Here is a 121,217-nt window from a genome sequence, read left to right as displayed (position 1 = left end):
GCACTACATCCTTGTAGATATCCATTCCCCGCTTGTTACTTGTTAGAGTGGTTTGGGAGGGCCATTTCACTGCATAACTCAAGTGGGCCTCCAGCGCTAGCTTCAGCCTCCTGATGTGTACCGCCATGTCTGGTGTAGTTACTTTAGCTATAAATTCCCAAATTACTTAGTATTTGCTTCAAAATGGAGTGTAAAATAATATATACAGTGAATTAAATTTGGCATACTACAAAACAAAAAGACTAGAGGGGCTAAGATCAAGAGATAGAGTCCTTGCCAGCAAGTCCAGGACCCTGGGTAGGAGGCATAGCTCAAGTGGTAGAGCTCCTGCCTAGCATGCAGACATCCCTGAGTTCAAATACCAGTATCTCACACACACACAAGGCCAAAATGCAAGATCCTTTGTTCTAACCCCACTACTTCAAAAAGGAAAATGGCTGGGAATGTGGCTTAGCAGTAGAGCGCTTACCTAGCATGCATGAAGCCCTGGGTTCCATTCGAACTCAGCACCGCATACACAGAAAAAAGCCAGAAGTGGCGCTGTGGCTCAAGTGGGCGAGTGCCAGCCTTGAGCAAAAAGAAGCCAGGGACAGTGAGTACCCAGACCCTGAGTTCAAGCCCCAGGACTGACAGAAAAAACCTGAAGCAAATTAATAAAGTGCCTTTACATTAAAAATGTAGCTGGACACTGACACTGAAAATCGCAGCTTCTCAGGAGCTGTTTAAGGCCAGACAGCAAAAAGCTGATGAGACCCCCCTCCCTCCTCCTCCATTTCCACAGACAAACTGGGCATGGTGGTTCCTTTCTGTAAGCCACAGGGGCAGTTTAGAATGACATGAGCAAAACACTGAGCAAGCCCTATCTGAAAAATAAACCTAAAAAGACTTTGAACTGTGATCCTCAGGTGTCAGGGTCCTGAGTCATTAGGATTACAAGGGTATGAAACGGGTAAGTGTGGCTCAAATGGTAGAGCACTTCTCTAGCAAGCACCCCCCTCAAGTTCAAACCCGTTATGTATGCACGTATGTGTATATGGTTTTATAAATTACATTTCTTTAAATTTGTATAATTGTATATGTTATTTCTTCATATGTGTATGTCATGGCGTAGTAGTGTGTGGATGTAACTCCAGCACTCAGAAGGCAGCAAGATTCCATGTCAGGAATTGGATGTTAGCTGAGCTACATAAGGAAACTATTTTAAAAATTAACATACCAAGAACCCATGGTTCAGGGCTGGGAATATGGCCTAGTGGTAGAGTGCTTGCCTCTTATACATGAAGCCCTGGGTTTGATTCCCCAGCACCACATAGATAGAAAACGGCAGAAGTGGCGCTGTGGCTCAAGTGGCAGAGTGCTAGCCTTGAGCAAAAAGAAGCCAGGGACAGTGCTCAGGCCCTGAGTCCAAGCCCCAGGGACTGGCCAAAAAAAGAAAAAGCCAAATAAATATTCGGTCCAAATTCCCCGCATCAGGGCTGGGAATATGGCCTAGTGGTAAAGTGCTCGCCTTGTATCCATGAAGCCCTGGGTTTGATTCCTCAGCACCACAAATATAGAAAAAAGCCAGAAGTGGCGCTGTGGCTCAAGAGGTAGAGTGCTAGCCCTGAGCAAAAAGAAGCCAAGCACAGTGCTCAGGCCCTGAGTCCAAGCCCAGGACTGGCAACAAAAACAAAACAAATAAACAAATTCCCTGCATCACTTCTGTTCAGGATCCCTAATGATCACAGAATCAAAGAAATTTTGATAATATCTTTAGAGGAATACATTTTGTAGCCAGGCACTGGTGGCTCATGCCTATAATCATAGCTACTCAGGAGGCTGAGATCTGAGGATCAGGGTTCCAAGCCAGGGCAGAAAAGTCCATGAGACTCTTATCTCTAATAAACTAATCAGAAAAAGCCAGCAGTGGCACTGGCTCAAATAGTAGAACACTAGCCTTGAGCAAAAAGAAGCTCAGGACAGTGCCCCAGGCCCAGAGTGGGAGCCCCAGGACCAGAAATATATATATATATATATATATATATATATATATATATGTTTTGCACATTATAAGATGGAGAAAATCATGTATGTCAGCTTTGGAAGAAAACATGTTAGAAAGGCAAACGTACTGCAACTAAAACTAAAGCTTAAAGAAGATGGATGTTAAAAGACCTCAAAAAGCTGTGTCCCGCCAGGTAGAGAGTAGAGAAAGTCAGCAAAATCTTGGTAGGGAGTGGTGACGAAATGAGTATGTGTTAAAGCTTAGCTGAAGGCAAAGGTGACAGGCAACAGGAAGATAACAAGACAGGTGAGGAAGGAAGGCTAGGTCATGCAAAGCTTACTAGGTCGTTGAAGAGCTCAGTTTGTATCCCAGATATGGAGAGGCCCATTTCTTTTTCAGTTTTTAGTTTATTCATGGTAGTATAAAGGTGATGCACAGAGGAGTTACAGTTATATACGTGAGGTAATGTGCACATTTCTTTTTCGAGTCGGGAACCCCTTCCCTCCCTGTCATCCCCACACTCAGGTTGTATAGTTATTGTCAACATAAATGTCTAATGTCTAGTGATTACCACTGCTGCATTTGTTCACCTTTTGTCTCTCCATTTCTGTAGAGGCCAAGATTTTATTTTGTTTTTGTTTTGTTCCTTGCCAGTCCTAGTGCTTGTACTCAGGGCCTGAGCACTGTCCCTGAGCTTTTCTTGCTCAAGGCTAGCACTCTACCACTTGAGCCACAGCGCCACTTCTGGCCTTTTCTGTTTATGTGGTACTAAGGAATCAAACCCAGGTCTTCATGCATGCTAGGCACCACTAGGCCACATTCCCAGCCCTGGAGACCGGGATTTTTAAAGAAATGTTTTGATATTAGGATCAACCAGGCACTGGTGGCTAACCTGGTAATCCTAGCTTCTGAAGAGGGTATTATCTGAGGATGGGGATTAGGAAGTTCATGAGACTTACAGTGGAGCTGTGGCTCAATAGCAGAGCTCGGGTCTTCAGCAAAAAACCTGAGACAGAACCTAGGCCCTTAAGTTCAAGCCCTAGTACTAGCACAAAAAAAGAAAAAGTAATTTCAGGACTCATTCTAGAATTGCAAGAGAACTGGGATGGATTAAAACCAGAAGAAGGAAAATCAGCCATGAAACCTTGGGATAATACTGGCAAGAAGAAATGAAAATTTAAATTAAGGCAGAGATGAGAGAATAAAGAATGGATTACAATAAAATAAAAAAGAATTTAGAGAACATGAGAATTGCGACAAACAGGACAAAAGTCCAAAGGTAAGTAAAAGCAGCTAATCAAATGGCTTAAACAACATTTTCAGTATACTGAACACTAAATGGAAAATTTGGTAAGGTCGTACAAGGAAGTCCTCTTGAATTCTTCATATGATACCTAAGGAAGATAACGTTGGTTTTGGTAGATCTTCATTTAAAAAAATATATCTAATTAAGTTGGACATCAGTAGCTCATGCCTGTAATCCTAACTAAAGAGGTTCAGGCTGAGGATCATGGTTTGAAGCTAGCCCTGGCAAGAGAGTTCATGAGACTCATCTCCAAATAAACACCATAGAGCCAGAAGCGGAGCGGTGCCTCAAGTAATAGGGCACTAGCCTTGAGCAAAAAGGCTCAAAGACAGTGCCTTGCCTAGAGTTCAAGCCAACACTGGCACCAAAAGAAAACACAATCCTGGTCAAAGTAACAAGGGTGTGGTGTGTGTGTGTGTGTGTGTGTGTGTGTGTGTGTGTGTGTGTGTGTGTGTTTGGTATTGGAGCTTGAACTCGTGGCCCAGCACTCTTGCTTGGCTTTTTCACTCAAAGCTGGTACTCAACCACTTGATCCAGAGTTCCAATTCTAGCTTCTTGCTGGCTTGTTGGAGTCTTGGACCCTTAATCCTCAGATCTCAACCTCCTGAATAGCTTGGCTTATAGGCATGAGCCATCAGAACACAGGTTCAACATGTTTTACAGTAAGGTTATGGAAAAATAAGTCAGTCAGTTAATAAGTCATCAAAAGCTGGTAGTTCAGGGGCTGGGAATATGGCCTAGTGGCAAGAGTGCTTGCCTCATATAAATGAAACTCTGGGTTCGATTCCCCAGCACCACATATATGGAAAAACGGCCAGAAGGGGCGCTGTGGCTCAAGTGGCAGAGTGCTAGCCTTGAGCAAAAAAGAAGCCAGGGACAGTGCTCAGGCCCTGAGTCCAAGGCCCAGGACTGGCAAAAAACAAAACAAAAAAAAGCTAGAAACGGAGTTGTGGCTCAAGTACAGCACTACACATGAGCAGAAAGGCTAGGGGATAATGCCTAGCCCCTAAGTTCAAGTCCCAGTACACACACACACACACACCACACACACAGAATCACACACACACACACACACAGAATCACAAAAACGGTATTTGAAAACCAAACATGGCAAGGCTGGGGTGCCTGGCCAGTAAGCCTGAGCTCTAGCCCTAATACCACTAAAGATAACCAAAAAGCAAAGTGAGAATAATTAAAACTTTATACTTTGTTTTACAAGAAAAGTTAGAAGAGCTAGATTCTTAATTATAGTGCTCAGATTTTGTCACTTCAAAGTTACAGGAAGATGCTCTATATTTTCGAGAAGGAACAGCATGTTTAAGCTTGTTTTTGTTCATAAATCTTGGCTTACTTAATAGCTGAGTCAGCCTATTACGTCACTGAAGCTAATGGGCAGCTGTAATTATATTATTGATCTAAGAGCTAAAAGCATAAGAAACTAGAAACCATCCACCTTTAAAGAAAGTTCACAAATAGCCTTGCCTGTAAATTTTAAAACAACTGGCCCCTTCAGCTTATATACATAAATTTTTAAATTCGTTATCCTGCCATTTAATGAATGTAATTAAACATCTGACCCTTTCTCAGAGTCGAGGGCTTCGAGATCCCACAGCCCGTCAATGGTCCTTATCCCCCATCTGTGATGAAGAAAGTAGGCGCGCTGATGGCCTCTCAACTGCACCGCCTTTCATCCTTGGGGGACTCCCCTGACTTACGCTCTATTTGCAGTGGCCTTCGGGTGGGTTCTTGCCAAACTCAGATTCTTTTTTCCTTTTTTCCTTTTCGACAGGATTCTCCCTAAGTAGACCAAGCTGACCTCGTGTGATCTTCCTGCCTTAGCTTCTGGAGTGCTAGGAATATACATACATAGATAGATGGATAGATACACGTGTGTGTGTGTGTGTGTGTGTGTGTGTGTGTGTGTGTGTAGTCTTATGCCACTGTGTCTGGGCAAAAGAGGATGAGCTCTAGCTAACGAATCCCCCCTCGGGTGGGGCTTTGGAAGGGGGACAGGTAAGTGATTCGAGCAGGTGGAAGGCCTGGATCCGCCGTTTTCTTGGGTTGCTTGGAGGCGGCTTCTCCTCGGGGGAACGGCGGGGAGGGGTATCTGGGGTCCCCCCCCCCCCGACGGGACAGCAACCAGGGGGTTTACCTGGCTCGCTGGGGGGCGGGGGCGTTGCTCGCTAGCGGGGTGGGGCAGCAGGCTGCACCACGGCTCCGGCCTGGGCTCCGGGCCGGGGGAGCGCGGGGGACGGCTCGGTGGGGGCGGGCCTGCCCCCGCGTGCTCCGGGCCCCCGGCTGGATCGACCCCAGCCCGACGCGGAAAGGCCAGGGCGGTCACCGGTGAGCTGCGGGAGCCCAGCGTGCGCCGGGGGCCGCGACGACGGCGCCGCGGACACCAAGCCCGCGCCGCACCGGGGCGCGGCCGGCCTCCTCCTCGGGGGGCCCGGGCGACGCTCCGAGCACGGGGCGGGGGTGGGGACGCCCCGCTCTCCCCCCCCACTCCACCGGGGCGCCCACGGCACAGGGGAGCCGGGGTGGGGTGCACGGGGCACCCGAGGCCGCCCCCCCCGCGCGCCCATGAGGGCGTCCGCGCGCGGCCGGCCGGGAACAAAGGCGTCGGGCGGGAGTCCGCCCTCCTCCCCCTGCAACCGCCGCCCCCCCCCCCCCCCCCCCGCCCCGGCCTGGCGAGCGCTCGGGGGCACCAGCGCCGGAGGCCGCCGCCGCCCCTGAGGGGAGCCGAGCCGCGGGCCCGGAGTGAGCGGGGCGGGCTCTCGGAAGGGCCGCGCGTCGGGCGGGGGCGGTCCCCCTCAGCGGGCCGGGCGTGGCGTGGCTGTGGGCGTGGCGAAGGGCGGGGCGTTCCCCTCAGCGGGCGGGGCGCGTCAGTGGGCGTGGCCGTGGGCGGGGAGCTGGGCGGGGGCGGTCCCCTCAGCGGGTCGGGCGTGTCGCGGCGGTGGGCGGGGCGTTCTCCCTCAGCGGGCCGGGCGTGTCGCGGCGGTGGGCGGGGCGGTCCCCTCAGCGGGCGGGGCGTTCCCCTCAGCGGGCGGGGCGTTCCCCTCAGCGGGCCGGGCGTGTCGCGGCGGTGGGCGGGGCGGTCCCCTCAGCGGGCCGGGAGGGGCGTGGCTGTGGGCGGGGAGAAGGGCGGGGCGTTCCCCTCAGCGGGCGGGGCGCGGCTGTGGGCGTGGCCGTGGGCGGGGAGCTGGGGTGGGGGCGGTCCCCTCAGCGGGTCGGGCGTGGCGCGGCGCTGCGGTGGGCGTGGCGATTTGGTGGGCGGGGCGGTGGGCGGGGCGGTCCCCTCAGCGGGCCGGGCGGGGCGTGTCGCGGCGATTTGGTGGGCGTGGCGATTCGGCGGGCGGGGCGGGCGCTCGGAAGGCCGCGCCGTCGGGCGGGGCGGGGCGGTCCCCTCCCCTCCGCGGGCCGGGACCCGGGTGGTGGGGGCGGCGCCGGCGGAGGGCGGGCGGCGTCGTCGTCGTCCGGGACGGGACGGGGCGCTCGCGGCGGTGACCCTCGTCTCCTCAGCCCCGGCGCGGGACGCACCGAGCATGGCCGAGTCCCCGCCGCCGCCCACCGCGGAGGCGCGGGCGGGCTCGGGCGGCCGGGAGCGGCGGCCGGAGGAGCGGCGGGCGAGCGGGGCGGCCGCGGAGGGCGAGGGCGAGCGCGAGGCCGGGCCCTCGGAGCCCGGCTCGCCGGCGGCCGCCCCCTTCTTCCTGCTCTACCCGGGCGATGGCGGCGCGGGCTCCGCGGCGCGCCCGCCGCCGCCGCCCCAGCGCGCCTGGAGGACGCCGCCGTCGCCGGGCTCCCCGCTGCCCTTCCTGCTGCTCAGCTACCCGGGCGGCGGCGGCGGCGGCGGCGGGAAGCACCGTGAGTGGCGGCGGGGGGGGGGGGGGCCGGCGGGCGGGCGGGACGCGGGGCCGCGTGGGCCGGGGCGCCCTCCTCACCCCCCCCACCACACCCCCAGCTGCCCCTCCTCCCTCCCCCACACCCCCAGCTGCCCCTCCTCCCTCCCCCACACCCCCATCCCCCCCAGCTGCCCCTCCTCCCCCCCCACCCCACCCCCAGCTGCCCCTCCTCCCCCCACCCCCCATCCCCCCCAGCTGCCCCTCCTCCCTCCCCCACCACACCCCCAGCTGCCCCTCCTCCCTCCCCCACACCCCCAGCTGCCCCTCCTCCCTCCCCCACCACACCCCCAGCTGCCCCTCCTGCCCCCCACCCCCAGCTGCCCCTCCTGCCCCCCACCCCCAGCTGCCCCTCCTCCCCCCCCACCCCCCAGCTGCCCCTCCTGCCCCCCACCCCACCCTCAGCTGCCCCTCCTCCCTCCCCCCACCCCATCCCCAGCTGCCCCTCCTCCCTCCCCCCCACCCCACCTCCCCAGCTGCCCCTCCTCCCTCCCCCCATCCGACCCCACACACGGGAGGGGGGTGCGGGGGGGGGGGGTTGGATCAGCAAAAGAGTCCCGGGGTGGCCTAAGTTCAAGACTCACCACGGACCAGAAAAGAAGGTTTTATAAATAACACAGCATTGTGATTATGCCCAGCTGTTTCATATGGACGTTTTGCCGTTCAGAAGCTTTGCTTTTACATTACAGCACTGTGTAATTTTTTTTAAATTATACAATCAGAAAAGGTAACTGGACATTCTTAAATGGTTCTGTGACTGGTACCATCATAAAATCTTGTAGGATCCAAAGAAACATCTTTTTTTTTTTTCCCCCAGTCCTGGGGCTTGAACTCAGGGCCTGAGCACTGTCCCTGGCTTCTTTTTGCTCAAGGCTAGCACTCTGCCACTTGAGCCACAGCGCCACTTCTGGCCGTTTTCTATATATGTGGTGCTGGGGAATCGAACCCAGGGCTTCATGTATACGAGGCAAGCTCTCTACCACTAGGTCATGCATATTCCCAACCCCCCCCCCCCCCCCCCCCGCAAAACTTGTAGGATACAATGTACATAAGTCAGCATGTTTAGAGTGTGAAAGAGGACTTCTGATGTAGGTTATTAGGTTATGTTCCTTCCTGAATCTTTGAGTACTGCTTATGTCCTTGTTTTTTATGCTTCCAAATTTGAATCTGATTCTCTACTATACCTTTTAAAACTTGTAAAAAAAAATTGTAAGTTACGCGTAGATCTCCTCTCGTTGCTCGGGTGTTTTATGATAGGAGGGTGCATCACACACCAAGTGCTTTCTTTGCGGACACCCAGTAGTCCCACCGTGCTCAGGTGTTCCCAATAGGAATCTTCCAGTTTCATGAGTTCATAAATAGAGTTGTTTGTATTATTTTGTGGTGCCGTTTACCTCTTGACCTATGACCTTCCATTCCAATTTCTCATCAACCGTCTAAAAAAATAGCTAATTGCATGCCATCGTGCAATATTTTAATCCCTCTCTTTGCCATCTAATATTTGAAATCTGCTTGTGAATGGACAGATGGACAGAAAAGTGGCTTCTCCTCAGTGCTGGATGGAAGAGAGACTGCTCCCATTTGCGTAGTTCCCAGCTTCTATTCACAGTGATTCTCTTTCCAACTCCTAGAGCACCGTTTGTGTTCAAGCCAGTGCCGTGCAAATAGCCCCCATTTCTGCTTTTGTCTTTCCTCTTCTAGTCACAGCAGTATACAAAAAGTATCCACTTAGAAAGAAGGAGCTTTCTTACTCTATTTGTGTGTGGTTTGCAAAGGGAAGGGGATCGGAAGAGGGTAGGAAAAAAAAAGAATTTCAAAAAAGATTGGTTGTGTTACTGTGACTACCCAGTACAGGGTATAGGAAGCCCTGGGGGCCGTGGTTGACTCCTGGGTTAGCGTATTGAGAAGGATGTGATTGACTCACACAACCACACATGCCCTTGAAGAATCCTAAATATGGGGTAGGAACTCCAAATATACATATAAACCCAGCACGGAGCATTTACAGTTTTATGTTTGTATAGATGTATGTGTATATATGTGTGTGTGTGTATATATATATATATATATATATACGTACTGTGTGTGTGAGAGAGAAAGCCTGTGTTAGAATTACTTTTGGGTTTTTTTTTGTGTTTATATATTTGTTGTAGTTTAACTGTAGTTACATTTGAATAATTGTGAAAAGGCCCAAAATCTTTTGAAAACTCCCAGGACTGCTGGCCAAGATGGTGTTCCTCTTGGAAAAGCCATTTAGTAACTGCCTGAATGCAAACTCAGACTATTCTTACCAGAAAGTTAATGGAGCTAATCAACCTTGATCTGGTGTCTGGCAAGAGAGTCATGCAGGCAACATGCTAATGTAGCGAGAGTGACAGGGAAGTTGAAATATACTTTGAATAGTCTGAAAGCACTCTTCTCTTGGGTAAGAATCGCGATGATTTTCTCTAGGTGGAGGGTGGAAGAGGCTCACTGAATTACAGATCTGGGTTTACTGGCCTGGGTGGGTAAGTTAAAGGCATGCATGCTGTTGGCCAAAGTCTGTCATTCATCCTTAAGTGAGTAGAGTTCTCAAACCCGTTGTTGTGCCACTCAAGACTTTGGTGGGCAACCTAAGACAGGCTGAAAAGTTTATTATCGGCGTTCTCTGAGCTCATCCTCCGTTTTAGGTTTCTTTGACATGCTCCCTTTGCTCAGGGCTAGCGGTTAGCAGTACCAAGTCGACTGGACCCTCAGCATGTGTGTGGGGAAGGGAGGTGGATGGTAGGGAGATGGGAACATTTCCACAAAGAGGTTGTGAGGGTTAGACAGCAAGGAGGCACAGGAAGCGGTAGTTTCAGCACATCACCTTTTAGAATATGCTTCTAGAGCAAAAGTTAAGTTTCAGCTTTAGAATGTAACTATAAACGTTTTAGCAGAATTTTAAAATAAGTTTCACTTTGTATTGGGCAAATGTTAATTAAAATAAAACCTACAGGTTGACTAGAAATTTAGAATGCCTATGGGGATTTCACGTGATGGTTACCACAATATTTGATAGTATAGTTCTGTCGTGTATAAGTTCAGTTTTGTGATATTCTAGAGTGCACATTTTTGCTCAAGATTGCTTTGACTGTCTGGAGTCCATTTTTGCTCTTGTATCAATTTTAGGGCTGATTTTCTGTGTGTGTGAGAAATGACATTGGGTTATAATGGAGATTATAAGTTTGAAAGTTGCTTTGAATAGTATGGCCATATTAATTCTGACAATCCATAAACTTATGAGATATTCCCTCCCCCCCCCAAAAAAAAGAACATGCTTCTAGCCTCACAGTCTGCTTTAGGATTCTCCACAGATGCTTACCGGCTTGTGTTGTCTTTTATTATGAATTTAAGAAATTTTGTAACCTGATTTGAATATTTGGCTGGGCAAAATTCTGACTTTTCTTCCTTGCTCACAACCTGAGAAACAAGTTTTCTGTTTGCTCGGTTATCCTTTTAGCTTTTCTGTCAGTCTCATAAATATTAGTCTTTGTAGACTTTCATGTTTTGTGTTTCTAGAACTCTGAAAAGCAGAAGCACGTATTATGGTGACAGAGGCTGACATTTACATACTGCTTACTTTGTGTTAAGTGACATGCTAATAAGCATTTTATTTGTTACCTCATGTAACTCCCAAGTAGTGAGTGTTATATCTCCCTTTTGTAAGTGAAGAGACAGTAATTTGACAAGGTTGCTTTACCTCTTAGTTGGTGGGGGTAGGATTCATTGTAGAAATAGGGTGTTCAGAGAGCGTGTGGTCTGCCACGGCCCACTCCCCCCCCCCCCCCACTGGAAGCAGGCGGTAGATGGGAGCCTTCCTTTCAAACAGCAGTCTATTTTCTCACTCACTAGTCGGTTACTCAGAACTCTTATCTGGAGAAATGAATAAATCAGTGAAATTCAAAAGCCACCGATTTAGTGATACATCTAGTCCATTCATGACAGGGATTATTGACAAATTTCTCAAGCAACTGTAATTATCTGTTGCCTTCTTTATTCTGTATCCCTAGCGGTTAATCCATAAAAGGAGTCCATATATATATATATATATATATATATACACACACACACACATACATATATGTTGAGTGAATGAATTTGGTATATACACTTGAAAAAGCCTGTATTACATCTCAGCACTTGGGGGAAGGATGGAGGTAGGAGGATTGTGAGCAGTAAGAGGTGGATAAGTTTCTCATGGTCATCTAGTAAATTGATAGCTTGGCTCTGTAAATCATTGCTACTACCGTGAACTCAGTTACTCTACTTTTCTTGTCTTCTGTCTGTTGATTTTAACAACTAAAAGAAGATGGCTTGTTGTAGTATTCCTAGTCTTTGTTTCTAACAAAAATTCAGCTTCTTAGGTGTTAATCATTTCATAGCTACTTTATGGTTATCTTGAGTCAGTATCTATAGAACATCCTGAGCCTCCCAAGAGTAGAGAGATCTCGGAATCAGAAGAAGACATAATGGATTTGGGTTCTGCATGAGGAAAGGTGGTGGCAGGAGGACCGAGCATGTGAAATGATTTTCCACTGATGTCCGCATGACTCGACCAAAGGTACCCCATTAACACTAGTGAAATGGAAAGTGAGCTTCTGCCAAGCACGGGAAACCATACCCACAGAGCCACAGGAAAAGGGACTTTCCAAGTTTTGCAAGTTGGTTTAGTTGACAGATTTTTAAGAAGTGCTGTGATACACAGGAACATCATTTACAGGAACTGGGAAATAGAGGGAGACAGTGGACTAGCAAAGATACGAGTGATATGGACCGTTCCCTCAAAGCTGGTGGGGACAATTATTATGCCTGATTTTTACATCTGTTTCTGAAAAGTAACTAAAAATATCATTTAAAATGTAAAAAAAAAAAAAAAAAGGAAATGAATGACCATAAACAAAAATATATCAGAAAATTACTTAGATACCTGAAGTGGAAGGTAACCATATGTTTATATATATATATATATCTCCCCCATATATATGTGTGTGTGTGTATATATGTATGTATATATATATATAAAACAGCTACTAAAAAGGGGGCAAACTACAGCATGAATGAGTCTTAGAAAATCACTGTTGAATGAAAGGCTTATAAGACTTTGTGTGTAGCATGAAATTTTTATAAAGTTAAAAATTTGAAATAAAAGAGATTGTGTAGGCATTTGTTTATTTGTATGTGTGTATATACAAGAGCGCGTGCACACACACACACACACACACACACACACAGGGCCTCCCACTCTCATGTTTTGTTCAAGGGCTCTGCCAGTTGAACCATGCCTCCAAGCTAACATTTTTAAAGTAAGATAATGATCTCCATGAATTTAGAAGAGGTTTCTTTAAAAGGAAAGACAGAAGAGAAGTACATAAATTTTTTAAGTTGTTGGTCTAGTTCTCCAGTTGAGCACTGGTCTCAATGGTTAAATCTTTAAGGAATTCAAATGATGTATTTAGTATATATTATTATATGATATATACATATATATTATATATATTGAGTTTTTTCTCTAAAGAAGGCCTCCAATGATTCATTTTAGAAAATGATTCTACCAAGATTGGGAATGTGGCTTAGTGGTAGAGCACTTGCCTTGCATGCACAAAGCCCTGGGTTTGATTCTTCAATGCCACATAAACAGAAAAAGGCTGAAGTGGCGCTGTGGCTCAAGTGGTAGAGTGCTAGCCTTGAGCCCAGAGAAGCTCAGGGACAGTGCTCAGGCCCTGAGTCCAAGCCTCAAGACTTGACAAAAAAAAAAAAAAAAAAAAAAAAAAGATTCTACCCTTTCTTTTTTTCTACTTAGAAATTTATCAAGTGTGTTTGCTTGTGCTGGTCCTGGGGCTTGAACTCAGGGCCTGGGCTCTGTCCCTAAGCTTTTGTACACAAGACTAACACTCTACTACCTGAGCTACAGCTACAGCTCCACTTCTGTCTTTGGTAGTTAATTGGAGATAAGAGAGATAAGAATTTTGTGGACTTTCCTGCTAGGGCTGACTTTGAACTGTGATCCTCAGATCTCAGCCTCCTGGGGTACCTAGGATTTTAGGCTTGAGCCACCAGCACTCAACTGTATCAAGTATTCTTAATGCTAAAGTCTAACTAGGTAAGTAATTGGTAACTATTTCACTGAGCTCTTTTTCAGCTCCGTCTCTTGAGTCACAATAAAGTGAACCAAGTGATTGTGCCCTTCCTGGTAGTTTTTTTAATTTAATTTTATTGTCAAGGTGATGTACAGAGGGAGTACAGTTACATACGTGAGGTAGTGAGTGCATTTCTTGTTACCCCCTCCTGGAAATACTTTCTCTACCACTTGTCAGCACATCGCAGGAACAATCTACAGTGAGTTATTCATTCTTTAGAAAATCCCACTTAGGAAAAGCCTGAACTACATGTATAAGCCAGGGGGCTAAGTGGAAGATATGATTTCTGAAGCATTAAGGTGCAAAGTATAGGAACTGATTTAAAAGTCCTCTTCACATCTGTCTATCCGTCATCTATCTATGTGGTACTAGAGTTTCAACCCAGGGCCTTGTACTTGTAGACAGGGGCTCCACCATTTGAATCCCTTTTTGTTTTGACTTTTCAGCGTGGGCTTGGACCACAGTCCTCCTAGGTGCCTGCCACCGTACCCAGCTTTTGACTGGAACACTTTTGCTCGGGCTAGCTTTGAACCTCTATTGTCTTGATCTCAGCCTCCTGAGTCACTAGGATTACAGCTGTAAGCCATCTCACCTAGCTCTCTTTAAAACTTAGGTGAGTTGATATTCATGTTTAGGACCTTGCATGTGTTGATTGCTTTGGCCATTTCTTTTTATTTCCTCTGAGTGATGTTTGATTTGGAGAAATAATTGGGGTGGAGAGCCGAAGTTACAGAGTAGAAGAGAATGGACTAGACAGAAGAATAACAGATCTGCCTGCTAAATGTGATCCTGAGCCAGTTACATGGCTGAACTTGGGGTTCCTTGTAAGAGTGGGTATTCATATCTACTTTATAATATACTTGTAAGGATTTGACCTGATATTTGTAAACCTAACATTAAATAGTTCAATAAATGATAATTGAGTAATTTTTTTTTTTTTTTTTTTTTTTTTGCCAGTCCTGGGCCTTGGACTCAGGGCCTGAGCACTGTCCCTGGCTTCTTCCCACTCAAGGCTAGCACTCTGCCACTTGAGCCACAGCGCCGCTTCTGGCCGTTTTCTGTATATGTGGTGCTGGGGAATCAAACCTAGGGCCTCCTGTATCCGAGGCTGGCACTCTTGCCGCTAGGCTATATCCCCAGCCCCTAATTGAGTAATTTTTTCCACACTAGATAACATGAACTTAAGCTTCACAAACCAATCCTTGTTTTGTAATAATTGCAACTGAGCAGCAATGTCCTTTGAGAGAAATATAACCTTTTTTTTTTTTTTTTTTGCCAGTCCTGGGGCTTGGACTCAGGGCCTGAGCACTGTCCCTGGCTTCTTTTTTTGCTCAAGGCTAGCACTCTGCCACTTGAGCCACAGCGCCACTTCTGGCCATTTTCTGTATATGTGGTGCTGGGGAATCGAACCCAGGGCCTCATGTATATGAGGCAGGCACTCTTGCCACTAGGCCATATCCCCAGCCCACCTTTTTTCTTTATACTTGAATCAAAAAACCAAGCCGTGTAAGTAGATTAAACATAGTTCATAGTCTATTTTGGATTATTGTCTTGGATTTGAACTCTGCAGAGGCTTACTAATTCTGTTTTAAGATCACAGACTATACTCTGTCTTTGTCACAGCCATGAGTTCAAGTGATAAAATAGTTCAGCACAGCTTACAGGTGGTGTGTAAATGAGAAAAAAAATCAAGGTCTATATCTTTCTGATAGCTTACTATTATCTTTATGTGCAAAACTAATATGTTTATTTAGTGAAGCCTCAAGTATAAAAACAGTAGCAATATTTACAACTACATGAACATAATTATTTTTATTTATTAATCTTCTACAGGTAGTGTTGTTTTCCTTGTAAATTTGTTGCTTATGAACAGTGAGTAACTGAACTGAATACCCAGTGTTGTTTATCTGAAGATCATGTATACCTCTTACGTAATAAAGTACAGTTTTTCTTACTTACCCACAGTTCTTGCTTCTGAAATCACTGCTGAACCTGCCATAAACTTGTAGATAAGAGAAGCTCAAGGGTAGCCACATTTTTCTCTTCTTCCGGAAAGTTTCTGTCTCTGTTCTCTGTGTGGTTCTCCTCTCTCCTTCTGGAGAGGGGTTGGGAAGGATCTTGAGATGTTAGCCAAGTTTCTTAATAATCTGGATATTCCTGTTGTGCTAGTGCGTTGTAATCAGTCCAGATCTCCTATTCTTGGTAGTAAGTACTGAGTGATTGGTGGGAAAATTGTCACGGTTTATGTCAAATGTTAATTCAGGTAAAGTAGTCCTCCCTTAATCTGTGATGCTACTTTATATGTTTTCATTTACCTCTTGTCTTAAAACACTAGATGGGAAAATTGACAATTCATAAGTTGGATTTTTTTTTTTTTAGATGGGAGCCAGGAGATATGTACTGAGGTTTTGAACTCAGGATCTCTTGCTTGCTAGCCAGGCATATTTCTACCCCAGCCATTATTGCCTCTGACCCTTTGTGTCCTGGGTGGGTATGTATTTGTATTTTTGTGCTGGTTCTGGGGCTTGAACTCAACCTGGTTGCTGTCCCTTAGCCTTTTTGCTCAGGCTGGCACGCTGCCACTTGAGCTACAGTTGTACTTCTGGCTTTTTGGTGGTTAATTGGAGATAAGAGCCCCAAGGGCTTTCCTACCTGTGTTCAAACCGCAGTCTTCAGATCTCAGCTTCCTGAGTAGCTAAGATTACAGGCTTCGGCCACTGACGCACTGATTGCTTTGGTTATTTATTTCCTCATTGTGGGGCTGGAACTGAGGGCCTGAATGCTGTCCCTGAGCCTCTTTGTGCTCAAGGCTAGCGCTCTACCACTTGAGCCACGGGCCTCACTTCTGGCTTTTGAGTGGTTATCTGGAGATAAGAGAGTTTGGGGTGAGGTGTGGGGGGGCGACACAAGGTTTCTTTCAGTTATCAAAAGCATTTTCAAATAAAGTCCTTAGCATTCTCCTCCTTACCATTGTATAGCTCAGACAGACAGTGCTTGCTTACCCTCTTGCTACCAAGGTATAGATACCTCATTAGACGGTATAGGTTGAGTGTGTGTGTGTGTGTGTGTATTGTTTCTTTGATTTAAATAATTTGTCTTCAGTACATTCCAAGACGGGAAGATCTCTTAAATAAGATAGTTTATCTTCTGCTTAGAAATATATTTCACGCTTCCTTCAGAAACTAGGTATATAGCAACGACAAAAAGGGAAGAAACTGCGGTTAATCAGGAACATCCAGCCCCTCAATCACATTTCTGGCCAAGTCTTAAAAGTCAGTTCTTTCTATCTCGGAGAGGCAAATTATAAATACTTGAGAGAATGAGATACCTATACCGAAAACCTGCCTCCACTGATTTTTTTTTTAAATTAAATACCGTCTTTCTAAAACGTTTCTTAACAGCCACGTAGCGGGAGCGGCTGGGTGAAGTCGGCCGGCCGGGCCTGGCCCCTGCTGGGGAGCCCTAGCCGGTGTCAGCCGCCTCCGCGGAGAGCCGGGGACGAGCAGGTGCGCGCCGCGGCAGGGCTGCTCGCCGTTCGACTAGCTCTGTCTGGAAGTGGGTGGCGTGTGTGTTGGGGGGGGGTGGGGAGCAGCCTGAGGGCCCTCCCCGCACCCGCAGCATCTATGAAGCATCCTGGGAATCGCCCGCCCCGCGCTCCGCTGCGAGCCGCCGGTCACATGAGCCCGGGTCTTCAGTGCAGTTCATTAGTCAGCCATTTTGGTCAACACCCTGCTTACTGCGCACAACCAATCCTGTTAGGACTCAGCATCCTGGAAGTGGTTTCTGCAGTTCAAGATTTTTTTTTTCCCCCCCTTAAGCTAAATTGAAAAGACAGATTTATTTTTTCATTCGTTTTCCTCCTTCTGTACCTTTTTGTCTGCACAACGAAGGAGGAATCCTTTTTTCTTTTCTTTTCTTTTTTTTTTTTATTAACTTACCTGTGCCAGGGCCCGTGTCTTTCCAAGCAGCATCGACTGGCCGTGCCGGGTGTAAAGCCTGGGGGAAAAGGGTACAGAAGGAAGATAAAAGGAGAGGACGCTGGGAGAAGACAAACGTCATTTTATTTTGCTACGTGGTAGGAGCTATCAGTAAGAAAAGATAAGTGTACACTTATTTATATTGAGTAGTTGGTTCCATAAGGTGTTTTTCCTTGTTCTTGTTTTCCATACCTTCCCCTCCTCCTCCTCCTTTCCTGAGCGCTTTTGTCTCAAAGCTTCAGGTTTGGGATTTTTGTTGAGGGGGTTTTATTGATTCCGTGTGTGTGTGTGTGTGTGTGTGTGTGTGTGTGTATTGTGGTCCCAGCTGAGTCATCATGTCCGCTCTGACACCTCCGACCGATATGCCAACCCCCACCACTGACAAGATCACCCAGGCCGCCATGGAGACCATCTACCTTTGCAAATTCCGAGTGTCCATGGATGGGGAGTGGCTCTGCTTGCGAGAGCTGGATGACATCTCCCTCACACCTGACCCAGAGCCTACACACGAAGGTACAGCATCCCCGGCCCCCCCCCCCCCCCTGCCTCTCCGGCAGCCTCATCCTTGCAGGGGCGGGAGGATAAGGAAGAGGAGGGAGAACCTGCATGCCAGCCCTCCTTAGCAGTACTGAAAACCTTTCCTCCTTCCTTACCACTCTGTTCCCCCTCTCCCACTCACTGAGGAAAACAACATCTTCCTGCTCCTGAGGTCCCCTTTCCAAAAAAAAAAAAAAAAATGCTTGTGCTCCTTGAGAGTTCTTTGTCTTTAAGACTCTAAAAAGAACACGAGAGGCCACTTGTCACATCTGATCCTCACCCACAGTGACAAAGCTGTCAGCTTTGTACCCACGTTAAAACAGTATAGTGATTGTAGTCTTTCTTAATAGTAGATGAAGACAGCGTGACTGTAATTATAGGATAGTGCATGGTGAATACAACCGAAACACACGATCATAAGGACATAATGGTCCTACTAGCAGGATATAATGTCAACCAGGCTGTGCCATCTAAAAGTATTACCTTGTTTAATAATATGTATTGTTAGGTGAAAAGCAATTCATTTCCAGTACTATATTCATGAGTATAGAATAAAAAAAACACTCTTGTCATGAAAAGGCTATCCTTGAAAGCTATGGGGATCGTTATTTTTCGTAAGCTATTCTTCCATATTTACTACTATGACTCATTTGAAATTCCCACTGTCCTTAATATTTTTGTGGTCTCTTGACTTTCTCCCAGAACTGTTCCTAAATTGTGTGGCGTTTTCAGCTCCTACTCTTTAATTTTCTTAATGCCATGCTGAAAATGGTTTTGCTTTTAAAGCAGTGGCTGCTCCTCTTATGTCTGTTCTCTCCCCTTAAGTTAATAAAGATAAAAATGCTTGTGTGTAAGGAAAAAGGTAGGCCTATCTGTGTAAAGCAACATAACTAGTTGAGTCAGGGAAAGTGATTCCTTGCCCTTGACCTTGTGTTGCAATCTCATCGTGACCCAGATTTCACCCACTAGGTTTGGTAAGGAATTTATCCCCCCAGACTCAAGCCTTAAGAAATGTTTAGAGCCAGCCAGGATCACTGAACACAAAACAGTCAAGGACATGACTTAGAAACAAGCTTTCATTCGTTTGTTTGTTCGTTTGTTTTTAGCTAAACCTTTTACATCTGTTGAATTTAATCCAATTGGTTGTTCAATTTGGTATCCTTCAGCCATGTTGCTCAGGATATCTATCCCAAGTGTCAGAAGTTATCAGCTAAAATTCCATACAATGCCAGTACTGTTTAAAACAATCTCCAAGGCTCTAATAATTTTTAGGAAAGGAAAGTGTAGGTTCAAAGTTACCAAGAAAGTTTGTAGTTTGTTTTTGTTTTGTTTTGTTTTGCCAGTCCTGGGCCTTGAACTCAGGGCCTGAGCACTGTCCCTGGCTTCTTTTTGTTCAAGGCTAGCACTGTACCTCTTGAGCCACAGCGCCACTTCTGGCCGTTTTCTATATATGTGGTGCTGGGGAATTGAACCCAGGGCTTCATGTATATGAGGTAAGCACTCTTGCCACTAGGCCATATTCCCAGCAGCCCTCTCCCCCCCAGAAGGCTTTTAAAAAGCAAATGCCTGTTTACATCTTTTATTTGAAAAAAAATCCCCATCCATTTTGAAAGTCATGCAATGTGAAATATTCCTTTAATTATAAAACCCCGTTTCTCAGTGTCTCAAAACTACTTAGTAGTAGTAGTATAAGAGTCCTATCTACAAGTGCCCTGTGAGTAAGCAAAAAGAAGCTGTTTGGCTCATATAAACATTTATAATGGTGCTATTTGAATTCTTTATTGAGAAATCTGTTATTACAAAAATAAAATAACAGTAATGTTGAAAAATGTAGAGAACTGCAAATTAAGAAGTTAATGTCAGAGCTTTGATGAAGGAAATCAGATGAAGAAGGGTTGTTTGTTTTTTTTCTCTTTGCCAGTTCTGGGGCTTGAACTCGGGGCCCGGACCCTGTCACTGAGTTTCTGTTTTGCTCAAGGCTAGCACTCTACCACTTGAGCCACAGTGCCATTTCTGGCTTTTTCTGTGTATGTGGTACTGAGGAATCGAACCCAGGGCTTCATGAATGCTAGGCAATCACCCTACCACTAAGCCACATTCCTAGCCCCACAAAGAAGGTTCCCATGACCTTAAATTAGTTGTAGAGGATGTGAAAGAAAATAGAGAAATGCTGACAGTAAACTTGGAGATTTTGCTTAGTTAGCAAAAAAAAAAAAAAAAAGCCGTTGTATCAAATGATTAGAAATGGAAAGGCGCAAGGCCATGAAAGCATATGTAACTATAATAATGTAGGAAAGTAGGGAGTACTTGGGAGCAGGGGTGTGTGTATTTTTTGCTCTAGTGGCAAACTCTGGGTATCTATAAATAATCATTTGGAGCCAAGAAATACATATTTTAATGTTAATATCAGTGATATTTATTAGATTTAATTTAGTTATAAGTATTTAAGTATTGGTCAGTGATGATATGAATAACGTAAACTGGAGCTCCTGATGCCTAAACTCATCAGAGTATGTTGGCTACTTCTTGACTGATTCATAGATAAAAAGAGTTGGAATAGTCTTGTAGGAAGGACACCTGTCTGCCTAACCAGGAAACCTTTGGCTTAAAGATTCAACCCATTTTCGGCACTCTGGTTCCAGATTTCAATAGTACAGTCCAAAATATAGACGTGCATGCAATAAGGAATGTCTTTCTGGTCTCTTTAGACCCCTTTCTGACATACATTGTGAGCTGAAGTTCTGGCATCCACATGGGGCCAAACCCATGCCATTTGAAACACCCTTGGTTGCTGTCATCAATTAAATGGGAGTTTGGAGACCTGAACCTTTTATCCACTCATTCTCTTTCTATTCAATTCTATGAAGTACACAAAAATATAGTTGTGTAGATGTTGCTGAAAAGAAAAAAATGGCACATTGCTAAAACTGACCTAGTTTCCAGGCAGCCCTTCTGTAGGCTAAGTTGAGAATGTTTCTGATAAGACTGCATAAAAGTCATATGAAAAGCTATGGGAGCAGGAACATTATGATTATGGGTTGTCCAAAGTAGTAGTAACGTTGAATTCTATCTCTTTAGCCAAGTATTCCTACACTTTCCTTCTTGTGATTCTGTTTATCTAATGTCTTTACAAGCTCCTTTTTAACATACTTACTATTCCAACAAAGTTGTTAGCTTTGTACTTCACCAAAACCTTAACCAGTTTTGCTGTTGTATTTTAATAAGATTCTTCATGCCAATGTTCAATCAAGAAAGGTACTGTTGGGGGGAGGGCAGGGAAGAAAGGTACTGTCTTCCCTTATCTACAATTCCTTTCCTAAATCACTGGGTATTATCTGTGTCACTTGTTTAAATATGCTCAGATTCATCCAGGTATTATTTATTTTATTTTGTCAGTCATGGGCCTTGAACTGAGCACCTGGGTGCTGTTCCTAAGAGCTTTTGCTCAAAGCTGGGGATTCACTACTCAGGCACAGGTGCTGTCCCGGAGCTTGTTTTTGTTTGTTTGTTTGTTTGCCAGTCCTGGGCCTTGGACTCAGAGCCTGAGCACCGTCCCTGTCGTCTTTTTGCTCAAGGCTAGCACTCTACCACTTGAGCCACAGCACCACTTCTGGCTTTTTCTGTTTATGTGGTGCTGAGGAATCGAACCCAGGGCTTTATGCATGCTAGGCGAGCACTCTACCGCTAAGCCACGTTCCCAGGCCCTTGGGCTTTTTTGCTCAAGGCTAGCGCTCTACCATTTTGAGTCACAGTGCCACTGCCACTTCTGATTTTCTGGTGCTGATTGGATATAATAGTCTCACAGACTTTCCTGTGTGGGCTGGCTTCAAACCATGATCATCAGATCTCAGCCTTGGATTACAGGTGTGAGCCACTGGCATCCAGCAATAACTTAATTTAAAAGAAAAGATTATTAGAATATCTTCCTTCTTTTGTATACAATTTAATTCATGGTATGTTGATTTCTGGTTTATCTCATTGTAGATATATCTGTTTGGAAAATAGTTTAATATAATATAGTAGCTTCTTATTATTGCTGGTTTTGGCTTCCCCCCTGTTCCCCCCATCTTGAGGCTTGTGAACTCAGGGCCTAGGTACTGTCCCTGGACTCCTTTTGCTCAGGGCTAGCACTCTACTACTTGAGCCACAGCGCCACTTCTGGCTTTTTCTGGCAGTTAATTAGAGCTAAGCATCTCACAAATTTTTCTGCCTGGGCTGGCTTGGAACTGTGATCCTCAGATCTCAGCCTCCTGAGTAGCTAAGATTATAGGCATGAGTCATTGGTGCCCAGCTTTTATTGTTGTTTTTAAATACATATGTTAGCAATACTCAGGGTTGATTGGCATGCATGGAGATGAGTTTGGGCTCTGCCAGTGGGAAGACTTATTGGAAATCACTTTATCAATATAAATCAAGGGTATAACTTTAGGAAAGTAGTTCCCAGTGACCAAATGGGACATCTATCCAAAGGAGAGGAACAGAGACACTGGCAAAAAATTTGCATATGTTTATTTGTCACAATGTTCTGACAGTGGCAAAACCTCAAAAACTACTTAAATCTACTGAAGAGGAAAATTGCTCAATCATTTGTACAATATACAAACTCCAAACACTTTGTGAAAGAATAATTACTGGCATAAGGTTCAGAATATAATTTTTAAAAGCTGTCTCAAGCCTTCTCTACATTATGCCCACAATTTTTATGTGAAAATGTATAAAAACAAGTAAAAGAAAATATACTAAAAATATGAAAAGGTGATTCTTGGATTCTTTATTTTTTTATTTTATTTATTTATTTTTTTTTTGGCCAGTCCTGGGCCTTGGACTCAGGGCCTGAGCATTGTCCCTGGCTTCTTCCCGCTCAAGGCTAGCACTCTGCCACTTGAGCCACAGCGCCGCTTCTGGCCGTTTTCTGTATATGTGGTGCTGGGGAATCGAACCTAGGTCCTCGTGTATCCGAGGCAGGCACTCTAGCCACTAGGCTATATCCCCAGCCCCTTTATTTTTTTATTTTTTGCCAGTCCTGGGCCTTGGACTCAGGGCCTGAGCACTGTCCCTGGCTTCTTTTTGCTCAAGGCTAGCACTCTCACAGCACCACTTCTGGCCGTTTTCTATATATGTGGTGCTGGGGAATCGAACCCAGGGCTTCATGTATACGAGGCAAGCGCTCTTGCCACTAGGCCATATTCCCAGCCCCTCTTGGATTCTTTATGTCTTCCATATAGTCTATAAGTAGGTACATTATTCTAATCAGAAAACAAGTCTAATGCATTATTCTAATCAGAAAATGCCAATTATGCCTTCATTAATCCATCTACCTTCCATGACAGTAGTTTCATACATTCCTAAACAGAAACATGAGATCAGAGCTGCTGCTCTGAATTCAGTTTCCAATCCTCGCTTTTTACATTTCTGTTAGGTATTTTGAATGTGTCTGTGTCACAGACCTGTGTGTGTTTCCAGCAAGCTTTGTTCTCACTGTCTTTGAAAATGCTGTATTGAGTACTTAGATAACCCACAGTGTCTTAATTTAGAAGCATTCAGTGCAGCTGTTGATTTATTCCTTTCCTAAGTGGTCAAAAAAGAAAACTTGAATCATTAGGATTCTTTCCGCAGATTAAATTTGCTATTCTTTGCTTTGGCTGTAATACTCCCCCACTTTCTTAATCATCCCGTGGTGCAATTGAACATCTGTTACCACGAACAGAGTTACCCTCAGACTTCTCTGGTTAGGTTCACCACGTGGTGATCACAAGGCTGTTTGTTTTTGTACGTTTTTCCACACGAGGAGACTCTGCAACCGCAGAAGCCTTCAGGGCAGAGGCAAAGTTCTTGGGACAAAGTTCTTGTTGCTCTTCCCTGAGAATAACCTGACTAGTCACCTTTTCAGGGTTAAGTTTTATCCGGCTACCCCTGCCCCTCCCTGTTCAAGGCCGGGAGGCGATCGCGTTTGGCCTTCCCATGGCTGGTCTGCTTTCCGCTTCTTCCCACCTGCCTTACACTGGCACCGCCGGCTGCTTTAGGACACTCGCTGTGTACAGTGCCTTAGCTTTTTCACAGCCTTTCTACTTTGATCTTTTAAGGTCCCTTTTAAAAATAATTTCATTGTTATTAAGGTGCTGTACAGAGGGGCTACCATGTCATAAGTCAGGCAGTAAGTACTTTTTTTTTGGACGATGTCTCACCTTCCTTTACTCCCCCCAGCCTCCCCCTCCTGTTCCGGCCCGCACGTTTCCTCGGTCATTTTCCACGTAGAGTAGACTGAATAGCATGGTTGCGTCTGTTTGCCCTCCTTCCCTCCCTTTCTTCACCCCTCCCCTATACTCACCCCCAGAAGGAAAAAAAAAAACAACAACGAAAGATAAGAACACTGCCACCAGCAGCAACAACAAAGACCGCCATGTTTCCGTTTCGTGGAGCTCGTTTCCTTAAATAGTATTTTATATGTTCAGAGAGCTACACTTGCGGGTTCCTCCCCGGAGGGTACCCTCCTTCAGTCTGACTGTGAAGGCCTCGGAGGCCTGTGTGGATGGTCATTCATGTCCAGTTATATTTTAGATACAGCTTCCACATAGGAAAGAAAACATGCGCCCGTTTGTCTCTCTCTGAGTTTGGTTTACCTCACCTAGCATGAAGTGGCCCTTTCTCAGTCATGTTCCCAGGAACTCTTTTTGGGGGGAGTCAGCTTCTAAAATGACCTGAAAGCTATCTTCCCTAGCCGCTGAATTATGAATCACTTTTCAAATGTATCAGATCAGGTAACTATTGCTCAGTGGAGTGGTCCAGAAATAATAAGTTGATTTTGTCTAGAACTACTGGATAAGTAAGTGGTCAAGGAAATTTGCGTAAGGAAATGATATTTAAGCCAAGCTCCTTAGAATTAAAAAAAAAAAAAGAAGAAGAGGAAGAGCCTGCTTTGAACTAATGAAATCAACCCAGGTAAAACTGTTTCTAGGAAAATGAAAGGTATGGGTAACGACAACAACAACAACAAAAAAAAAACATCAAATTACACCTGGTTTCAATTACTGTGAGATTTTTAAATTTCGGTTTGGAAGTTAGGATGATGATGTCACAGTTTGAGTATGAAATATACCCAATAGTCTCTTGTGTTGAACACTCAGTCCCTCGCCGGTGGCGCTATTTTGAGCAATTCCAGAAGTCTTAGGAGGTGGGAGGTGGGGTCTGGCTGAAGGAAGTGGCTCAGTGGGGTAAGCTCTTGACTTCCTGTGGGATAGGAGATGAAAAGTCTCTTCCACCAAGTGCTTCTCCTTCCATTATGTTCTGCTCAAGCACTCGAAGCCCCAGAAACAGAGCTGAACACTCTAAAACCATTAGATAAGATGACTTTTAACTGTGTTAAGAGCTAGACATTGGTGGCTCACGCCTGTAATCCTAACTACTCTAGAGGCTGGGATCTGAGGATCCGAGGTTCAAAGCCAGCCTGAGTAGGATAGGAGAGTCCATGAGACTCTTATCTCCAATGAGTCACACAGAAAGCTAGAAGTGGTGCTGTGGCTCAAAATGGTAGAGTGCTAGCCTTGAGTGAAAAAGCCCAAGAACAGCACCCAGCCCCTAAGTTCAAGCCCCGCGACTGACAAAAAAAATCAGTTCAGGTTGGTTGTGAGCGTTGCTAAGCCAGATATCAGGCTCTGGCTGGAAAGAAGGCAGGTGGTAAGAGAATGTCCACTCTGTCCTCTGCTTTTCAGGTGGTTTTGTTTTTATTTTTGTAGAGCATTTTTTTTTGGCGGGGGGGGGCTCTTTTTGCTGGTGTCAGGGCTTGAACTTAGGTCCTTACTCTCATTCTGCTTACTTTTTTGGCTGGCACTCTACTGTATGAGCGGTGGCTCTGGCTCTGCTTGTTGCTGGTTGTTTTGTAGACCTCTCTGTTCCAGCTGATGCCGCACTTCAACCTCCACATCTCAACCCTTTGAGTAGCTAAGATTACAGGGCGAGCCACTTGCACCTTGTTAGTTTGATGAGGTTTTGCCAGTATGTATTTTTTAAAGACAGTGTCTCACCGTGTTCCTGGCTGGCCTCAGACTTGGAATTCTTCTGTTTGCTTTCTGAGTACTTGGGATAATAGGAAGTGCTTTTGATTTTTGAGTACAGGACAGTAAGTTCTAAAATGTATCCCTTTGTAAATTTGGATTTTTCCAAAGAACAAACAGTTTTTCATGAGCATACAAACACTTGTGTGTTTGAATAGTGAAATATACTTGTCTCTAGAGAGCCCATTAGCAATTTTTCATCATACTTATTTGTCATGAGATTTTTTTTAACATTATTTTTAAGTACAAAAGAGATGTTCTGGTAGCCAGAGAGACTTCATTTGACCAGAGCTAAGGATGACTCCGGGAATGGCCCAACCCAGATCGAGAGATAACAGGAAATACCTGAAGTTCCAGATGCCCCCTCAAGCTAAGGATGACTTAGGATGACACCCTTGCAACCCAACCCAGATCATTTCTCTAAACCAATCATTTCAAACCCCATAAGCTACCCAACCACCTTCACCGGGCCCGTCCCCGCCATCGATTAGACCAATCATTCTTAAGAATTATTGTATATCTTTCCCACGGTGCGACATGATTTGCTGTGTGATGATGTGACACATGGAATGTTCCCCCAAACCCTATAAAAGCCCTGCTGAATGGAGGGTCGGGGCTCTCGATTCAGACCCGCTGCGTTGGTGATCGTGAGCCCAGGCTTGCAATAAAGATGCCATGTGATTTGGGTGGGTGGGTGCGTGGGGGAATGTTCTCTTTGAACCCATGAGAACTTCATTCCCTCTGCCAGAGAATAAACTTGTCGTATAGACGCCATGACATGTTGGAGCCGTGCCTTGAATCCCTGACACAGCTATCATTCTTGAGGTACCATGTACCTTAGCAAACCAAACTGAGTTATTTCCAGAGCTACATAGTCTGCTGTTTTACTGTCATTAAACCTGAAACACAGTGATAGCCAAAGAGGATAGTTAAGAAAACCTTGTCTGAGTTAGGCTTAGATAAGGGGCCCTGTACAATTCCTGCTTGATCCCTTATCTCTTTGCTAAGAAAAGTTGTTTCTTGTGCACCTTAAAAATAAGATTACGCTGGTGGGTGGCTCATGTCTGTAGTCCTAGCTACTCAGGAGGCTGAGATCTGAGGATCACAGTCCAAAGCCAGCCTGGGCCGGAAAGTCCCAGGAGACTCTTATCTCCAACTAACCACCAGAAGAAAAAAAAATCAGAAGTGGCCCTGTGGTTCAAGTGTAGAGCACTAGCCTTGAGCTGAAGAGCTCAGGGACAGCGCCCAGGTCCAGAGTTCAAGCCTCACTACCAACAACAACAACAAAGATTACAAAATTCTGTTGGGAGTCCTTTTTTTAAATTAGAAAATGTTAGTTGTATAAAGGAGGTTTTATCGGACTGTGTATCCCGGCCAAGCTCACCCCTCCATACCTCTCCCTACCTCTCCCTCACTCCCCACTCTCAAACTGTTTCAGTTGACTCCATTGTTCTATTCTTATGCATCCTGTACCTCCCCTTCTCCATTAGCCCTTTTCTTTCCCTCTGGTGTCAATACACTCTAAAGAGCCTGTTTTACTTTCCTGTCATTCTTTTTATTATTATTATTACTAATGTGCATTAATTGTATCAAGAGGTTTCATCATGGTATTTCAGGTGGCATATATATATTTTTATTATTATTTTTTTTTATTTTTATTTTTTTGCCAATCCTGGGGCTTGGACTCTGGGCCTGAGCACTGTCCCTGGCTTCTTTTTGCTCAAGGCTAGCACTCTGCCACTTGAGCCACAGTGCCCCTTCTGGCTGCTTTCTGTATATGTGGTGCTGGGGAATTGAACGCAGGGCCTCATGTATACGAGGCAAGCACTCTTGCCACTAGGCCATATCTCCAGCCCTAGCATATATATTTTAATCAGAATAAACTTTCTGCTTGTACTGAGGTTTGAACTCAGGGCTTCATTCGTAAGTATACTAACACTTGCACTGCACATCCTTACCCCTTTTTTGTTTTAGTTGCTTTTTTGGGATAGGGTTGCATGTTTTTCCTAACTTGGCCTAGATCAGGATTGATGATTCCCCTGATCTCTGCCTCCCAAATAGTTGGGATTTTAGGCTTGAGCTACAACATCCAGCCTAAAGGCACTATGTGCAACTACTGAGTCCAGGTGTTGAAAGGAGAATGGTAGTCACAATTTTTCATTTCAGTCACAAGGCACTGTACACACAGTGGGAGTACTTCTTTCCTTGTGAGTCAGTGTTCTAAGTGGAACCAAGTCTTCTAACCTAAGTAACTTTGGAAATTCCCCTTTGTTGTATACTTAAGTATTTATGAGATTCTCTAAACTTTAATATTTACAGTATATACATATATATGCACACATACATATATATAATCACAGTTCTGACTTGTGCAATTAGGAATTATCAACAGCAAATGTTTGGCAAGCTCTGTCTACAGTCCCACCTAGCATGCCTACAAATGTCAGTGATTAAAAGAATATTCCCATGGATCTATGACCCTACATAATACAAACTAGTAGCATTGTCACTGGAGAAATTAACAGGTTAATGGAGATTCCTCCATAAGAGAGTGAGAAATTCTCAATTCAGCTATCCAGGTTTTATGGAACTTGATGTCATAGAAACTTGAGATCCATCACAAAAAGCATTTTGAGATTGTCTCACCAAAAAGGAAAACTCCCAAAATGGAAATTAAGGAAAGTTTATTTGGCAGAGTGGGGAAAAAATAAGGACGGTTCACTTTCAGTGTGTTCTAATCGGTCTCACCTTTAATCATTTTTCTAAGTTCTTGCTTTGTTGTTATCCCTCAAATGTAGAGATAATAATGGGTCTTGGTGGCTTTATTTATACCAAAATGTTGAAAGAATGGGTTTACTGACTCATGGATGTCTGTTGTGTGATCTTGAGCATTACTTTCTGGTCAAAGAATGAATTCACTGGGCATGCTTGTATTCTGGGTCTCATTACTCACTTAAGGAGATTGAAACTCACTTGATAGCTAAAAGAAAGCTGTGTGATGGATACATGCATTTTCTTAAAAGTGTTTGACTTTTGATGTCCAAAAGATTAACAGTCAAACATCTTAATCATTTAGGTTTGGCTTCCTATTTGTTACTGGTTGTTGTTTTTTAATTCCTTCTTTTTCTCTTGGCATTTTTTATTTTATTTTATTTTATCAATTAAATTTTGTTGAGAAGGTGTTGTACAAAACGGGTACAGTTACATAATAAGGCAGTAGTACATTTCTTGTGATATCTTACACCCTCGTTTTTCTTTCCCTTCCCTAGATCAGGTAGGCACATATACAGTAACCACATAGCGTATGCCAAAGGAAATTCACCTAGAACTTTAAATGTAACGTCAACAAGAGAGTCCTCCTGTGTCCTTCTCTTGGAGTTGTTTTGTTTTGTTTTGTTTAGAGCTTAGAATGCTGATTGGTGGGCAAAGGGAAAGCAAAAGTTGTCAAGGACAGCTCCCAACATACTGGCCACTATTGTGTGACATTTTAGTCATAAAAAATATTTAATTCTTGTTGTGTTTTGTTTTCTGCCAGTCCTGGGCCTAAGCACTGTCCCTGGCTTCTTTTTGCTCAAGGCTAGCACTCTACCACTTGAGGCACAGCACCACTTCCGGCTTTTTCTATATATGTGGTGCTGAGGAATCAAACCCAGGGCTTCATGTATAAGAGGCGCGCACTCTACCACTAGGCCATATTCCCACCCTATTTAATTCTTTTATTGATTTTAGTCTTAGTTCTTGAGTCTCACTTACTTCCAGATGTTCTCTTATTTTCATGTCATCTTTTTCTGTCTGTTTACTTCCAGATGTTCTCTTATTTTCATGTCATCTTTTTCTGTCTGTCCTACTTCAGCATATTGTCAAAGGGTATCTGAAGACAACATATAGAAATATGTCTATATATAATCTCTTTGAATACCAACATCCTATACAGTAGTACCCAATATCTGTAGCATGCTGTTTATATGCAAGATGCTTTCTGGAAATCAAAAGCATTTTTTTTTTTGTAAAATTGCTTGGACTCCTTTGGTGATAAAACATGCCTTGAAGCTACTTGAGTCTGTTTTTAAGACTTCATCTTATTTAATTTGCATATTCACTCGTGTCCTGCAAAAATATTAATGTGCTTGATTGTGGGTGCTGCATCATACCTTCTTTGTTTTCTGTGTTGAACCCACACCTGGCTTTATTGAATTTTAAGTTACTTATTTGTGTATCCCTAGGCAGCATCCTTCCCTTTACATTTTTTGTAGGAAAGGACAGTGTGGATTAGGTTTAGATTTTTTTTCATTCATTTGCACACTGAGATTTGTCAACTATAAAGGTATCCCACTTGTTTTACAGCTTCACTGAAGTAGTGAAAAATGAATATTGAGTAATAACAATATATAAATTGAAAATGCAGCCTTATCTGGTTTTAATTGAAAAATAACTAGTTACTTTTTTAATGAGATATTTATCTTTGTTTCTTTTTATTAGAAACTTTGAAATAACTAATCTTAGCTTTGAAACACATTTATTAGTCCTAGTCCATACCTCTGCTTGCTTGGTTAAACTCCCAGCCCCTTTCACTGGTAATCTCGAGGTTAAAGGAGGAGAATCCCAGGAACCTCCCTTTTAGTTGTCCTTTGGAAATCTTATTTTTAATAGCACTTTTCTTTCTTGGCTTTGCATGACATATTATCTTTCTTTTCCTTTCCTTTTGCCGTTTGCAAAGACTCTTGGGAGGATTTGACAGATTTGGTGGAGCAAATGCGTGATGATACAGAAGGTGCGTGCCACACCAACATCTTTCAGCTTTTTTTTTTTTCCCCCTTTCTTTTTTGAAAAATTTCTAACCATCTTTTAATTGTTTTCCATAAGAAGGAAAGTCAGGTTTGGGGCATATTTCCCATGGCAATAACTGAAAAATCCCCATGCTAGTCCCAAGTAAAAACAGTATTGCACATTCCTTTCAGGTTAAGTAGCATGGTTAAAAGAGGTATTATTTCAAGGTCGCATCAAGTTTTTGTGGCTTGATTTTCATTTATTTGTTGATACATCTGTGAATTTCTTCAGCTAAAATAGACCTGAGGAATCTGAAGGGTTTAGGCTAGACTGTTGCTTCAGCTTGTAAATTATCATACCTGAGCAGTGCCTTGATACTGCCGTAATATTAAACACTAAGCCTTGTCACGTGAGAACATTCATTCTAATGGAATTATTTTGAAAACGAATAGGTATGTTTTAATATGTGACTACCTCCCAAACCAGGAATTGCTTCCTATGTAATCATGGCACCTAACTTTTTAGGGAGCTTGTTCAGAGCGATTGACACATTTTATACTAAAAATCGGAACTGAAGTTTCAGCCCCATTTTACTATATCATTTTACATGCATACTCTCTGCCCAGGTAACGAAAGGTGTCTCAAGCTTTGGCACGTGCATACACCACTCTACCCAGACAGGCCTCGTTCCTGCCCTCCACCCAGCTGCCCCATCATTTGTCCTCTCCTGCTTTGTACAAATGATCTCTCACAACATTTTCTTCTTCCACCCATACCTCCTGCTCAACAGTAAGAGGTCCACAAAGTATTGTGACTGCCTTGGCCAACATTCATTTATCTCTTTCAGTGCTCAAAGGTTAAGGCTTTTTTCATTGTTCTCTAAGTCCTGGGTGTTCTTTAGCTTGACAATCAGAGCGTGTCTTAAGCTTCTTAGTGTTCTTCTCAGACCTGCAACGGGGACATTCCTCAGTAAATCTGCTCACATAAGCAAAATCAATAATCTACCACAATTGAACAGGATTTTCTTTTTTTTTTAATTAATTTTTATTTTTTGTTTATGTGGTACTAAGGAATCAAACCCACGGCCTCATGCACGCGAGGCAAGCATTCTACCACTAAGTCACATTCCCTGCCCTCTCCCTCCCTTTTCTTTTTTTCCTGAAAAAGAAATCCTTGGAACTTCTGAGATCTTCTTTTTTTAAAATTTAATTTATTTATTAATTGAACACAAATTTTTTTTTTTTTTTGGCCAGTCCTGGGGCTTGGACTCAGGGCCTGAGCACTGTCCCTGGCTTCTTTTTGCTCAAGGCTAGCTAGCACTCTGCCACTTGAGCCACAGCGCCACTTCTGGCCATTTTCTGTATATGTGGTGCTGGGGAATCGAACCCAGGGCCTCATGTATATGAGGCAGGCACTCTTGCCACTAGGCCATATCCCCAGCCCCGAACACAAATTTTTTTGACAAGGTGTTGTGCAAAAAGGGTACAGTTACATAGTAGGGCAATGTGTACATTTCTTGTGATATCTTACGCCTGTTTTTCTATCCCTTCTGTAGGTCAGGTAGACATATATACAATATACAATGTATCAAGAACATATACAGTAGCCACGTGGCCACGCCCAAGAAAGTTCGCCTAGGGCTTTAAATAATGTCGATATTAGACAATATGTCAACAATAGTCTTATATGAATGTACATACATAGCTTTTGAGCTATTGTATTCCACTGAGAGGTCAATTTTTTACCTTTATATGTTGAGTAATTGTTTGGTTTTAGTTACATAGTTTGGTTTAGTTACATTGGGTCGCTACCCCAATCCTGTGGGGAATACTATTTGACAAGCAGTTTTTGGTTTCACAGACTTGGTCTCTACTGTCTCTCCGTCTCCCTTTGTTAACAGTCATATATCTGGGAGATCATGCCCCTTTGTTTTCTGTGTTCTAGGCTTGTCTCGCTCAACATTATTTGTTCGAGTTCTGACCATTTCCCTGCGAATAACAATATTTCACCATTCCTAATCGCTATGTAGTATTCCATTGTGTATAAGTACCATATTTTTTGGATCCATTCGTCTGTGGAGGGGCATCTGGGTTGTTTCCATATTTTGGCTATTGTGAATTGTGCCGCGATAAACATGGAAGTACAAATGTCTTTTTGATATCTTGGGGCTTGCTGTTTAGGATAGATGCCTAGGAGTGGTATGGCTGGGTCATAGGGTAGGTCTATATTGAGCTTTTTGAGAAACCTCCATACTGTTCTCCAAAGTGGATGTACTAATTTGCACTCCCACCAACAATGGAGAAGGGTTCCTCTTTCCCTGCACCCCCTCCAGCATTTGTTGTTGGCTGAGTTCAGAGTAGAGGCCATTCTAACTGGGGTGAGGTGGTATCTCAAGGTTGTTTTTATTTGCATTTCCTTTACTACCAGGGATGTTGAACATTTCCTCATGTGTTTCTTTGCCATTTTTATCTCTTCTCTTGTGAAGTCTCTCTTTAGCTCCTTTGCCCATTTCCTAATTGGTTTATTGGGCTTGGAGGGGCTTAGTTTTTTGAGTTTTCTGTAGATGACATATATCAGGCCTTTGTCTGTTGCTGTGCTGGTAAAGATCCTTTCCCATATCGTTGGCTGTCTTTCTAGTTTGGTGGCTATGTCCTTAGCTGTGCAGAAACTTTTTAATTTGTAGTAGTCCTATTTGTCAAGTCTTTCCCCTATTTGTTGTGCCTCTGGGACTATATTCAGGACGTTCCTTCCTGTGCTTATAAGATCTAGCGTCTTTCCTACTCTGTCCTTCAGTAGTTTCAAGGATTCAGGTCTGATATTGAGGTCGTTGATCTTGGTGCATGGTGATAGGCTTGGGTCTACTTTGAGTTTTCTGCATATGGCTGCCCAGTTCTCCCAGCACCAGTAGTTGAAGAGGCTCTGTTTATTCCATTGTATGACGTTAGCTCTTTTGTCGAATATCAGCTGATTGTAAGAGTGCGGTTTTATTTCTGGATCTTCAATTCTAATCCATTAGTCTTCCGATCTGTTTTTATACCAATATCAGGCTGTTTTTGTTATGATGGCCCGGTAGTAGAGCTTGAAGTCTGGTATTGTGATACATCCTGCACTGCTTTTTTGCCTAGAATTGCTTTGGCTATTCTAGGTTTTTTGCTGTTCCATATGAATTTATGGATTGGTTTCTCTATTTCAATGAAGAATGTGGCTGGGATTTTGATAGGGATTGCATTGAATTTGTATAACAATTTGGGCAATATGGCCATTTTCACTATATTGACTCTGCCTACCCATGAGCATGGGAGGTCTTTTCATCTCCTTGTGTCTTCTTTGATTTCCCTTATTAATTTTTTTTGGGGGGGGGCCAGTCCTGGGGACTGGACTCAGGGCCTGAGCACTGTCCCTGGCTTCTTCTTGCTCAAGGCTAGCACTCTGCCACTTGAGCCACAGCGCCCCTTCTGGCCATTTTCTGTATATGTGGTGCTGGGGAATCGAACCCAGGGCCTCATGTATATGAGGCAGGCACTCTTGCCACTAGGCCATATCCCCAGCCCCTCCCTTATTAAATTTTTATAGTTTTCATTAAATAGGTCCGTCACGTCCTTGGTTAAGTTGATCCCTAGGTACTTTATTCTTTTTTTGGCTACTGTAAATGGAATTGTTTCCATAATTTCCTTTTCTGTTTGTATATTGCTGGTGTACAGAAAAGCTGCTGACTTTTGTGGATTGATTTTGTATCCTGCTACTTTGCCAAATTGGTTTATTAGGTGTAGGAGTTTGGGTACTGAGGTTTTTGGGTCCTTCAGATATAAAATCATGTCGTCTGCGAATAGGGAGAACTTGATTTCTTCCTTGCCGATGTGGATCCCTTTGATGTCCTCCTCTTGCCTTATTGCTATGGCTAGGGATTCCAGCACTATGTTGAAAAGAAGTGGGGAGAGTGGGCATCCTTGTCTTGTTCCTGAGTTTAGGGGGAATGATTTAAGTTTCTCTCCATTTAATATGATATTAGCAGTTGGTCTGTTGTATATGGCTTTTATTGTTTTGAGGAATGTTTCATCTATTCCTGTTCTCTCCAAAGCTTTTAATAGGTATGGATGTTGTCTTTTGAATTGAACAGGATTTTCTTCCATACTTGCGTTTCGTTGTGTGCTTCTCTCATCACTATCTAATCCTTAGAATATTTTCATTGTCCTAAAAAGAAACACCCACACCCATCAACAGCAATTTCCTAGTCTACTTTCTGTCTCTAGTATAGACTTACCTATTCTGGGTATTTCCTACAAATGAAAGTATATCCGTTCATCAATAGGGGGACAGTTAACTTGTTTCTACTTGGCCTAATCATGAAAAATGCTAATATGAACATAAATGCACAGGTTTTTTTGTGGACAAGTTTCTATTGATAATATCTAGGAATGGCACTGATTGATAAAACTCTGTTAAACTTTGTAGAACTGCCTGTTTTAGAAGTCAGCTATACCATTGTACATCCCTACTGGCAGTAGAAGTTTAGAATTTCTCTATATTCCTAACATAACATATTTTTCCTTTTTCTAAAAAAACACAACTTATTTTCATCCTACTGAGAGACATGTGAATCTCATTGTAGTTTTGTGTACTTTCTGTCCACTAGTATATTTTCATGGGAGAAATAACTTTTAAAATCCTTTGCTTACAAGCTGGGAATGTGGCTTAATGGTAGAGCTCTTGCCTAGCATGCATGAAGCCCTGGGTTCGATTCCTCAGCACCACATAAACAAAAAAGGCTGGAAGTGGCGCTGTGGCTCAAGTGGCAGAGTGCTAACCTTGAACAAAAGAAGCTCAGAGACAGTGCCTAGGCCCTGAGTTCAAGCCCCAGGACTGGCAAAAACAAAAAATCCTTTGCCTAGTTCTTTTTGGTTTTTTTTTTTTTTTTTTGGCCAGTCCTGGGCCTTGGACTCAGGGCCTGGGCACTGTCCCTGGCTTCTTTTTGCTCAAGGCTAGCACTCTGCCACCTGAGCCACAGCGCCGCTTCTGGCCGTTTTCTGTATATGTGGTGCTGGGGAATCGAACCTAGGGCCTCGTGTATCCGAGGCAGGCACTCTTGCCACTAGGCTATATCCCCAGCCCCTTTTTTGTTTGTTTTTTAAGCTGGGTTATTTGCCTTTTGCTAAATTGTAAGAATTGAATCAATCACCAGTGACTCGCATCTATAATTATAGCTACTCAGGGAAGCTGAGATCCAGAGAATCAAAGTGCAAAACCAGCTGGACAATAAAATCTTCAAGACTCTATCTATAAAATAACGAGCAAAAAACCCCAGGCTGGATTAGGAAGAATAATATAATGTTTTCAGGAAAATAGATGGACTTAGAACAAATTATGTTAAGCGAGGTAAGCCAAGCTCAGAGAGACATGCAGTGCATGTTTTCTCATATGCAGAAGCTAGATCTTAGATTTTTTTTTTTAAGTGAATACAGCTGGACCAAAAAACCAGGACACGATTAATATACAGGACTCTAAGCATTCACACACAGTGAGACTAAAGGAAATGAAAACAAGGTTTTTGTTGTTTAAAAATTAAAGAAAAACAAACAAGCAAGCTTGAAGCCTTGGTACTAGCAAGCAATAAACAAACACATATTGCAAGACCTTTTTGTGTATTCAAACCCTAGTACTACCAAACAAGAAATGAACAAATATTATAGGAGCTTATATATTCTGAGTAGTTCTTCTAATTTGCAAATATTTTCTCCCATTGTATGGCTTGAGTTTTCAATCTCTTGATGGTATCTTTTTTTTTTGGCCAGTCCTGGGCCTTGAACTCAGGGCGTGAGCACTGTCCCTGGCTACCTTTTGCTCAAGGCTAGCACTCTACCACTTGAGCCACAGCGCCACGTCTGGCCGTTTTCTGTATATGTGGTGCTGGGGAATTGAACCCAGGGCCTCATGTATACGAGGCAAGCTCCCTTGCCACTAGGCCATATCCCCAGGCCTTGATGGTATCTTTTGAAGCACAAATGTGGTTGTTTTTTGTTTTACTTTGTTGAAGGTGAACATTAACAATTTTTGGTTTTGCCTCTAGTGTCTTTGATATGTCAAAGAAACTGTTGTTCATCCTTTGGTCACAAATATTTAGACCTGTGTTTCTTCTGGGAGTTTTATAGTTTAACTTTCACTTTGGCCTCTGGTCCATTTTGAGTTAATTTTTAAATACTTGTTTTCATGTTGTATCCAGTTGTCACAGCACCATTTGTTGAAAATAAAAATCTCTCCTAATTGAACTATCTTGGCATCTTGTCAAAAATCAGTTGGTCATAAGTGTATAGAACTGTAACATGGCTATCAATTCTGTTTCATTAATGCATAGCTTTACATAGTTACATTTACTCTTTTCTCTGTAATGAGTTTTGAAATTAAAAAAAAAATGGGAGCCCTCCAACATTTTTTCTGAATCTCTTCCATCGACTTCTGCAAAAAGACAGGTAGAAATTTGATAGAGATTGCCTTGATTGTATGTTGATTTGAGAAGTGTTACTGTCTTACCATTGAATATGTGTGTGTGTGTGTGTGTGTGTGTGTGTGTGTGTGTGTGTGTGTGTTTGCTTGTGGCAGTACTGGGGTTCAAACTCAGGGCCTTGCTCTTGCTAAGCAGGTTTCTCTACCTCTCGAGGCACTCCATCAGCCTATTTATTTTTTTATTTTTTGGCCAGTCCTGGGCCTTGAACTCAGGGCCTGAGCACTGTCCCTGGCTTCCTTTTTGCTCAAGGCTAGCACTCTGCCACTTGAGCCACAGCGCCACTTCTGGCCGTTTTCTGTATATGTGGTGCTGGGGAATGGAACCCAGGGCCTCATGTATACGAGGCAAGCTCTCTCGCCACTAGGCCATATCCCCAGCCCCCAGCCTATTTATTTTTAATTTTAAATTACCCTTGAGTGGTTGGAATTATCTCTTATGTCCATTTCACCAAGGTATTGGTGGAGAGAATGGGGCATTGAGATGATCCACTGTATGCCTGTGTTTTCTTGACTGTCCCGGTTAGGCCCCCCTGCAGTGTTGATGAGACATGGACTACCCTGTCTTGTTCCTTATCTTTAGGAAGCCTTCAGTCTTTCACCGGTCAGTCCTAAGTTAGATATAAATTGTTTGTAGGTGCCTTATATCAGGTTTGAAGAAATTCTCTTTTCTTCCTAGTTTTATGAGTGTTAGATTAAAAGCTATGTTTCTATTGAAGTGACCATATGTCATTGCTGTCTTAGTTTGTTCATTTTGAGTATTAACTTGATTTTTGTATGTTAGACAAACCTTACATTCTGATCCGAATCTCACATTTTTGCATGTTGCTAGTTTGTTTGCCATTGTTTTGTTGAGGATTTTTGCATTTACAGAGTCATAAGGAATATCATTGTTTATGTCTCTCTTTGATTTGGGTTTCCAGAAAATACTGATCTCACTGGATGAATTAGGGAATTCCTTTCTTTTCTGTTCTTTTGAATAGTTTATGAAGGATAACTGTTCATTACTGAAGTGATTTATAGATTTCTCTACTTAGGCTATCTATTCTTAGTCGATTTTGTGCAGATTCCTTGTATGAAAACCTTGAATCTCAGACCTTAGCCTCCTCAGTAGCTAGAATTACAGGCATATGCCACTAGCACCCAGCTTAAAATTCAAATTTGTGATATTACACCTTAAAATCTTTGGTGACTTAAAGGTAAAAGCTAGACCACACCATGCACCCACCTGTAATCCTAGTTACTCAGGAGGCTGAGATTTTTAGGATCTTGGTTCAAAGCCTGCCTGGATAGGAAAGTCTGTGACAATCTTATTTCCAAATAACCAGCGAAAGCCTAACATGGAATTGTGGCTCAAAGGGGGGAGAGCACTAGCCTTGAACAAAAAAGCTATAGGAGAGTGCCCAGGCCCTGAGTTCAAGCCCCAGTATGGGGAGGGGGTAGACTCATTAAGAGAGTCCCTTAATAATCCATCCCTTACCCTGTCTTGCCACATTCTCAGCATTTACTCATGTGCATCCTAACTACTTGGCAGCTTTCAGTCCCGTTTTTCTGAATTTATTCTTTTATAGTTCTGTGCCTTTACTTATCTAAATGCATCCTCTTCATGACTCTTATTTTTTTACCCCTTCTTTAAGATTGAATTCAAAAGTGCAATATTCTGAAAACTTACAAACATACCTCGCTAGATCTGAAGAAAACAAAGGAGTTAGGTTGCTACTTTAGTCTATGAATATTCCCATAGTATCCTGTGTGTAGGCGTTCTTAATGCAATGTATTAGCAGTGCATCTCAAACTTTCCTGTAGAAGCACACAATAGTAGAAGAAATTGTATTATATTTATATCCTTTCCAGAGGCCTAAGTGGATGTAATGTCTACGATCTTAGCCTTCAAAATAAGGAGAATTTGATTCCATCGAATGTGAATATTTCATTTAATATAAAAACTTTTTTTTTTCTTGCTGGTCCTACGGCTTCAGCATAGAGCCTGGGCGCTGTCCCTGAGCCTCTTGGTGCTCAAGGCTAGCCCTCTACCACTTGAGCCACAGCGCCACTTCCGGCTTTTTCTGAGTAGTTTATTGGAGATAAGAGTCTCCTGGGCTTTTCTGCCAGGGCTGGCTTCAAACCATGATCTTCAGATCTCAGCCTCCTGAGGAGCAAGGATGACAGGCGTGAAACACCAGTGCCCAGCATAAACCATCATGAAGCAAATCATAGTGCACAGTTAATATACTCAAAAAAGAAGAAAAATTACCTGTTGTCCCTGGAATAAAATGGATAGTTATCCAGAATTACAGAGTTGATTCTGAAATTTCAAATGTTCACTGTGTATTGCCCCATTATGTTCTCTTGAACTAAGCCAAATTGGATAGATAGTAAGCATTTTGATGGCAGAACCTACAGTTATTACCTCTGTATTCCTACTGCTAAGTACTGGAGCTAGCATGTAAATGTTTTCGCTTTTACTGAAAAGAAAAATAACTGAATGAAAGTCCAGAATTGGCTTAATAGGTGATAAATGTTAGAACTATGAAAATTGTAAACTATAATTTTTCTTAGAAAAATATATGGATAATGATGTTGTGTAAATTGCATGTTTTTTTATGTAGAGACAGGGGATAGTGCTCAGGGCATTATACATGCCAGACAATCACTCTACCCACTGAGCTATACCCCTAGATGGAAATTTATGTTTTCGGAATCACTTTCTACTTTATACAGTATAACACTTTTTAAAACCTTTTGTAGTTAAAAATACAGAATACATAGGAATGATTACACGTTATGTTTGGCTCACTACATTGTTACACACTACACACTCACACATAATCAACATCCACATCCACACCAAATTGGCAGAAGACTTTACCTGCTTCTCAGAAGTCTCACTGTGCTCTTACCACAGCCCTTTGTACAGATGGATTAACTCTGGTGTCATTTTATACTTGAATTTCAGGACAAATAACAGATCTAGAAGAAAACAGCCCTTGCCTAGCAAGCATTAGGACCTGATTTCAAACCTTAGTACTATAAGAAAAGAAAAAGAAGGAAAAAAATTCTTAGTCTATAATAAATCAAGTTAATCTAATATTTATAATACTCATTTTAGTAACCTATACTTTTCACTATGTAGTGAAAAAATGCATTTTAAGTACTAGTCATAGTCTGTATTTAATTTTTAACTTAATTAGCATTGAGAAGTTCACTTTTGTTTTTTAGTTCTTAAGAGGAATAGAACCCTACTTTTTGTTTGGCTTGTTTGAGTCTCAACAAGGAAGAGGCTTGCTTTTTCCTCATGGGATATTTGGTGATGTCCAGAGAGGTTTGAGGATGCTTTTACTGGAGGATGTGACTGACATCTAGCGGACTAAAAAAAATGTAACTAATTCACGGAACAGCCCATCATAAGAATTATCCAGATTAAAATATCACTAGTTCCAAAGTTGACAAATGGATATTTGTTTATCTTTGTTATAAGCACTTTTAAGTAAGTTATAACATCACATTAATGAAGTTTAAGGTGGCAGAAGCGTTATTCTAATAGTCATTTATCCTTCTCTTCCTAACCAGAAATCTTGAACATTTTTGCTACTGATTCCAAGAACAAAATGAAACCATGTACAGTAGGTAGCTTTGTAAAAGTTCACCACCGCTTCTAAAAAATACGATGTTTCTACTTAATCTACTTCTTTCCCTGGGACTAGTTCTCAGTAGGCTGGGATCTGTGAGTGACGGCATTGCTTACTCTCCTTACTACTTCTTGAATTTGTGACCTTCAAGCTTCAAGTCCAGCAAATGTTAGGCACAAGCAGTTTAACTTCAGTCAAAGTCTCCTGCCATTTACTTCTCAGTTTTAGGGGAGATTCCAGTATCTATAAACATTCATATCTACATTCTCAAGAAAAAAAAATTTCCTAAGCCACACACACTGACAAATTCAAGGACTATATATAGTGAGACACTATCTCTAAAAAAGTAATTGGCTAATTAATTAATTAAAATATTGCCTTAAAAAGGCAGTACTACAACCTAATAGTTGGAACTGTCTCTTAAACTTAATTATTTAGTTTAGAATGTGATTAGTTTAGAAATGGTCTTTTAACTGCTCATCCAGCTGTGACAACTATGTAAATGAAAAACATGAAAAAAATCACTGGGGATAAATTTCATAAAACAGTCTCAATTTTGTAGTAAGTAGTTTATTTGTATATGGAAGCATTTTTTATTAGTACCTTAGACTTCTAAGAGGAAGTGAAATCTTTCAAAAACAGCCCTTTTGTAGTTTTTAACATAAATTTGCTATATTCGATGTTTAGCATAATGGAAAGAACACCAGCTTTCATATTAAATTCAAGCCCAAATGCTCTTGAACGGTTTAAAGTTAGACTCCTTAACTCTCAGTAAAGTACCTAAAAGAAGGACGGATACGGTTCAGTGGTAATAAGTATAGCCAGATGTGAGGTAGAGGCTTAGAATCCTCCCCTCAAGGAGGATACGGCAGGACGACAAAGCAAAAGAAAAAAATAGAAGAGAAATATGTAGGACAGGGGTCAAGCAAAGGGAAGATACACAGTGCTTAGGAGTCTAATTCGTGTGTAAGTGGATTACGGGGGCCAAGCACAGTGTTTGCGTTGGGCATGTGGGATGTAGACTGTGGCTGTGCTGTGCGTCACCTGCTAATAATTTGGTAGGCATAGGAGAGGATGTGAATTGTCTGAAGTCATGACAAGAGTTGGTGCAGAGCAATTGAGGCTTTCTTCTCCTATTTTTCTGTCTGTATGTTTTCTGTTTATTTGGCTGCCGCATAGCTTCTTATAAGGAGCAATTAAGACAGCATCAAGGAGCAGCCTAGCAGGCCCGGCCTTTTCTGAGTTTTATCAGATTAAGTATCATGCTTAGTCCTTTTCCTTAAGTATTGTATCTGTCTGGTTGGGGAATGCCGCATGCTAGGTTGAATCTTAAAATCTTGGGAGTAGCTGGGCACCGGTAGCTCACACCTATAATCCTGACTACTGAGGAGGCCAAGATTTAGAGTCAGCTGGGACAGACAAATCTGCGAAACTCTCCAAGGAGCCAGCAAAAAAGCCAGAAATAAAGGTGTAATTTAAATGGTAGATTGTCATCCTTGAGTGAAAAAGCTCAGCAAGATCAGGAGGCCTTACGTTCAAGCCCTCCTACCAGCACAAAAAAAAAATCCCCCAAACAAAACAGAAACTCTTGGGAGTTAGCACTGGGTGCAGTAGCGTGCACCCAACCCGAGCATTGGGGAGGCTGAGGCAGGAGGATCATACGTTTAAGGCCAGCTTGGGCTACAGAGTGAGACCTGCTTAAAAAACAAACAAAGATGGAGGGAAGTGAAATCCTGGCACTGCATTATACTAATGTGAATGCTTAGTTTCATAAGAAGGGAGTTAAGTACAAATTAAGTAAGGAAATGGTGGACTTAGCCCAGTTTGTTTAAGCACTTCATCCTTTGTCCTACAAACGGACTTTGTTTCAGGGCCCCGTGAGGCACAGAGAACAGAGGGGTAGGCAGGAGGGGAGGCAGAGGCTCGGCGGGGAGCTGCGATGGTGCCCAGGCAGCGCGGCAGCAGGGATGGCAGGGAGACTATTAAAAGACTGCTTTTAAGGCTTGATAAAATAATTAATTTTTACCACTTTATCAAAGATATTCTTCAGGGGACGTGACATCCTTTTTTTACAGTGAACACGTGGTCAGTAAGAAGATAACATAGTAATAGTCTAGCGCCACTTCCTTGGCTAATGACCAGTCATCAATGACTTCAGCTTTCAATGACGTGCTTTGTGTGATCCGTGCGAATTTCAGCACGGTGAACTTAAACTCCATGTGACCGCTGGGTACAGTTTGCAGTAACCAAGCTTCATCCTCTCCCCTTCGGATGTAGATCCCAATTACCTCATGGCTAACGAGCGCATGAACCTGATGAACATGGCCAAGCTGAGCATCAAGGGCTTGATTGAGTCAGCCCTCAACCTGGGAAGGACTCTGGACTCCGACTATGCACCCCTCCAGCAATTTTTCGTGGTGATGGAGCACTGTCTTAAACACGGTTTAAAAGGTAGGGTATGGCCGCACAAACCACAAACGTGCACAAAGCTGGATCCTAGCAAGCACAGTCAAAAGAGAAAGCACTCCTTGTGGAGCCAAAGAATAAGAATCTCAGATGAGTAATATTAGCCCATGGGAATGCAAACTATATGTGAAAGGTTATGGTTGACTTAAAGGCCTTTCCGTTAAATGTACTGGGGAAGGCTATTATAGTTAAATCCTGCATGGCAGTTGCATCTAATTGACAGGATAGTTAGTGATGCCTAGAATGGGACATGACTTGCCCAGGGTCACAGAAGTGAAATGGAAAGAGCAGGTGCGAGGTGTTCCATGACTTGCTTCAGAACTCTTCACGTAACCATTTGCCTTTGAAGCAGGACATGTCCTGGGGCTTGAACTAAGGGCCTAGGTGCTATCCCTGACCTTCCTTTGCTCAAGGCTAGTGCTCTACCACTTGAGCCACTGGACCACTTCCAGATTTTTCTGAGTAGTTTATTGGAGATAAGAGTTTCATGGGTTTTCCTGCCTAGGCTGGCTTTGAACCATGACCCTCAAATCTCAGTCTCCTGAGTAGCTAGGATAACAGGCATGAGTACCTGGTCCTCATGGCTTTAAGTACTAAATGGTTAAAATGTTTTGTTTGTTTGTTTTTTTTTTTTTTTTTTGGCCAGTCCTGGGGACTGGACTCAGGGCCTGAGCACTGTCCCTGGCTTCTTCTTGCTCAAGGCTAGCACTCTGCCACTTGAGCCACAGCGCCCCTTCTGGCCATTTTCTGTATATGTGGTGCTGGGGAATCGAACCCAGGGCCTCATGTATATGAGGCAGGCACTCTTGCCACTAGGCCATATCCCCAGCCCCTTAAAATGTTTTATTTATGTTACGGGGCTAATTCTTCCTAAAAGAGGGAAGGATTGAGTCTTGGCAAGTACAGAATTTTATATTTTCATAAAATTCTATCTGTTCTGAAAGCATGAATAATTTTAAAACTAATGACTTAGGATTGGATCCCTAAAAAGCATATTGACTAGATGGGGGGTTGGGGGGCTAGGGGGAGGAGAGAGGGAGAGGAGACAAGGAGAGAAAGACAGGGTGTTGAGGGAGCATTTATGTTATAAAGAATATTGAGATACAGCTTTGCTTTTGTTGTCTTTAGCAAAGAAAACTTTTCTTGGACAAAATAAGTCCTTCTGGGGACCTCTTGAACTTGTGGAAAAACTTGTTCCAGAAGCTGGAGAAATAACAGCAAGCGTTAAAGATCTTCCAGGACTTAAGTAAGTCTAAAGTTGAATTCTGCTTCTCAAGAAAAAAATTCTTATTTTTTCTTTTTTTTTTTTTTTAAATGTTTTTTGCCAGTCCTGGGGCTTGAACTCAGGGCCTGAACACTGTCCCTGGTTTCTTTTGCTCAAGGTCAGCACTCTGCCACTTGAGCCACAGCACCACTTCCGGCTTTTTTCTGTATATGTGGTGCTGAGGAATTGAACCCAGGGCTTCATGCATGCTAGGCAAGCACTCTACGGCTAAGCCACATTCCCAGCGTCCACTTGTATTCTTAATGGTTTGGCTTCTATGTTCTTGTAGGACCCCAGTAGGCAGAGGAAGAGCCTGGCTTCGGTTGGCATTAATGCAAAAGAAACTATCAGAATATATGAAAGCTTTGATCAATAAGAAGGAACTTCTCAGGTATGAACGTCTTCATGAACTTTCTTCTTTCCTTGGTGTGTTCTGTACCATAGATGAAAGCAAAACCATATAAATTTATTATTTCAATGTCAAAATCAGCTGACTCCCAACCATTTCAATACTTTCTACTATACCTCACAAACCTGTCCCAAATGGATGTGACTGTGATATAAATAGTCCTTGGCAGGAATGGCCCAAATTTTAATACCTCCAGAAAACAGGCTTTTGACATCTTAGCATGTATCTAGGCTAAATAAGACAGGAAGTTGATATGTAGCCCACAAGAATATTTCCAGATGCATTCTGAGTCTAAAGTGCCACCTTTTTCTTCCAGAGGGGCAGGGGGAAGGAGAGGAAGAAAAGAAGATAGCTCTCTAGATATTCACACAGTGAAACCAAAGGAGGATATTCTTAGTGATGTGCATATGACCGTATAAAATAATATTTATCTAAATTAACTCCAAGAAGTAGAAACAAAAGATTTTTTTTCATTGTCACTGTTTTTGTTTTCTGTGCCTTTTGTCTTGTTTGTAAGGTTATCTGTTTGGGGGTGGATAAGCGGGGGGGACCCACAGTAAGGGTGGGGTAGATGGTGAACAGATGCAGTAGTGGCACTCCCTAGACACTCTGTTGAAAATGAACTATACATCTCTTGGTGGAGAAGGGAGGAAAAAACAGAGAAAGCAAGGGAAGAGGTGACACTGTTCAAAGAAATATAATCATTACCTGACTTATATAACTGTAACCCCCTCTGTATTACATCTTTTTTTTGGCCAGTCCTGGGCCTTGGACTCAGGGCCTGAGCACTGTCCCTGGGCTTCTTCCCGCTCAAGGCTAGCACTCTGCCACTTGAGCCACAGCGCCACTTCTGGCCATTTTCTATATATGTGGTGCTGGGGAATCAAACCCAGGGCTTCATGTATTCGAGGCAAGCACTCTTGCCCCTAGGCCATATTCCCAGCCCTATACTAACTTTTTTATATTAAGTACTTAACAAGTCAACAGTAGGTAGAATTGTATGGTTTCTTATATATGTCTTTTGCTTGCTTCATTTTTTTTTCTGCAGTGAAAACCAGTTTTACTTGAGTAATAAAAGAAAATCATCCCTTAGAAAAGTTTTAAATCATTTTCAACCTATTGTGCATATTGCTTATTAGGCAACTTTTAACAATTAGCCAAAAATGAGTATGGGTGTGGCCCAATGGTAGAAAGTTTGCCTAGTATTCATAGGGACCTGGGTTCAATATCCAACCCTGCCCCCCAAGATATATATATTTAAGATATTTTTAATATATGTAGATGTAATTCAACAGTTTACATGTTTTAAGATGCTTATTCATTGCATTGAATGGATTTTTTGCTAAAGTAGAATTAAAAGTAAAGACTTTTTTTCTTTGTCAGTCCTGGGACTTGAACTCAGGGCCTGAGCACTGTCCCTGGCTTTTTAGCTCAAGGCTAGCACTCTACCATTTGAGCCACAGCGCCACTTCCAGCTTTTTTCTGTTCATGTGGTGCTGAGGAATCAAACCCAGGACTTCATGCATGCTAAGCAAGCTCTCTACCACTAAGCCACATTCCCAGTCCTAAAAGATGTTTTAACAAACAAGCCAGAATTTAAGATTCATAAAAGATGACGAATTTATCTCGTAGTGCATGTCAAATGTAAATGTGAGGAAGTCTGAGTGTGTACTTCAACCATACTGCCATGCTGAGCACAGCAGAGCTAGAATCTATGGTCTCATGTATTCTTGTGCCTATTCCCTGATTTTTTTTTCTTTAATTCCATTATCATGGATGACCATGTGAACCATGAGGCAGCATTTTTCCCTGCTTGCTTCATGGTTGTGTCACCAGATTTGAAGTTGTATCGAGAGCTTTCTGTGAATTTCATTACAGTGAGTTCTATGAGCCTAATGCCCTCATGATGGAAGAGGAAGGAGCCATAATAGCTGGTTTGTTGGTGGGTCTGAATGTCATCGACGCCAATTTCTGTATGAAAGGAGAAGATCTGGACTCTCAGGTATAGGAAACATTCCTTTAGCCAGGTGTTCAGTCTGAATTCTGTTCTGTCAGGATTTGAATTGATTAAGGTTTGTTAACCAAGTTAAAAGAGATTCTGTGAGTCATAAATCCAGTTACTTTCATTTTACAATATGGATATAAAAAATTAGATTTTTGTCTTGCTGAATTTTCAAAATCTCAACTTGGCTGTCACCTCTGACTAAAAGTGTAATGGTTAATAGTGAAGGCTCAGAATGAGCTAGCTCTTACTTTCAAATTCTTTCTCATTTTCTACTTAGATATTGTCATTACTTAGTGTTTTTCTGTGTGCTTTTAGATTACTTGGTTTAATGTATAGATTCTTTAAAAACATTTAGGATTATTATATGTAATTAATAGTAAGTATAATTCATTTAAAACAGAACCTTATACACAGTAATTGTTCAGTAAATAAAGATCCTACTTTCATTATGACTATTTCTTGTCCAGAGTGTATGAAATATGATGATTTGATCACATTTTACTCAGGAAAAAATAGTATAGTGTGATTTGGGTTTTTAAAAAGGAAGCACATCACATTAATCTTAGGAAAATAAACATATGCATCAATGAAAGTTCAAAAGACTAGACACAAATGCTAGCAGTGGTCATCTTGAGGTGGTAGGAACTGTGCATAAAGTTACTCCTAAAGGTAAATTTAAGTTCAGTAGCAGAATGCCTGAAGGAAGTAAATGAAAAAGAAACGTAAAAACTTATTTATATTCAGTCATGATCTGGTCTCCTAGCCCTCTTAACTTAATCTTGATTCTTCATAACTTGTCAAATCTTAAATGTATTCACAGTAAAACATTATTAAATTTTTATCATAAATTCTTGGTAACTACCAATATTTCCATATTATTATTGTAAGTGCCTAGAATGAAACAATGTGTTCTGCTTTGGAAAAAGTAATCTGGTTTTGTATTAAATTCTCAACATTCTCTGTAGGTTGGCGTTATAGATTTTTCCATGTACCTCAAGGATGGGAACAGCAGTAAAGGCAGTGAAGGGTATGTACGAAGAAATTCACTTTCTTTTCCTTTTAGTAGTGTTTAAAGTTTATATCAATCTTGATTTAGCAGACTTGCCCAAAGAAGTCTTTATGAGAAGTGTTTAATAAGATCTTGCCAAAAAATGTTTGGCCTTCTCATTAGTAAACACTAAATGACTTTTAGTTGAATGATGTTCTAGTTATATGGTTCAAGGCAAACACATTTAAGGGAGTTCAGTTCTCAAACTGGGTATGCTGTCACACGGTACACAGCATTCGAGAGGCAGAGGCAGGAGAATCAGAGTTCCGGGGCCAGCCTGGACTACACGCGAGACACTGGCTCGAGGAGAAGAAAAGCAAAGCCCGAGTCCTCGTCTCTCAGCTTTCCAAAACCTGGACAGGCTGAGCGAGGCGGGAGACGCTAGGATACCAGCGGCGGGGGTGGGGGGTGGGGAGGGTCTCGAGGTCTCGGCATGACCCAACCCTGCCTTCCAAAAGAGAAAAGGCCTTTCAGGAGTGCATCTGAGGAGCTTTATGTGTTGAAGAATGGAAAGCATAATGAGTCTCGATAGAGCCCTCTTTTCTTTTTTCTTGCTATATGTCCCACGCTGCCCTGCAACGCCGGGGCCTCCGGTCTCAGCCACCTGAGCTCTGAGAATAACAGGCTGGCCGAGAGCCTGAGGTTCTTAGCCCCACACGTTGACTTTATTATATCATTTGCTCGTCCCGAAGCTGTACAGGCATGTCTCCTTCATTGAGACTTTGATGTGGAGAATCGGCTTGCATATGTCATAGATAAGTTGGTCCCACGAGTAAACCTCCTTTTTCTACACATCATTTTCTCACACATTTGATCTTTATGAATGCCTTTAATACCATTCACTCTGAATGTAAATAGCACTTAAAGGTAAACCTATAGCCTTTGAGAACATCTGTTACACCACTGTGAATTTAATGTGATTCCTATGACAAATGTAAATTGTTGCTGTGAATAAATACAGCTGCAAAATGTGTTCACTTGACAGGAAAATATTAGTAAATATGAAACAGTTTACCTGTATCCTAAGTTACTACTAAGGTCCAGCCATAAGCTATAACAGAACTTTGTTTTCGGTTTCTTGAGACACAGTAGCTTAGGAAGGCTGGCCTAAAAATCTCGATCCTCGCACCTCAGCCTCTCAAGTGCTAGGACTGCATCTATGTTCCATCGTGGTTTGCCTTACCATGGCTTTATTAATGTAGATTTACTTTTCTTTGTATTCCTTCTTTGTGTGTGTGTACTGTGTGTTTTAAACTCAGGGCCTCATTCATGCTTGCGAGACAAATTGTCTACCACTTGACAACCAGCCCTCTTCTGCTTTGGCTTTGTTTTGGGGGTTGGGAGTTGTTGTTTTAGACTTTTTGCCCCGGGATAGCCTTGTCCCACTCTTCTCCTATTGCTGTTTCTTGCAAAGTTGGGATTGCAAGGGTGAACCACACTACCAGCTTGTTTTGCTCAGATGTAGTCTCACTAACTTTTTGCTTGGGTTGGCCTTGAACTATGATCTACCTAATCTCGATTTCTCAAGTAGTCTGATTTCAAGCATGAGCTACTGCATTTGGCTATTTTATTTCACTTCATTCTTTTTTTTTTGGGGGGGGGGGCAGTCCTGGGCTTGAACTGAGACCCCAGATGCTATCCCGGAGATTTTTTTGGCTTAAGGCTAGTGCTCTCCCACTTGAGCCCCAGCTACACTTCTGTGTTTTTGGTGGTAAAGTGGGGACAAGAGTCTCATGGACTTCCCTGCCTCATCTGACTTCAAACCACAGTCCTCAGATCTCACCTCCGAGTGAGGACTACAGGCCACTAGTGCCTGCTTCCATTCTATTTTTATAAACTTTTGAGTCTCTTGATTTGTCCAAGTGTCTGGCTCAGTATATATGCCCCAGCTTTCTTGTCATGTTTTATAAAAAGCTGGGACAAAAGAAATCTTGACCCTTATGTCATTTATCCCATTTCTGTTTTCTTTCTTTGAATTCCCCAACCCCCAGGGATGGTCAGATTACGGCAATTCTGGACCAGAAGAACTATGTTGAAGAACTCAACAGACATTTAAAGTAAGAATGAATACATATCCTTTTACTAGAGATTCATTGTATGAGAGGGGAAATGTAAAATGGTCATCAACGAGGATAAAGCAAACGCTTGCCAAGGATTAAATTAAACCCTGGATAAATAAGATTTCACTGTTTTGGTGACCTTTAGTGAAAGGTAGTACAAGATTATTATGAGATTATAGCTCTTGTAGTTAGATAAATAGATTCAATCAAGAATTTTAAGATACGCAACCTGTAGTTGCAATTGGCAGTCCTGTATATTAAGCCTGTATATTACAGGCTTGGTCTTGGGTAAACCACTCATTCATTAATGTGGTTATTCTAGATTCATCATATCATTTGCTACCTTACATTTCTCCTTTAACACACTGAATTGATAGCATTAATTCACCCTCTCTTCATCATCACTTCTGCAGAGCACCTGCTTTATTAGCGAGCCTGAAGCTCTGAGTTCAGTCCCCAGTACCGAATCCCTTTATGTCTTTGTTATTCTAAAGACTACTGAGTATTTCAGAAGAATGAGTAATATACCCATTAATAGTTATCTTGTTTATAGGTTGCAGAATTTTCATATATTCCATTATAAATACTATTTTTAATTTAAGACTTATCATGTGATTTCATGAGTATTAATACAAATTTTGAGTAGTCTTGGTCCTAGCTAACAAATTCAAGAACAGTTTGAGTCAATTTTCTCTGGGAACCATGAACTAATAATGACTAATAAAAGCTCTCAGCCAAGCAAAGACACACCTGCAATTGATAATGAAATATAAACCTGACTCTGCTGTTCATTTTTGCCATGTCTTAATTTTTCTATTGTTTTTTTTTTGGGGGGGGGGGCATTCCTGGGGCTTGAACTCAGGGACTCAGGGCCTAGACTGTCCCTGAGGTTCTTTTGTTCAAGGCTAGCACCCTGTCACTTGAGCCACAGGTGCTACTTCTGGCTTTTCTGTTTATGTGGTACTGAGGAATTGAACTCAGGGCTTCAGGTCTGTTAGGCACCACTCTACCACTAAGCCATATTCCCAGCCCCCATGTCTTATTTTCTTTGTCTGTACTTAGGATACCTGACACATTAGATGCTGAAATGAGCAAATGAAACAGTAGAAATAAAGTAAATTGTAAGAGTTATTGGTGCACATAAACGTCCATGTATCTTGTTATTGTCATGTATAGGTAAACCTTAAAATTTACAGTGTAGTACATTAGCTTTTATTCTATTGAACAAATAGTGAATATAATTTCTAGTACCAAAGACTTAGTCATTAAGTTAAAGCCAACACAGCCCTTTGTACACTGTCTCAGTGCCTACAAGTTTGCCCACAATTATAGACAGTAGAAAGTGAATGGTAAGCATGATATGTGTTTAAAAAGGAAAATAGATGGTATTGTTGGTCTTCAAAAGCGGTCATATTCGCATTTTTCTTCTCTTTGTAGTGCTACTGTAAACAATCTTCAGACAAAAGTAGACACATTAGAAAAAGCAAACACTAAACTGACTGAAGAGGTAAGAATACGGGAAATTCTTACTCTAAAGTGTAATAGTGTACAGTAGTAGAACCAGGAATTTCTGTGAAATATTAGAAATTATTTGATTTTTCAGATAATACCTACTTTTCACTTCTTGTCCTGATAGGCCAGTTGGCTTTTCCTAGATGCTCATTTTCTTAGTTGGACTACATAGCCACATTAACCTGGCTAATCGCGTAGCTTGTGTGTGAAAACTTTGTCTGGGCAAGTCTACAGTGAGCACTTAGCATAGCCGGACACTCGTTCATTCCTTCAACAAGCATTTTAGGCGTCATTTATGTACTACGTGTCCTAGACTGGCAGGCTCTAGGCCCCCTATGTTATCTTCTTCCTTGCAATGGATAGGCAGCACTGGTCGGAAGACTACATGTGACCTATATGCGCTCCTAAGTCAGTCACTTGACCAGAAAGAAGCCCTGTCTCCTCCCTGGCAGCTGAGGGTTGTTTACACTTCCCCTTTCCATCTCATGATCACTCTGAGCATCAGCTATGAATGCAATGGCGAAAACCTTCAGAAGAGTCCCTGAAACAGGAAGGGGAAAAAAATGAACTCCCACCTTCGTGCTGCCTCCCTTGGCTTCTTCCTTCAAGGCTGGTGCTCTGCAACTTGAGCCATACCTCGAGGCTGGAGCCTCATGTTTTGTCTGACTAGTAAAGACTTTTTTCTCTTCCTCAAAGAAGGTTAAGTTATGCTGGGTGCTGGTGGCTCACGCCTGTTATCCTAGCTCCCAAGGAGACTGCCTGAGCAGGGAACCCTCTGTGAGACACTTATCTCCACTTAGCCACTCAAAACCACAAGTAGCACTGTGGCTCACGTGGTAGAATGCTGGCTTTAAGCACAAAGAGGCCCAGGGACAGCACCCAGCGCTGAGTTCAATCCCTAAAACCAACAAAGAAAAGAAATAGGTTAGATTCTTTAAATTCTTAAGTAAAATTATCCAGGTTTCAAAGACTGTGCTTTCTCTTTCTAATTATAATGGTCCCATTAGGCGCCATCGGATTGTTTCCTTTAAGGGAGAGAGGGGGTCACTCCTGGGGCCTGAACTCAGGGCCTGAGCACTGTCCCTGGGCTTCTTTGCTCAAGGCTAGCACTCTACCACTTGAGCCACAGCACCACTTGCAGCTTTTCTAGTGGTTAATTGGAGATACAAATCTCACAGACTGGGCTGGGAATGTGGCTTACTGGTAGAGTGCTTGCCTACCATGCACGAAGCCCTGGGTTCAATTCCTCAGCACCACATATATAGAAAAAGCCAGAAGTGGCGCTGTGGCTCAAGTGGCAGAGTGCTAGCCTTGAGTAAAAAGAAGCCAGGGACAGTGCTCAGGCCCTGAGTTTGAGCCCCAAGACTGGCAAAATAAATAAATAGACTTTAAAAAAATGTTTTTTTAATCTCACAGACTTTACTGCCAGGGCTGGCTTTGAACACGATCTTCAGATGTCTGCCTCCTGAGTAGCTAGGATTACATAGGGGTGTGAGCTACCAGTGCCCAGTTGAGGTTCATGTTTTAAAATTATATACAGAATGTCTTATATGGAGGGTTCACAACATGATTTCCATGGTATGAAGTGGCTTCTGTGTTAAATATTTCAGAAATAGCTATTCTTACTCAACAATCATCTGTTAACACCTAGCCCTAGAAAAGAAATTTCACATAAAATCAATAATAGAGCCAGGCATGATGACAGGAGGCTGGAGCGGAAGGAATGAGCATGAAAATAGATGGCCTAGCAAATCGAAAATGATTTCCTACTCAGTTAATAAAATATCACTTATCACTTACGTCAACAGCTTGCTGTTGCAAACAACAGAATCATTACCCTGCAAGAAGAAATGGAACGAGTTAAAGAAGAAAGCTCATACATACTGGAATCCAATCGCAAGGTGAATCTTCACTGGGTACATAACATTCGTAGAGAACATGTCGGTGTGCGAACAATAGGAAAGACTCTAGAGTGGCCACAGACCCATGCACGTATCACTCACCTTGTCTCCTCCGAGCCTCCAGGTGTAGCTGAGGTTTGGGGAGGCTGTGTTCCCTCCCCTTCAACACCTTCCGGCTTCATTGCTACATAATGATTTTTACTGCATCCAGCAGTTAGACTTGTGATACATAGAATTATTGTGCTATTATTATTATTATGCTGCTGTTATTTAGAAGTGATGCCACTACACCTAGCCACTGTGGCTTTCCCAGAGGATGTCTGCCTTCCAAGTAGCCAGAATTACAGGCTTCAGTGGTAGACTGACCTTCAGGGTTTTTGTTGTTGTTTTAGTGTCCTAATTGATTTTTATGTCTGCTTGGTTACCAGCAGTTTTCTTTTTTTTTTTCCCCTGCCAGTCCTGGGGTTTGGACTCAGGGCCTGAGCACTGTCCCTGGCTTCTTTTTGCTCAAGGCTAGCACTCTACCACTTGAGCTACAGCGCCACTTCTGACTTTTTCTGTGTAAGTGGTGCTGAGGAATCGAACCCAGGGCTTCATGCATGCTAGGCAAGCACTCTACCACTAAGCCACATTCCCAGCCCCATTTTTCTTTTCTAAATAGCAATACTAGTACCTGCTACCAATTTTGTATCTGTTATTTAAATGCATCATTGAATTATTTAAATATGCACTAATTTATCTTCTCAAGGGTCCTAAGCCAGACAGAACTACAGAAGGACAAGCACTAAGTGAAGCAAGAAAACACTTAAAGGAGGAGACACAATTACGACTGGTAAATGCTGCTTAACTTCTAGTAGCTCAGGAAAACGCGGGAAGGTTCTAACCTACTCACAGGTGGAAAGATTCTAGCCTACTTAGAGGTGTCATCTGACAGATGGTGATTGGAAATATCAGTAGCATTTTATTGTGGTTTTTTATTTTTGTTTTTGTTTTTGTTGCCAGTGCTGGGGCGTGGACTCAGGGCCTGAGCACTGTCCCTGGCTTCTTTTTGCTCAAGGCTAGCACTCTGCCACTTGAGCCACAGCGCCACTTCTGGCTTTTATCTGTTATATGTGGTGCTGAGGAATCGAACCCAGAGCTTCATGTATACGAGGCGAGCACTTTACCACTAGGCCATATTCCCAGCCCCTTTATTGTGGTTTTTTATTAAGTTTATAAATTTGTCCCTGGCAGCATTCCCAATAATGCTTTCTCCGTGGATTTTCTGAATGTCCACCACAGAGTAAGATTTTCCAATCTTCATTTTTTTTTGTTTTAAAACTGTGTAATCCCCACTACTGCCATAGTTCTCCTCCCTAGAGTAATCCGTCCGTGTCCCTGGGGGAGGCGGCTGCCCCTCCCTTACTAAGAATCATAACTACAGAGCTATATGTTTATTTTTAGCTTTCACTTCTAAATGTATTCTTGGTCTTAGATGTAAATGAAAATTTTTATCACCCAGTATTATTCTTAACTGTTTTCTTAGAAATTAAAATGTACACATAAGTATACATATGTTATAAGAATTTATAAGGAATACAAGTATTATCAGTATCCTGTGGTATTTGCATACTGTTTTCCTGAAGCACAGACAGTTTGACAGTCACTCATAATATCACTAAGAATGAGGAAAATCATGATGAAACCTCCCCCCCATACTCTAATACAAGTACACCAATAAATAAACAACTGAATGGGGAAAGGTTGATAATATAGGATGTTTCAATTTTACTAAAAAGTTATGACAAATTAACATTATATCACGGAAGGTCAGGTTTCCTGAAAACATAAGTTGGTTATCTTAATATCTGCTAAAGAATATTTATTATCTAGAGTTTGTAAATCATATCTTAAGCTATGTTTTTAGAAAAGTTTCCTAGTTAAAAAAAAAAAGCATGTCAGTGTTGTGAGAAGTAGCATGGTAATTTTTCACCATGATAATCATGAGAAGAGAGTGTCAGCTAAGTGGCACATAAATCTAAGTGTTTTATTAAAGTCGTTCTATCTCACTAAGATAAATGTTAAGAAGGCAAGAACTAAGAAAATAGGCAAGGTCCAAGGTGTACACTCAGCACAACACGAACACAGAAGAACCTCAGGTCTCGGTGTCTTGGCTTATGGTTGAACAAAAGGTTCAGCCAGCCGCATGGACCAGATGCTGCGGCGGGGACCCGGGCGCCCTCCGGCTCCCTGGGCTCTTGAATCTATCAACAGTGTTCGGTGTGGTGCGGTTCTCCCGCTTCATCCAGTCCTGAACGTTCTAACACTTATCATATATTCCTGAAATGAGACTTGCCAGCTACCTGACTATCTATTAAGTGTCTGAAGTATGTGCTTTGGCCTGCAAGTCTTTCCGAAAGCTTTCTATCCTGTTGGTCAGGTGTTACTGTGCCCACCCTGTGTATTATTCTTGTTGCCACTGTCTCTGGAGATGAATGATGGCTTCTGACTTGTACACATCTTCTGATGCAGACCAGCCTTTTCCCATGACGTTTTTAATATTTTGTCCCTAGTTAAGGGGCGAGTGTAAGCAATGTGTTTATCTTTGGGGACAGGATGTTGAGAAGGAGCTGGAGATGCAGATCAGCATGAGACAGGAGATGGAGCTCGCTATGAAGATGCTGGAGAAAGACGTCTGCGAGAAGCAAGATGCTCTGGTGTCTCTGAGGCAGCAGGTTGACGACCTGCGGGCTCTCAAGCATGAACTCGCCTTCAAGCTACAGGTAGGGGAGCACGGTGAACAGACACGGGGTCACTCCGAAATCTTAGGGCTTCCCTCCCGCCCTTGGGTTTTTTGTTTTGTTTTGTGGGTTCGGTAGTGGGGCTTGAACTCTGGGCTTAGGCGCTGTCCCTGAGCTCTTCAGCTCAAAGCTAGCGCTCCACCACTTGAGCCACAGCGCCATTTCCAGTTTTCTGGTGGTTAATTGAAGATAAGAGTCTCATGGACTTTCTTGCCTGGGCTGGCTTTGAGCCTTGATCCTCAGATCTCAGCCTCCTGAGCAGCTTAGAATTACAGACATGAGCCACTGGCACCTGGTCCTCTTGTTTTATAAATAAGAGCCACATGTTATATTTAGGCAGATGCCAATAAACCATTTTTTAAGTCAGGTGCTGGTAACTCACATCTGTAACCCTAGCTACTCAGGAAGCTGAGATCTGAGGATCAAGGTTCAAAGCCAGCCTGGGCAAGAAAGTCCATGAGACTCTCATCTCCAATTAAGCACCCAAAAAAGCCAGAGGTAGAACTGTGGCTGAAGTAGAGTGCTAGCCTTGAGCAAAAAAGCTCAGGGACAGTGCACTTAAGCCCCAGGACACACAAACACACACACAACAACACACAACAACACACAACACACAAACAACAACAAAAAGAATCTATTGAGCTAGGCTCCTGTATTCACACCTGTCACCCTAGCTACTCAGGAGGCTGAGGTCTGAGGATCACTGTTTGAAGCCAGCCCAGGCAGGACAGTCTGTGAGACTCTTTTCTCCAATTAACCACCAAAACTGGAAATGGTGCTGTGGCTCAGAGTGGTAGAGTGCTAGCCTTGAGCAAAAATGCTCAGGTACAGTGCCCAGGACCTGAATTCAAGCCCCATGACCAACCGGAAAAAAAAAAAAAATCAAGACCATTTTTCACACCAAAAGATCGTTTATTCTATGACATTGTATCTACTCTCTAGCCTAAATAATAGCTGATATTATTGTAAGGATGTATGTGACAATATTAGTTTTTCTTTGTTGTTGTTTGGGTTTTGGTTTTTTTTTTTTTTTTTTGCCAGTCCTGGGGCTTGGACTCAGGGCTTGAGCACTGTTCCTGGCTTCTTTTTGCTCAAGGCTAGCACTCTACCACTTGAGCCACAGCGCCACTTGTGGCTTTTGTTTGTGTGGTACTGAGGACTCAGACCCAGGGCTTCATGAATGCTAGGCAAGCACTCTACCGCTAAGCCACATTTGATTTTTTTCTTTCCATTGTGAAATTTCCCACTTACCATTACATTAAAGCCATATATTCTATAAATATTTTCCATAGAGTTCAGACTTAGGAGTAAAACAGAAAAGTGAACTAAACAGTCGTTTGGAAGAGAAGACTAACCAGATGGCTGCTACCATTAAACAACTGGAACAAAGGTAAAAGTGCTATTTCTTAAATGAACATTGAGCTACAAAGTGAGAAGGTGCTCCATATTCTGCAAATAGAAAGCACAAAACTCTTCCAGCCTAAATTAGATGTGTTGGTAGAAAGAAAACAAGTTAAATTCCATCCCGTTCTAAGATGTTGCTAAAACATGATCAGCCTGTGTTAGCTTGACTGTTTGGAACATCAGAAAGGAGAGCTTAATCCGTTTCACTGTTGCGTTTGACAAGGAGGCTTGCAGGGCTGACAGAACCTTTTCACGTATGTGTGTGTAATTACGTTGTTTTAGTGACCATAACTGAAGCCTTTGCATACTTCAGTTCCCCATGATGTAGGGTCATTTTGGGGGGAGGTAAGAAAATATTAGTCATGTTAAGGCTTGGCACTATGACAAATATGATTTGGGTATCCGTAGGTTGTGCTTTTGAAATGTATTGAATTACTTCTCAGTGATTTTTTGACTTGGCACTTAGAGCCAAGAATTAAAGTAATGACTTGAGTATTAAGCTGATTTATTCTCTTGCTATTCTTGTGTTTCCCATTTTTCCATTTTCTCATCCCTCTTCCGCTTCATTATCATTTTTATTTTATTTAGTGAAAAAGATTTGGTGAAGCAGGCAAAAACCTTAAATAGTGCGGCAAATAAACTGATCCCCAAACAACATTAGTCATTTGGCAGTTGGCCACCTCACAAGTCTACGGTCACCAATTAAGTGGAAAAGGAATAGATCCAAAAATTATTATATTTAACCTGTGTTCACTGTCACCAAAAATTGACTTTGAATTTATTGGACTTTTAAAAAACCAATTGGATATTGGTTGGGTTTTTTTATTATTGTTTTCTCCCCAGCATTAGAAAATTTGGTATAAGTTCTGATTAAATACTAAAAAAAAAAAAAAAAAACTTTAGGAAATTATTTCTAAATTGACTGGCAAATAAAAACACCATTAATAAAAACACATAGGGAATCAAAGCTTTGTATATATATTAATGATGCCTTTATAACCCCGTCATTAATAATATGGGATTCTAGGTGTGTTGTTCATGTCGGCAGTCGCAAGCCTGTTCTGCATTGCAGAGAGTGTCACGGTCTAGAGGTGATTGCCGTGGAAGCCCCGACTCTTCTGAAGTAGCTCTGTGTTCTTAGGCTGGGACCCCTTTCCACTTCCGTTACGTAGGTTTAGTCTCCAAGCCAAGGATAAGTACGTGGTCTTTCGGTACCGTTCTAAGTAACCAAGATTGCTTAAAGGTTTGGGTTGGTTTTTGTTCTGTTGGGTTTTTTTGCCTTATGACTTTGGACAAGAAGAAAACTAGCATCCTTATATTTCTTTAAAGTACATAGAGATAAAGTTAGTACTTAGGTAACTTAGAATATCATAATGTGGAAGCTTGAGAAAACCCTCCTAATATTCATCATCTCTACCTCTGCCACTTTTCTGCAATTCCACTTCCTACTTAGTTCAGAGAGAATAATTTTAATTAAAAAAATACTCCTCTTGTAGTGAAAACAAATGCACTACACATTTTTCAAGATCTATTCTGCTTTTACTACTGGAGTAAAAAGGACAAAAGTTCAGACATGAGTAATGATTTCCTGCCTGTCATTCTTTACCAACAAATATTTACTTAAGACTTTCTGCTACTTTTTGTCTGGATGGGAATTTGTTAAAGGTTCTTGGAAACTAGTAATTGGTTATTAGAAAATCATTTCAGAGTAAGAAATAGGTAGAGAATAAATTCACATTCCATATTATTATTTAGATATCCACAGCAATATTAGTAGGGCCCCGCTTTCTAAGTGACCACCCATCTAACCCTTTCTAGGCTTTACATTGTAAATAATCCTATAAATACTTCAATTTTTTAAATGACTCTGTCACATGGGGAGACAGGTCTTGAACGGATGTTTTGAGCTTTTTTTCATTTTAGTATGATTTGCAGCAGCTCAGCTGCTAAGGTAGGGCTCCAACCCCTTCGCTTCCAGCCCTTGGAATATCTACCATCTCCTTGACAAAACCAGAATAAGAAAGTAAGCTAGGTTTTATGTGTGCTTCTGCATCTTTGCACTGACATAGTCAGAGGTGTGTCAGAACAAGCTTCATGGAAGAGCCCGTACATACTCTTGAACTTATTTTACTTCTTATAATTTTGCACCTGTATAAATAAAGCTCTTACTGCATTCTTCTCTTCATCAACCACTTGTGGTGATGAGTGGCCTTTTCTATGAGCATTTGGAAGGAATAATCATTAAAACTTTAAAGACAACACATAGCATGCTTCTAAGTTACATTATATAAACCCCTAAATGTTCAAACACATAATTAAATATAGGTGCAAAGTTAGCAAGATGTTGAAAAGAAAACATCCATCAGAATCTTCCAAGGATACAGTCAAGAGTTTTATGAGCCCCGTTCTTTGTCTGCTTGGTCACACCACTTGGGAGGAATGGACGGGACAAGACAGCCCTCCGACAAAGGCTTCTCCCTGTGTAATAACCTTAGGCCTGGGTACAAGTTGATGTTATGTACTGTGAGTTAATATATGTGATTGGGAAATAGTTACCCTTTGCAAGCTCCGATTATGTGTGAAAAACAGAAATATAAACTACCAAACCTATTAGGAAATAAAAACATACGATAAAAGTAGATTAAATCTAATTACTACATACTTGAGGTTGGCTCTGGATACGGATTTTCTAAAAAAAAAAAAAAGTGATGTTTTATTGTTTATCATCGAATGGCTGTAAACTGTAGTACTACAATAAAAAAAAAAGTGAAAAATCAGCTTTTCCTCTGCCTGGTTCACCTTCATCTTTTCTCTAGAATTTCTTTCTTTGCCATCTTTTTTCCTTCCCATCGTTTCCTCCCGTGTCCTACAAAGTTTGTTTTTTTCTTCCTACCTTCTTCTTGCCTGGGTTATTTTGTTTTGTGTTGTGAACGTGGTCTTCCTCCCACCGTGGCTTTTGTTTTTTATCACAAGTTCATGTGGCTCACATCCAGATTGCGCCAGGCCGAGCGAGGCCGACAGTCTGCTGAGTTGGACAACCGGCTCTTCAAACAGGACTTTGGAGACAAGATCAACAGTCTGCAGCTGGAAGTGGAGGAGCTCAGGAGGCAGCGGTGAACTGAGGGCCACTTGAGCGGACAGGGTGGTCATGGGTAATGCCAAAGCAAGACGAAGGGACTCGGCCTTTTCAGTGGCCTTCCCTGGGGCTGGAGTCTGAAAGCGTCCCCTTTAGCATCATTCCCAACATCAATAGTCTTTCTGATTAAAGAGTTAATAGTCAGCGTGGCGGTGGTTCATGCCTGTAATGACTCCTAGCTACTCAGGACACAGACATCCCGAGGATCTTGGATGAAAGCCAGCCTGAGAACAAAAGTTGCCAGACTCTACCTCCAAAAGTAACCAGTGCAAGGCAAGGCTGGAGTCATGGCTCAAGTAGTAAGAGCAAGAGTGCCAGCCGGGCTAGCAGGCCGAGCCTGTTCAAAGCCCTACGTTCAAACCCCAGTACTGCCAAAACTTTGTTTTTGAAGACTTAGGAATGAGATGCCATGCAAGGTAGCAAACACTTATCATCCCAGCATTTGGAGAGGCCAGCACAGGACAATCTTGAGTTCAGAGCTAGCCTAAGCTGCATCGTGAGACCTTGACTAAAAACATTTCTAAAAAAGAGGAAAGGGAATTGGATCCAAAAGTTCCAGATACACAGTTACCACAGAACTCTTCACATACTGTCATTTCCAATGTCTTTGCATTAGCCCTTCGAATAAGTGATACTTTCAGATGCAATTACAATGTAGAAACGTTAACTATACATCCCAGCTCTCACAATTAAGCTGCAACATCATCACTTAAAAGCCACTTTGACTCCAACCTGTAAATACTCTTCCACATTATCTCTCAAACCGTGACTCGTTTCTCTTCTGAAGCCAGTGCCTTCAAACATCTAGAATTATTCTGGATATAAAGCTGCTAAAAACTAGTGGCTGAGAGAACAAATGGAAATTATGAAATGGAACCCCATACTTTGCTACTGTATCTAGCTGAAAACTTGTGAAGATGGTCAGGTTTGGCAAATACTAGTTGTCACTCAGATGACTACAACTATTGAGAATGTTGAACCTCTGGCGCTGGCGGACCCTAGAATGGAGTTCAGGAAATTTTCAGCATTTTTGGTGGTGTTTCTCAGTATTACTGGTTTTATTGTATTTTAGCACTATACAATTTAGTGCTTCCTATGTTTCTGGTAACTTTTTATTCATTAAACATTTAAACTTAATTGCTGGACTTTAAGAAAAGGATTTAGATATTTTTAGAAAATAATGAACACAGAAATTAAACTTTGCATCCTTTCCCTTTCCCACCTCTCCCAGGAACCAGCTTGGGTTAGAACTAAAGCAGGAAAAGGAAAGACGGTTCCAAATCAACAAGAGCACCCCAGGAAAGGGATCGCAGAGGCCAGAACACAACGCGGTAAAGCTGATGATTCTCTTATTCATTTTCTTTATTTTAGAGAAATTTTTAGAGGCTGCCTTGATGGCCCATCCGAAAAAGAGAGACTTTCCCGCCAGGGAACCAAGCATTCACCAAACTTAATGGGGATTTAGCAAACCCCCATCACGACAATGAGCGACATACTTAACCTCAGTGCCGTACTGTGTAGTGGGCACCATTCCATGTCCTGGGGGTGAGTGACAAAGTGAACCCCGTCTCCTGAACCTCATGTCTTTGGGACCGCCATTTAATAGGTGAAAGAATCTCTGTGGTTTAAGGGCATTTCCCAGTTTCCTAAGTTGTAAGCGGCAAATGAGGGCCAGTTTCTAGCTTTGAGGTCATTGTTCCTCCCAGTCCTTCATCCTGCTCAGAACAGAGGGAAATGAGCCCTTCCCACGACGCAGTCTGCTCTCCTGAGCGCCTTCCCAGGGCGCCACCACGAGCACACAGAGGCGGGAGAGCCAGCCAGCGTGCGGGCAGAGGCCGTGCGGGCGTCCGGCTCACGAAGACGCCCCGGTGCCTGCCAGCATCGAGTGCCCGATGCACACATCAACCACCACTTAGGGTCCTGCTCGATTCTGACAATCAAAGCGTGTCCTACCTATGTGCTAGAGAATAAAACCCCAGTCCCGTCCCCACTTCCCTCCTCTCAGCCATGCACAGCCGCTCACTGCAGAGGAAAAGGCTTCTCAGAGTGGCGGCGTGGCCCTAGAACCCCCTTCGGGCCGAGCCCGGAGCCCCCGAGTTTGACCGGGCGAGAGGGTTTAGAGAGGCACACTGGAGGGAGTGTCCCTGTGGATGCGGACGCAGGCCGTGCCCCCGTCGTGCTGCTCCAGCCCTCTAACCTCTGCTCTCTCGTAGAGTGTGTGTGAGAACTGCACGGGAACCTTCTGCGATTCGGCAAACACTCGGCCCCCCCCTCCCAGCGGGGAGCCCGGGAGCGCGTGTGACGCGTGCAACCCCGGTCACACTCGGCTGACCGAACACTGCTCCGCCAGCCCATCCTAGGTCGGGAGGCCAAGACCCGGACCAGAACGTTCGCGCGGGGCCACCCCTGCCCTTGCTGGCTGCCGTCGGGGTCCTCGAAAGCCCCGTCCCTAGACTCGGATGGGGCTGACAGGAAATAAGCCCGTTCACTCGCAGGAAGACGAGGCACACAAAGCAGGTACAGGGAGGACAGGCAGGCAGGCAGGGGCGCTGCAGAGTTTGCTCCTCTTTCTTAATGACTATAAATAAAAGTTACTTGGTTGAGCCTTTCTTTTCTACATTAAGCCCAGTCTGAAGGGTTTCTATAGTCTCTTGTGACGAGTAAGTCCCAGAAGATAACAGAAAGGCGCCAGAGGCGTGGTCCAGCGGTGGAGCGCCTCCTTGTGTGTGCAAGGCCCCAGCACCGCGCACAGACAACCGCGAGCCTATCTCCCTCTGCATCTGCAGCTTTGAAAGGCAGGAAGATAGGAAGGGCAAGTCCAGAGACTGCTTCCTCTGTATTCCCGTCAGCTACCTCCTCAAGAAGCCCGCTCCCCACCACGCTGTGAGTGCACACTCGGGAAGAATGAACACAGATCCCGAATGTAATAAAAACCACCTTGTGACACCTTGTCATTTCAGGACCTGCATTTTGCGGCCTAGGCCTGCAGGTGTCATCATCTGAACACGTAGGAAGGAACGTTTGTTTTGCTGTTGAGTGACTACAAAATAATCCCCTTTTCTGAACCACAACAGAAAGCCGTCCCCCTTCCCAGTCCTCCGTTGTCTCCATTTCGTAAAAATATAAGGGCTTATCTTTGGCAAACAGTAAGGTATAGAGTTTAAACTTGCTGATGGCTAAGAACAGCTGAGTATTTACTAAGTTGTTCCTTTAATGAGGAATTTTTTTTCTTCAAACCAAAGATCGGAGCTGGTAGGTAAGTTACTAAGATCTAGCAGCGAACTCTGTGGGGAAAGAAGGGAATACATTCAGCAAAGGAAGGGAAAAAATGGCATGCTCTTTTGATTATGTTCTATGTGTCCAAATTATTTGATTCCAATTAAGAGCTGAGAAGATAGGCTTCTGTGACCGGTTTAGAATTCTGGGGTAGCAACATCCTAGAACCATGTTATTTGATAAATTGTCTCCTAAAAAGCCTGGGAAAGAGTTGTTATTCCACAAGTGTGGCCTATTAGTTGGTAAAGATAAAGTTAAAGTTTTAAAGGTACTTGGGGAAAATAAAATTAATTCTAGGCAGTTTGTTGACTCTTCCTTTAAGTATGTGCTTTTTGTGAGTTTCAATAACTTTTGGCTCCTACATGAACAAGCATTGTTTGGTGCTACACATAATGGAACTGGAAGGTGGCAAGATGGGGATTTTCCCAAATTGGCAAAGTTATCAGTTTAAGTGAAAAGAAGCAACTCTAACACGCTACACAACTACAATAAATGAAAGCTTAAACTGCAATGTCAAATATTTCAGACAAGACAAGATGTCAATACCACTACTCTAGGGGAAGGTGTTCTTAACAAATGGTGATAGAAAAATGGGATATATCCACATGAAAAAAATAAAACTGAAGGAACTGGAGGTATGGCTAACTTGGGAGACAAATGCCAAGCAAGAGTTTAAAGCCCTGAGTTCAAGCTCCAGTGTCAGGGGAACAAAATCTTATAAATTGGCATGTTGAATCATACAACTACTTAAGCACAGTTTAAAGAAAATAGCTAGGTGCTGGTGGCTCGTGCCTCTAATCCTAATTACCACAGAAGGCTGAGATCTGAGGATGGATCATTGTTTGAGACCAGCCCAGGCAAACTGCATGAAACTCTTGCAGTTAACTACCAAAATGCCAGAAGTGGAGCTATGGCTAGCCTTGCGAGGGGAGGGAAAAAGGAACTAAAGCCCAACACAAGAAATAGAAACTGTAAAATAGATCAAAAACCTAAAGGGAAGTGCTAGAACGCTGCAACTCTTAAAATGAGAAAAGGAGCTGGCAGAGTAGCTCAGGTGATAAAATGCCTGCCCGCAAACGAGGCCCTGAAATCCAACTCAGTACCGAACCAGGAGAGTTTCAAAGCTTCAAGACACTGGATTTGGTAATGATTTCTTGGACATGTCACAGAAAAATAGATATAGGCAAGAAAAGAAAATTTTCAGCAAAGAGCCGGGCTCTTTAGCTCACACCTGTAATCCCAAACTACTCTCAGGAAGCTGAGATCTCGGGATCACGGTTCAGAGCCAGCCTAGGCAGGAAAGTCAGTGAGTCTCATCTCCAATTAACAACCAGAAAACTCAAAAGTGGTAGAGCTCTATCCTTGAGTGAAAGATCTCAGGGACAACGCCCAAGCCCTGAGTTCAAGCACCACAATAGACAAAAAAAATTAAAAACGTGTGCAATATTAAGCCAAACATGGCAGTACTTGGTAAGAAGCATGAAGACAGAGCTTAACACCAGCCTGGCAATCTCAAACCTAAGAAAAATTCAAAAACAAAACGTGTTCATCAAAGACATGATCAACAGTGAAAAGGCGACCCAAGAATTTCCAAGTTTTACAGCTGTTAAAGGACATATACTTTAGGGCTGGGGATATAGCCTAGTGGCAAGAGTGCCTGCCTCGGATACACGAGGCCCTAGGTTCGATTCCCCAGCACCACATATACAGAAAACGGCCAGAAGCGGCACTGTGGCTCAGGTGGCAGAGTGCTAGCCTTGAGCGGGAAGAAGCCAGGGACAGTGCTCAGGCCCTGAGTCCAAGGCCCAGGACTGGCCAAAAAAAAAAAAAAAAGGACATATACTTTAAAAACCCAACCAGGGGCTGGGAGTGTGGCTCAGCGGTAGAGCACTCTGCCCAACATGCATGAAGCCCTCAGTGATTCCTCAGCACCACATGAACAGAAGTGGTGCTCAAGAGGTAGAGTGCTAGCCTTGAGCAAAAAGAAGCCAGGGACAGTGCTCAGGCCCTGAGTTCAAGCCCCAGGACTGGCAAAAGAAATAGCCAGACACTGATGGTTCACATCTGTAATTCTAGCTTCAGGAGGCTCTGCGGCTGCCTTGGGCAGGAAAAGTCCATAATTCTTATCTCCAATTAACCCCCTAAAAGTCAGAAATGCAGCTGTAGCTCAAATAGCAGAGCAATAGCTCTACTTAAAACACGTGAGAAAAAAAATCAAAAGAATTAAACAGCTCACCAAGGGCTCAATATCAATTGCTAGTGAAAGCAAATTAAAAGCACCAGATAGCATTGCATACAACAGTTGCAGACATCAAATGGTACGGACGCTGGGAATGTGAAACAGGACAACTTCTTTTGGTAAAAATTTTAAACGTAAGCTCACGACTCAGGATGTTTTACTCCCGAGTACAAAAGAAATTGAAATGTTACGTGCACAAGATATCCATAGCAACTTTATTCACAACAAAAACTAGAAACAGCCCGCTGCCCAGCGACTGTTCACCTGGAAGGAAAAAGAAACTCTGCCATCCCCATACAGTGAATTTAATCAAGGACTGAAGAGAACAAAGCAGGACTCAGATCAATCTCAACACGTGCCGAATGAAAGAAACTTACACAATATACAGCCTATGATTCCATTCAATTCCAGAACAGGCAAAACTAATTAGAGGTCCACAGAATGCTAACCGTTGTCTGCAAGGGGAGAGGAGAGGTGCAGGACATTTGACTAGACAAAGTAGCTTTCGGATGCAGCAGAGCCGTGCCAGGCTTCCTTCCTTGAGGGGTTAGATTACAGGGCTGTGCCATCAACTCATCCAAAGATACACTCACATTTGTGTGTCTTACTCTAAGTTTCCCTTTGAGAAAAAAAAAAAAAACTCTAGTCATGACATGTGTGCTAAAAGCTCCAGAGCCAAGAATATATGCCTACAACGTTCACATAGAAGATAATAGCATAACATGTGGACAGATAGGTGAGATAATACGGCCAGTATTTATAGAATCTAAGTGATGAACAAAGGCTTATTGATCATTCAAATTTTACATGTAGTTTATTTTTTTTTTAGAAATGCCTCGGGAGAATACCTATTTTAGTACACAATTGCAATGTGAGATTTGGATCCTGAGTTAAAGAAAAAAATTTTAAACTTGAGATTTCAGACAATTGGTTACAAGAAATATATTTTTAGGAAACAACTTTTTAAAGTATTTAAGAATGAAATAACGCTATGTAAAATTTGCTTTAAGATAAATGAAAAGAAAAACACAGGCAGCTGTGATGGCATGCACCCACCCGTCCAGCCCCTCGGGAGGCTGATGAGAATCCATTCAGCCCTGGAGTGAGGAGACCGCGAGAAAGTCAACTTCAACCTGGGCTCTTCTTTTGCTTTCCTCATTTTGAGGCAGGGTCTTAACGGACCAGACTGGCCTTGAATTTGTGACCCTCCTACCGTAGCCTCCCCAGTACTGGGATTACAGGTATGTTTCGCTATACACAAGACATTCTGTCTCTTAAAAACAAAAAGTGGAAAGACAAGGATTAAAGATGAAGCAAAGCTTGTCACACACTGCTAACTGATTAAATGGGAGGCTGACTTTGCTATTCTGTTGTGTTTGCACAAGTTTCTTTAGAAAAAGAAAAATGGTAGAGGATTATTAAGACAATCCACAGAAAAAGTTCACACGCTCTTACCTGAAGTAATACTGTCTCGTAAGATAACTAACTTTGGGGGATAATCTTTTTTAACTTGTCATACTGGCAGGGAATAGACTGCTAATGCACTGTTGGTGAGACTATGGGAAACGGACACTTGCACTACTGGTGCAAACTATGAAATAACTTTAGATATAAATTTTAGATATAAATACAAGTGCACATAATGTCACCATTTATCCCACAGAAAGGTTCATGCATACACAACATGTCAAGTTTATACAAGGTAACTCAGAGCAAGAATGGAAGCAATTTACATGTTCACCAGTAAGGGACAGTTTGTATCTCATACATCCACACTATACAATCATGAAAAGAGAATGAGTATTTTATAATTGATACAAAATAATCTTTAGGTTAAGGGGAAAAAATAGCATGGAATTGGAAATTCTAGTATTTGCTTACAAATACAGTAAAAATCACTACAGTACACTACAGTACAGAAACTGATGTTGGGACTGCCTGTGAACTGAGTGGCTACCGTTTAGAATGGGAAGGAAGATATCCACTTAATACACATAAACCTCCTTGTTCCTTCAAGAAACAAAAGATAAAACAATTTTAAAGCTGGCCACTGTTCTTTATTGTCATATGATCAAGGCCTAACAGGCTAAATCCTCCTATATCCCCTTCCTAAAATTTAATAAATACCCAACTAAAAAACCAGCACACTTCAACAAAGATGGTAATACTAACCGCAATTAAGGATATGAAAAGGAACTAGAAATTGAAACAGGTAACACAACACCCCTGTGTAGACGGCTAAAACCAAAGCCCTGGTGCCATGGGGTGGGGAGGCCGGGAGGCTGGGGCTCTCGCCCCCTCACGGCTGGTGGGAATGTAAAATAGCAGAGCTACTTGGAAGACAGCCGTTTCCTACAAAACTGAATGCTCTCCTTTTCTCCACAGCCCAGCAGCCACACTCCTTGGTATTGGCCCAAAGACACTGAAGACGCGTCCACACAAAAGCCTTCATCTCAGTGTTCATGGCGGCCTTTCCCCTCCTAGACATTTCAGAGCTTCTTCTCTAGCTAATCCGCTAGGCTCAGAGGAGAAGGGAAGATACAGTTCTCCTATAGTACAGCCGTTATTTTATCAAAGCCCCCCAACACATGGACCTGCCTTTGGTCTGACCGGTTTGAAGTGCTTTCACAAAACTTCTTGGAACAGTAGAACATCTTAAATTTTAAAATAAATATTATGCAGAACAAAAAAAAAAGTCTCCAAATAAAATTTACTAAGGAAAGTTTGTTTAGGGCAGAAGAGGATCCTATAGGACATGCCGGCCAGCAAGCAAGATCACTGCACCTGTCACCTGTGGGGATGTCAGTTTCTTCGGCCTCAAGGCTCAAGAAGGACTGAGAGGCTTCCCAGCCCACCAGCCCAGCCCCCTCCCCGCACGGCCTAACCCGCTGGCTCCGCTTCATTTTCTGGTAGCAGGGAATACATGGATCACAACCTTCAGGAATTCTGTCCTTGGTATTTCTGGTCTTATCAGAATCGTTTTCCCTTGCAGTTCCTCTGCTCGACCAAAGCAGAATACGGGTACTCTGACCACATACCCCAACCCACTACTCTTTTTGAAAGATTTATAGCAAAGACTGTAAAGATATACGGCCTTATGGCCTCCAAATTCAAGAAGGAAATTCCTGATCATTGCAGCCCTCAAGAGCAAATCATGTATGACAGGTTTAACAAATTTTGGTATGTAGAAATGTGTCTTTGGATAAAAATAAATATTACCTTAATCACTTACTCACTAACCTAGATTTTAACAACAACAAAAAGTAGAATATATATGATTTTGTACCAAGAACTCCACCTGTACTGAAGCAAGAAGACTTAGCCCTTCAAGCTTCCCCATAACAAAACGTTTTAGTGCTTTGGCTCTTTCTCTTCCCAGAGATATGCAATGACACTCTAACTGAAAGTCAAGTACTTAGGAATGAATTCTCCCCAACCCTGGTTCCAGAACAAGCTACAGATCCTTCCACAGCAAATAACATACCAACTGTGAAAGGAAGAAAAATGATCCCAACCACAACTAATCGTCCAACTCTGAACCTCAGTTCTCATAACTCAGTACATTCAACCATATATGAAACATTTTCATCTACGTAGTACAAGTGTTAAGCTGGCTAAGTCATGTTCTAGTTCAATTTTTTAAAAATAAAACAAATTTATCCATTTCTTCTTATATTAATATACCAGGACTAGATGTAATAAAAATATATTCAGTTGAGTCACATTCCAATAATAAATACTCTTTTGTAATCTTCAGCCTGAAACAAGCCTTCATTTATTTACTACTTACAGTACAGTGATTTCATATTTTAGCTGGTAACCAAAGATGGTTTTATATTGAGAGAAGACATCATCTCTCTTCCAGGTATCACGTCTCCAGAATCTCAGAAAATTCAATTTTAAAAACTAGAATTGCATCTCCTGGTGGCAGCTGTCACCCTGAGAACAGGAACAAGGCAAGGAACGTATACAGGACTTCCATTCTCCTACACAGGTGCACATGAAGTTAAGTTTATTAATAACTACATTTTGAAGCCAGCCATTATCTCCAATATTTAAATAACAAGCTGTTTAATATTAAAGCAGAAGGCACTGCCACGGTGTGACAGAAACACAGCTTTGTCCATAAACCCTTCACACAATTATACAGTAAATACTACTTTTTAAGCAAGGCACCCCTACTTGTTCTAAAATATGGGATGTGCTACCCACTGAAAAAGCAAATGAGGAAATTCAATTTTCTTTTTCTTTTCTAGAGCTGGTTTAAATTCAAGTGAAGCCATTTTGTCTTTAGCAGGCTGGACTGCCTTGATATATCGCTTTACACAATTCCTAGACTAATAAACACCCTTACAGTTCCCCCAAACCAAAAGGAGGTCACTCAGACAGCTTCTGAGACTAGACTTCTCCCACAATTGACAGGCACCCATGTTAAATGCCTCCAGCATAAGGCTTAAAAAGACAAAACTATAAAAACAGAAGACTGCCAAGTTGTTATTAGCACTCACTAACCTGGTTTGCTTTTTTTTTCATTTTTTTGTTTGGTAACATTCCTACTCCTATTTCTGCAATCAAATACAGCTAAAACTAAAACTATTTTGCCAGACCATACTTGTTTAAAGATCTGAAATCTTCTCTTGTGTTGGTGTTTGGCTATAATAAATCATTATTTTACATGAGAAGTTTTATACCAGAGCTCTCAATTCATAGGCAAAAAACAAAGCCTTGAACAATTACTTTTGAAATGGGAGGAAAAAGACTTTCAAGTATAGTGCTCATATATAATCTTTACAACTGGTAGCAAATCCTCTAAGGAAAAAAAAAAACCTGTTTATGTAAAATAGAGACCATATTTTCTTAACCAGATCCTGGACAGTTTCAACCGAAGTTTAAATTTGCAGTCTATTTCATAATTCCAAACTATCTTTTTAAACAATGCATCATGAATTTTTCTTATAAGCAATAAATCCAAAATCTCCAAATCCTTTCTCTAGTAGTTGCTGCCAATAAACTGGAACTTAATATCCCATGTCCAAGGATGACGTGCAAATGACATGCTTCTCGCTTCACCCTGGAAATAAGACAAAATAGAAACCGGTCCATTTACCACTTAGAACTACAATTTTTTTTTTAAAAGTTTGTTAATTCTAAATTACCAGAGGAATCAGTTAAAGTACAGAAAGTTAGAGATCGGTATATGTAGGGTGGTATGAAGACGTTCAGAATTGAGCACAGAATATATTTTACATATGGACTTGAAGCAATATAAATATTTAACATGGAACTGCAGGAACTGATATCCAAAAGTGGTCTACAATATCTATAGGAATAAAATAGCCAATGTGCATTTAAAAGAAAAAATGATTGCAGGGCTGGGAATATGGCCTAGTGGCAAGAGTGCTTGCCTCGCATGCATGAAGCACTGGGTTCGATTCCTCAGCACCACATACACAGAAAAGGCCAGAAGTGGCGCTGTGGCTCAAGTGACTGAGTACTAGCCTTGAGCAGAAAGAAGCCAGGGACAGGAGCTGGGAATGTGTCCTAGGAGCAAGAGAGCTCGCCTTGCATACATGAAGCCCTGGGTTTGATTCCCCAGCACCACATATATAGAAAAAGCCCGAAGCGGCACTTTGGCTCAAGTGCTAGACTTGAACAAAAAGAAGCCAGGGACAGTGCTCAGGCTCTGAGTTCAAGCCTCAGGACAAAACAAAACAAAACAAAACGATTGCAGCTAAGTGTTTCAAGAAAAAAAAATGCATCACTGCACATAAACAAATAATACAATATATTAAAATACTTTATGAGAAACCAACTATACAAGGCAGATTTTCCAAATATGCCTCAGTAAAGACTATAAAATGATGTACTTCTTAAGGAAAAAAATCATTTTCGTAACACTTGATTGGTGGTCATGGGGCTTGAACTCAGGGCCTGGACACTATCTCTGAGATCTTTTGCTCAAGGCTAGTGTTCTTCCACTTTGAGCCACAGCTCCACTTCCAGTTTCCTGGCAGTTAACTGTAGGTAAGAGTCTCACAGACTTTCCTGCTCTGGCTGGCTTCAAATCGTGATTCTCAGATCTCAGCCTCCTGAGAAGCAAGGATTACAGGCGTGAGCCACCGGCTCTCAGCTTCATATAACACTTCTTAACACAAGGGCCAGAGAAAGCATAACTCAAGGTAGGAAATACAAGATGCTGAGTTCAATTCCCAGTTACTGCCAATTTACCTTATCATCTGAAGTGCGTGGAAGTCTTATTTCCCTTTTGGACATGAATTTAGGAACAGCTCAATATATCTGTGCTCTGAAAAGAATAGGAAAAAAAATGGGTTAGTTCTGAAAAGTTGAATGCAGAAAAAAATACTGACCCTACTTTTTTTATTAGTTCATCCAGCAATTCAAATCCTTTGGCCTTTCTCTATTTAAAAGCAAGGCTGAGCCAGTGCTGGTGTCTCACACCTGTAGCCCCAGCGGTTCAGGAGGATGAGATCTGAGAATCACAGTTCAAAGCCAGCCCAGGAAGGAGGGTCTACGACACTCCTTATCTCCAATAAACCTCAAGAAAAAAGCCCAAGTGCAGCTGTGGCTCAAGTAGTAGAGCAAAAAAGAGCCTTGAGCAAAGAAAGCTCAGGGACAGTGCCCAAGCAAGCCCTGAGTTTAAGCCCCAAAACTGGCCTTAAGAAAAGAAAACAAACCAAGACAGTGCAACTGCACACAACTACAGCTCCAGTTAACCATATGCTGGGATGCGATCACTGCTTGAGCCCCTTCTAGCCTCGTAGACATGGGGAAACTTCCACCACCTCAGAAATCAGTAGCCAGGTGCTGGTGGCTCCTATCTAGAATCTTACTCAGCAAACTGAGATCTGAGAGTTTGGGCAGACAAATCCTCTAGACGTGTATCTCCAATAAACCAGCAAGAAGCCCCAACTGGAGGTGTGGCTCACGTGGTAGAGTGCCAGGCATGAGTGAAAAGGTAGGGCTAGAGTTCAAAGCCCTGAGTTCAAACCCCAGTAACTAGCAAAAAGTAAATGCAACATAGTAAACACTTGAAAGTTCTAAAAAGCAGGTAAACCAAAAGACTCACCTCCAGATAGAAGCATGCAAGATAATAACCTAGTAGTACTGAATCAGTACAATTCTCCCCAAGGGAAAAGTTTAGACGGATCTGCAACCAGAGGAATGCCTCTGTAGGGCGGGGCGGGCGGCCCGGGCGGTACTGTACTTACGGACATGGGAGCGGTCCTTGAGCATAGCCGCGACAGCGTCCTCGTGGCTATCAAAGTGCACATCTGCCTCTCCTGTGGCCTTCCCACTGGAGCTGTACTCCATGGTGATCCTCACAGGCTTCAGCGGAGCGAAGAACTAAACGACGCACACAAGCACAAGACCACATGAACCCAGGCCACGGCAGGCACCAGTGGCTCGAGCCAGGGTCCTAGCTACTCAGGAGTCAGATCTGATGGATGGTCCAGGTGGAAGCCAGCCCAGGCAGGAAAGGCCCGAAGACTCTTAGCTCCAGAGGCAACACTGTGGCTTAAAGTGGTAGAACATGAGCCTTGAGCCAAAGGGCTCAGGGACAGACAGCCCAGGCCCACACTCAAGCCCCGGGACAAGCAACAACAACAAATAAAAGCCACCTTTGAACGACAGTCTGTGCTGCCAGTGCTGGATTTCAACACCCTAGTTCAAGCAGTCCTCTACAGGTGCATTCACTTGTCAACTACAGAAATGACACGAAGTCCCGGGCTGGGAATGCGGCTTAGCATGCAAGAAGCCCTGGGTTTGATTCCTCAGCACCACATGAACAGGAAAAAAAAAAAAAAAAAAAAAAGCCAGAAGTGGCGCTGTGGCTCAAGTGGCAGAGTGCTAGCCTTGAGCAAAAGGAAGCCAGGGACAGTGCTCAGGCCCTGAGTTCAAGCCCCATGACTGGCAAAGAAATGAAAAAAGTCTCTCCAAGGAGGTGGATGTTATCTTACTGCCCAAAGACTAATGAATAATGCATTTTCCTTTCTTCCTTTCCCCAAAGGAATGCAAGTTCAATTTTAGGGGTTTTTGTTTGTTTGCTGGACCTGGGCACTGCCCCCGGGCTTTTGTGCTCAAGGCTGGTGCTCTGAGACCACTTATGCTATAGCTCTACTGCCAGCTTTTTTTGTAGTTTTAGTGGAAATAAGTCTCACAGACTTTCCTACCTGGGCTGGCTTCAAACCATAATCCTCAGATCTCAGCTTCCTGAGTAGCCAGGATTACAGGCATGAGCCACCAACATTTGGCCCATTTTAAGACTTTCATTCCACCTTATTGACACTGGATATCTTACTGCTACACACATTTATAATGTCCTGGGCATTGGCTTGGAAAGGCAATCCTCTCATGTGGACAAAATGCATTGAAGGCGTAGTTCCAAAATCCACAGCCTCTGGAAGCTTTTCTGACATCTCTTTAGGTGATTCTGAGAGGTGAAACAAAAACACTGTTAAAGAAACAAAAGCTTCAAATCTATGGACACAATATAATCAGGTATGATCTTGTGGCAAAACCTTCAACGCACCTTTAACCAATCAATACGTAATTGCAAATCCCTCCCCTAACTTATTAACAAGTATTATCTGAACACCCACATGCATTCAGTGCCTCACAACATTACCAAGTCAAAAACATATCTTTTTGGAACAAGAGGGAAAGTGGTCTTGAACTAAAACTATAAAGCAAAGGAAACTTTCAAAGCTATAGGTACTAGAACAAACAACAAAACAAAACCACCACTCAGGTAATGGAAAACCCTACAGTACTATACTTAAAAGCATCCTAAATACTGCTAAAGAATTAGAAATCAAGAGAAAAAACTAAATGCAGAAATGAACAAATCTTTAGCCAGTATCTTTGCTCTGTACTGAAATCTTTTTTTTTTTTTGGCCAGTCCTGGGCCTTGGACTCGACTCAGGGCCTGAGCACTGTCCCTGGCTTCATTTTGCTCAAGGCTAGCACTCTGCCACTTGAGTCACAGCGCCACTTCTGGCCATTTTCTGTATATGTGGTGCTGGGGAATCGAACCCAGGGCCTCATGTATACGAGGCTAGCTCTCTTCCCACTAGGCCATATCCCCAGCCCTGTACTGAAATCTTATCCTACTTACAATGGTGACATTTTACTTCCTTTTTTCCCCTACATTTTTAGGGTAGAAAAATAATAAATTTAAAAGCCTAATCAGACAATGCAATGGCTGCCTATAATTCTAGTTACTCAGGAGACTGAGAACTGAAAATTGTAGTTCAAAGCCAGCCCAGACAGGGAAGTCCATGGGACTCTTACCACCAATTAATCAGCAAAAGGACAGAAGTGGAGCTGTAGCTCAAATAGTAGAGCACAAGCCTTGAGCAAAAAGTTTAGCGCCAGTGTCTACGCCCTAAATTCAAGCCCCAGGTTCAACACAAAACAAACAAAAAACAAAATACCTAACAGCCAAGCCTTTCTCCACATACAGTCATTCCATGTATATTCTATAATCAAAGACATGAAATACTTAACCCAATTCCTTTGTCCTGCAATCTCTGTTTCAGAAAACACGACAACACAGCTGACCACCATCAAAAACATACAAGGTAAGACCCCCAAGAGCTCTTGAGAAGAGGCCAGGACCTTACCCATCTCCTTCTCACTTTCAAAAGCAGTCATAGGTCGAATATCCTCATTTACTTCATGTTCTTCAAATACCATTTCTGGCTCAGTTATGTACTTGGTAGTAGGAGAAGATGCCATTTTCTTTCCCTTATGAGAGCCAACATGTGTTCGCACTTCATTCCTTCTGCTTGGAAAAATCTCTATGTATCTGTCAAAGCAAAAATGAAGAGGCACAATTGTTGCTGGGTACCTTTACACTGAACTTTTCAAAAATATTTAGGTACATATTACATTTTAAAATATTTAAAATTATCAGGTATATATTTCCACAGCTTATGAAATCCAAAAATAACAGGGAAAACTAAAATTGGATATAGATTTTTAAGTATTCTCGACAGGTCAATAAATTAATCTTTTTTGCCTTAAGTAGTTTTACCTCGGGTAAGTTTGCTCAATACACTTTCTTTTTTTCCCCCTGGTACCAGGGTTGAACTCAGGCCTTGAGTTTACTCAGGTTGTTGCTAAGCTGGTGTTCTAAGTCACTTGAGTCACTCATTATTTTGGAGATGGAGTCTCTTAGACTTTTCTGCCTGGGCTTGCCACAAACTGCAGTTCTCTCAAACTCAGTCTTGTGAACAGCTAAGATGACAGCAATGAGCTGCAGGTGTGCAACGCATTTTACTCACACCCATTTTCACAATACCGTTTATTGTTTCTCTTCAAAAGAACAACTATGCTAACGTTAATTGTGCAGCTAAGAGACGTTCTGATAATACAGTTAGGTTGCTTGTCCTCACGGTTCTCCATCTTGAGCCAAGTCCCTAGGGTGACTGTATTGGGAGATTTTCTGTGGAAGCTTAAGAGATGGGGCCCTGCCGCGGGGAAGAGATACTGATCCTGCCCGGCGCCGGCGGCTCACGCCTGTGATCCTCGCCACGCAGGAGGCTGAGACGTCAGGACCGCTGTTCAAAGCCAGCCCGGGAAAGTCTGCGAGACGCTTCTTATCTCTAAATAACCACCCGAACACAGGAAGTGGCACTGAGGCTCGGAGTGGCGGAGCGCTAGCCTTGAGCTGAAGAGCTCAGGGACAGCGCCCAGGCCCAGAGTTCAACACCACCACTGACCAAATTTAAAAAAGTAATATTGGTCTTCTGAAATCAGCACAGGACAGTAACTCTGACCCTAATCTCTGAGACACTCTACTTTCAGTTCTAAACCATGCTTTTGTCGTTCCTTTTTGCTTGGACCAGAGTTTAAACTCAAAGTTTGCTCTAGCAGCTTGTTTACTGCACGCTACCGGTTCTGCCATGCCTCCAGCTCAGCCCTTTTTGCTGGTTGTATTTCTGGAGACGGAGTCTCATGGATTGTTCTGCCAGATCTCAGCCTACTGAGCAGCTAGGGTTACAGACCTAAGGCAATTTGCTCGGCCCTGAGATGTGATTTCTTATCCCCATGCTCGAAACCTGCTTCTGGCATGTCACTTGCCAAACTCTGTGCCACACTGTCTGGACTTTCAAATATAAATCTATTTCTTCACAAATAGCCTGGACCAAGCATTTGTTAAAGCAAAATAAATACAGACTAATATGGCTGATGAACATTCTTTCCAAGATTTGTATATACTGTGAGTGTGATTCTACACAGTGAAACCCTGTCTCAAAAAAAAGAGCTAAATTTTAATTCTAACCTGTCACTGATATTATAGTGGCAGCAGGACCATTTTATCAAATCCAAGCTTCTTTTTCTCATCACTACTTTCCCCCAAATCATCCACATTTACAAACCTTACAAAGATGAAAACTCGGGGCTGGGAATATGGCCTAGTGGTAAAGTGCTTGCCTCGTATACATGAAGCCCTGGGTTCGATTCCCCAGCACCACATATATAGAAAATGGCCAGAAGTGGCACTGTGGCTCAAGTGGCAGAGTGCTAGCCTTGAGCAAAAGGAAGCCAGGGACAGTGCTCAGGCCCTGAGTTCAAGGCCCAGGACTGGCCACAAAAAAAACAAAAAAAAAAACACAAAAAAAAAAGATGAAAACTCCATGTAGAGTATTTTGCCTACCATGCAAGAGGTTCTAAGTTCAATCTCCCAAGCCCCAAGGAGACGAGGGGGAAGAAAGGTTAATGAGCGCTACTTCTTTAAAAAGATTTCCAAGTACAGGGAAGAGGTGGTACTTGCCAATAATCCTGGCACTAGGGAGGCAAGGGCAGAAAGACTACAAATTAGAGGCCAGATGGGGCTACAACTCCGTAATCAGACGCTGCTCAAGTATACTGGTGTAGGAATGGTTTTTTTGAAAGTGACAAGACCAGCCATTTAAAATAGGACAATGCTCTGGTTTAACAGAATTAGAGACATACAAATTGTAAAATGTGGCTTGTCTAGATTCTAGTTCAAACAAACCAACTGTTAAAAAGTCATTTGAGGTATACATAAGAAAATGGTGACAGATTTACTAGTTAATAAAATATTGCTAACTCTATTAGATAATGTTTTGACTATGTAAGATAATGTATTCTTTTAGACACACACTGGGCCAGGCATCAGTGGCTAACTGATAATCCTCGCTACTCAAGAGGCTGAGATGTAAGGAGGAATGTTGGAAGCCAGTCCAGCCAGACAAACCCAAGAGATCTTCTCTCCAATGAACCAGCAAAAAGCCGGAGTTAGAGGTGTGGCTCAGGTGGTAGAACAGGAAGAACTCTAGTTCTGAGTGCTGGTGTGGGGCCAAGTGAGAGCTCTACAACCCTGACTTCAAAGTGCTAACAACAGGGGCTGGGGATATAGCCTAGTGGCAAGAGTGCTTGCCTCGTATACATGAGACCCTGGGTTCAATTCCCCAGCACCACATATGCAGAAAATGGCCAGAAGCGGTGCTGTGGCTCAAGTGGCAGAGTGCTAGCCTTGAGCAAGAAGAAGCCAGGGACAGTGCTCAGGCCCTGAGACCAAGCCCCAGGACTGCCAAAAAAAAAAAAAAGTGCTAACAACAGCAACAACTCATACAGAATCGGGGAACGGCATTCAAAGATCAAGGTACAGCCCCCCCGCAAAAAGGCACATACAGAAAAAAAAATACACATATATAAAATGTTAGTTTATGGATGCGAGTGCTGGGCATCTGGAGGCTCGGGAGCTCCTCTCTGGGCTCTGCTGTGTCTGGAGAACTCCCCAGTCTCACCGCAAGGGCGAAGGCCCTGCCGTCGCCGGCGTGCGCCGCACTCACCGGTTGCCCATTTCCTCCCTGTGTTTCAAAAGAGCTCGGGTGGCCATTTCTGGTTCTTCAAACTGCACATAGGCTTCCCCTGTTTTTCTTCTCCCTCTATAGTCCATCACGAAAGTAATGTCTACTATATTCAGTCCTAGGATGAAAAACATGATTACAAAATTTGTGCTGCTCCTGGGAGATTTATTTTTAATCCTTAGAATTAATTAGCACACTCATTCACATACTATCAATATTTGTATGCTGCTTGGCCAATTCCAAAATTAGACCCATGTTTAAAAGAGGAGACAGTTTTTGTTTTTTTGTTGCCAGTCCTGGGCCTTGGACTCAGGGCCTGAGCACTGTCCCTGGCTTCTTCCCGCTCAAGGCTAGCACTCTGCCACCTGAGCCACAGTGCCGCTTCTGGCCGTTTTCTGTATATGTGGTGCTGAGGAATCGAACCCAGGGCTTCATGTATACGAGGTGAGCACTCTACCACAAGGCCACATTCCCAGTCCCAAGGAGACAGTTTTTATGCAGCCAAAAATTAACAATACTTCCTAGTTGTATTTCCAGGATGTTTAGAATCCACACAACTCTCTCTCTCAAGGTTTTGTTTAGGATATTGTTTGTTTTATTACCCAGTATAATATTGTTTTAGGGAACAAAAGGCATTTAGACTAACACTCCTACCAATACTGCATATTTGGCTTGGCCATGGCCAGTGTGTAAAGTCCTAGCTACTCGGGAGGACGAGAGCTGGAGACTCTCAGCTGAAAGCCAGCCCACGCAGAATCATGTGTGATACTCTATCTCCAAACCAACAACGAGCAAGGGTGGAGGTGTAGCTCAAGAATCCGGGCCACGAGCAAGAAAGCAGAGCAGCCAGGAGCCGGGGGCCCACGCCTGTCATCCTAGCTACTCACTCAGGAGGCTGAGATCCAAAGATTGTGGTGGTTCAAAGCCAACCCGTGCAGGAAAGTCCATGAGACTCTTATCGTCAATTAAACCAATATAAAACCCGAAGTGATGCTCTGGCTCAAAGTGGTAAAGCACTACCTGAAGACTTCAGCTCAGGGACAGCCCTACAACAGACCAAAAAACAAGAAGGAAACGAAGAAGGAAGAAAGGAGGAAGGAGGAGGGAGGAGGGAGGAGGGGGAGGAGGAGGAGAGCAGAGCAATAGCTGGAAGCCCTGAGTTCAAGCACAAAAGAAAAAACATGTATATTTTATAGCTAGCAATTGAGTAATACTGTGAGGGAAGAGGGGAGACTTGAACTCAGAGACTGGGCGCTGTCACTGAGCAGCTTTTCTGTTTCGCTCAAGGCTAATAACGCTCTATCCCTTGAGCCATAGCTCCACCTCCAGCTTTTTGGTGGTTAATTCGGGATAAGTCTCAGACTTTCCTGCCCAGGGTGGCTTTGAACCATGATCTCCAGATTTCAGCCGCCCAAGCTGCTAGGACTACGAGAGGTGCACGCCACTGTCACCAGCTTAGTATTTTTAAATCATACACTGTCCCAGAAGAATACGGCCACTATCCTAAAAAGGTGTTATTTTTCAACAGTTAAACCCTTATGAGTTATTGTGAAACGACATCCCAAAGGTTTACTTGAAAGACCAAAGCACTTCTGAGGTATAAAAGGAAGAGATAATGGAAGGGAGAGCAAGATATTAGACCCCAAATATGAAATAACTGCAAAGCACCTGCAAAGAAGTCTACAATGTCTTTCTCATTGCAACTGTAAGGAAGTCCTCTCAAACGAACCACACCGTCATTTACCGCAGGCGATGATTTGACCTGCAGGTTCTTCATCAAGGCATCTACATCTTCATTATTTATCTCATAGACTACAAAGGAAAAGCAAAACAGGTGTAAAACTCACATTACAAACCAAGAATTGTCAAGATTCACGCATAATACACCAAGGGTTGCAGTATCCAAGATTTAAACGTTCTAATCTACATGCTCTTCTTCCATGAAAACAGCAAGCAACGTAATTATGAGTATCAGATACAACCCATCTAATCCTCACAACTTTATAATAACCTCATCATTCTCATGTAGAGGTAAGAAGCAGGCGAGGCACTTGTGGTTCACAGTATGCAGGAGCCGAAGATCTGACAGCAGTTCAAAGCCAACCCAGGCAGAAAAGTCAGTAAGACCTCTATTTCCAACTAACCAGCAAAACCAAAAAACCAACCAAAGAGGAGCTGTGGCTCAAGTGCTAAAGTGCCAACCTTGAGTAAGCCAATTAAGGTCTCAAGGCCCTGAGTTCAAGCCCCAGGACCAGCATTAAAAACAATAATAGTAATAATAATAAATGAAACAGTTATCTGTGTTGCATTTTTCACAAGTCATAAGTAAATGGTATTACAATGACCTTACTACTGTTAAAGATCAAATACAAGTTGTCTTGAGATAACATCTAATGTGACATCTCAAAAAGCCAGACTCTAATTTCACATACCTTCCACATACCGCTGGCCCATGTACATCCGGTGCTTTTCTAAGGCTTTCTGCACATCCTGCTCTGACTCCATCTCAATTAAGGCATCTCCCCTTCGTTTCCCATCTCTATTTAAGAGGAAATGTATTCCATTCTCACTATTTCGGATTCTGCAGTCTAAAGATATGAGTAAAGTGAATTAGAAACAGAAATCAAACTCACAGCTCAATTATGCAATTCACTAGACTACAATTTTCCAACAATGCAGGAACCAAAATGTTTATCCTCCATGAATGAAAGAGGACTGTTTGGGAGCTGGGGATATAGCCTAGTGGCAAGAGTGCCTGCCTCGGATACACGAGGCCCTAGGTTCGATTCCCCAGCACCACATATACAGAAAACGGCCAGAAGCGGCGCTGTGGCTCAAGTGGCAGAGTGCTAGCCTTGAGCGGGAAGAAGCCAGGGACAGTGCTCAGGCCCTGAGTCCAAGGCCCAGGACTGGCCAAAAAAAAAAAAAGAAAGAGGACTGTTTGTTGAACAGTAGTGGAAAACAGTGGGAGATATAAAAATTATAAAGAAAATCAAAGTACGTTATATGTGTACATATATGTATGAGAACACCATAGGAAACCTACTAATAACGTTATAAAGTGGGGGGACAAGGACAGGAGATTAAGAATGAGTATGATTCAAAATACATTGTAAGAATATATGTATCACAACAAAATCTCCGTACAATTGCTTCATGCTAATAAAAAGAAACTGTCTATCATTCTTTTTACAGAAATGCCCAGTGACTGAAGTCATCCAAATGCTGAGGTGATAGTATTTATAATGTTCCTAGTATAAAACACAAGCGAGTTGGGAATGTGGCTCAGTGGCAGAGTGCCTGCCTATTATGCATGAAGCCCTGGGTTTGATTACTCAGTACTGCATACACAGAAAAAGCCGGAAGTGGCGCTGTGGCTCAACTGGTAGAGGTCTAGCCTTGAGCACAAAAAGCTCAGGGACAGCAGGCCCTGAGTTCAAACCCCAAAACTGGCAAAAAATAAAACAAAACAAAAAAACCATAAGCAGGGCTGGGGATATGGCCTAGTGGCAAGAGCGCTTGCCTCGTATACGTGAGGCCCTGGGTTCAATTCCCCAGCACCACATATACAGAAAATGGCCAGAAGTGGTGCTGTGGCTCAAGTGGCAGAGTGCTAGCCTTGAGCAAAAAGAAGCCAGGGACAGTGCTCAGGCCCTGAGTTCAAGCCCCAGGACTGGCAAAACAAAAAAAATCCTTTAAAGAAATGAAGTATGGCTGAGTATATTCCTAAGTGTATCTTTGAAATCATATTCATAAAATACCTCCTATATCCCATACAAGTAACTGCTGCTGGGTGAGGTGGCTCAAGCCTGCACTAGCTACTCAGAGGACCAAAGAGATTAGAGGATGAAGGTTAAATGCAAGCCTGGGCACCATGAAAGTGCAAGAGTCTCTATCACAATCCACAGCTGGACAGTGGTGTGCGCCTGTTATCCCGTCTTTGGTGGAAGCACAAATGGGAAGACTGAATGAAGCCCAGGACACTTAGGCCTCCACTGAGACCCTACCTCAAAAACAACCAACACAAAATAGGGAAGGAGGCGTGGCACAAGTGGTAGAGCACCTGCCTAACAAGGTGGAGAATCCGAGGTCAATTACCAGACTACCAAAAAACAAAAAACTACGCTACAATAATTTAACTTTTCCCTCTTTCGTTACATGACATGTCTATACTGTGTATTTCTTATATTGCAAGTCAAAGATATAAATTGCACATGGCTTTACACAATGCTTGATTCACACAATATCATATATATATATTTAAGGTAGCCAACTCGAGTCTATCCTCTAGAAGCCTCTTACGAGGAAAATTTAAATATCATAGTCAGAAGCCAGGCTTCTGGTGCAGCTCATGTGTGTAATCCTAGCTACTCAGGATGGTGAGACCTGAGGACTGAAGTTCGATACTAGCCTAGGTAGGAAAGTCCGTGACAGCCTTATCTCCAATGAATCACCAGAAAGTTGGAAGCTGAGTTGTGAGCATTAGCCTTGAACAAGAAAGGTTCAAGGACAGCACCCAGGCCCTGAGCTTAAGGCTCACAACCAGCACAAAACACAAGAAAGAAAATCACAGATACAAAAGCTAAAAACCACAATATTATATTTGTCTACGTAATCCTCTATTCTAAATGTGCATATTACATAAACCTTAATACCTTATTTCCACTAGTAGTAAGTTTGAGTTTTTGTGATGCATGCATTAAAGCTTCAGAGCAAACTCATTTCATGCCCTGTATTTTTAACATTATTTTTGTGATATTCACAACGTCGTTAAGTCTGTACACCACCAAGAGTAGCTGTCATGTCACATGGTATAAATATAAAACTAGCCAAAATGAGACAATTCTAACCATCAAAAATGGTACCTCCTGCAGAGCTGGACTTTTAGATTCACAGAACTACCTTTCACTCATATGAAATCACATATTTGAGACACACATAATATTTACCTGAGAAAAAGTTAAGTACATCTTCCACAGTGCACGACCAAGGCAATCCTTGCGCTCGAATGAGATAAACATCATCCACTTCCTCCGGTATCTTAGAGGAGCTCAATTCGTACTCAGGCAGTGGTGGAAGGTCTTCCAGGTAGGAAGTTTTGGACTCCTTTCAAGAGAAAAGCAATGTAAAAAGAGTTTTGACCATCGACTTAGGAAATGTTTATTTCTATAGAAAAATGCTCTAGATATTTGTATTATTTCAGAAGTGGGAAAAAACCCTTCATATTTAACATGTCGCATGTTGGCTTCAATTGAACATACTGAGAGCAAGTCAGCGTAATGTAGTAGTTTGGAAGACATAAATTTTACTCTGAGCTTATTTTCGAATTCATCAACTCTGAATTTTACCTAACAGTCGCTTTTTTTTTGTTTTATGACAGGGCCCTGGCTCCATAGCCCCACCATCCTGGAAATACGTGTTTTCGTTCAGGCACTACAAGAAGGGTGCTCTCAATATAACGAATTAAGTAGGTGCACCCTACCACCATTGCACTGCCGTCTAAAGAGCTCCGCCTCTTCAGAGCACACAAGGTAACCCGTTCTAAGGGCTATCACGAAGACACTAAATACTACAGGAATCTAAAACAGAGCCCCACCAACAAGAAAGACTCCAAGCATGACACGGGGGGGGGAGGGGAGGAGAGCGGGAAGGAAATAAAGTCACTCCAGCTTTAAGAAGCGAGGCAATGAATCCTACTTTTCTGAACTGCAGAATACAAACGGGAGCCAAAGATGACTGGCAAAGGGAACCCGGTACCAGAAAGGAGGGGGTCGAGGCGTGTCCTTCCCTGGGTGGGCACAGGAAGTGGGTAGGGGGCCCTAAGGAGGGGGGTCGATCAGATGCAAGGCTGGGCGGGGGGGGGGGGGCTCGGAAAGCCCCATCCCGGGGGACAGCCAGATGAGGCTTCGTTGGGTGAGGGGCTCCGGGAGCCTGGGGTGGACCGGGAGTCCTCCGCTTATGACTAAGCCGAAACGGTCGGGAAGCCGGGAGGGCCGAGCCGGGAACCACGGGGCTGGGGCCTTCACCGTGCACTCGGGGGCCCGGGGGGGGGGGGGGGCCCGCGAGCGCGGGGAGCACGGGGAAGCGGGGAACTAGGTGCTTGTTTTAGGGCAACTTTCCTCCCCCTCCCCCTCCTCCTCGCGGAACCCCGCCGGCACCCCGGGCTCGCGGCGGGCGCCGGCCGGGGTTCGGATCCAGGAGCCCCGCGGCGGGCGGGCTCTCCGGCCTGGCGGTCTCCACGCGTCCAGGGAGAACCACGCGCGCGCGCGCACGCACGCGGACACGCGCGCACGGCACCGCCCCCGAAACGTGAGCGCGCGCTCGCCAGCCAGGGCACCCCCCCCCGACCCCCCTCCCGGCCGCGCGCCGAGGTGACCTTCACGCAGGCCCCCGGGGCCGCCCCGCGGCTCCCCCCCCCCCGCCCTCCCCGCCCGGCGGCCCGGCGGCCCGGTGCGGGGCGCGCCGCACGGATGGCCGGGGCCGGCGGGCGTCGGCAGCCCCGCAACACCTACCATGGGCCCGGCGGGGAGCCACACTTACACTGCCCGACCCGACGGGGAGAGGGGCGACCCACGCCAGGAGGCGAGCCCAGGCCTGGATGGAGCCCGCGGGCCCCCCGTCCCCGCGCCCAATGGCAGGACGCGGGGCGGCGGGGGCGCGGCGCGGCGCGAGAGGCCGAGGCCCGGGCGCGCACGGCGCACGCGCAGGGTTTTCCCCGACGCGCACGGCGCACGCGCAGGGACGCGCGCCCCAGAGTCCCCAGCGCGGTCCACGTACCTGACCGTAAGCCCGCGCCGGGCCCGCGGCGGCGGTGGCGGCCAGCGCCTGCGGCAGCAGCGGGGCGCGCAGGGCCGCGTAGGAGGCGGGCGCAGGCGGAAGGCCCGCCAGCCTCCCGGCGGGCGCAGGCCCGGAGTGAAGGCCCCGCGTCTGGGAAGCGGCGGCGGCCGCGGCGGCCCCGAGCAGCAGCAGCAGGCGGCGCCGGCCCGACACGCCCGAGGGGAAGGAGCCGGCCGCCGAGTAGAAGGGCAGACAGGCGGCGCCGGTGCGCCGGCAGCTGCTGCAGTTACAGCCGCAGCCCCGGAGCAGCGCCCCGAGGACCCAGCGCGTCCCGGCCATGGACTCCGCCGACGACCCGGGCTCTGGAGGCGGCGACTGCCGCGGCCGCGCGAGCGCAGGGGAAGCGCAATCCCGGGCCGGCCGACGGCGTTCGGCACATGCGCCACGGGCGCCGAGGGGGCGGCGGGCGGCGGGCGGGGGAGGGGGAGCGCGCGCGCAGCCCCGCCCTGGCTCCGCCCCTGAGGGGGTTGGGCTATCCGAGGGTGGGCGGGGGCCCGCCCCGCCCTGTCTCCGCCCCCTGGGAGGGCGGGGCGGTCCGAGGGTAGGAGGGGCGCGCGCAGCCCCGCCCTGTCTCCGCCCCCTGAGAGGGCGGGGCTGCCAGAAGGTGGGAGGGGCTCCGCAGCCCCGCCCCTGGGAGGGCGGGGCTACGCGAGGGCGGGAGGAGGCGCGACCCCGTCCGCTCCAGTTTGCCCGGAGGAAACCGGGGCCGGGGCGACGGGCGGGCCGCGTACCTTGGCGCTCGGCACGGAGCCGAGACCGCCGCGCTCCCCGGGCCGGGCGAGGCTGAGGCCCCGCGTGCGGTGGGCAGTGCGGCGCTCCACCCTCCCCCACCTCGCCGGGGGTCGGCTCGCTGTGGGTTAAGGCGAGATGCCTGCTCGCTGCAGATAATGCCTGTTGCAAAGACACACGCGCACACACACACGCACACACACACCCGCACCCCGTCCCCGGCGCCAGGTGCATCCGGACCGCGAGTGGGTGCATTTTCCTCCGGGGCCGCAGGCTGTCAGACCAATACTTAAAAGTTTAAAAATGCCAACCTCGGAGAACACTCATCGTGAAGACTTAACTTTTATACGAATAACTCAAGTGTGGGAAAGAATATCTCCTTACATAAAATCGCACACACACACCGTCCTGTGAGGGCCGGCGTGCTGCGCAGGGGTAGATGGCTGGCCTAGGGTGCGCAAGGCCTGGGTTTCCACTCCCTGCACAGTAAGGGAGAGAGGAGAGGAACAAAACGACACTTTTTTTTTTTTTTTTTTTTTTGGCCAGTCCTGGGCCTTGGACTCAAGGCCTGAGCACTGTCCCTGGCTTCTTTCTGCTCAAGGCTAGCACTCTGCCACTTGAGCCACAGCGCCACCTCTGGCCTTTTCTATATATGTGGTGCTGGGGAATCGAACCCAGGGCTTCCCAGCCCAGAGAACATAATTTTTTTTTAAGTCTTAGGTTTAGTGATATGAAAGGTTTTCACAACCTTATCCACTCTCTCTCTTTTTTTTTTTTTTGGTACCAGTACTGGAACTTGAACTTAGGGCACAGGCATTGTCTCTTTGCTTTTTTGCTTAAGGCTCGTGACTCTTCTACTTGAGCTATAGCTCCACTTGGGGCTTTCTCCTGATTAACTGAAGAGTCTCACAGACTTCTCTGCCTGGACTGGCTTCAACCCTTGACCCTCAGATCACAAGGTTTCGAACAGCTAAGATCCCAACTTGAGCCACCAGCAAGACCACACAAAGCAGAGGTGAAGAAAGGAAGGTGGAAGTGCAAAAGAAAAGTTGATTTTGTAGGTGAAGATAGGAGTAAGGCAGTAAAGGAAGTATACAAGTGGGTTTTATTTTATTTTGGCTAAGTGTGATGAAATTAGAGTGTGCTGAAGAGATGTTGGGAAGGATTTAAGTAGCCTGGAGAAGGTAAATATATTGAGTTGGTGCGTGGGTCCCAAGAAAAGTAAAAGAAGGCATCAAATTTCCAATGCAAGCATTAGCTTTAAGCAGAGATCGTTTTGCCCCCTTTTCTCTAAGCCAGAAGTCATCCTGTTTTCCTGGTATGCTTCCTTAGCACTTATTACAGTACTCTATACCACATGGCAATGACAGGCTGTCAGTGCACTTCTTTGCTGGGTTCAGAAGTAGAGCTAATTTACATTGTTAGCACAGTCCTGATTTAGGGGAGAACAAGGAGAAAACCAAACATCCCTAGGAAAGTGTTCAAAAGAAGTCCTCATAGCTCTAAAAGGCACTTTATTATGAGCTAGGAGAAAAGCTAGCAGGGAGTAAAGCTAGCAGGGAGTAATAAATACATGAAGAAATCCATTTTATTATCTGTGCCCTCCACTTCTTAAAGGTGAACATGTTTTCTTCTGATATGCAAAGAAGCTGAGTTGATCTCAAAGGATCCCACATTACAACCCTCTTTGCACTTGAAAGGAACTAAAAATCATGAACTGTGTATGTCAACAAGCTTTGGGTACCAAAAGGAGAAGGAATTAAAGTCACGCACCATAAAGAAATAGTGCCCACTTGTGTAACCTGTGATTAAGGAGCTATTCTTCATTGGAGATTAAAGGAAGTTTATTAGGTTGAGTGTATTCAAGAGATTGGAGAATTGAGGTCAGCAGTTATTCTCAAGGAAAGACAAAGAAATGCATTTTATAACCACTCTTGTTACCTCATTTTCCTTTTTGAAATGAAAAAGATCTACCAGGTCCACAAACTCAAAGATTTGTTTTGACTACATTCAGTAGTATGTTCCTTAGATTAGCTTTGTCAGTGGCTTATATTCATTGTCATCAAGCCCATACTAAACAACTGTTTGTGTCTATAACATCACATGTGCTTGAGATTGACACCTAACCAACCACTGCAACTTAAACTTGTTGAAATTAAAATAGAGCTCTGGGAAAGATGATTAGCTGGTTTGTTATCTAAATGAAATAATCCATCAAGAAGTAGGAATTTCCTGAAGTGGAAAAGAGAATTATGAAAGGGATTACTCTGATATGTATTATACACATAAAGTAACATGTTAAACTGAAACCTCTTTGTACAACTGTTCAAAGTAGACTTCTGAGAAAGAAAGAGAGAGAGAAAGGAAAGAAAGAAGAGAAACAGAAATAGAAATGAAAGGATCGATGTAAATTGGGATGTCATCTTTGTTTATATTTTTCTTCTTGAGAAAGTTACACAGGCTAGCCACATACTCTGGGGCTCAAACAACACTTCTGCCTCAACTTCCAGAGTGTCTGTGACTACACGCAAATGCCACCATATCTGGCTAAATAATATTTCATATTCAAAGCCCATTTCTTCTGGGTGCTGGTAGTTCATGCCTATAATCCTAGCTACTCAGGAGACTACGATCTGATGATCAAGCTATTCATCACTGGAGATTAAAGGAAGTTTATTAGGTTGGGCATATTCAAGAAATTGGAGAACTGAGGTCACCAGCCCAAGCAGAAAAGTCCCTAAGACTTATATCTCCAATTAACCATCAAAAAGCCAGATGTAGGGATGTGGCTCAAGTGTAGAGCACCAGCCTTGAGCTAAAAAGCCAAACAATAGCATGATGCCCTGAGTTCAAGCCTCAGTATCAGTAAACACACACACACACACACACACACACACACACACACACACACACACACACACATTCTTCCCTAGCAAGTATTTAACACTAAACTATTAAATATGTAAATTGTATTTCTGAGTGAATCCTCAGAATTCAGTGTGATCCTGATTATAATAAGGAATTGGTTTATTCCAGATAGATGAGGCAATAACAAAACTGATTTATCTATGACTATTAAGGCAGTACTATGCATTTTTTGCCATAGCTAAGATATGGAACCAGCCCAGATGCCCCTCAGTAGATGAATGGATCAAGAAGATGTGGTACATAGACACAATGGAATTCTGTGCCTCCATCAGAAAGAATGGCATCTCCCAATTCATAAGGAAACAGAAGACCTGGAAAAAAATTATATTAAGTGCAGGGAGTCAGGCCCAAAGAAATATAGATTGCATGGTTTCCCTCAGTTGTAGTAAGTAGAATATGTCTATGATATTCTTAGCAGGAGATCACAATAGCCCAATTGCTAAGTGCATAGGACCATAGCTAAGAAAGCATATCAAAATGAACCCCAAGAATTGGCGACAAGAGGTTCTTCCTATATGCAGTCATTTCTATTTTTTTTTCTGTTTTAGTTTTCTGTGCCCTTTGTCTTATATATATATAAGTTTATCTGATCCATGGAAGGGAAAAGGAATCACAGATACAGCAGGACAAATGGTGAACTAATGCAACAACGATACTCACTAGACAGGATGTTGCAAATGAACTATTCAACCTGGATGGGGGAAGGGGAGTAAGGAGGGGTAACAGGGTTTATAAAGAAATGTACTCATACCTTACTTTTGTGACTGTAACTTCCCTGTTCATTGCCTTTACAATAACGTTTTAAATTAAAAAATAAAAATGATTTTTTTAAAAACACAGTGCTACTATGTGAAGTGCAGTCTGGGGATAGTTACAAAGTGGAATGCTGGAGAACAGCCGTACTTACAAAGGGAAGGTGGCAGCGTCTTTTGCAGTCCAGCTACTTAGTAGTTATATCAACTACATTTTTCCTGGCAAGTGAAAAGCTAGCAGTGTGCAACCAGAAATCCTGGCGAGCAGACATCATACTGAAGAACCATCTTTTTTTTTTTTAAAGAGGTAATACATAAACAGCATAAAAAGTTAAAGCAGGCAAGATTATAAATATGAAATGATGAAGATAATCTGTTGCTATGCTAGCTTTCAACAACAAAATATTGCTAATACTGTTCTGTAGTGTTCAATGTAAAACTTTTCTGAAGCTGTTAAGTTATGTAGTTGTATTTACCCAACTTGCTTTGGACTTGTTTTGCTTGTATTGATCACACCTGTGGTCACACACACACACACACACACACACACACACACACACACACACTTTCATTCTGTTTTACCACCTGGTTGTTAGATGATTTCCAGTGAAAGTCAAGTGTTCGTGTGCACATACAAACTGATGATTCCTCTGTACTTGAGATTTTGACAAGTTTTGTATCTGCTATGAAAGCATATCCTGAAGTACCTGATTCTAAATTGAGAGCAAAAGGAAAAGGAAACAATATACAAATGAGACTTTATAGCACATAAACATGAGACCCTAGAAGAAAAAAAGGCATGAAAGGAAAAGGTGAATCTACTATGATATTCTGAAGAACAATTTCCCCTCTAAAAACATAATTTAGTTAAAGCTTAACTTTAAGCTTGATGTTTTCTTTTTACATACAATTTTTCCCCCAAGGAAAATCCTTGAGGAGAACGCTTCCTTAAATCTATTAAAGCCAAGGAAGATTATGAACAAGTAAATGGTCATGTGGAATTGGAAAAAAAGGAGAACAAAGTATCAGGCATTTAATAAAATCTTACGAGGGAGGGCGAGAAAGAGGGAATGAGGGATGATTCCAAATACTTTCTACATTTCCCTTTGACTTTATTTGCACTTTCTTCCTAAAATTCATCTCAGTACTGTGACAGATGATGTGTGTATAGGACAGAATTAATGAACTGATATAAGGATGCTATTCCCTAAGGTTGTTGGGGGGGGGACAGGAAGCAAAGCTTCTCCTCCTTCAACCACCCCTACCCCAAGGGATCATAAAATCCCAGATGCCACCATTAGCATTTCTGAAGAAACAGTACAGCAAACTAAATCACAGAAGGGTGTTAATGACTTATCAGATAGATTCCACCCTGGCACTGGGATCCGGAGCGTGAAGAGCCTTCAGCAAAAGAAAGAGCACTAAAAGGCAAGCAGAAGCAGATGAGGGAGATTGCGTTGTTACAGCAGAGGGAAGCGGTGGTTCCCAAGACGGGCGTGGCCCACTGCAGGAGGACCTGGAACTCACTCAAAATAAGATTTCTGGGATTCTACTCCATTTGTAGGATTCATCTGCATGGGGGGCGGGGCGGCTTTCTGGGAGACTCTGAGAATAGCCAAGTTGAGTAACTGTTTATTAAGACACACCACGTCTTCATTCTACAAGTGGCCATCTCAGTTTGTTCATAGAAAGGCTCCCATGCTGATGTCACTAAGGGAAAAACTGGGGCACCTTCGGTGCCTGATGAATTAGGACATATTTCACTTTTCCCCTTTTTTTTCTTAGACATAATAGTTATAAAGATGTTTGTACTAGTTGAGCAGTGAGTAGCTGTATCAGCGAGCAAATTAATATAAGGTGATATGCACTGTGTTAGACATACACGGGGTTATGGTAACTATCAAGAAACTGGTGGGCTGGGGATATAGCCTAGTGGCAAGAGTGCCTGCCTCGGATACACGAGGCCCTACGTTCGATTCCCCAGCACCACATATACAGAAAACGGCCAGAAGCGGCGCTGTGGCTCAAGTGGCAGAGTGCTAGCCTTGAGCGGGAAGAAGCCAGGGACAGTGCTCAGGCCCTGAGTCCAAGGCCCAGGACTGGCCAAAAAAAAAAAAAAGAAACTGGTGGCTCATGACTGTAACCTAGCCACTCAGATCTAAGGATCGGGTTTCAAAGCCACCCAGGGCAGAAAAGCCATGAGACCATTAAAAAAAAAAAAAAAAAAAAAGCCACAAGTAGAGCTGTGGCTCAAGTGATAGAGTAGCCTTGAGCATAAAATCTCAGGGACAGCACAAGGTCCAAGCTATAGGACTTTCACCAAAAGAGAAGCAAGAGGCAGACTATGTTTCTTTGGGTCTGGCTTACTTCACTTGATATGATTTTTTCTAAGTCCATTTCCTTACCAATGGGGCCATGTCATTCCTTCTGATGGAAGCATAGAATTCCATGTGTATCTGTACCACATCTTCTTGATCCACAGTCATCCACTGAGGGGCATCTGAGCTGATTCCATACCTCAGCTATGGTAAATAATGCTGCAAGGATATAGTTCTGCTAGTAGCTTTAGTGTAGCCTTGTTTGTGGTCATTTAGGCAAATGCCCAGAAGTGGGATTGCTGGATCATAAGGGAGCCTTTTGAAGAACCCCCATACTACTTAACAGAATAGTTGAACAAGTTTTACTTCCCATCAACAGTGTAGTAGGGTTCCCTTTTGGCCACTTCCCTGCCAGCATCTCTTATTATTCATTTTCTTGATAATGGCCATTCTAACTGGGGTGAAGTGGAATTTGCATTTCTTTTATAGCCAGAGATGTTGAACATTTCTTCATGTGTTTATTGGCCATTCTTATTTCCTGTTCAGAAAAGTCTCTCTTTAAGTCTTTAGCCCCCTTATTAATGGAGTGGTTGTTTCTTTGAGGTTGGGGCGGGTTATGTTTGGTTTTTTTTTTTTTTTTTTGCCAGTCCTGGGCCTTGGACTCAGGGCCTGAGCACTGTCCCTGGCTTCTTTTTTGCTCAAGGCTAGCACTCTGCCACTTGAGCCACAGCGCCACTTCTGGCCATTTTCTGTATATGTGGTGCTGGGGAATTGAACCCAGGGCCTCATGTATACGAGGCAAGCACTCTTGCCACTAGGCCATATCCCCAGCCCGGTTGGGGCGGGTTATAAGTTTAGGATAGTTCTAGCAGAGGATCGCATCAGCTCAATAGCTAGGTACACAGGACCTTATAAAATGATGCTAATCAAAATGAACTAGAAGATATGGAAATGAGGGTTTTTTTAGTGTACTGTTTGCAGTGAATTATTTTCTTTTGTTCCCCCCCCCCCTTCCGCTTTGGTTTATTCCCTGTTGTCACTGTTTTTGATGTTGTTACCCTTTGTCTTGTATATACGTTTGTCTCATTTGGGGATTGGAAGGGGAATCACAGACATGTTGAGACAAAGGACAAAGGGTGAACCAATGCAACAGTGATACTCGCAAGGCACTCTGTTGAAAATGATCTTTACAACTTGGGGTGCGGGGAGAGGAAGGGGGAAAGGATAGCAGGAGAAAAACCAGGAATGGGGTAACAATGTTTGACAAGAATCCTTACTTATCTACCTGTAACCCATCTGCACATCACCTTTACAATTAAAAAAAGTAAGAAACTGTTTGAGCTGTGCCTTGATGTGCTAATTTTGTACCCTCAATTCGATATATAAATCCAATCACAAGAAAACAGAGAAGCCTCATTTTGAGAGGTAGAATTTTGGAGCTAGCCCAAGACCTAGAGCCAGCAATTACACTTAACACAGGAAACAGAACCATGAAGGCCAGAGAGGAAAAAAAGAACAAAAACAATGTCAACAAACCAATTCAGCTCCAATGGAGAGCTGAACTGGGAAGCCATGGTGACCAGAGAAGAACCAGGAGACAGGACAGGAACACAAACAGATCAGTGGCACGGCATACTGGCACCTGAGTTGGTCCAGGACTATATAGGGTCAGGTCAGGGGGCGCGGTCACAGGAAGCTCCCAGTCCCAGTCCCTAAACCGACAGGTTTTATAACCTATCAACCAAGTGCCAGCCCCATCCCCAGGGATTCAGGCATGCCCATCACCCGGGGGTGGGACTTCCCTTCCTCTAGGAATTCAGGCATGCCCATCACCTGGGAGGTGGGACTTCCCCTTCTACCATGAAGACAGGATGCCAGACCCTACTACATGGGCAAGACAGTGCTAGCCAGACCAGATTGCACCACTTGGCTAATTTTAAATGTAGGAAAGTAAATCCAGACCTCCAGCAGACAATATTTGAATACTTAATGTTTTGTGAAATGGTAACAAAACAGTAGACCTTTAAACTGAATAAGCTTCCAGAATAAGCTTCAGAGGTAGACAAATTCTATAAAATGTACAGAGGTTCGTGTAAGCCATGAAGATGGCAGAGCAGCCTTCTCGGGTGAATCGTGATAACGATCGCAGTCCTTGCTGATCATGGCAGGCGTTTCTATCATGTGTCTTCGGTGGAAGCATCCCTTCTTTTGGAACCAAGATCTCTAGAAGCCAACATATCAGGAATAGGAAACAAAAAGCTTCCTAGTAGATGACACCCCATACGTACACACACACACACACACACACACACACACACACACACACAGTCCACACTTTCACTCCCTTTAATTCCAGACCCATGAATCAAGGCTAGCAAAGAAAGAGCACTGTCTATATTATTGTAATTTAGAGCTTATGTCAAATTGTAGAGGCTACCGCTTCAGCTTCACAAGATATGCTGGGACCACCCAGCTGGTCCTGTAACTGACTTTCCAAACACCCTTTCCACAGCTGCCGACAGAGGCTCGTAGCTGTAATTTTAGCTACTCAGGAGGTGAGATCTGGAGGCTTGTGGTTCAAAGTCAGCCTGAGCAGCAAAGTCTGTGAGACTCCATCTCCAAAACAACCAGCAAAAAGCTGGGCTGGTGTGGCTGAAGTGGTAGAGTGCCATAGAGCAAAGAGAGTAAAGGCAGGGCTCGAAGTTCCAATCCTGGTATCAGCAGGGTGAAAGAGAGAGAGAGAGAAGGAAAGAAGGAAGGAAAAGAAAGAAGTCAAGCACCAGTGGCTGACACCTGTAATCCTAGTTACTCAGGAAACTAAGATCTGAGGACTGTGGTTCAAAACCAGCTAAGGGCAAGAAATCCAGACAGACTTTTTTTTTTTGGCCAGTCCTGGGGCTTGGACTCAGAGCCTGAGCACTGTCCCTGGCTTCTTCCCGCTCAAGGCCGGCACTCTACCACTTGAGCCACAGCGCCCCCTCTGGCCATCTTCTGTATATGTGGTGCTGGGGAATTGAACCCAGGGCTTCATGTATAAGAGGCAAGCACTCTTGCCACTAGGCCATATTCCCAGCCCCAGAGAGACTCTTATCTCCAATTAACTGCCCAAAACAAAAACAAACAAACAAATAAAAACAGAAGTGGCGCTGTGACTCAAGTAGTACAGTGCTAGCCTTGAGCAAAAATATTCATGAAAGTCACCCATGACCTGAGTTCAAGCACCAGGATTAGTCCCCTGTCTCAAAAAAGAAGTCATTCTACCAATTTATTAGGCTAAAGGCCTGATGAGAGGAACAGAGTAAAGGACCAATGCTATGAGCATGGTCACTTAGTTCATTTCTTCATTTCTGTTCAAAACATCATTGAACTGAGCAAGGAGTTTTTAGGCAAGACCCCAAAAGTAAGGAAACAGTCTTCAAAGGGAAGAAATAATCTACAGACTAGGATAAACTATTTCACAAATTATATATCTGATCTCTAGAATATGTAAGGAAGGACAAGCATCAACAGCCAAACATGACAAAAAACAAACTGATTTTTTTTTTTTTTTTTTTGGCCAGTCCTGGGCCTTGGACTCAGGGCCTGAGCACTGTCCCTGGCTTCTTCCCGCTCGAGGCTAGCACTCTGCCACTTGAGCCACAGCGCCGCTTCTGGCCGTTTTCTGTATATGTGGTGCTGGGGAATCGAACCTAGGGCCTCGTGTATACGAGGCAGGCACTCTTGCCACTAGGCCATATCCCCAGCCCTTCTGGCCATTTTCTATATATGTGGTGCTGAGGAATCGAACCCAGGGCTTCATGCATGCAAGGCAAGTGTTCTACCATTGGGAAGGGGTGAGCTGGATCAAATCCTGATTCAAAGAGTATATCAAATATCGCTTCTTCACTATCTCAAAATGCTGGTTGGCCCCTCCATACTCAGAACAAGAGAGCAGTCGTACACAGCTCTCTCTCTTGAGGGAAGCTCTAGGCGGGCACCTAAATGAGTAGCATATAGTACCACGGGGGGCCACAGGGGGCCAGCCATCATGGGAGTTCAGCCTGTGCAGACGCTTCACAACGTGTCTCCTGGTCGCAGTTTTCCCGTCCTGATGGGGCACGAGAGGCTTTGATCTGCTGAACGCCCATGCATTCGTAACCCGGAAATTAGTAAAGACCCACAGTACAAACCTTTGACTTGTAGGAAGTCAGTACTGAGCGGTAGGTTCATTGTTACACACACACACACACACACACACACACACACACACACACACACACACACACACACACACACCCCACCTCCTGGCTATGGGCTTTTCTGAAACACAGCTGTTCATCCAATCCCCCAGAAGATGGCCCCGTAGGAACAAGAAATCAGTGACCCTTGATCCAAGTCTTGCTGTGCCGGACACAGTCCATCTTTCTAGTTTCATAGTCTCCAGTCTTTCCCTTCACTCCACTGATGCTAGAATCTGCTCTCATAAAGACTGGCTCTAAGTTCTGTTTTCCAGGTAAGGCACACAGATACAGAGACATGACTACCGCATGTGTAGTTCCATTCAAAGAAAAAAGGAGAATAAACTTATTTTAAAAATGTGTGTGTCACTGACAAAATAAACACATTTAATAAAGTGGGATCAACCAAGACTTTAGTCTCAAGACGGTGACAGCCCTTATCTAACTTAGAGACGTTTTTGTTTCATTGTCCTTGTTGTTTGTGCTGTCCTAGGACTTGAACCTAGGGCCTGGACACTGGCCTTCAGCTTTTTTTGCTCAAGGAGTCTCACAGACTTTTCTGCTTGGGCTGGCTTCAAACACCGATCCTCGGATCTCCAGATCCTGAGTAGCTAGGATTACAGGCATGATTTACCGGTGCTTGGCTCTAAATTATATTTTATCAAAATCTAAATGCTTGCTTCTCGAGGAATGAATTACAAGATAACTCAGCTCTCTTCCTTCTTCCGGGAATGTCATACGGTATAACTAATGAACTTCTTCTTCCTCCTCAACCCTCCTCCTTCTAGAAATGTCTTACAAGATAACCATGATTGACAACTCCTCGTCCTCCTCCTCTGATTGCCTCGCCCTTCTTCCCGAGCTGGAGCAGAGCCTAAGGCCTCACATGGACTTCTCAAGGCCTTTCCAGCCAGCCCCAACCAACTCTATTGCTAGTCCACTTAGAATAACATAGAAATTTTGGAAGGGGGCGGGGAATGGAGACAGGGTCTTGCTATATAGCCCAGGCTGGCTACCAACTCATGTGGCCCAGGTTGGTATTGAATTCTTGATTATCCTGACTCCACCTCCCTGAGTGCTGGGATTTATTTATGTATTTATTATTATTATTTTTTTTTTGGTTGCCAGTCCTGGCCCTTGGACTCAGGGCCTGAGCACCGTCCCTGGCTTCTTCCTGCTCAAGGCTAGCACTCTGCCACCTGAGCCACAGCGCCACTTCTGGCCATTTTCTGTATATGTGGTGCTGGGGAATCGAACCCAGGGCCTCATGTATACGAGGCAAGCACTCTACCACTAGGCCATATCCCCAGCCCCAGCAACTACTTCTCATCAGTGTCAATAAAGGCAGTGAAGAGGCCACAGTTTCCAGGACTGCCCCAATAAATGGGTTAGTGCAGCCCATAGCTCCAAACTTGTAACTCTGACTCCTCTTTTTTATTCTTTTTTCACATTTATCTCATACAAAACCTAATAAGTGTCATAACATAAAAATGTCTCGGCGGTCCTCATGCCTGGGAGTAGGATGGGAGGAGAGTTTCTACCCAATAAATTCTTTGTGCCCACAGCTTCTGCTATCTGAATGTTTCTTTTTTTTTTTTTTTTGGCCAGTCCTGGGCCTTGGACTCAGGGCCTGAGCACTGTCCCTGGCTTCTTTTTTGCTCAAGGCTAGCACTCTGCCACATGAGCCACAGCGCCACTTCTGGCCATTTTCTGTATATGTGGTGCTGGGGAATCGAACCCAGGGCCTCATGTATACAAGGCAAGCACTCTTGCCACTAGGCCATATCCCCAGCCCCTATCTGAATGTTTCTTAAAATCAACCCCCACATCCTACCCATTCAAATAAGACCTACCGAATCAGCACTACTATTTCTCCCTGGCCAAAGTTCAAAAGATCCTGTATCATGTGATGAGACACCCAGGGTAACGAATAACAAACGCTTGCTGACGTTTTTCCCATTCCACTTCAATCAGTTACTGAGAAAAGTTGGCTCACTTGAAATAGCAATGGTCTAATACCAACCAGATATCCTTTGTCATCTGCGCTTATGTCATAGACAAAGAGTGAACAACGAAGCCATTCATCCATGAGGGTATAAAGTAAATGTCTCATCTTCATAGCTTAGAAAAGTGAGGGAAAGACTCAGAGTCAGCTCTGTTGGCATAGAAGGATGGACTAAATTAATAGTAGTGAATGTGAACATTCTTTGTGATCTAAGAGGCGATTAAAAGTGGTAGTGAAGCCAGGCGCTGGTGGCTCACACCTGTGATCCTAGCTTCTCAGGAGGCTGAGATCTGAGGATCAGGGTTCCAAGCCAGCCTGGGCAGGAAAGTCTGTGAGACTCATCGCCAATGAACCACCAGAAAACTGGAAGTGGAGCTGTGACTTTGAGCGGTGGAATACTCCCCTTGAGCAAAAACCTTAGGGACAGTGCACTGGCTCTGAGTTCAAGCCTCAGAGCTGACAAAAGAAAAGGTAGTAGTGAAGTTTCTATTGTGTGTGTGGGGGGGGTCGTTTAGGCTTTAGCTTAGGGACCTGGAGCTGTCCCTCAGCTTTTTTGCTCAAGGCTAGAACTCTGCCACTTTGAACCACAGCTCTCCTTTTAGCTTTTAGACGGTTAATTGGAAATAACACTCTCATGGACTTCCTTGCCTGGGCTGGCTTTGGACCGTGACACTCAGGTTTGAGCCTCTTGGGTAGCTAGGATGACAGGCATGAGCCGCCAGTGCCTGGCCTCTTATTTTAATATAATCGATCATTACAGCTTCTTTTTAAATTACAAATCTGATTACTACCTGCTTTAAAAAGAAGAAAGAAAAATGATTTGATCCCAAGAAGATCTGAACAGCTTTGCTCCCTACTGCGCTACGATGCGCTTATAACTTCGTTGCCCAATCGTCTGCTTTCTGAACAGATCTTTGTTCTAGTTCCTTCTTTCCTATTATAAAAGGACATGCTGCAAGGAACTGGGTGCCGGTGGAGGCTGAGATCTGAGGATCGCGGTTCACAGCCTGTGGAGGCAGGAAACTCCCCAAGACTCTCATCCTCAACTCATCTCCAGAAACCTGGCGGTGGCGCTGCGGTGGAGCGCAAGCCTTGAGCTGAGGAGCCAGGGACAGCGCCCAGGCCCCAGTGCAAGCCCACCGGCTGGCAAAAACAAAAAGAATATATATATATATATATATATATATATATATATATATATATATATAGTGAAAAAGGCTAAAAGTCGTAATAATCGCGCCACAGTTAACAAAATGTTTGCTTTCTAACTTTGGAAAGCTTTTACTCCTTGGCTCATGGGAGGAATGTAGGTAGCCTCCAAGAAAACAGGAGGAAATAGGTTCTGTCCTAGAGGCCTGGGGAGAAAACTACCCCGAGGATACCCGGCCTTCTGCACAGCCCAGACCTCCAGCCTCGCCCTCCAGAGATGGCGGACCGTGGTTCTTTCAAAGCTAGCACATCTGTGATCATTCGTTAGCGCAGCAGTAGGAAACTTACGTAACACGTCATGAGATTTAATATGCAACAGAACAGCATGCTATAGGTTTCTGTAAAATTTATTTCAACACTGGCATTCCATCATTATTTAGCTCATTATTTCCTCCCTCTCTTCTTTTCATTCATGGATTTCCCTCCCCTTGACTCTACCGGACCCCTTTCAAGTACCCTTTTCCTGGTATTTACTTCCACATAGCCTTCCTAAGGAATTATGATCTCTTATTGTTTATGAAATATATTTGAAAAGTTTCACGTTGATATACAAATTTCACAGTGTTTTATGATGGCTTGAGTTATACACTAAAGAAAAAAGTTATATATCAATACTACGTAAGAGTGAAATGGATTTTTTTGTTTTTGATTAGTCCGGGGACTTGAACTCAGGGCCTGAGCATTGTCACTGAGCTCCTTTTTGCTCAAGGCTAGCACTCTACCTCTTGAACCACAGTGCCATTTCCGGCTTTTTCTGTTTGTGTGGTGCTGAGGAATTGAACCCAGGGCTTCATGCATGCTAGGCAAGCACTCTACCGCTAATTTGTTTTATTTTTACTTTATTATTTTACTTTATTTCATTTTGAAAGTACTGGGATTTGAACTAAGAGCCTTGCACTTTCTAGGCAGGTACTGTGCCACTTGAACCACACCCCCAGTTCCCATAAACATGATTTTGCTGTAGGTAGAAACCAGGTTGATTTTGTTCAGTAGTATACGTCTGTAGCTATAAAGTAGGGTGTCCATGGTAAGTGTTCAGTAAGTGGGCCTGGGATGAACTAAGTAAGTAGAGCCAAATTCATCTCTTGGTGATTACTGTGTTGTTTTCATCAATGGCAGTATGAGTAAGTGAGCTTTTCTATACTGTCAAAGACATAATCCAGTTTAAACTTTCAAATACTTTGTATAATATACATATGAATAATTGTAAAAAAAAGTTCAAAAGAAAAGAAAGATATTTAATAAAAGAAGAAGCCCTTCAGAAAGACATGGCCAAGAATTCCAGAGTTCAGCAGCTTTTCTGAAGTGAGTTCTGTTTCTTTGGCAAGGTATCCATTTACGCTTTCAGCTATTTGACACTGCCAGCGCAGTTGACAGTGCAGACATTCCATGGGAGACTTCTGGAGCCACGTACAATCTTTTGTTCCCATCTCCTGCAGAAGTGAAGTGCTGGAAAGATTATGCCTTCCACATTATTACCACTCTCAGGTCACTTCAAATGCTCCACTGACTACTTAGATAACCTTGTCCTCAGGTCAACTGCTTGAGTTGACTCCTGTTAACTCAAATTGCTGTGTTGTCATAGCGACCAAACCCAGGGCCTTGTGACTGCTAGGGCAAGTGCTTTGCCACTGCGCTGCATCTCGAGTCCCCAAATCTAGGTGCGTCATGCAGATACAGCAGCAAGAGAGATGCTTTAGTAAATAAGTTGGGAGCCAGGCACCGGTGGCTCACACCTGTAATCCTAGCTACCTAGGATATTGAGACCTGGAGAATTGTGGTTGGAGTCCAGCCTGGGTAATGCAGCCTGAGAGATTACATCACCAACTAACCAGCAAAAAGTAAGCCCAGAGGCATGGCTCAAATGGAGCCATGAACAAGGGAGCACAGTGAGAACAGGAGACCTGAGTTCAGGCCCCAGTAAGAGCAGAAAGAAGGGAAGAAAGGAAGGAAGGAAGGGAAAAAATAATGCGCTGCCTTATAAGCTTTGTAAAAGTTTAACTAATACCCGCAGTCAGGGCTTTTTGTTGCAAGAAATAGAGGGTAGACAAAGACCTCAAAAAAAAACAATGTTGGAAAATTTCCTAGGACTTACAAAATCGTCAGCATGAACAAGAGGGTAAGACTGGAAAAACAACAATAAACCAAAGTTCCTTCTAGTTACAAACACAGAGCACAGTGGACACCGTTTGGCGAGTGTAGACTGGCTTCCCCCACCAGGGCAGCTCCGGCACACTCTGGTGACTAGATGCGTTAGTGCCCCAGGCGGGAAGATTGAGTTCCTCTCCCTCGTTTCCATAGTCGAAAAGGAGCATCGCAGAGCTGGGGAGGATGGCTCAGAGGTACAGTGCTTCCCTAGTATGCATGAAGCCCTGGGTTTGATGCCCAGACTAGTTGTGCAATTAGAATCGCTCACTGAGGATTCGAACCCAGGGCCTCATACATGCTAGGCAGGTAAGCTACCACTAAGCCACGTTCTCAACCCTACCAAGGCACTTCTATAACATGGAGTCTTTATCATTCTGTGAGTATATGTACAACAAACTCTCCTAGGAATGCTATAGTTGAGTAGGTTTAAAAACAAAGAGGTGTTTCCAAGGAAGGATACTGTATGAGTCAGTTTACAAAGGGCTTTCCTTTATATCATCTCAGCAAAAGTTACATGTAGGTAGCAAACTGACTAACCTGAAACTCAACTTCCATTATTGCTATAGCGTCACCTTCCAGAGATGAATTCCCATCAATCTCCTGTGACCATTATTGAGTTTGAAATGTGGGGTCAGGAGCTGCAGCCGTGGAACTCTCCAGCAGGAAGGAGGAAAGCTGGCAAAGGGAAGACAGAGTCAAGGAAACCACAGGGAACGAGAGCCCAGGCTGCCGGATGAATATAACAGAGACTCTCCTAAGCTCCTAACTTTAGTTCCGTGAACCTGTAAAGTGTCTTATCATTTCAGTCAGTTCCAAGGGTCCATTTCTGCTACCTAGGATTGAAAACATATGAATGCATCAGCAGTCTCAGGTATGTTTTTATATGCATCCAAAAAGGTAGGCAGCAAAAGGCCTTTCACAGAAGCAAAAAGCATCCCTGACTGGGGAGGAGAAATGGGAGAAGTCTACACCAAAGATGTGACTTAGCCCTTGAGCGTGTGGGGGAGGGGAGGGAGGAATGGGAGTCTAGACAGCGGACTGATTAGAAGGGGAAACGAGGGCTGGGGATATAGACTAGTGGCAAGAGTGCCTGCCTCGGATACACGAGGCCCTAGGTTCGATTCCCCAGCACCACATATACAGAAAACGGCCAGAAGCGGCGCTGTGGCTCAAGTGGCAGAGTGCTAGCCTTGAGCGGGAAGAAGCCAGGGACAGTGCTCAGGCCCTGAGTCCAAGCCCCAGGACTGGCCAAAAAAAAAAAAAAAAAAAAAAAAAAAAAAAGAAGGGGAAACGAGAGAAGCAAAAGGACGTAGGGGAAAAGTAAAGGGAAATTTCTTGGCTATACGAGCCCAGGCTCTCCAGAGATGTTTGAGTATTTTTAGTTCAGATGGGAAACTTAGAATGTATTAAGTAAACCCATAGCTAAGAATAGTAATACATTCTGATTCTGAGAGGTCGTTTTCAAATAGCATTTACTTAGAACAGTGTTTTCAGTTTTTCCTAGAGTACTTCAGATGGTTGTCATCTGTAAGTACAATATTGGACTCTTATATTTTCCTTTAACTCGGTAGGTACCAATCAAAGGTAGATTTTTCTTTTGCTTTTTGCCATGCAGGTAAATATTTTTGTTTTCTGTCACCAAGAAGAAAGCAATATAAGCATGAGTTGGATGGAGATCAGGAATCCTGGAGAAAATACTCAGCAGAGCTGTGTACAACACTATTATAATGGAACTCTGTCTCTCGTGGGTTTTTTTGGTTGGTTCCAGGGCTTGAACTCAGGGCCTTGGCACTGTACTTGAGCCTCTTTGTGCTCAAGGCTAGTGCTCTACTACTTGAGCCACAGAAACACTTCGGGCCTTTTCTGATTAGTTTATTGGAGATAAGAGGCTCATGGACTTTCTTGCCCGGGCTAAAATCTCAGCCCCTTGGGTAGCTAGGATTACAGGTGCGAATAACTGGTGCCCAGCTCTCATGCTTTTTCTTCTTTTTTTTTTTTAATTTAGATTTTATTGTAAAAGTGATGTACAGAGGGGTTATAGTTACACAAGTAAGGTAATGAGTACATTTAATTTTGAATAGTGTTACCCTCCCCTCATTTTCTTCAAGCTTTATGTAGAAGGAAAACATTTAAGTAAATTCACTCAGAGCAAATGTCACTTGTGGTCAAGCTAGGTATTATTGTCCACCCAGTTCACTGGGTTTCAAGCATGTTTGTTGCTAAACAGAAGACGAAGTGTCAGAGAGGAGTTACAGATATACTAGCATCAAACCAAGACTTCATCATGTTAAAGGAAATAGCCAAGGCACAGAAAGACAAAAATGGCATGTTCTCCTTCATCTATGGAATTTAAAAGGGCAATCTCATGGAAGAATTGAGTGGAATAGTGGTCACTTGAGGCAGAGGACAGAGGATGGAGGGATGGAAGGAAATTATATATGGGTCATCAAAACAGAGAGGAGGAGTTAGTGCTAAGTTTATATAGCACAGTAGCATAACTATTGGTTATAGTCATCCATACTGTATTTTAAAATAACCATTAGGGCTGGGAATGTGGCCTAGTGGTAGAGTGCTTGCTTAGCGTGCATGAAGCCCTGGGTTTGATTCCTCAGCACCACATAAACAGAAAAAGCCAGAAGTGGTGCTGTGGCTCAAGTGGTAGAGTGCTAGCCTTGAGCAAAAGAAGCTCAGGGACAGTGGCCAGGCCCTGAGTTCAAGCCCCAGGACTGGTAAAATAAATAAATAGCCATAGGAGTACAGAAGTTCTCAATACATACAAATAACTAACGTTTGAGGAGATGGGCATGCTTATTACCCTGACTTGATCGGTAGACATTGCAGGCAAGTATCAAGTTATCTTACGATATCCCATAATGATGTACAACTATTATTTAAGTAAAAAATAAAAACTAAGACTTCTTTCTAGTATGACCAGAATAAGTAAATTTAAACGAGAAGAACTTTCCTAATAGGCTACTTGTGGTGGTTTATGCCTGTAATCCCAACTAAACTGGAGGTAGGCATTGAATAATTGTAGTCTGAGGCAAGCCGGGGCAAAACGTTAGTGAGATCCACTTTCTAACACAAGCCAGGGATGGTAGTCATGCTTGTAGTCCCAGATGCTCAGGAGGAAGAGGTGGGAAGACTGTCGTGAGAGATCAGCCCTGGGGAAAAGCAAATCCTATCTGAAGACTAGACTAAAGCAAAATTGGCTGAGGGCATGTCTCTAGTAGTAGAACACTTACCTAGCGAGTACAAGGTCCTCAGTTCAAATCCCAGTATCACAAATATATATATATATATATATATATATATATATATATATATATACACACACATATGTATGTATTGTTCCTTTTGGGTACCACTTAAAATCAAATCCTTCAATAATAAAATATCCTGGAAATTTTTGATTTATATGAATTCAGTAGACCTGGGTTCCAATTTGGGGTTTATTACTCACTACCGGTCATGTATTAGAGGTTCTTACATTTCCTCATCCACAGAATTGGCATGGCAAGGCTGCAATGAGAATCAAGTGAGATGTAGGGTCTTGCAAAATGACCGGTGGAAAGTTACACTGCAGGAAACAAATATTAGTTCCTTTGGTTTCCTGAAGATCCCGTGGTGCGTACCCAAGGTTGGCTTCGATTCTGAAAGCCACGCTTGGCCCCAGGATATCTTTGGGAACAAAGAGCTGCTTTCAGTCTTGTGCGTAGTAACCACAGAGGCCACCTGAGAAGAACTGGCCGTGGGCCCAACGGCCCTGTGAGGGACACGAGGTGACCCAGGGGACTGCGTGACAGCCTCCTGACAGTGACTGAGAGAGAACACAGGTCCCTGGGAGGAGCAAGAGGCACAGGCTTTGTTCCTAGAAAAGGAACACAAAGGTATAAGCGCACACACACACACACACACGCACACACACACACTGGCTCTGATTTTAGGGCTGCCATTTGTGGCAGCTAAAGCCTGCGCTCTGAAGTGTTCAAAGCACCCCCTTCCTGTAGGAATGGATTTGTGATTTTGTTAGCACCTACAGCAGAGTTCACATGAACATGGGAAATACTGCCTGCTTGGTGAACAGGAGGTCTTTTGTCTTAATGCTGCCCTTCCAAAATATTCTCCCACTTTATTTGATACTTTAATTTCAAAAATTCTTTAATAAGACTTGCTATTTTCATGTCCTAATTAGGGATAAAGTGAAAGCATTTAGGGAGTTTATACACCGATTTAAATTAAGAAAATATCCTTCCTAGTGGGGAATAAACATATTGGCTGTGGTGATTCTCAGCTGCAACCCCTTCACTGGAGATGCCTTGGTAGGATGATTGCAAGTTCCAGCCTGGGCTATATAGTGAGTTCAAGGTCAGCCTGGGGCACAGTGGAAGAACCTGTCTTAAATAGCACTTCCTCCTCCCCTCCCCCCACCAAAAAAGAATATTAACTTCTTGGGGCCAGAGACTATTTTGTTGTTGTTGTTTTTTTTTAAAAATTTTATTGTGGGGCTGGGGATATGGCCTAGTGGCAAGAGTGCTTGCCTCCTATACATGAGGCCCTGGGTTCAATTCCTCAGCACCACATATACAGAAAATGGCCAGAAGTGGCGCTGTGGATCAAGTGGCAGAGTGCTAGCCTTGAGCGGGAAGAAGCCAGGGACAGTGCTCAGGCCCTGAGTCCAAGCCCCAGGACTGGCCAAAAAAATAAATAAATAAAAAATAAAATAAAAATAAAAAAAATTTATTGTCAAAAAAAAATTTATTGTCTAACTGATATACAGAGCGGTTACAGTTTCATATGTTAGGCACTGGATACATTTCTTGTACTGTTTGTTACCTCCTCCCTCATTCCCCCCTCCCCCTTTCCCTTTCCCCCCATGGGTTGTTCAGTAGATTTACACTAAACAGTTTTGCAAGTATTGCAGTGACAACACAGCAAAGATCCTGCCCATCATGTTTCCATCCTTGTACTGCAACTCAAAGACCCATTGGAACAAGACAATACATGGCCTGATATACAACGCCCTGAAACTCTTCATGGAAATGAACCAGAAGCTCTTCGATGACTGTACTCAACAGTTCAAAGCAGAGAAGCTAAAAGAGAAGCTGAAGATGAAAGAGCGAGAAGCAGCATGGGTTAAATTAGAGAATCTAGCCAAAGCGAATCCCCAGGGTGTCACTGATCTCTGTAAGACAGGAACATGGCTTCACTGGGGGTGGGCGGAGGAATCAAGTTTACTAACATTGTATATGAAAATGTCTGCAAAAAAGGCCAGAGACTATTTTGTATTTCACTATATAATACCTTGGTTTACCTAAGTAACTGGCATATATATTAATGCTTAAGAAATATGTATTGAGGGCTGAGAATATGGCCTAGTGGCAGAGTGCTTGCCTCGTATACATGAAGCCCTGGGTTCGATTCCTCAACACCACATAAACACAAAAAGCCAGAAGTGGCACTGTGGCTCAAGTGGCAGAGTGGTAGCCTTGAGCAAAAAGAAGCCAAGAACAGTGCTCAGGCCCTGAGTTCAAGCCCCAGGACTGGCAAAAAAAAAATGTACTGAATAAGTGAGGGGTGGGCTGGGAATATGGCCTAGTGGCAAGAGTGCTCGCCTTGAATAAGTGAGGGGTACTTTACATACATTACAATCTCTCTGCAAATCTTTCTGTCTTACTCTCCATCACTTCTCTTTACCTGGGGAAGGAACTATTTTTTTAATACTGGGATTTGAACTCAGGGCTCTACCATTGAGCTATGGCCCTCTACTAAATGTTTAAATAAGCCCCTTTCACCAGCTGGGTTCTTTAATCCTTTGAATCTTACAAGAACCATCTTTTTTTTTTTTTTGGCCAGTCCTGGGCCTTGGACTCAGGGCCTGAGCACTGTCCCTGGCTTCTTTTTGCTCAAGGCTAGCACTCTGCCTCTTGAGCCACAGCGCCGCTTCTGGCCATTTTCTGTATATGTGGTGCTGAGGAATCGAACCCAGGGCTTCATGTATAGGAGGCAAGCACTCTTGCCACTAGGCCATATTCCCAGCCCCAAGAACCATCATTTTGTGCTTTAATGATTCTTTAAATATCATTCTCCACCACTAGACATGAGTTCCTTGAGGTGGTGATGCTGAGTGTTTCCGTTTCCTTAGGCTTACTGGTTTACAGTAGGGTTTATTAAATGCTACTGACTGTTGAAGTGACTGAATGAGTCTCATAGTAGGGTCTCCAGGAAGGTTTCAGACAGATCTCTCAAAGGAAGTGCTTTACAAAATCCTTTCTTTAAAAGCTCTAAATTGAGTTGAAAATCATCCTTTTTAATGTCATTATTGTTGTTATTGCTGCTGCTGTTAATTAGTTACAATTTCTTTACTTTCTTTCTTCCAGACATAGTTTTGCAGTGTAATTCAGGTTAGCCTCAAACTTGGCCTACAGTCTTGAATTACAACAGGACAGTCATGTGCTACCATGCCCAGCAATGGTTTGCTAAATCTTTCTCTTCAACATTCAAATTAAATGACTAGTGGAGAAACAGTTTTTCAGTCTGGGGTTGCTTTGATATGTAGATACCTTAAGGCTAGTGATATTGGCAATGGCCTGGTGATATTGGTGGGTAGTGCTGGAAATTTCTCTCAAGGTAAAACATATGGTTTGACGGTGTGGATCCAGATTCTTGCTGGTTCAGGACAGCGCAATTATGCTATATAAAGTAGGACCGCTCACATCCAGCTGTAAGAAGATTGTGGCCTGTTCAAGTTGCTATGGATGCGACTATGGAAACTAGGGAAAACATGAGCGATGCCAAGAAGGGGGCATGGGCAGAGAGAACCAAATGGCCAACACTAAGGACCGCCTGGCTATATGCAAAGATCTGACTCCCACATTGCATTTCCTATCTACATTGATGCAAAGTGCTGAAGTGCTCCTAGCTGATCCCTTTCACCCATTGGGCTTTTTTTTCCCCTGTTATTCCAGGGAAAGGATTAGAGTAGGGGCAAGCACTACGAGTACCTAGTGTGCAACTGAAGGGCTGTAGCCCTTGAGAACAGGGACTATTCCATTAAGTAGCTGTGATTTTGTGTGGGTGAAAGTAACAGCTGCTGATTCCTAGGATATTTTTAAGTTGCACCCAGTTGGGATGTTCTCTATGTCTATATATGGTCCTTCAAGCTAAAGGACCTCCTGGAGATGGGTGGACTAAAAACACAGACTCCTTGACATTAACAGCTCTCCATCTGACAGCACGGCAGAGGCCTGCTCTCTGTAAACTTCAGCCAGGCTAAAAGTTAAGCCTCTCATCTGACAAACTCAGCAGTGACTCTGGTATTCCCCCCACTGGGTTGCTAGGCTTTTATGACCTTCAAGGAGAGACTTCTTTGTTTAGTTTCCATATACTTTCAAGCCGCTTAGTTACCAAGTCTTGTATACAACATGCCCTGTGGGTGAGTACACTTTTTAAGAGCACAGTGGATTGAAGCCACAAGCAAGCCTAGAAGACTGAGCCCCCTGAGCCCGTGTGCTATATGAGGCAAGCCAAAACACAGCTGGTAGAGTTAATTTTAGACTTTCTGACCTTGGCAATGTTCTATCCATTTGGGAAAAAGCAGGGCCTCAAAAAGGACCCTTCTCCTCCTCCCGTCTCCACATGCAGTTGGCTAAAGAAGTGGTGATGCTGCAGAAAACAATTCATTGTAGGCCATATTAAGAAATAAACCTCTGAGCTGGGTGCCAGTGGCTCACACATGTAATCCTAACCGCTCAGGAGACGGAGATCTGAAGATCACGGGTCACGACCAACAGCTGCTTGTGGCAGTGCGCGCCTGGTACCCCAGCTGCTCAGGAAGTATATGCAGGGGGATCCGAGGCCGGGCTAGCCACTCAAGAGATCTAAAACAAAAAAGGCTGCTGGTGTAGCTCAAGTGGTGAAGTGCCTTCCTAATGAGATTGAGGATGCCCTGAGTGTCTCTCCCTCTCTCTCTCTCTCACGTGCATGTGCACATACACACACACACACACACACACACACACACACAAACACGACTATTCAGTCCAGCTGGGAGGAGGACAGAGAAGGCATATGAAGTTAATGAATTCACAGTGTACTTACAAGCTGTGATATCAAGCAAGTTACTTAACTCTCAGCATGCCTTTCCTTATGCATAAAGTTGGGGAAAATAACACTTCAACATTATGCAGCGGGATAAACAAGAAAGGAAATAAAGTACGTAAAAATCTTGATTGGTGCATAGAAATATGCTAAGTGGCAGTTGGAAAAACAATCTCTTGCTCTTCTTTTTTCCTGTGGTAGCAGTTGTGGGGACTGAACTGGGGGCCTGGAAATGCTAAGCAAGCGCTCTACAACTCGGCTCTCCCACTTTAGCCACGCCCCAGTCAGGAAAGGTCTTATATAATGATTTAATTAGATGGAATAATTACAGTTATCTAGAGGTTATGTAATCAAACATATCAGGGTACCATTATACATCATATCACGTTACTAACGATGTGTTGTTCAGGTATACCTTTTCTTGTTCAGGTGCCATTCTACCAAAGGAAGATCATATTTCTGAATCAATAGAGAAGCTACTCAAGAACTTCTGAGGCTGATTTAGTCACAGGGTAGAAGTAAGCATCTTTTATATGAATGGCCTCTCCTTTTACTTTATTCATAAAATACCTTTTAGGGCTGGGAATATGGCCTAGTGGCAAGAGTGCTTGCCTTGTATACATGAAGCCCTGGGTTTGATTCCTCAGCACCACATATATAGAAAAGGCCACAATTGGCACTGTGGCTCAAGTGGCAGAGTGCCAGCCTTGAGTAAAAAGAAGCCATGGACAGTGCTCAGGTCCTGAGTTCAAGCTCCAGGACTGGCAAAAAAAAAAAAAAAGAATACCTTTTTACATACAGTCAGGGAAAAGCTAGCTAACAGGAGGGAAAAGAAAGACTCCTTTAGTCCACAAAAAGTTGTATTCATTTTCAGCAACTCCTTTTCTTTTCTCCAGTATTGGGAGTTGAAAATATATATATATATATATATATATATATATATATATATATATATATATATATCAACTGTTAGTCAATCACTAACAAAACCTCCAGGTTTTCTCAGAAAGGGTTTAGTTGAGTGCTGGTGTGATGAAGAAATTAAAACCTAAAGCTGAGGTGTAGCTCAGTGGCAAAGCCACCTGTTTAACAAGTGTAATTGTATGGTACTGGGCTCAATCCCTAGTGCCATGGAAAGAAAAGAAAATTAAAGCTAAACAAAAATGGGCAGCACCATATACTCACATGGACTCCTTTCCTGGCTTCCAGTTATCAGCCAGTGCTCCATCTTGTTTTATCTATACTTCCACTTTGCTTGGTTATATTACTCTGAGGAATACTGAAGGTATATTATTTCATCTGAGAATATTTCAATTTCTTTCTTTCCTTCTTTCAATCTTTCTTTCTTCCTTTTTTTCTTTTTCCAGTTGTGGGGCCTAGGTCCTGATCCTGAGCAATTTTTGCTCAAGGCTATTGCTCTACCACTTTGACTCACAGTGCTACTTCCAGGTTTTTTTTGTTTTTGTTTTTTGTAGGTCATAGGGCTTGGACTCTGGGGCCTGGGTATTGTCCATGAGCTCTTCAGCTCAAAGCTAGTACTCTACCACTTGGGCCATAGCGCCACTTCTGGTTTTCTGGTGGTTAATTGGAGATAAGAGTCTCACAAACTTTTGTGCCTCAGCTGGCTTTGAATCCTGATCCTCAGATCTCTTGTAGCTTCTCTAGGTTTCTGTTATAGTTTACTTATGGAATATCTGCCAAATGCTCTGGGTTAAGACCCCTGTATTTAGCTTGGTACTACTGGAAAGTGGCTAGAGCTTTAGGAGGTAAGGCACAGTAGATTAAATCAAGTTAGATCAAGACACATTACTGAAGGAGCTATTGAGATCTCAGCCTCTTCCTGTCTCTTTCTTTGCTCTCTGGCTATTAAGAGGTTAGAATCTTGCACTATGATGGATAACTGATGATGTACTCCATAGCCACAGGCCCAGAAGCATTAAGACCAAGCAGCTCATTGAAACAAGCCGGAAGAAACCTTTCCTCCTTTTCGTTTGTTTAGTTTTTGACAAGGGCTACCCTTGAGCTCTCATCTTCCTGACTCTGTCTCCCAAGTGCTGGGATATAGGCGTGAGCTGTGTGGCCTGGCTGATTATTTGTTGTCACAATACCAGAAAGCTGACTAACACAAGTTAACACTAAAAGAGAACCTTTCGTGCTTTTTTCCCTCCTTGTGATTGATTTGGTGAAGAAACTAGTTGCTGCATAGTTTCTCCATAGTTAAGATATTGCTCGTTGTATCCATGTAGTATAAGTTTAATTTATTGAGTCTAGAACTTTCATCAGATTCAGAGTCTACTCTACTATTTCATCAGATTCTACTCTAGCAAGAAAAAGAGTAAACAGACATCTAGCATTCACACTTTGCCTGGTCTATTTTTTTTCCTTCTAATGCCTTTATCTGTTTATACTTTAGGAAAGGTTATCCCCCCTTCATTTTTTTTAAAGTACCTATTCATAGGTCTTCATTAAAATGTTCAAATTTAGAACAGCAAAGTTAACAGAACAATCTGTGCCTTTGGAACCACCAATCCATAGGAAGTAAACTCTAGTGCCTATGTTAACAATCATATTTCGGTTCAGCTTTTAGAAAGGCATTATTCTTTATTGTTGTTAGTATAACTTGATCAGTGAATTTTTACAAGGCAGATTTTATTTTCCTTTGTAAAGTGAGGTACTGGTGTAAAAATTCACGACTCGGTGCCTAGCAGAGCGCTGGCTATTTGGTGATCATTTGAATCACATAAAGTTGCTGTTATTGGTAGATCAAAAATTGATGAGTTGCGGTGTGGTTCAAGTGATAGGAGCACCTGGCTGACAAGCATGAGGCTCTGGCCCGAAATCCCAGTACCACAAGAAAATAATAATAATCTCGTTAAATAAGCATGGAAAGTTATCTGTTGAAAACATCTATTTAAAATGAATGCTGACAGGTCACACCCATAATCCTAACCACTCAGGGGACTGAAATCTTGAAGGATCAAGGTTCAAAACTAGCCTGGGGAGAAACGTCTTAAATAACTAGCAAAAAGCTGGGCTAAAAGTATAGAGCACTAGCTGAGCAAGCGAGCCAAATAAGAGCACCAGGCTTGAGTTCAAGCCCTGGTACCCGCATGCAAATAGGATAAAGAAATACATTTAAATAAATAAATAAATCTAAGTGTATAAAATCCAAGTCCAAAATTTTTACTCTGTTTCTAAAAATTATAGAAAAAGCAACGTAGCTGGATGTTGGTGGCTCATGCCTATAATCCTAGTGACACAGGGGACTGAAATCTGAGGATCGTGGTTCAAAGCTAGCCCAAAGTCAGCCCAGGCAGGAAAGTCTGTGATACTCTTACCTCCAATTAAAACACCAAAAAGCCAGATGTGGATTTGTGGCTCAAGTGGTGGCGTGCTAGGCTTGAGCACAAAAGCTCAGATACAGCACTGAGGCCCTGAGTTCAATCCCCCAGGACTGGTGTAAACACACGCATGCATGCGCGCGTGCGCACGCACACACACACACACACACAAAGAAAAGTAATCCATAGTAAGAAAAATATACTTTATACTTTAAACAACAGACAAATACACATTGATCATTTAATGGAAAAAAAATCCTAAAACTGATTAGCCTTTTGTCTTCTTGTTCTTTTGTTTGGAGTAGCAGATTCTTGCAAACCTGCTCAAATTCACACCATGAAGAAATGATATTCTGGTATATTTGATCATTCAGAAAAAAATTGCTAGTTGAGAGATTTAAGAGTGCATGTGGAAAGAACTGAGGATAAACATAAAATGAACAAATATGTTTTCATAAAAAATAACATTGTGGGGCTGGGAATATGGCCTAGTGGCAAGAGTGCTTGCCTCGTATACATGAAGCCCAGGGTTCGATTCCCCAGCACCACATATACAGAAAATGGCCAGAAGTGGCACTGTGGCTCAAGAAGCAGAGTGCTATCCTTGAGCAAAAAGAAGCCAGGGACAGTGCTCAGGCCCTTGAGCAAAAAGAAGCCAGGGACAGTGCTCAGGCCCTGAGTCCAAAGTCCAGGACTGGCCAAAAAACAAAACAAAACATTGTAAGAAAAGAACTAAAACCATAGTATACTGTTTAAGTGTCCAGTGACTAGTCCTTAGATAGCACAATAATTTAATTCTGTTGAATTACCCCACATATTATCTAAAAATTAAGTAAATGTCACATGCCTGTGGTTTCTGCTAACTGGGAAGACTGGAGACTGAAAGGTTGAGATTTGATAGCAGCTTGAGCAGAAAGGTTAACAAGATTCTATCTCGAACATAAGCTGGGCATGGTGGTGCATGTCTGTAATCCCAGCTTCAAAGGAGGAGGAACAAGGATGGACAGGCTAGCCTGAGAGCCTCCCAAAGGAGCCTTCCTTCCCGGCCTGGTCTATTGTTATCCGGCATACACATTGTTCTTGAAAAGCTCCTTCCTGTGGCTTTGAATACCTTTCACTTTCTGAAGGCTCTAGCAATTTTGCCTTGCTGAGACAAAACAAAAACAAAACAAAAAAATAAAACTCCAGCATTGATACCCTGATTCAAATTAAGATTCTCCCATGCTTCACAAAGTCAAAATTTTACATGATGTCACTATTTTGATTAATAAAAGACATCCAGCAGTGAACATGTCTAAAATGGAACCTAGGGTTTTACCACCAATTTGTGACTCGTCTCTACCACAACAAATGGCAGTACCACCTACCAGCTACTAAAGTAAAATCATAAATAATCTGACTGCTTCCTTTCTCCAGACCTGACAATCAGTGTTAAGTGCTGTTGGTTTTACCTCAAGATTAGCTCCTCTTTCTAGGGCTAATGAAAACCCTGAATAAAATCACAATTGTTGAGAAACAATTGGAGTATTCAAAGTCTGTAATTTCCTTTCTAATAAACTAGGTGCCTCTAGTGAGTTCTCCATCTGAAATGCTAATCAGAGATCAAGAAGTAATAACTACTGAGCTGTTAGATGAGTTTATTCAATATTTTCCAAATTAAATAAAGTGTCAGTCAGTCTCTAGTGGCTCACTCCTATAATCCTAGTTACTATGGAGGCTGAGATTTGAAGATGACATTTTGGTTTAAAGCCAGCCTGGGCAGGAAAGTCCATGAGACACATCTCCAGTTAACCACCAAAAAGCTAGAAGTGAAGTTCTCAATGCTCTTAGAATGAAAATGAATTTCTTGTCTAGGTCCAGAAGTGCCAGCCTGCCTTCAGTCTACAAGTCCAGTCTGATCTGACTTTGCTCTTCTCCTTATTTACTCTGCCCAGGCTATAATCTGACATGTATAAGAACATGTCGGGGCTGGGAATGTGGCTTAGCAGGAGAGTGCTTGCCTAGCGTTCATGAAGCCCTGAGTTTGATTCCTCAACACCACATAAACAGAAAAAGCCAGAAGTGGTGTTGTGGCTCAAGTGGTAGAGTGCTAGCCTTGAGCAAAAAGAAGCCAAGGACAGTGCTCAGGCCCTGAGTTCAAGCCCCAGGACTGGCAAAGAAGAAAGAAAAAGAAACATATCAGAAGCTGAGGAGTAGTGGTTTATGCGTGCCTTGTAATTTTCTTCCTAGGAGGCTGAAATCTGAGGATCACAGTTTGAAGCCAGCATGAGCAAACATACCGTGAGACTTTATCTCCAATTAGCCAGCAAAAACCTGAAAGTAGATCTGTGGCTAAAATGGTAGAGTACAAGCCTTGAGCAGGAAAAAGCCAAGCCAGAGCACAAGTCTCTGGGTTCAGTACACCCACCCACCAACACACACACACACACACACACACATACACACATTCCTTGCATCAAAAAATACTTTTTCTTGCTCTTTGAATGGATGGCTTTATCTCTTCCTTCCAGTCTCAGTTCCAAACCAAAACTAAAGAAATCCTAAGAGGAAGGGGTTGGGGGGGAAGGAATGTGGGAGAGAAATGAGGAAGGAGGTAACAAGTATGACAAGACATATACTCACTACCTTACCTATGTCACTGTAACACCTCTGTATATCACAGTAAAACAAAAATTAAAAAAAGAAGTCCTAGGGGCTGGGAATATGGCCTAGTGGCAGGAGTGCTTGCCTCCTACACATGAAGCTCTGGGTTCGATCCCCCAGCACCACATATATGGAAAACGGCCAGAAGGGGCGCTGTGGCTCAGGAGGCAGAGTGCTAGCCTTGAGCGGGAAGAAGCCAGGGACAGTGCTCAGGTCCTGAGTTCAAGCCACAGGACTGGCCAAAAAAAAAAAAAAAGTTCTAAGGGAGGTCTTTGTTAACCTAAACCACTTTAAGTTAGGTTCTCTTCCTTCACTACCACTCTATGTCACATTATTGTGCTTATTAATACTTTTACCATATTTATAATCTAGTTTGTTTATATGCATATAAACATATCTGTTTGTTACAAGAAAGTAACTCAAAGGAATAAAGATAGATGAGGGTATGTGACATTCATTTTGTATTCCATTTTGTCCAAGTTAGAATATAACAAATTCTTTGAAAAACTAGTGAACAGAATTCAAACTTTTATAATATTGCTGCTTAAACAAAGGGCTCTAGGAGTTGATCATTAGAATAATTTTTATTTTCTGTTATTTTTTTGGTCGAGACAGTGTCTTGTTATGTGGCCGGGTAGACTCTGTAATTTACAGTCCTCCTGCTTCACCCTCCTGTGTTGGATTAAGAACTATGCCACAGTTGGCGCTGGTGGCTCACACCCGTAGTTCTAGCTACTCAGGAGGCTGAGATCTGAGCATCGCAGTTCAAAGCTAGCCGTGAGACTCTTATCTCCAATCAACTACTGAAAAACCAGAAGTGGCGCTGTGGCTCAAGTGGTAGACCACTAGCTTTGAGCACAAAGAGGCTCAGGAAAGTGCCAGGCCCTGAGTTCAAGCCCCACAACCAATCAAAAAACAAAACAAAAAACAGTACACATGCATTGACAAGTCAAGTTGAAACTATCTATTTAAAGGTAATAATTTTTTTAATGTGCTATCGTATTCAGCTAAGAATAACTTTTGTTTTTCGTGCGTGCGCGTGCGCACGCGCGTGTGTGTGTGTGTGTGTGTGTGTGTGTGTGTGTGATGGTCCTGGGGCTTGAATTCATGAACTGGATGCTATCTCAGCTTTTTTTGCTCAAGGCTAGCGCTCTACCACCACTTGAGTCACAGAGGTGCCAGGCTTAAGAATAACTTCTTAAAATTGAAGCTTTAGTGAATTCAACAAATACAAAGTGAAATTTTAGGAAGACAGTGATATGAATACGGCTTGGTAAAGGAGAAATTAGAATTTAAATATCTAATAGAACACAAACTCTCTGATTCTAAAATTTTCAATATTTTCAGTCTGCTGAATAAGCTTAAGTGACAGTCTTTGATTGAAAACCTAGTTAAGTTTTATCAGCTGTTAATTCTAGGCAACATTCCTAGTGGTGTGATAAAGAGGTACTCAGCAGCTATGTTTGCAGCCTCTCCTCTGCCAATCTTTTTCCTGATTCAGTGTAATAGGATACATGAACATTACAGTTGAATCCAAAGGACTGCCTGGCCAGATGAGGCAGTCGACGGGAAACTGAGTGCCCCTTTAGAGGATGTCTCTGGACAGACCTTTAAAACGGAAAGGTCTCTAACAGATTACTTAATAAAAGTCTATTTCATTTTAGTGTTTTTGAGACAAGATCATGCTCTACAGCCCAGTCTGTCCTAAAATAAGAGATTGCCTCTGCCTCTTGAGCATGGAATCATGAGGCCGGGCACCACACCCCGCCCCAAAGCCCTCCTTTTAAAGGGGGGGCAAAAGTCTTTGACATGTTCCTTGGTGAATTCTTCCCAGTCACAATTTCCTAACCTGGTAATACAGAGCTCACTTCTGGAAGACCTTTACAGAATCCTACACTGCGTGGAGACGGTGTTTTATCAAGACCTGGCACATAGGATTTTCAGCCTATAAATTTGTTGTTTTCATGACACTAAGAAGAAATCCTTTTCTTTCCTGCTTTCCTGGTATCTTTTTAGCCCGTAAGCCTTCTCAAATGATTCCTGTGACCCTCCTTATTTCTGAGCTACCACAAGATTCCTAAATAATTATCTTTAGTGGGTATATGTGTACCATGAGTGGGGCTTGCACTCCGGGCCCGGGGCCAGCCGGAGCGCTCCAGCTCAACACTAGCGCTCTATCACGGGGGCCACAGCGCCACGTCTGGTTTTTCTGGTGGTTAACTGGAGATAAAGAGCAGCAAGGCCTTTCCTGCCCGGGCTGGCTTGGCACCTTGACCCTCGGATCTCAGCCTCCTGAGTAGCTAGGGTGATCGGGGCGAGCGCCCAGCGCCTGGCTTATTTTTTTCTAATTTTAAGACCATTTCCAGGCCATCTTTATATGGCCCAGTGGTAGAGTGCTCACCTCTTACACAGGAAGCCCTGGGTTCGATTCCGCAGCACCACGTACAGGGAAAAGGTCAGAGGTGGCGCTGTGTGTGGCTCAGGTGGCAGAGTGCTGGTCTGGAGCATAAAGGAAGCCAGGGACAGCGCTCAGGCCCCGAGTTCAAGGCCCAGGAGTGGCACAACACACCCAAGGCCGGGTGTGCCCTCCGTCACCCTGCCTGGCCCTCATCTCCCATGGGAAGGCTGGCGCCGGCGCCGGCGGCGGGTTCCGGCGGGTCCGGCATCTCGTTTGGAGGAAGGGTCTGGCTCCGGCAGCGCAGTCCGGCCTCGCCCTCGCCTCCGACCCAAGCGCCGAGGTGGGCGTCTCCAGGTCACATCCACGCCTTCCATCCAGGGCGGTCCCGGGCCTCGAACTCGGGGCCTCGAGCCGCCGCGGCACGGGGCGGGGCTGTGTGGTGGTTGATGGGGGCGGGAGGGAGGGGGGCGTCTGGGGCTGCTCGGGCCTCACCCCCCCTCCCCACCCCAGCAGGTAGGGGGGCAGACGTGAGCCTCCCCCAGCGCCCAGCTAGACCTACCCGGTGCCCGCTGCGTCCCGGGTCCCCGCGTGGAGGGCAGGGGGGCTTGCGGCTTCCAGAACGTTCTGGGAGCCGTCCTCAGCATGGACCCCGCACACGAGGCCCTCCCGCCCCAGAGGTAAGGGGTCACCGGAAGGCGCGGCCCTCCCGCCCCAGAGGTAAGGGGTCACCGGAAGGAGAGGCCCTCCCGCTCCAGGGGGGTGGGGGTGACCGGAAGGAGAGGCCCTCCCGCCCCAGAGGTAAGGGGTCACCGGAAGGAGAGGCCCTCCCGCCCCAGAGGTGAGGGGTGACCGGAAGGAGAGGCCCTCCCGCCCCAGAGGTAAGGGGTGACCGGAAGGAGAGGCCCTCCCGCTCCAGAGGTAAGGGGTCACCGGAAGGCGCGGCCCTCCCGCCCCAGAGGTAAGGGGTGACCGGAAGGAGAGGCCCTCCCGCCCCAGAGGTGAGGGGTGACCGGAAGGAGAGGCCCTCCCGCCCCAGAGGTGAGGGGTGACCGGAAGGAGAGGCCCTCCCGCCCCAGAGGTAAGGGGTCACCGGAAGGCGCGGCCCTCCCGCCCCAGAGGTAAGGGGTGACCGGAAGGAGAGGCCCTCCCGCCCCAGAGGTGAGGGGTGACCGAAAGGCGCGGCCCTCCCGCCCCAGAGGTAAGGGGTGACCGGAAGGCGCGGCCCTCCCGCCCCAGAGGTAAGGGGTGACCGGAAGGAGAGGCCCTCCCGCCCCAGAGGTAAGGGGTGACCGGAAGGCGCGGCCCTCCCGCTCCAGAGGTGAGGGGTCACCGGAAGGAGAGGCCCTCCCGCCCCAGAGGTAAGGGGTCACCGGAAGGCGCGGCCCTCCCGCCCCAGAGGTAAGGGGTCACCGGAAGGCGCGGCCCTCCCGCCCCAGAGGTGAGGGGTGACCGGAAGGCGCGGCCCTCCCGCCCCAGAGGTAAGGGGTGACCGGAAGGAGAGGCCCTCCCGCCCCAGAGGTAAGGGGTGACCGGAAGGCGCGGCCCTCCCGCCCCAGAGGTGAGGGGTGACCGGAAGGCGCGGCCCTCCCGCCCCAGAGGTAAGGGGTGACCGGAAGGCGCGGCCCTCCCGCCCCAGAGGTGAGGGGTGACCGGAAGGCGCGGCCCTCCCGCCCCAGAGGTAAGGGGGGTGACCGGAAGGCGCGGCCCTCCCGCCCCAGAGGTAAGGGGTGACCGGAAGGAGAGGCCCTCCCGCCCCAGAGGTAAGGGGTGACCGGAAGGCGCGGCCCTCCCGCTCCAGAGGTGAGGGGTCACCGGAAGGAGAGGCCCTCCCGCCCCAGAGGTAAGGGGTGACCGGAAGGCGCGGCCCTCCCGCTCCAGAGGTGAGGGGGGGTGACCGGAAGGCGCGGCCCTCCCGCCCCAGGGGGGTGGGGGTGACCGGAAGGAGAGGCCCTCCCGCCCCAGAGGTAAGGGGTGACCGGAAGGAGAGGCCCTCCCGCCCCAGAGGTAAGGGGTCACCGGAAGGCGCGGCCCTCCCGCCCCAGAGGTGAGGGGTGACCGGAAGGAGAGGCCCTCCCGCCCCAGAGGTGAGGGGTGACCGGAAGGAGAGGCCCTCCCGCCCCAGAGGTGAGGGGTGACCGGAAGGAGAGGCCCTCCCGCCCCAGAGGTGAGGGGTGACCGGAAGGCGCGGCCCTCCCGCTCCAGAGGTGAGGGGTGACCGGAAGGCGCGGCCCTCCCGCCCGAGGGGGGTGGGGGTGACCGGAAGGCGCGGCCCTCCCGCTCCAGGGGGGTGGGGGTGACCGGAAGGAGAGGCCCTCCCGCCCCAGGGGGGTGCGGGTGACCGGAAGGCGCGGCCCTCCCGCCCCAGGGGGGTGGGGGTGACCGGAAGGCGCGGCCCTCCCGCCCCAGAGGTAAGGGGTCACCGGAAGGCG

At 44.0% G+C, this 121,217-nt stretch overlaps 2 protein-coding genes and 1 long non-coding RNA gene across 10 annotated transcripts; 2 read left to right on the top strand and 1 right to left on the bottom strand.

Annotated features, from left to right (window-relative positions):
• The first annotated feature begins 6,907 nt into the window (after nt 1-6,907).
• Rufy3 (RUN and FYVE domain containing 3) lies at nt 6,908-69,552 on the top strand. 6 transcript variants are annotated; one of them, XR_007213593.1, is made up of 17 exons: nt 16,934-17,834; nt 43,078-43,251; nt 44,395-44,512; nt 44,820-44,921; nt 46,818-46,941; nt 47,910-47,971; nt 49,984-50,049; nt 51,490-51,559; nt 53,373-53,465; nt 54,214-54,297; nt 56,060-56,227; nt 57,538-57,635; nt 60,643-60,762; nt 62,017-62,116; nt 62,999-63,302; nt 67,311-67,541; nt 68,686-69,552. XR_007213593.1 is itself a non-coding variant. In XM_048364709.1 (15 exons), exons 2-15 carry the CDS (start codon nt 43,092-43,094, stop codon nt 63,143-63,145), a joined length of 1,512 nt encoding a protein of 503 aa, XP_048220666.1. In that variant the 5' UTR covers nt 6,908-7,151; nt 43,078-43,091; the 3' UTR covers nt 63,146-64,361. The 6 variants fall into 6 exon arrangements, 5 of the variants coding, with proteins under 5 accessions (XP_048220666.1, XP_048220667.1, XP_048220664.1 ...); XM_048364709.1 differs by lacking the exons at nt 16,934-17,834; nt 67,311-67,541; nt 68,686-69,552 and adding an exon at nt 6,908-7,151 and having other exon boundaries at nt 62,999-64,361; XM_048364707.1 differs by lacking the exons at nt 67,311-67,541; nt 68,686-69,552 and having other exon boundaries at nt 62,999-64,361.
• LOC125364929 lies at nt 17,947-19,587 on the top strand. The gene is made up of 2 exons (XR_007213594.1): nt 17,947-19,164; nt 19,406-19,587. It is a non-coding gene; the product is annotated as an uncharacterized LOC125364929 (long non-coding RNA).
• On the bottom strand, nt 44,953-86,381 carry Grsf1 (G-rich RNA sequence binding factor 1). Of its 3 annotated transcripts, none has more exons than XM_048364715.1 (10): nt 85,941-86,381; nt 84,113-84,269; nt 81,596-81,751; nt 80,832-80,975; nt 79,146-79,281; nt 75,945-76,129; nt 74,631-74,752; nt 73,530-73,665; nt 72,529-72,604; nt 44,953-44,968 (listed from the first exon to the last, which is right to left on the bottom strand). In XM_048364715.1, the coding sequence occupies exons 1-9, from the start codon at nt 86,277-86,279 to the stop codon at nt 72,555-72,557; spliced, it is 1,425 nt and encodes a 474-aa protein (XP_048220672.1). In that variant the 5' UTR covers nt 86,280-86,381; the 3' UTR covers nt 44,953-44,968; nt 72,529-72,554. The 3 variants fall into 3 exon arrangements, with proteins under 3 accessions (XP_048220672.1, XP_048220671.1, XP_048220673.1); XM_048364714.1 differs by lacking the exon at nt 44,953-44,968 and adding an exon at nt 70,058-71,371; XM_048364716.1 differs by lacking the exons at nt 44,953-44,968; nt 85,941-86,381 and adding exons at nt 70,058-71,371; nt 85,676-85,789.
• Between the last annotated feature and the right edge of the window lie 34,836 nt (nt 86,382-121,217).

This window comes from Perognathus longimembris, chromosome 16, assembly GCF_023159225.1.
Source record: "Perognathus longimembris pacificus isolate PPM17 chromosome 16, ASM2315922v1, whole genome shotgun sequence".
Lineage (NCBI taxonomy): Eukaryota > Metazoa > Chordata > Mammalia > Rodentia > Heteromyidae > Perognathus > Perognathus longimembris.
Note: the sequence above shows the minus strand (reverse complement) of the source record. Positions and strands in the feature narration are given on the sequence as shown.

Coding starts and splice junctions, on each gene's coding strand:
- Rufy3 (XM_048364707.1), top strand. CDS start 17,657: ATGTCCGCTCTGACACCTCCGACCGATATGCCAACCCCCACCACTGAC. Junction 17,835..43,077: donor CCCAGAGCCTACACACGAAG/GTACAGCATCCC, acceptor CTTCGGATGTAG/ATCCCAATTACCTCATGGCT. Junction 53,466..54,213: donor TACTGGAATCCAATCGCAAG/GTGAATCTTCAC, acceptor TATCTTCTCAAG/GGTCCTAAGCCAGACAGAAC.
- Grsf1 (XM_048364715.1), bottom strand. CDS start 86,279: ATGGCCGGGACGCGCTGGGTCCTCGGGGCGCTGCTCCGGGGCTGCGGC. Junction 84,270..85,940: donor CGGCGCGGGCTTACGGTCAG/GTACGTGGACCG, acceptor TTCTCTTGAAAG/GAGTCCAAAACTTCCTACCT. Junction 76,130..79,145: donor AGGGAGGAAATGGGCAACCG/GTGAGTGCGGCG, acceptor TTGCTTTGACAG/ATACATAGAGATTTTTCCAA.